The 110,000-nt window shown below is 40.7% G+C and overlaps 3 protein-coding genes across 7 annotated transcripts; 2 read left to right on the top strand and 1 right to left on the bottom strand.

Annotated features, from left to right (window-relative positions):
• Positions 1–14,449: 14,449 nt before the first annotated feature.
• On the top strand, positions 14,450–24,861 carry LOC135199330 (uncharacterized). 5 transcript variants are annotated; one of them, XR_010311052.1, is made up of 2 exons: positions 14,450–15,178; positions 15,447–15,625. XR_010311052.1 is itself a non-coding variant. In XM_064227268.1 (2 exons), exon 2 carries the CDS (start codon positions 22,623–22,625, stop codon positions 23,574–23,576), a length of 954 nt encoding a protein of 317 aa, XP_064083338.1. In that variant the 5' UTR covers positions 15,033–15,178; positions 22,619–22,622; the 3' UTR covers positions 23,577–24,861. The 5 variants fall into 5 exon arrangements, 4 of the variants coding, with proteins under 4 accessions (XP_064083338.1, XP_064083337.1, XP_064083336.1 ...); XM_064227268.1 differs by lacking the exon at positions 15,447–15,625 and adding an exon at positions 22,619–24,861 and having other exon boundaries at positions 15,033–15,178; XM_064227267.1 differs by lacking the exons at positions 14,450–15,178; positions 15,447–15,625 and adding exons at positions 18,526–19,518; positions 22,619–24,861.
• A 7,510-nt stretch (positions 24,862–32,371) lies between these two features.
• Positions 32,372–72,846, top strand: LOC135199333 (vacuolar protein sorting-associated protein 41 homolog). Its single transcript, XM_064227271.1, has 19 exons — positions 32,372–32,607; positions 32,962–33,114; positions 33,822–33,945; positions 34,205–34,403; positions 34,848–35,014; positions 53,861–54,094; positions 55,430–55,557; positions 62,917–63,040; positions 63,172–63,329; positions 63,643–63,818; positions 64,286–64,475; positions 64,844–64,925; positions 64,957–65,067; positions 65,859–65,999; positions 66,236–66,372; positions 67,913–68,012; positions 69,889–69,933; positions 70,331–70,404; positions 71,205–72,846. Exons 1-19 carry the CDS (start codon positions 32,425–32,427, stop codon positions 71,256–71,258), a joined length of 2,580 nt encoding a protein of 859 aa, XP_064083341.1. The 5' UTR covers positions 32,372–32,424; the 3' UTR covers positions 71,259–72,846.
• LOC135199331 (serine protease inhibitor 2.1-like) lies at positions 72,672–80,700 on the bottom strand. The gene is made up of 6 exons (XM_064227269.1): positions 80,561–80,700; positions 78,420–78,767; positions 76,082–76,467; positions 75,488–75,711; positions 73,973–74,126; positions 72,672–73,678 (listed from the first exon to the last, which is right to left on the bottom strand). The coding sequence occupies exons 2-6, from the start codon at positions 78,758–78,760 to the stop codon at positions 73,536–73,538; spliced, it is 1,248 nt and encodes a 415-aa protein (XP_064083339.1). The 5' UTR covers positions 78,761–78,767; positions 80,561–80,700; the 3' UTR covers positions 72,672–73,535.
• Between the last annotated feature and the right edge of the window lie 29,300 nt (positions 80,701–110,000).

The raw sequence follows: 110,000 nt of genomic DNA, 5'->3' as shown, positions 1-110,000 counted from the left end.
GGTATTCTTGTGACCCACTGAAGCGCCTTAGCATAATCCATTACCTGTACTGTACCAGACTGCAAGCATTAAAATCAACCATTTTATAACCGTCTTCCCCGTGTCCCGTGCCTCAATGTAACCCATTATCCTTGCACCAGATACATACTGCCAATCTAACAAGAACTTCGGTGAACTCAAACCTTCGCCAAGGCTCCGGGAATCCTCCCGAAGAGGATGACTGAATATCAGACTTCAGAAAAGGGTAAGGAATGTGAGGAAGTAGATCTGTATTTAATTACATTATTTGAAGATAAGGTCACCTAGGGTTACTGGAGAGAGAGAGAGAGAGAGAGAGTTTAATTTGTGAACGTGAGACAAAAAGTCACAGAAACGCCGATAGAGAGAGAGAGAGAGAAAATATTATTTTATCTTTAAAGCAAGAACATAAATTATCACACACTCGATGGTCAATAAGAGAGAGAGAGAGAGACCTCACCCACTCACTCACTCACTGCCTTTCATCATCTGCCAGTGCAGACGAACATTTCACGTCATTTTCTCCGATCCGCAAAAAAAAAAAAAAAAAAAAAAAAAAAGAGAGAGAAAAAAAAAGTGGGCCCTTTTTTTTTTTTTTTTTTTTCCTGTCTTTCGGGAAGCCAATTATTCCCGACGAAATTCCAGGAATAAGGCCATAATATGTTTCATAAGAGTGAAATCTGTCATATATTTCAAAACTGTAATAAAATGTCACGTGTAGTCAAATTTCAGAGCATCTCTTACAAAGCATTTTCAAAACCTTCGTTCACTCATCGCTGAAGCATTTGACCAAAGTAAAATCGTTATCAAGCATCAGTTCAAATGTTAAATAAAATAAAAAAATAATTTCATGACATTAATAACGCTTCCAAAGCAAGCATGGAATTTGAAATAGTCCTATTTGATTGTTTTTACACCTCAACGCTGAAAAAATGTTTAAATATGTATATACAAAAGTAGAATGCGCCCACCGATATCTACGTGTGAGGGGAACATGTGTTACGTATCTAATATTAGTGTCGGTACAATAACCATCACCTGGTATAATATAGGTAGGTCTACAATGAGTAGCGGCCATGAAGTTATCTTGAAAAAATTTACTTCTATATGTGTTAGAGGAGTATTTGGATTTCCATACATAATTATTTGTTATATTTCTTACATATTTACAAAATGATGGCATACTAGCAAATATTCGCCAATGCAATTATTCTTTTGTCAAAGCCAAGATATTATTCCTAGGCCTAGGTGTTTCATTTCTTTTATTTACACTTTAACGTTCACATCTCTATTAAAAATTTCTGGCAAGAAAGCAAATGAGGTTATCTACACATTCTTGCACTTCAAGTTACCTTATGAAAGAATTGATTATACAACAAAAGCGAGCAGGACTTTTAAGAAAATAATATTTTAAACCAGTTGAAAAGCAAGTGTTCCATACTCCTTGATATTAATACTTGTGATATTTCGATTAATAGCCGTCTTCTACGTATAACCAAAATCATCATCATCTTTTATTCCTCAAAGAACAGGTAATCTTTACAAATAAAAACATTAGTAAAGATTACATCTCAGAAGGCTTAGATTATTTTTTAGGCCTATAAATCATTTTGCAGCATGCAGGCAGCTTAACACAGCCTGCAACTTCAACATTCAAAGAAAACTGGTTGTAATTCATATTCCTATTGTATTTCTCAAAGAACAAGTAATCTCTACAAATAAGAACATCAGTAACAGATTACATCTCAGAAGGCTTAGATTATTTATTTAGGCCTATAAAACATTTTTCAACATACAGGCAGCTTAAACGCAGCCGAAAACTTCAACATTCAAAGAAAACTTGTTTTAATTCATACTCCTACTTTGAAATTGTTGTTATGACTGTTGGGCTTATTAAGTCTTCTGTCATAATGCTACAGACGTGGTTATGTTGGCCAGTCCGAGGAGCATGTCAAGTGTGCTTTCATTGATGGAACGCTAACCTTATAACACAGCACTTTGAACTGAGCAACGTAAAAAAAAAGAATCAATTCAAATCACACAGATTACGAATTATACCAGTGCATAAAAGGGATCATGTACTGTCGGCCAAAAAACTCGTGGCAGTTTCATAATTTTTCGTTCACCTGCCTGACGCACGATTCATGCCTTATTTATCTATTTTTCTTTTCAAAGATGGAAGAAATCATGTGTAATGACGTTAAAAACAGTCACTGATATCTTTAAAACATTATGTTATGTTATTGTGTAAAACTATTTTCCATATAGCAAAATTGACGTGAACGAAACAAAGTGATAAAAAACGTCATATCACAACCATAGATATACATTACCAAATAGATAGGAGACACCTATCACTAGTAGTATCACATAAACATAGTCCTTAAATTATCATTTCAATATTAAGTTTGTTAAATTTTACAGAAAACATTGGAATCTCACAAAACGCTATCATATTTAAAAACAAAAAGAAAAAAACGATATCGTAACAGTGTGAACCAGGCGACCTCACTCTATTGCTTTTGATGTTATGTGCACGGGAATCTAATGTCAATGTGCCGTTTATCGGTCTAAGAAACATCCCTCGATGAGCGAGAGACAATTATTGCACTGCATTCGGTGCAAGTTCCTGTTGGAAAGATATCAAGAAAGCTTAATAAACCGGAGAGAATCATACATAGTTGAATAAAATTATTTAAAGAACGGCAAAATTTAGATTATGGGCCTAAAGGTGGAACACCTCGGAGCACCACAAGAGAGCAAGACAATACAGTTGTGTAAATGTTGCTGAGCAACATTCATTTGTGAACTTTGAATTCTAATGCCTCTACGCTTATGACTGGTGTCTGATGAATACTTTAGATGGAGAGGAAGAGATTTTTAAATCTACACTTGAAATCTTTGATAGTTGTCTAAAGAATAAGTCTAATAAATAAGCAAACTTATCTTTGATGGATGAGAGATTCAGTTAGGTTTACTCTTTTTGTTTTGTTTTTTATCGGTGGCCAGTGAATACCACGGATAGGGAAGGAAACAGTTTCAACGATGCATGCATTAAAGAATGCATTTTATTGGGAGATACTTTATTAACATCAGCCTAATCCTTCCATCACTCCTATACGCCACCTCCGCTCTCTTCTACATCTCAGGGAGGGTTGGATCAAATACTGACTTTTTACAATTGAAATACAAATAAAAATACTTTCGTTTGGGATTCCAAAAATGCAAAATACAAATACAAATACTTTTATTCCTAAATCTAGAAATACAAATACAAATACAAATACTTTTCTTCCTAAATCTAAAAATACAAATAAAAATAAATCACTGGTTCAGAAAATACAAATGAAAATACAAGTACTCTTATTTCAGATTTCAAAGCTACTAATAAAAAATCCTCCTGAAAATTTGCAAACTATATAACATTTTTTCACACAAGTTTATATCTGCATTCTATATATAATAATTGCATTTAATCATCATTAATGTTCGGAAGGTTTCCGGGCCAAGTTTTGCTCGCTCAGGAGTGTAAAAATTACCGGCCTTACTAAAGACTCTTTCAGACGGTGCCGACGTGGCACAGCACCCTAGAATATTTCTTGCAAAAGGCTTCAAAATGCTGAAGCTCTTGTTTTCACGCCAGTACCTCAGTGGGTTCACGTCAAAAGCCAGAACACCTTCTTCTGGGTACGACTCAAGTTCTGCCTTTACCACTGTAGTGTCGCTTGTTGATGCATTTACATTTATTTTCCCAGCTGGTGGCATGTAGGCAAAAAGACGAGGGCGTTTTGCACTCATGACCCGTCATAGTTTCGTAAACCATGGTTGTTGACTTCTCTCTCTCTCTCTCTCTCTCTCTCTCTCTCTCTCTCTCTCTCTCTCTCTCTCTCTCTCTCCTTAAATGATTTTGACTCGAAATATCTAATATAAATACAAATACAAAATACTTTTTTTTCTGGGTGCCATGATACAAATACAAATAACAAAATACTTTTTCTCTGGATGCTAAAATACAAATACAAATATAAATACATTAAAATTGTATTTAAATAGAATTCAAATACAAATACAATTGTATTTGATCAATCTCAGGCGACTTGATCCGACTTCTCGCTACGAACTCCATCGTGCGAAAGCATCACTAATGATAATTATTTTAAAATTCTCCGCGCTGACAACGGACGTCTTAAAATGCATGTTTTTAAAATATTTTCTGTTCAAAGAAACTTTATCTTTCATTCCACAAAATATGTGCATACTCTCGTGTTACACTCTGTAACCGTCAAAGAGCAACCTTTGATTAAAACAGTAGGTTTTTCTTGAAAAAAAAATGAAATAGACTTAAACGAGAACGTCACCTTTCATATTTCTTATTCTTTCAGCTACTTATAATATGCTTATGGTAGTAGGTCTAGGTATACATGTGAAACTAATTTGAATTAATTTCTATTTAGAAGAAATGAATAGCTACAGATAGATCAACCTAAGAAAGGTTTAATGAAAGTAAGCGCTCGTCAGTTTTGACTCCCACAGCTTTCCAACGTGTCCAAATGAAACAGGATGATATGCAAGGAATTCGATAAAAAAATAAGACGGAATTATATACGTTTGATTTTTTATGATTGCTTTTTGACTTTGAATAGCTAGGTCTGAGTTAATTATTTTAAGCAATTATGAAAAGGATAAGAAGAAAGGCGAACATGGCTAATAAAACAAGAAAAACGGGAATAATCAAATAAAGCAGATTAATATATACTATATATATATATATATATGTATATATATATATATATATATATATATATATATATATATATATATATGTATATAGTCGATTTAAATATTCATTAATATTACGTATCCGAGAGAGTATAATGCTGAAAATAAGACCTAGGCTAATCATGTGGGAAAATCAGAAGTCCAATTAAGGCCCACTAAATGTGTCATGCAAAATATTTTGTTGATCAAAGGACAAAATTAGTTTAACTAAACATCGTTTTCAAGGAATGTTAACGCCTTAATGTATTATTTATCGGGTGTAGGAGACGAAATGACAACACCCCAGTGCAGTACGATACGTTGAGTCAAGACTCGAGCGGCAGCAAAGCCAACTTCAAAATCTTCGGTATGCTGTCACGAAGCTAGAGTTGAGAATAAAATTAGAAATCGTGGACCCATCGGTATATATTTTCCTTACTTTGCAAAATAATTATCTTTAATACATTGAATAAGTCTACTCAGTTCTAATGTAATTTATTTCAAGTATAGCACCTTTGAAAGGAAATGTTATCTATTGTTAAGTAAATATTCTGGCACCTGCATATGGCAATATTTCCATAACGAACAATGAATTAAGAAACTACACCAATTCTTCGTTGGCCGTCTGTACATTCAACCATAAGGAAAACAGGGCTAGCTGTGAATTCGCAATCTTTTCGACATGCATGACATTAGAAATAATAATAATTAAAAAAAAGTTTAATACTACTTGGCAACGTCACGTTGATTCTGAGAATCTAAACAATACTAAAAGAATCGTGTGACATGAGATTTGAGCACCACTGTACACACGCTCAAACAACTGGTGGCAGTTTCATAATTTTTCGTTCACCTGCCTGGTGCACGATTCGTGCCTTATTTATTTATTTTTCTTTTCAAAGATGGAAGAAATCTTATGTAATGATGTTAAAAACAGACACTGGTATCATTAAAACATCATGTTATGTTATTGTGTAAAACTATTTTCCATATAGCAAAATTCGCGTGAACGAAACGAAGTGATAAAAAACATCATTTCACAACCACTGAAATACATTGCCACATAGATAGGAGACACCTATCACTAGTAGTATCGCATAAACATAGTCCTTGCATTATCATATCAATATTAAGTTGAAGGTAGTTGAACGATTCCATTTGTTGAATTTTATAGAAAACATTGGAAATTCACAAAATGCTATCAAATTAAGAAAAAAAATGATAACTTAACAGTGTGAACCAATGCGACCTCACTGTTGCTTTTGAGGTCGTTATGTGCGTGGGAATCTAATGTCAATGTGTCATTTATCGGTCTAAGAAACATCCCTCGCTGAGCGAGAGACAATTATTGCACTGCATTCGGTGCAAGTTCTTATCAGAGAGATATCAAGAAACCTTAGTATACCGGAGAGAATCATACATAGATGAATCAAATTCTTTAGAGAACGGCAATGTTTAGAACATGGTCCTCGAGGTGGAATTCCTCGAAGCACCACAAGAGAGCAAGACAATACAGTAGTGTAAATGTTGCTGAGCAACATTCATTTGCGAATTTTGAATTCTAGCGTCTCGTCATGATATTGCTGAACCAGGAATCATGACTAGCTCTACGCCTATGACTGGTGTCTGATGAATAGTTTAGATGGAGAGGACGAGATTTTTAAAGATGCACCAAAAATCTTTGATAGGTGTCTAATGAATAAGCAAACTTATCTTTGATGGATGAGAGATTCAGTTAAGCTTACTCTTTTTGTTTTGTTTTTTATCGGTGGCCATTGAATACCACGGACAGGGAGGGAAACAGTTTCAATGATGCATGCATTTTTTTTCTTCTTCAAAACCTAAAGAATACATTTTATTTTGGGAGATACTTTATTAACATTGGCCTAATCCCTCCATCACTCCTATACGCCACCTCCGCTCTCTTCTACATCTCAGGCGACTCGATCCGACTTCTCGCTACGAACTCCATCACGTGAGAGCATCACTAATGATAACGGTTATTTTAAAATTCCCCGCACCGACAACAACGCCTTTAAATGCATGTTTATAAAATATTTTCTGTTCAAAGAAACTTTATCTTTCATTCCCCAAAATATGTGCATACACTCGTGTTACACCCTGTATGATTGTTGTAGCCATCAAGGAGCAACCCTTGATTAAAGCAGTAGGTTTTTCTTGAAAAAAAAAAAAAAAAAAAAAAAACAAAAAAAAAAATGAAATAGACTTAAACAAGAATGTCCCCTTTCATATTTCTTTTCCTTTCAGCTACTTATAATATGCTTACGGTAGTAGGTCTAGCCATACATGTGAAACTAATTTTAATTCATTTCAATTTAGAAGAAATGAATAGCTACAGAAAGATCAACCTTAGAAAGCTTTAATGAAAGCAAGCCTCTCTTAACGAATTCGTTAGTTTTGACTCCCACAGCTTTCCAACGTGTTCAAATGAAACAGGATGATATGCAAGGAATTCAATAAAAATAAAAGACTGAATTATAATCGTTTGATTTTTTTATGATTGCTTTGAGTAAATTATGTTAAGCAATTATGAAAAGGATAAGAAGAAAGGCGAACATGGCTAATGAAACAAGAATAACGGGAATAATCAAATAAAGCATATTTATATATATATATATATATATATATATTATATATATATATATATATATATAATATATATTATATATATACATATATATAATTGTCGTATTTAAATATTCATTCATATTACGTATCCAAGAAAGTATATTGCTGAAATAGACCTAGGCTAATCATGTGTGAGAATCAGAAGTCTAATTAAGGCCCACTAAATGTGTCATGCAAATTATTTTTATTGATAGGACAAAATTAGTTTAATTAAACATCGTTTTCAAAGAATGTTAACGCCTTGATGTATTATTTATCGGCTGTAGGAGACGATATGACAACACCCCAGCGCAGTACGATACGTTGAGTCAAGACTCGAGCAGCAGCAAAGCCAACTTCAAAATGCTTAGGCATGCTGTCACGAAGCTAGAATTGAGAATAAATTTAGAAATCGTGGACCCATCGGTATATATTTTCCTTACTTTACTAAATAATTATCTTTAATACTTTGAGTAAGTCTACTCAATTCTAATGCAATTTATTTCAAGTATAGCACCTTTGAAAGGACCCTACATATGGCAATATTTCCATAACGAACAATGAATTAAGAAACTATGCCAATTCTTCGTTGGCCGACAGTACACCTGAGGGAATTCCAAACCTATTCATCGTTTCCATCTATAGGTTTCAAGGACAATACGTTGTGGCCCCTGAAAAAAAGACCAGAGAGTCTACAGCCTTGGTATTAGAGGAATTTTGCCGGACCTGAGACATTACAAGAATCCAAGACAGTTGCAGTTTACTACAAGAATTTGCTGGCAACCTTCCCGTACTGCAAGCACATTGCAATATTTCAAGAGCTCGAATGGAATGCATATTCGCCACAGAGCCCCAGTGGACAAATAAAACTGCCTTTTGTTCAGCTCGAAGCTTCAAAAGTGAGTTTTGAACTCCCACAATCCAATAGGCGACATTTTTATGCAATTTCAAGTAAATTATACTTTTAAAAAATAAGCATAAGGCTGTAGACATGTTTCTTTCAAGAATTTCTCTTTCTTTAAAAAAAAGCATAAGGCTACAGACCTGTTATTCTCAAGGATTTATGTTTGCTTGCAACATTGCACACCTATTTTCAATAAAAAGCGAATTATGCATGCATGTAAGCAGGCCATTCAAAGTCCCGTAGACTGCATTCCCGTTCCAAAGCAAAGCTGGTCTGTTCTCTGGACAAATCCTGGAACTATCCCAGACATATTTGCAAATTTCTCCTCGCTTTCAACATCGCCGTATTGCAAGCAAATGTCAAAATAAAGTCATTTTGGCCGCATTCATTATAAGAAGTCCGATTACACTATTTTAACGTGTCAGAAGAAAGACTATTTTAATATCCCTGAGGCTGTATAGAGAACGTTCCTACTTTGACGAATTTTGCGCTGCTTGCAACATTGCTGTATTGCCCCTGTTGTCAGCACATTGCACACTGCACCTCCGTCTGGGATATGGCAGTATGTGGACATTTGTTGTTCTTCATATGAGCCTTATTGTTATTAATTAAAGTTATTCTGGAATAAAATGCTTGCATGACCTGTTCATGATTTTTTTTTTTTTTTTTTTTTGTCATTTAATGATTCGGGTCTAAATATAGTCACAGTTTATAATCTTGATTCAGTTTTAAATAATATAGGAAACTAAACTGCGATGGTTGAGTGTTTACAGGAAATCATCAGCTGTTCAAAGGCTTTATTACATTTCAATTTTAGCCTCTTGTCAAAGGAAACGATAAGTGGGACTTTTTCCATTCATTTTCAAATGAAATTGTATCAGAATTATCAGTGAAATCGTAATTTTGTTGTCTTCAACTCTCCACATACTCTATGGCCACCACGTGACCTCGAGGTCCTTTCTGTCTCCACAGAATAATTAACAGGATTTTTGAGACTATGAATAAGCAAGTCGTGGATGCCATTTATTGGCCACCTGAGAACATCAGCGCCAGTGGACGTCCAACTGCCTTTTCACAGATGGGGGAGGAAACTCGTTACATTGTTCTTATTCCCGTCTTTTTCTCATAATCTATATTGATGAGTCTTTTGGGGTATCTAGATTCAACTTCAATTCCAAATGAGTATCTCGTGTAAAGGAAAAATGACTCAAAATTCGTCGTAAGGAAAGACGATGATAATCATCTTGCCTAGTCCTACAGTTCTTCCTCAGAGCGAAAATGCCACCGCCTGTCATAGATGACCTGAAGATCCAGGCATACCAACGAAATGAAATGCAACGTCATATTTTGGACAAGAATATTGCAAGTGTGAGAAAAATGATATAATCGAAATTGATTGACTTAACTATGGTTTTGAACAGACTACAGACTACGTGAAATGACAAAAACTACCACCAATTCATCTGCTCTGAAAGGTAAATATAGATTGGCAGTTCCGACAATCCAGGCAGACCAACAAAAGGAAATTCAACATATCGTATTTTGGAAGAGAATGCTACAGTTCTGAGTATACAATAATGTTATTAAGGTATATTGACCTCGTATTTAGGTTTCTGACCTAACTGGAGTTTACTTGAAAGAATGAACTATCTTTATTGATCAACTTTAAAAGTATGATATAGATTGGCAGTTCCGACAACCCTGCAGTTCCTGTGCGTGGAGGTCCAAGTGACCGACCATATAATGACTGGTGATTGATATAGGTTTCAAACAAACGACTCCATTGAAGTCTGGAAGTGAGGAGGACGATAACCACTTTGGGTCACAGTCGTCAGAAACTATGTTACAGGAGGTGGAGTGAAAGCACAGGGTGGTCAGGAACTGGAGGGTGGTGTTTGGGTGGGGGTGGGGGGTGCGTTTGTTTGCCATGGAATGAAAGGGAGAAATCACGACCAAGATACTATAGACCAACTCATGGTTCAGTATATAAATTAAATGGAAAATCTCCTTTTTCCCTTCAAAATCAAAGTGATGGTTGACGACTCCGTCTAAACCTGTCGACTTCACGGAAGTTTTAACGCCAGATTCGACGAACTGACAGAAGAAGAAGAAGAACTGAAAGATAAACATGATTGTGAACACTAGGCCTAAGTCTCCCGCTGTCGCTTTTATCGTCTGCATAAACCGGAAATTTTAATGGGGATTTTTTTGTACAAAAATTTGGCATGACTATGGGTAATCTCTTATCTCCTGTCCTTAGCAATATTTACATGGAATATTTTGAGACAAAACTCTTACCAAGAGTTTTGTCACAAAAAGCTTTATGGTTTAGGTATGTGGATGATATTTTCTGTATTTGGCCATTTCACAAAAATCTCCAGGAATTCATTATTAATTTCAATAATTTAGTCCCTTCTAAAAATTTACTGTAGACGAAGAAAGAAATATTTATTTTAATTTTCTTGATGTAACTGTCCATAGAAATTTCACCTTTTCAATCTTTCTGAAATCAACTATCATTGCCTCTTTTGTTCATTACTACTCCAATCACCATCAAAATGTTAAATTAATTTTAGTTTTTTTTAACGTAAATGTTGTTTTCAGTAATGTTAATGTCAAGAGTTTAGTAATAAAAAATTCTCCTGAAGATGTTCCCGGCTGCATATAAGAAATTCCTTGTAAAAAGTGTGATACAGCATATTACGGACAAACCAGAAAATCTATTTCACAACTCATCAAACGGCCCCAATATTCTGTGAGAACTGGACAAATATCGAATGCATTATTCGTACATATGAGAGATGTAGATCATCCTATTTATTGGAGTCAAGCAAGAGCCTTAATCCCATGTAATGACACAGTTAAAAGGAATATCATTGAATCTTGTTTCATCAAGTCAAACAATGGAAATGTTCTAAATTTAAGTCTTGGTTTATTTAAATTCAATGTCTTCATTATGAAAAAGGTTGCAGATAAATATAAGCAATAAAATTAATATATTCAGTTTTTACATGTTTTGGACTATATGGATATGTTGTAGTTTCTGTTAGGGTTAAATCTATGTTTAGGTTTGGGACCGTGTGATATCCGATAATCCTGAATTATCTCTTTGACCTTAACCCTTTTGACAATTAACCATCCTTTTGTTTACCTGATAACTTTCCTTCTAACTGTATTTCATTCGTTCCTTGACACTGTCTTAGTAAAGATGAAAGCGCTTGTTTTTCTGCCTATCATTTTCCTGTGGTATTCGCTTATATATATATGTATATATGTGTGTGTGTATATTATATATATATACACATATATAATATATATATATATATACATATATATATATATATATATATATATATATATATATATATATATATATATATATATATATATATATATATATATATATATATATATATATATATATATATATATATATATATATATATATATATATATATATATATATATCTCTATATATATATATATATATATATATATATATATATATATATATATATATATATATATATATATATATATATATATATATATATACAGACTTCTTTCTCTCTCTCTCTTCCTCTCTCCATTCCCACATCCTCATCCAGTCGCCAGATTCCTCCTCCTGTCTTCAGTGGCTCTCCTCCTCCAGCAATGAATGGCCTGGCATCATTAAGGTCTCGCCTCCCTCCCTACCCTCCCTCCCTTACCCCACCCTTCCTCTGAGGGACTGAGTTCCCGCCCTCTCTCTGCTCCTCTGTCCTTGAGTCCTCCCTCTCGATGATGAAGCTGTCACTCAAGGTGGCGGAGGAAAGGAGGTCTCTCTCTCTCTCTCTCTCTCTCTCTCTCGGGAATTATTATTATATTATTATTAATGACGTTTTTCCATCATCGTCATCATTATCACCATTCTTAAAAGGAGAGAGAGTCAGGGAGTTAACTATGTAACGGGAGGGCCATTACGAGGTGCTAATCCTTGCCAGCTATGGCCTCGTCGAGGTAATCTTCGTTCGAGAGGATCTCGGCGAGGCAGTTCCTGTCTGCTGTTGCCGACTTCAACTCTATTCAAGTAGAGTCAGTCACCTGACCGTATCACCTGACAGGTTCAGAAGGACCTCCCTCCTCCTCCTCCACCTCGTCCGTTTGCAAATGAGGTGGAAGAAGGACAACTTAGTTTTATATGATGAGGTTCAGGATGCAAGGGGAGTCCTTCAGGAAATAGGATTCTCTTAAAGATTATTGAATTCAATGGGGAACGAGTTGCCTGTTATAGGATTTGATAAAAACGTTTTAATCATTCTCATTTTTGTGATTTTCACTCAAAGTAAGTTCCCCAGCACCAAGCCAATCAATAAGAGGATATCTAAATCGCAAACCTCCGCCAAGGCTTACTGAAAAGGAGATGAAAGCCAAGAGGACAGAGTCAAGCAAAAATGGAGGAATGAATTGCCATTTGTAGACATTAAAAATAACGCCTTTTTAATCATCATTATTTCTTTTTTCTCAAAGCAAGGCCCCCAATGCAAAGTCAGTCAATAAACAAAAAACAACTACACAAACCTCCGCCAAGGCTAACTGACAACGGAGATGGAAGCCAAGAGGACAAAGCGAGGCACAAAATCCCCACACTGGGACGAAATCCATCACTGTCGGTCCAGAGACAGAATTACTCAGAGAGAAATGATTCCAGGGCGAGAACAGATTTCTCTTGAAAGGGTAAAAGAGAGAAGTCGGCTCTTTTCCCTTTAAGAGAAAGGGGTTACAGACGACACAGATATTATTATTATTCATCTTCTGAATAATAATAATAATAATAACGAATATTGCGCAAAAATACTTTGGGAATAACCTCAAATATTCATTAAAGGGAAAGCTACAGCTAAAATACCTGACATGAATAACGTTATTTCCGTAAGAATTAAAATATAGTGATTTCTCCTCAAAAATAAAATAAAATAAAATAGAATAAAACAAACTCAAAGCACCAGAGGCATGGACGACCTTGTGGGACCTTCCTGGAAAGAACAAAAAAATTTAAAAATGAAATTAGAGAGGTTTAAAATATTAAGGTAGAAAGATATTTCAATTTAATGCAAATGTAATACTTTCTCTCTCTCTCTCTCTGGAAACTATAAGGAAATTCATCATTTTGGAAATATAAAAAGTTAACAAATTTCCAAGTTAACATTGTACAAGGAGGAACGCTCAGAAATGGAGAGAGAGAGAGAGAGAGAGAAAATCTCTCACTGGAAAGCGGTACTGGAACGGGGGCGGGCGAAACAGACGTTCCTATTTCGGTAAATTTTGTCCTATTCGGAACGGAGAGGAAGGAACAAGAGAGAATCATTACCCGATTCCTTTCGTGAAGGAGAGAGAGAGAGACAGATGTGAATGAGAAAAATATTCCCTGAATCGGAGATCCTGGAAAACTCATTTGGACGCTGATGTTAACGTTATATGCTTTTCTAATAGCAACGAGAGAGAGAGAGAGAGAGAGCTGACCTCAGAAAGCCCCCAGGGCGTCAGCAATTCTAGAAGAGGGGCCGAACCTTATAGCCGACAGCAACGACACAGGAACCTTTCTGGAGTCACCTGCACCAGGTGACTACCAGAAGACATCACACCCCCTTCAGGAGGAGAATGAGGTGCTCAAAATGTTCAGCACTGAGCTACGAGTAGCAACTGACCAGAATTGAAGCAAAAGATTATCGTCCCACATCCTTTCACTTCCATTTTATAAAGTGTCAACACACACTCAGAACCTGAATCTGAGGAAGAGGAATCATCCTGGAGGAGGATTCTCAGATATAAACCTGAGGCAGTCAACAGCTGATCACAGTTTCGTAGAATTCAAAAGAGAACATGGAGGGAAAACGAGAGTTTTGAGGGATAGAATACAACAGGTCGAGATGGAAGGAAGGGGGCCAGTTCATAGGGCCTTGGGAAGACAACACAAAGATGGTTCCTGCAGGATCCTACATACATTGGACATTCAACTGCAGCAGAATCTACATGCCCTGGGCAGTCAGGTACCCACAAGAAGACTGGACTGATACAGCGCTAGACAGAGTGACCAAGAATGGTCTGGTGCTAGAGTTAATGGGTCACCATAAGACAAAAACTCAAATGAACGAAGTGATACTGCCCTTGATAAATTTGACCAAGACAACAAGAATACCGCTAGATCGATATAAGGACATTCATGGCTTCTTTCCAACAGAAAAAAAAATTGCCTAAGAGTAAAAAACTTTGACAACAAAGAAACAGTATATGAAGGAGACCATTTCCTCCAGAGTGTCTGTCTGTGTGTCTGTGCAGGGCGTGAAGTTGTCTTTGCCAGAGGAAGAAGCTTACCTACGTTCATAGACAGAAAAGGTCGAATTTACAATCTCTCTCTCTCTTCCCTCTCTGTTATTATGCAATGATTTGAGAACATTTTAACACATATTTCCAATCCCAAATACCGTACCCTCCCACCCTCTCTCTCTCTGACACGTGCTTGGTTTTAAAAGAGAAAAGAACAACAATCTCTCTCTTTCTCTCTTTGTGTGTGTGTGTGTGTGTGGTGGTGGGGGGGGGGGGAGCGCGGATAATAAAACCTGGAGACTAGTGATATATTAACTAATTATAATCGTGATAGTACAATCTAAGAGAGAGAGAGAGAGATTCGACCAATCAGAGACTGGCTTATGTCGTCGCATATAAACAGTAACAGGGTGGCTGGGCTTCTCATTGGGCGTTCAACTGCATTCTGAAGTGTTTGGTGGAGGTTCCTGGTGCACAAGCAATATCTTCTTCTTCTTGAGTTGCCGAGCGGAACTACGAGGCATACTGCAAACACTGAATATATATTATCAAACAGAAAAAAGAGTGAGTGATATTGATTTTCTTTGAACTATAATGTAAATGTTATATATCTATTCGTAAGAGTATATTCACGTTAAGCTTTCAAGTTCATCATTATTTGTGGCGCATTTGCATGTACGTGGGAATTATGAATTTGATTTTTGGTTCGTCTATCAGTTGCTCTGTCTTTGAGCAAGGGTTCGTGAAGATTAACGGATGGATTTCAATAGAGCTTGATGAAAACAGTAACACTTTGGGTCAATAACAACAGCCAGGTATCTCTTCCTTCCAGGACAATGACCACCAACTTCTCCTTATACCGTGACGCCGTTTTAGACGACGGCTGCTCCGTGCTGAAGCAGGTTGTCACCGTGTTGTATCAAGGAGGCAACATGCGGCCAGATATCTATTTCGAACACATTAAAAAGCAAAAAATTTACAATAAAGTTATCCCTAAAGAACAGCGTCAGCGTATCAAAATAGAGTGGAAATGACTCGCCGTTTGAGTGTTTTGTCCATTTCCTCAGCTATCTTGTGGAACATACTTGCGGCTTACAATCTTCTGACATTCTAGTGGAGAAGGTGTTAAAGGTTAGGAGCTCGAGGAATGACGTATGTCATAGCCAAGGAGAGGTGTCTCTCACCAAATCAGAGCTATGTGAGAAACTAGACCAACTATTGGAGTGGTATATGATGATTCTTAAAAACCTTGAATCCAAGACTAACAGCGACTTGCTTTTTGAAAAGACACAAATAAGAAAAAAAATTGAACAAAAGAAGTTAATGGCACAAGAATCTCCAAGCACTTCAAGTGATGCAGTAACAACCCTTGTCGAACCAAATCCTGTCGAAGAATCTTATACACCTCTTCCAAGCACTTCAGTCAAACATACAGCAACATCCCCTGTCCAGTCAAATTATGTCAAAGAATCTTCTATAGCACCTACTCCATCTTGGACATCGTACAGTAGCAAACGACCTGACTTTGAGACAGCGTACAATAGCAGACGACCTGACTTTGAGACAGCGTACAATAGCAGACGACCTGACTTTGAAACAGCGTACAATACCAGACGACCTGACTTTGAGACAGCGTACAATACCAGACGACCTGACTTTGAGACAGCATACAATACCAGACGACCTGACTTTGAGACAGCGTACAATACCAGACGACCTGACTTTGAGACAGCGTACAATACCAGACGACCTGACTTTGACGACAATCCTTACTTGGCCTACTCTGCGTCCCCACGTGCTACAGAGTCTGACTCAGGGATCCCAACTTGGGGAAAAGTAGCTTTGGGAGTCACTGCTGGAATTGCAACTCTCGGGATAGTTCGCGCTGCAGCCACGAGGGACGAAGAACAATCCAAACAAAAGAAACACGATCAGAAAGGCGAGGAGTGTGTCGTGATGTAGCTCAGACTAGAGAGAGAGAGAGAGAGAGAGAGAGAGAGAGAGAGAGAGAGGAGGAGAGAGGGAGAAGAGAGGAAGAGAGGAGGGATAGAGAGAGAGAGAGAGACTTTAAAAACGCTTTCATTAAATTGCACTAAAAAAGTGAAACTTATTCTTTTGAGGCACCAGGATTTTCTTGCAATTATACTCTGTTTTTTCCCATCTGTCCACCCGCCTGTGGTGCTCGCGCCTGGTAACACTGCGTCCCAGGCTTTAAATAGCTATGCTATGGGTAAGCTTTAGGTAAATAAAAGGATATCTGGGTGTACATTTACAACTGAAAAGTGTTTTAATAATTTACTGTATGAGAATTACACCGTTAATATTCGAAATAGGATATTGTTATTATTGTTGAATGTAAGCTGCCTTTTTGGGGTGGCGAATGGAACAGCCAGACGCAGTGGCGGGAAAATTGCTTTTCTCGCTGTTCACTACGGCAAGATGTCGACTTATTGGACCACACCTACTCTGTTACTAAGCTACTTATTACTTCATTACACGTAAGTATATCAGTATATACTTTTTATTTTTATAAAGTGCATTTTAGCCAGATACAATATGGCGTAAGTTGGTTTAGCATCTGTTTAAATTTGCGTCTGGCTGTTCCATTCGCCACCCCAAAAAGGCAGCTTACATTCAACAATAATAACAATTTCCTATTTCGAATATTAACAGTATAATTCGCATACAGTAAATTATAAAAACACTTTTCACTTGCAAATGTACACCCAGATATCCTTTTATTTACCTAAAACTTACACATAGCGTAACTATTTAAAGCCCGGGACACAGTGTTACCAGGCGCGAGCACCACAGGCGGGTGGAGAGATGGATAGTCATGCCTATGTAAAATGAAAGCATTGGTGCCAAATATGTAACGAAATGCTGCGTAAAAATAAATTTAAAAATATATACATATTTCTTTTCTTATAGCACAATTCCTTCCATGTTTTGCGCTAATGCTTTTATTTTTGCAGACATAATTGTTTATAAGAATATTTTTTTCTTTTACTTTTTTTAGTGCATTTTAACAAAAGCATGTTCAAACAGTTCTTTTTTTTTAATTCTATACTTTTTAGTCTGGACAGAAATTGTAACTGATTTATTATTGTAAGTAAATAAAATTGAACTTGATATAATGTCGAGCCAAAGAAGTTGTGAAAAAATAATGTCACAACTCCTGAGACACTGGGAGAGGTCACTGTATAGGGTCATTAGAGGTCGCTGCTGACCTACGGGTCATATGTAAAGTTGTATTGTCACAGGGACTGAGCCACCATGCTGCAGAATTCAAAGTCCATCGGATGAAGGGGACAAGTCCAAAAGAAGAAGAAGAAACAAAAGAGTCTATGTTATGTTTGGCGCCCTGTAAGCTCTGAGCTTCGCTGCCGAAACCAGGTATAACCACCAGGTTTGGCAGCCTAACATACACACACACACACACACGTGTTACACGGTCCTGGGGGGTCGCGCACCAGGGGCTTACTTGGCTCCCAAAAATGTCAGAGCCTTTGGACAGAGAGATGAAAATGCAGCGAACAGTAACTCATCCCACACGAAACTGGCAATTGTGTGATATGTTCCTATGTTTTTTTTTTTTTTTTATCTTATATATATTTACTCTGCTGTTTTCCTATTAATCGGTTATCAGTACTGTTATATTTTATCAAGACAATACATTACATTATATTCACAGGTGTTTTCGCAGTTTTTGTCGTTAATGTTAGACTGGTGATGCTGTTATCTATCTTAATAAACAAAATGTTAGACTTAGACTTGGCAATATCATTCAGTTTCCACAGATATTGGCGGTGGTGGGCGTCGCATTTTACTAAAAAGTACACCTGCAAAGCAGAAGTTTCTACAGTTATTGGCGGTGGGACCAGCATTTTACTAAAAAGTAAGACTGCAAGACAGCAGTTTCCACAGTTATTGGTGGTGGGCCTAGCCTTTTACTAAAGAGTAAGACTGCAAAGCAGCAGTTTCCACAGTTATTGGTGGTGGACCCAGTTTTTTACTAAAAAGTAAGACTGCAATGCAGCAGTTTCCACAGTTATTGGCAGTGGTCGTAGCCTTTTACTAAAAAGAGTAAGACTGCAAGGCAGCAGCTGTCCTTTTTGTCCGCCATTTAAGACACGCAGGACCCATGGTGGTAGTATTCTTACACCCCTACCACAGGGTAGATTTATTTCTTCATTTATTAGTGTTGTTATTTTAACTCAAATGTATAATTTGTTGAACTTTCTTTAATATTCACACCAAAATTCTAATGACCAGTGTGGTCGTGCGATTATGAGGTAAAGAATTAAATGTATATATTGTTTTCTGGTGCTCTCAAAATTACCTGATATCTAACCACCCCCTCCCCCCAAAAAAAGAAATGTCTGTCCTCTTTTGTAATGAGACTAAACATTTCCACATTTTCTTTCACTTCGGGTCTGACCTTCAAAGAAAAGACACCATCATCTCTTATCTCTAGTGATATATTATAAACTAATAATAATCGTGACAGTGCAATGTAAGAGAGAGAGAGAGAGAGAGAGAGAGAGAGAGAGAGAGAGAGAGAGGAGAGAGAGAGAGAGAGAGAGAGATTGCTCCCCTTATCTACAGCTTAACGAGTTCCGGGAAAAGATAATAAACTTCTGTTTGGGGAATTTTCGTCGTATTGGGCCATGACTCCAAACTAGTTCCTCCCTGCCATTGATTCGACCAATCGGAGACTGGCTTCTGTCGTCGCATATAAACAGTGACAGGGTGGCTGGGCTTCTCATTGGGCGTTCAACTGCATTTTGAATTGTTTGGTGGTGGTTCCTGGTGCACAAGCAATATCTTCTTCTTGAGTTGCCGAGCGGAACTATTAGGCATACTGCAAACAGTGAATATATATTATCAGACAGAAAAAAAGAGTGAGTGATATTGATTTTCTTTGAACTATAATGTAAATGTTATATATCTATTCGTAAAAGTATATTTACGTTAAGCTTTCTTTCAAGTTCGTCATTATTTGTGGCGCATTTGCATGTACGTGGGAATTATGAATTTGATTTTTGGTTTGTCTATCAGTTGCTCTGTCTTTGAGCAATGGTTCGTGAAGATTAACGGATGGATTTCAACAGAGCTTGATAAAAAACAGTAACATTTAGGAGCAGTAACAACAGCCAGGTATCTCTTCCTTCCAGGACAATGACCACCAACTTCTCCTTATACCGTGGCGCCGTTTTAGACGACGGCTGCTCCGTGTTGAAGCAGGTTGTCACCGTGTTGTATCAAGGAGGCAACATGCGGCCAGATTTCTATTTCCAGGACATAGGACAGCAACAAAAGTACAATCATATTTTCCCTAAAGACCAGCGTCGTGTCATAGAGTCCAGTGGGGCCTCTTATTGCTATGATATCAAAATAGGAGTGGAATATTTTGATGTGTCCATCCTCAGCTATCTTGTGGAACATACTTGCGGCTTACCATCGTCTGACATCCTAGTGAAGACGGTGTCAAAAGTAAGGAAATTGAGGAATAACGTAGCTCATAGCCAAGGAGAGGTCTCTCTCACCAAATCAGAGCTATGTGAGAAACTAGACCAACTATTGGAGTGGTATATTACGATTCTTGAAAGGACAGAATCCCACGGTGGCTGCTATTTGTTTTCTGAAAAGAGACAAATCAGAAGAAAAATCCAACAAAAGAAGTCAAGGGCACAAGACTCTTGGACAGCCCACAGTAGCAGACGATCTGATTTTGACTGTAATCCTTACTTGGCCTACTCTGCGTCCACGAGTAAGATCTCCACCAGTACTACAAAGTCTGACTCAGGAATCCCAACCTGGGGAAAAGTAGCTTTGGGAGTCACCGCTGGAATTGCAGCTCTGGGGATAGTTGGCGCTGCAGCCACGATGGATGACGAGGAGCAATCCAAATGCAAACAAAAGAAGCGCGATCAGAAAGACGAGGAGTGTGCCGTGATGTAGCTCAGACGAGAGAGAGAGAGAGAGACGCTTTCATTAAATTACACTAGAAAAGTAAAACTTATTCTTCTGAGGCGCCAGGATTTTCTTGCAATTAGTCATGTCTATATAAAGCTGAAAGCATTGGCGCCAAACATGTAACGAAATGCTACATAAGATGAAATTAAATAATATATACATATTTCTTTTCTTATGGCACAATTCCTTCCATGTTTGGCGCCAATGCTTTTATTTTTGCAGACATGATTGTTTATAAGAACATTTTTTTTTTTCATTTACCTTTTTTTAGTGCATTTTAATAAGAGCATATGTTCAAACAGTTATTTTTTTTAATTCTATACTTTTAAGTCTGGACAGAAATTGTAACTGATTTATGATTGAAGTAAATAGAATTGAACTTAATATCCTGTCGAGCCAAAGAAGTTGTGAAATAATAATGACACAACTCCTGAGACACTAGGAGAGGTCAATGTAGGTTCCCTAGAGGTGACTGCTGACCTACGGGTCATATGTAAAGTTGTATTGTCACAGGGACTGAGCCACCATGCTGCAGAATTCAAAGTCCATCGGATGAAGGGGACAAGTCCAAAAGAAGAAGAAGAAAAAAGTATGTTATGGTTAGCACCCTGTAAGCTCTGAGCTTTGCTGCCGAAACCAGGTATAACCACCAGGTTCGAAAGCCTAACATACACACACGCACACACACACGTGTTACACGGTCCTGGGGGGTCGCCCACCAGGGGCTTACTTGGCTCCCAAAAATGTCAGAGCCTTTGGACATAGAGATGAAAATGCAGCGAACAGTAACTCATCCCACATGAAACTGGCAATTGTGTGATATGTTCCTATGCTGTTTTTTTTTTATCTTATTTATATTTATACTGCTGTTTTCCTATTAATCGGTTATCAATACTGTTATATTTTATCAAGACAATTCATTACATTGTATTCACAGGTGTTTTAGCAGTTTTTGTCGTTAATATTAGCCTGATGAAGTTGTTACCTATCTTAAGAAATAAATGTTAGACCTAGACTTGGCCATATTATTCATCTCCAAGATATCTATATATTCATCAATCTATATAGTTTATATATATAGAAGGGATGGCAAATGAATTAGAAAGTTCTTATTTTTGTTTATATGAATATATAACTGATCCCGAGAGGATTTTATTTTACTAAATTGTCAGTAATCACAAAATACTTCTAGCTTAGACTTTATCTCCGTAACTGAAGCCGAACATTCAAACAGAAATTCTTCAGAGCAAGAGTTAGATATAAACTCTTAACAGTTAGCAAATAAATTAAACTAGATTAAACTGGTCATTTGAGAAAGCGGGTCCATCGGCAAAGCGAAAAAAAAAAAACACACACACACCGAACTGCGCCATGGTCACGAAAATAGAATGAAGGACGATGCTTCCAAAAATCGCGTTGCAAATTTAATGTGATGTTGCACTGCTAGTGGGAGGTTTGGTGTTCTGCCGATGAGTTAAAACGTTTATTGGAAAGTTTCTGCATGAGAGGTTCATCCACCACTGTGCAGTTAAAAACATTCTAGAAAAGATAAACTTCTTTTACCGGTAGACTTTCGTGTATGTGACGGTTACAAAAGTGGCAGTGGCACCACTTGTCTATAGACCAATCGGCGCCTCTGACTGTCTAATTGGCCAATCACAGACTTGGCTTTATCAGCGTCTTTCGCAGTATATAGCCACTGACAATCCAGCCTGCTTATCATTTAGTGTCGCAGCTGCATTTTGAAGTGTTTCATCTCACGAAAACGGAAAAAAAAAGTTTCTCTTCTTCTTCTTCTTCTTCTTGAGTTGCCTCGCAGAAATACGAAGCGCAGGCAATACTGCATGCATTGAGTGCATTCATTGCACATCCTGTTTATGCTATACAGGTACCAAAAAAAAGTAAGTTGCATCGACATATCAATGTGTAATGAAGTTTTTTTTTTTTTAATAACTCTCAGTGAAAACTTATATTCAGTGACTTAACCCAAGAGTATCGATAAAGTGAAACGTCTCTCCTTTCCAGAACGATGAACTACAACATCGCCTTGTTCCGCGAAGCTCTCGCCAACGACAGCTGCTTCGTGATGAGGCAGGCCTTCGTCACCCTGTACCGAGGAGGCAGCCTTCGGCCGGACGTTTACTTCCGGCAGAACGCGACCCTCCAACAGAAGTATGTCTTGACGTTCACGAACGAGCAGCGTCAGACGATCGAGTCGAGCGCGAGCAACCCTTACGCTTACGACGTCGAAACGGGAGCGGACTTTTACGATCTGCCCATCCTCTGGCGTCTCGTGGAACACGCCTGCGGCCTGCCGCCCTCCGACGTCATACTGACGAAGGTTCTGGAGATCAAGAGCCTGGGGAACAGCGTCCTGAGCCGCCATCGTGACGGCGACGATCCCATCACGCGCGGAGAGCTCTGCCAGAAACTCGACGAGCTCTTGGAGCTGTACGTCACGATTCTGGAGAGGGTCGAGTTCCACGCCACCCGCTACCTGTCCTTCGAGAAGACCGAAATCGAGAGGAGAATTCTGGAGAAGAAGGCGAGGTCACAGAGCGCGCCTTCGGTCGACACGCTCCACGCTTCGTCCCTTTTCGATTCGAGACCGGCCCAGGAATCTTGGGGGCCACCGCCGAAAACTCCTCCCTCTTCTTCGTCCAGTGGGGCATACGCCGTGCCCCTAAATAGCAGAACCGCTAGCGCTAAAAAATCCGTCCCACTAATCCCAAACATAGGAAAAGCAGCTTTGGGCGTCACTACTTCTGTAGGAAAAGCAGCTTTCGATGTCACTTCTTCAGTAGGAAAAGCAGCTTTCGACGTCACTACCACAGTAGGGAAAGTAGCTTTCGGTGTCACGAACACCAGTGCCAGAATAGCGGTTCGTGGGGCTGGAGCTGTGGCAGATGTCGTTACGCAGGAAGTGACGCCATCCGGACCAAATAAAAATGAGAAAACGGACGAAGACTGTGTTTTGATGTAGTTTAAACGAGATTAAAGTGGATAGATATGGCCAATACTTGCGTACTGTGCAGAGGATAGGTCGTTGCTAAGGTTAATCTCGTAGATACGACAATGTAGATTTATACCTTGTTTACATCCTCATTGGCACTGTTCTTTGAGGTATTCAACTGATATGTTATATGTCAGTAATGGCCTTTTTTTTTATCTTTTGAACAATTGGTAAAACTTACAGCATATCCAATCAGCTTCATTTTCATTTCCTGAAACAGTGACCATATAACATACAGCTTTAATCCCATAGCTAATAAACGTTTTTATGCAAGATCTATATTGACAACCTTGGTCTTTTGAAACAATGCATTGCGTGTTTTCTCAGCAGATATATTCTTAGTTTGTCTTGTGTGAAGTAAAAGGATTGTGAATGAACATCTAAATATACTCTATAGGAACCGCCATGTTCAGATGACATCTATACATACTCTATAGGAACTGTTGTGTTCAGATAACATCTTTATATACTCTATAAGAACTGCTATGTTCAGATGACGACTACATATACTCTATAGGAATTGCTGTGTTCAGATGATGTCTATATATACTCTATAGGAACTGCTATGTTTAGATGACATCTATACATACTCTATAGGAACTGCTGTGTTCAAATAACATCTTTATATACTCTATAAGAACTGCTATGTTCAGATGACATCTATACATACTCTATAGGAACTGCTATGATCAGATGATGTCTATATATATTCTATAGGAACTTCTGTGTTCAGATGACACCTAAATATACTCTTCAGGAATGGAAGGCTGAAAAGAACTTAAAAGGACCGTGAGGTAGTTTGTTGATATGATAAGACTGAGGTGGGTGGAGGAGGGAAGAAGAGGGCTTAGGTTGGACCTGATTGGGGTAGGGGTAGAAGGTCAAGTGGGAGAAGAAGAGTTTTATGGGATAATGACGATAACCAGACGAGAAGTAGAAGTAACAATTAATATGCTAAGGAATAAAGCGTCAAGGTCCGAATCTTTCAACCCTACAGAATGATATTAGAACCTTGACTTTAGGCCTATGTGGATCTTTTGCAGAATGAAGATGCTATTGCTGTGTTGAATATTATTTTATATTTCTTGGATTTTAGAATAACATTGGCACTGGTTTGCTCTCAAGAATTCCAGCGAACATTTAATATAGCAAACACCACTGGCAGCGTCAACGAAGGGATATCGAGCGAGTTGCAAGCAAAGTGTTTTGCAGCATACAACGTTACGCGCGCATTAAAATCAACTGGATTATCAAATTTGGTTTCATTCACCTCTGTATTATTATTATTATTATTATTATTATTATTATTATTATTATTATTATTATTCAGAAGATGAACCCTATTCATTCGGAACAAGACCACCATATAAGCCATTTCAAAGAAAGCTTATTGAGATGCATCTCAATAAGCTTTCTTTTACAGAAAACTAAAGATATGAGGATTAGTTTTAGGGTAAGAAATTATGCCCAAAAACTAAATATTTTTCAGTGGTGTTACTTGAGAAAGATTCTTGGGACACTTTGGCAACAAGTTACATCTATCAGTGGTCTTGAATTGAGAGAATCACTTTGATGATTTACTCACATTTTAATCTATTTATGCATTAATTTGTCAATGTATTTTTTTTTCTTTTCTAATAGGTGATCTCGTCTTTCTGTATTTCCTGCTAATTTCTGTTAATTTTATCAAATGAACACCATATTCTTTAGAAGCTTGAATATCAAGTCTAAGGTCCATTTTGAGGCCAACAGGTGCCTATAGTACTATACTTTGACTTGTTATATACGCGTGACCTACTTCAAGGTAGCTAGTACTAAACATAGTGGAAAATCCTTGTTTAGTACTACTAGCCCCTTAGGTATTCAAGTAATATTTCTATATTGCGTGGTAGATAGATTATTAAAAAAAAAAAGAACGATATCTAGTACTAAACATGGCGTCCCGATTACACAGGATTTCAACCACGAGTGTTTCGGCTGTTGCTGTGTCAACGCTGTAAGCTTGACTCTGCTTTGTATATGCAGATCATCTGCTGCATTTGATTGGAAAAAATCATATTATGATAGAGAACATTCCTATACCGTCATTAGTTGACTCTAAGTATAGTGGTTTTTATTATTGAATATACATTTTCTTTAATGCGTAGAATCTGTCGTCCTAATTTGCACGTACATAATCATGACGGCCGTCACAGGTGATAAACGCATAAAAAAATTTAAGCCTGTTATCTGCCACAAACAGTTTTTTTATGCGTTATCTCCCCGAAAATATCAAGTTCTTGGAAAGAGATAACTCTGGAGAACTCTTGAAAACTCCGATAAATTTCCGCTGATAACCAAACATTCTAATAGTATTGACGAAGCAGCTGGCAAGTGGGTCTTTGGTTGACAACGCAGGCGCTCGATCGTCTTGAACGAGAACTGTCATTTCAAAACATTTTTCTTAGAAAGAGATAAATAACGCTCCTATTTGTAGGTAAAGAATTTCATTCACAATACCATCAGATTATTAGTTTATTTAGAAGTGTTTCGTTTCGTTTAAAATATCATTGAAAGTACTTCGTGTAACTTTTCACTGCACAGGCATATTCTTTATAGCGTCCTTTGGCCTCCAGCTGTTTTCCTTTCTCTCATGTTGTATTTTTCGTCTATTTTAGAATTATTGACCAATCTTACGGCCCTCAGGTTGAAAAATCCCCATATAAAGAGAAGGGAAGGGACCAGCTTTGACCCGTGGGACAACCCAACGGACCGTGGACGAAACAAAGGGCTAAATGTCACCGGACTGATAATCATTTAACAATTAAAGGGTTTTCTGGAGGTGACAGCAGGAGCTATCGAAAGCTAAGAATACATCAGAATTTTTCACTTAATGGCTCCTCCTCCTCTTCTTCTTCTTCTTCTTCTTCTTCTTCTTCTTCTTCTTCTTCTTCTTCTTCTTCTTCTTCTTCTTCTTCTTCTTCTTCTTCTTCTTCTTCTTCTTCATTACATTCCTTTTGTTCAGTTGGACAGCCATTGCAAACAAACCATATCTGACTGTCTTTGCAAAAGGCACATGACCCACGCTAAGATATAAATTATCCACATATGTTGCAAAAGGCAGAACAATTGAGAGAACATCTCATATTATAGATATAATGTAGAAATAGCTCTCAAGTAGGTATAAACATGTAGTGACTGTAAAACTACCCAAAAATCCCATAGACTCAAACCCTTCCCGAAAACGACATTCCCTACGTAGAAAGGAGATAAATCAATTTTTAAAAAATGAATAAATAAATAAGTATTTATGTAAACAAAAATAATTAAATAAGACTAAATAAAAAATTGACAAACGGATTAGCGTGGACATGACATACTAATGTAACCGAATGATGGATGGGGAGATATATTCTGTAACGGTTGCTCTGCAACTTATGAGTATAAGCATCCGCTGTACTATACATCATAACAACACAAAATTATATACAGTATATACGAACATATAAAAGCTAAATTACAGAGCAACGGGGAGTCATTACAGAGCACTTTTCAATTAGCCGGTGTCTTGAGTTCATTGGTTGAAAAGGAAGAAGAAGAAGAGGACGAAGACGAAGAAGGTAAACAAAACCACCTACTGACAGCTACTACAGAATAGGTACTACCTGAACCGTCGCTTTTCCGCCTTTGCTGATTAGAATACGACGACTGTTGACATTTTAAATCATTATTTAGGCAAGTTTATTTAAGCCCTGTTCTTATTTTGGTAGGAATGAGGTATAGAGTAAGAAAGAATTGTATTCCTATACTAGGCTATTAGTAAAGTTTTTGTCTTCAAGCTCGGGCAACTCTTATACCTACCTACGTTTGGGCTAAGATTAATGCCTAATAAGTTTAAAGATTGTGGTTTATTTTCTAAACAGAATTCGGTAATTTGGAGAGCCACGGGACAACCTCTGAACGGAAGTAAAGTCCGTTGCTTTTGATGTTTTACGTTACTTTTCCTTTTGGGGGTTCTAGGTCAGGGCACGGCACCCTGAGAGAGGTCAGGTCAGGACCTGGCATCCAAGGAAATTCTAGGTTTGGGAGCGGCTACAGTTTCGTGGGCCAACCTTACCGCCGACCAATTTTCATGTCCAAACCTACCACTAGGTGGCGGTAAGTCCGGACAAGAAAATCAGCAGAAGAACACAACCAAAATGGTGATGAACACCAAAGCAACAACAAACAGTGTAGCATCGAAAGATTAATAGAAACAATAAAGGGGCACCCTCTTGGGAAACCAGGTTTTTGGGTGGGGGGGAAACAGATACGAGTAGTGGCGTTTGCCGAAAGCTTAATAGAAATGGTAAAGGGGGACCCTGTTGGGAAACCAGGGTTTTTGGGTGGGGGGAAACGGATACGGGTGAGGGCGGGAGCAAAATAACAAACAACGTAGCAGCAGATGGACTCCCTACTCTTCATTTAACATGTTGACCTCCTACTCTACAAACGGGAGGCGGACTCAGCTAGCCTGGGTACTGCTCACCTACATTTAACATGTTGGCCCCCTACTCTACAAACGGGAGGTGGGCTCAGGTAACCTAGGGTACTGCTTACCTACATAAGAAACATTACCCGTTATTGACTGACTGACCTGCCGCTCTACTTACTGGTAGTGACCTAGCCCAACAAACCCACCAAACCCGACGTAGGGCGTGTGCCCACCTGGACGGGGACCTTCACCCCCCTAAACCCCCCATATGGTAACAAACGTTGTGACCTAACCAAACGGACCAACCTAACCTAACTTAGGGCGTGTGGCCTAACCTGGCCGGGCGCTGGACCCCCCAGTACGGTAACAAAAGTTGTGACCTAACCAAACGAACCAACCTTACCTGACTTAGGGTGCGTGGCCTAACTTGGCCGCCACCCTGGACCCCCAGTACGGTAACAAAGGTTGTGACTTAACCAAACTAACCAACCTAACCTGACTTAGGGCATGTGCCCTAACCTGTTCAGGGGGCGGACCCCCCAGTATGGTAACAAAGGTTGTGACCTAACCAAACAAACCAACCTAACCTGACTTAGGGTGTAGTTATATTTAATATATAAGAAATAGCATGTACCTTATTCAAAATCAGAACTGTCAGACCATTCTGGAAGGGCGATTCTGGTCCTTTTGGCTGGGACGGCGTGCGTCGGCTGTTCGGTTTGAACACCGACGTCACGTGTTTGTTGCGGTTGTTGGGTACCACAGGACGAAGGACGGATTTTCCTTGGCATTGACTCAGCTTTATTTAATGGACAGCTGCATTTGATGAGTTCGAGGAATGTTTTGAATGGGCAACCGCTGTTATTGAAGTAACGTTTTTTGAAACAGTACATTGAAAAATAGGAAGGATACAGGTTTTTTTACTGTACCGCTCCTTGGCAAAACGTTACGTTTTAAGACCCGCCAAGTTGGTTCAATAGTGTTGGTGTGTATTTTTTTGTTGGTTGGATCAACGAAATGTAAAGAATGATTAATATTTAAGTGTTCTTTAAAATGCTTACTTAATGTTGTGTATGATTTCCAACAGTCTGAAATGATAATGGAATCGGGGTGAATGTTTTTGATGAGGATGGGAAGCAGAGTTTCGGGCGATTGGTCCTGAATGATTTGGAAAAACGTGTCCTTTGTTTCACGTTTAATTCCACCTAAAACCCAACAACCATCAACACATCTGCCTCTGTGGTATTTACGTTTGCTGAACTTGGATTCGTCGATTTTGACAGTGCGGTGTGGTCCTCAGATCTTACGGTTATTCCGAACTAAAATATCGACACAGACGTTGCGGCAAAAATTGTACCAGTCCACCATTGTATTAGGTGAACCGATTTTCAATGTCATTTGCACAAACATCTGAAGCAGTTTGTGAATCCAACCATAAATCAGTTGCAGAATAGTGCCGTAATCTAGATGGGATCATGAGAAGAACGAGCCGTTCCTAATAGCAATCCTTTAGCGACTTGAGGCTCGTTCCCTCTGCATTGTTCGCACTGACCACTAAAATCGCCTAAAAGGCCACTTTTGAACAGGAAGGAATGCAATACGTCTATATCATCGCACAACTTTATCAAGTCCGAAATCATAACCGGATTTGCAGCAGCAAAACCAACGTGGGACGGGTGAGGTGTAACCGGAGACGCCATGTTGACTGTTTTGAATGGTCGCGGGTTGTGGTAGGTGAAAGGCCACCCGAGGTCGAAGGAACTACTTACCTGTGTGGATGGATTTGGTTGTTGTGCGGCCCTGGAAATTGGCCTGTGGAACTGGCCCGCAAAACTGTAAACAACCCTTGTTTACGTCTGCAGAACTTGCCCCCACCTCATTTTTTTTTTTTTTTTTTTTTTTTTTTTTTTTTTGCCAAACAAATTCATATATATAGGATAAAATACTGAACTGCCACCTGGTCTCTACCATTCCCAAATAACACATCCTGTAACTCAGGACAGACGTTAGTCAAGAGCCAGCCACAGCATCCATCGAAGCAACACCTTGAGACCTCTACTTTCGTCTCGAAGTCAGTTTTTTTCTCAAGTAAGAAATTAGGGCCATAATTTCTGATTTTCGGGAAGGTGGTTGCGCTAGGGTAGAGGCCAGGTGGCCATTTGATATTTTAACCTAGTGTTAATTCCGGGGGTTCCAGGTTAGGTCAGGACCTAGCATTCTAGGAAAGGTAAGGATTGTTTACGTCTGCAGAACTAGCCCCCACACATAATCTTTTTGGCCAAAGAAATTTATATACTATAGACCTAGCTTATAAAAGGTTGAATTGAATGCAGTACTAGTGAGATAATTCTGAGAAATCTACCGAAATACCAAGAGATTCACCGTATTTTTGTTTGTTTTTTTGTTCGTTCCCATGGGGCTTCCGTAGGAGGGTCAGTATTAAAAGTGCACCTTGTGGTGCACTGTAAGCATTACTTGAAGTTCATTACAGCGTTCCTTTGTCCCTGCTTCCTCTTTCATTCCTATACCACTGGTCATATTCTCTTTCTTCTGTCTTGCTATTGATTCATAATGCAACTGTGAGGTTTTCCTACTGTTAAATCTGTCAAACCTTTTTTTCTGTCAGTTTCCATTCCAATACTGAATGACTTCTTGGGTCTCAGTACTTGGCCTTTGGCCTAAATTCCATACTCAGTTCTATTCCATCCCCAAGGAGCTGGTTTCTAAACGTGGCAGAAGCTCTGCCCCACACAGCACCCTGTTTAGTAACAGCTTCCTCTCGGGGATTAATGTGAGAGCATAAACAACGGACAGTAAATTCCTCATTATCTTGGACAGTTTCTGAAATTATCTCACCTGTTCTGGGCATATATTCATACATCCTTTGTAAATCCTTCTGTCAAAAAATTATATTATTATATGATATCTTCTTGTGGCCGTCTCCTTAACATTTACCAGAATGATTTCATTAGGGATTATTTTACTTTAATGCCAGTTCTCAGTATTGTTCTTAACTTTCCTGAATATGCTTAAAAAGAATGCATAAAAAAATTGGAGTGAATGCAGAGTAGGGGGTTTGGGCAACTGTAGGCCTAGTGGGCATTTTTGTAGTAGGCATTTCAGAGGGAATATAACCTAATCAGACTTACCTTTACCTAACCTAATAGGGTGCTTCCACCCTGCCCCCGGCAAAGCACAAAATGTACCCATGAGACTGGTACTAAACGTAGCGTTTGTTAGGGTTGCCCTAGTATTAGCCTAAAGTAAAGGGAAATATTTATTGTATTAAACAATGCTACATAGGCAATTGGTAAAACTAATTGACAGTCCAGCTACCTTTCCAAGATCCAGTTTATAGGAAAGAGGATAGTGTCCCAAAGGATTTTCTTATCAAATGCAAGTGGCTTAACATAAGCTAAAGAAGTCATTTACAAAATTATGTTATCAGAGCTACTGTAAACTCATTATATGCTATCCTTTGCATGGCACACTTTCAGACAGTGGTGTTGTTATGGGAGGCCCAGGGGGCCTGGCCCCCCCCCAAGTCAGATGCTTGTCCCTCTCAGTTGAAATGTCTATTGTAGCTAAACTTTAACCCTTTGTTGATCAAAAGCAGATATTCCTTCCCCTAGCAACTGTTAACCACAGCGTTTAAAAAACAGTATATTTTACTAATTACAGAATTACTACATTTGTTCTGTGTAGTTTCTTTTGCCTCTCAAAAAATATCTTTGCCCTACCAATGCCACCCCCCCCCACTGATGGAATGTCTGGTGTCAGAGTAAACTCATTTAGACTGGATTCCCAAATGTACAGAAGGTAAGCTACTGTATTTGCAGAGAAGACTTTGCTCGTGTTCATCTGAAAAACAGTTAAGTTTGCTCTTATAGTCGTAATTAAGATAAGATGGATTTCATGAACTTTTGAAGTCCACGTTAATAGTCTAGAGCAAAGTGGAGACAGTTATATAGATCATATCAATCTTTGATTAAAGTTTACCTACAATGTTGTGTCAAAAGATTTTCCATATCTGTTGTTATTTTGGTAATAAAACTCTAAGTTCTAATTATACTTGGCGTGTTGTTGTTTTAGAGAAGTTCAGAGATATTTATAATGTTCAATTTTAATGATTATATACCAGGTGATCCATTTTCATTTATGTTGCTATATAAGTCTCTCTATGATTTGTATCTGTTCTTACAGGTCTTTGCCCTGACATTTCCATTTTCAGTACTATTTGTCTAGTTGCCTCTCTCCCGCATTCATTGTATACCAGAACCTTCTTAGTATGTGAGATATTGGTTTATTTTAGTTTCAGGATACCAAAAAACGGCATAGTATACCAATTTTTGGAGCAGACCAAATATGGCAACTGCAGCTCCAGAATCTGACAACAAAGAGAAAAGCCCTCATGCTGAAGAGGAAGAGGAATCGGAAGAGGACTCCGAGGAAGAGGAGGAACCCAAGCTCAAATATGAAAGGATATCTGGTGACCTGCGAGAAATTCTGAAGAGAGATGGAGCATCTTGCATTGCTGCCAACTCCAAGGTATTTTGACAGTAATTTACAGTTCATATCAAACTCTGAAAAAGGTGACTGTAATGTTACATGATTTTTATTTCTATTGGTAATTAATATTTAAATTATTTTTATGTAGTATTGATGATGACATATGTATTGCATTACAGCCTGACCTAAGAGATTTTAAGGAGTTAACTTGCGGTCTTTTTAGAATACTGGAAGATTCAAAATAGTGGGTGGAAAACACATGGTAGTATTTTAAGGGGTTGATACTACATCACTGTGAATTAGATGCTGCGTAAAAATCTCCTATTAAATTTTTGAGAAGTGTAAATGCATGCTGTTGCAGATGTATGCAGTTTTTCTTTATCTGTTTTGCAGCTGATGATCATCGGTACCAACTGGGGGCGAATTCATGTCCTCGATCATCAAGGAAATAAGGTCAAAGGATTCCATCCCCACTCGGGTCCAGTGACCATGATCGACATGGATGACAATGGAGACTACGTAGCATCCTGTTCCCATGATCGAAAGGTACAGATTTCAGAAGAAAGTTTTCAGTATTGCACCCTTTTCAATTTCTGTACATAATCAGATACAGCCTGTACAGGCAGTCCCCATTTATTGGCGGGGTTCTGTTCTCAGTGGGGTGCTCATAAGCGAAAACTGTTATTAACTGAAAATCGGCAATTTATGGCGCCAACTCGGCAATTTATGACGCTTATGGCGGCAAGTTTCTGTTAATGGTGCCTCTGTTGGGTATGTTATGGCGCCATAACTCTATCATCCTAATCTTATGCCACCGATAATCAAAACTCGCCCCTTATGGCACTGTAAATCACAGATTTTATGGCGCAACACAAGCACCATAAAACCGTATTGCCATTAACTGGTACCACCGATAACCGGGGACTGCCTGTATTATGTTCTTGGGATTAAAAAGACAAAGCAGAGATCCTTCATATAATCTGCATTGAATTACACAAGTCATATTAGCATTTGGTACTTGATTTTTTATTAGGTGCACCAATATTGGGTCGTCAAACTAATATATTAAGAGATTCTTCAGGTGATTTTTTTTTTATAATTTTTCCCCAGAGTTCCAGCTCCCTTATTCTTGTGTTATGCTCCAATTCCTACCTTTCGTTGAAGAACGAGTCCATTGTGCAAATAGTAATAATAATTCTACTTGTCTGTTTCAGTAAGAATGATAATAGCATAATTTTGATTGTCGGTTACAGGTTGTAGTGCAGGGTCTGTACACTCTTGAAAATTCTCACAACCTGACTATGGAATCACCTGTCCGTAGTGTTGCTCTGGATCCCAACTACCACAAACCACGTTCGGGACGTCGTTTTGTCGTTGGTATGAGCAGCAAATTGAATCAATTAATTATCAAGCTTGAGCTCACAGTCACATGAAACAATATATGCCTTGAATAGGCCCAGCATGCTTTCATAGAGTAGAATGTTCATGTGTGATAAACAAAAAGTCTAACAGAGGGAAGTTGAAAAGAATATACTATATAGTGCCTCTTTATGGGGAAAATATTACATAGAAATATTGAAAAGACTGGCTGATTTTGAGTAGTATACTTTATACAAATGCATTTATTTGATCCCAGGTACCAATAAGGTGACACTGTATGAGAAGGTAATGTTTGGCCAGCTGAAACCAACTGTGCTCAGTGAGGGAAGTGGCCCTGCTCGTGCTATGAAGTGGTGTGGGCAGTTTTTAGCCTGGGCAACTGACTCTGGGGTGCGTGTAATGGAAATGAACACGAGAACGGTCATCACTCTGATCAAGCGAGATCATAGTTTAGCGTGAGTGACTTACTTTGTATTTATTTTATTTGAAAATAATCATTTAATGCATCACTGGAACTTCTCAGTTCTAGAGGTCGTTTATTCCTCACACCTTTGGACTGGGGAACAGTTCTCCCTTAAGAGGATGTCGTGCAATTGAAACTAGAGAAGTTCAAGTGAAGATGTAATGCATTACGTTCCACCTTAATAGTAACCTCCTTGCATTTTAATACATTTTTATCTATTTATTAATTTATATTTTCTTGTTAATAAGTGAGATCTCTTCCTTCTCTTTCCCTTGAATTTCAAGTCAATAGGCCCTGTGGACTTGTTCCATATGAATAGGGTTCGTCTTCAAATTTATATAATTATAATAATAGTGAATTAATTCATTGTTTGGTTTGGTAATGTGGGGTTGTGATCCAAGAAAATGGTGAATTAATGACTTTTTCCTTTGTTTAGTCTGCCATGCGATCAGTACCCACCACATCTTTGCTGGCCTGATTCCCGAACGCTGATTGTGGGATGGGGAGACTCTGTGAAGGTGTGTCGTGTGAGAGAGCGAGCGAGTCCTTTGTCGAAAGTCTCCCCTGGGTTGGTGGATCTCCCACCGTATTACCTAGAGATTGGTATGTACTGCTCTTGCAAAATTCCTACTTGTTTAACGTTGCCTTGGGTGCATATGGAACGAGCTAAAGCGGCCAAGTAAGATTCCATAGTAATCAAATGCCCATTTTTGAGAAGAGAAAAATATGAAAAATATGATTAGAGTACGTAATGAGATAATAAATTAAAAAGGGAAAGATAAAGAAATTAACAGTAGATTATAAAGGCATATAGGCTTTAGTCAGTGCTAGAGAAATTTAATTGTGACGTAGTAATAGTAGCGTTAAAACTTAATCTGGTCGTGAAAGTGTTCTTAAGTTTGAAGTAAGCTTATTGAATGTAGTTTTTTTTTTTAAAGTACCTTTGTATGTGTTTTATTCATTTGACATTTCCTTCTTTCCATTGTATTGTTTTTCCAGATTTGGGTTTTCTGTTCTGCAGAAGGTTGGTCTGCACATTACAGTCCTTTTATGCAAATGTTTATTGAGGTTTGCACATTGGGAATAAGACAACAGAATTATTACAATAGCATGTACATGTGTGTTGTACTGACTCTTGCCTCCTTTAAGCATGTCAGTGAACTTCATACCTAGGCTGGAGAAGTCTTTTATTCTGGCCATTGGTATCTTGTATACAGACACCACCCTACTTGTGAGAATTTCAACTTACAAACATTTAGAGATACAAAGAAATGGGCTCACGAATTAAAACTGTATTCAGAGCACTCCTCTTTGCCACCTGTAAGTTCAAATTTTGTACATGCAACTTCCCCGGCAGATATATACTTAGCTTATGTCTCTGACGTCCGACAGAAATTCGAATTTCGCGGCACACGCTGCAGGTAGGTCAGGTGATCTACCCCCCTGCCGCTGGGTGGCAGGAATAGGAACCATTCCCGTTCTAGAACCAGATTTTCTCTGTCGCGGTAGTGTCAACATATGTTGTTGCTACCTCCTGACTTGATTTTCGTTTTTCATCGCCATCGATCTTCTGGGCTGTCTTTTGCAGGGAAGTACTGGGTCTTTGGTTCGGCATACGCTTTTATTAACTTTTTAATGAAATTGGCTTTGAAAATTTCGAAGAATATATGACGTGTAACTACCGAAATTTTCGGTAGACACTCACATAGTTTGCAAGAAAGGGAAATATTAATATTTATTCATTAATACGTGTAATAAGTGTTAGAATTGATTGAGGAAATATACTGACTTCCTACTTTAGGGAGTCAGTAAAGCATGTAACTAGATACGTTTCTTTTAAAAGTTTTTTGGAAACTCGTACTAACGAGCAATTAGAGTATTAACAGTACTAGTAGTGTTGCATCCTCATCACCTTCTTACTTCGCAGAAACTTCAAATTCATAATTGCAATTTGAAGACAAGGATTGTGGCTCAAAATGCGAGCTATTGAAAGGTAAGAAGTGATTAGTAGTGTTCCCCATTGCAGTGGAGGGTGCGTCTGATCGGCTCTGTCTCGCTCCCAGGCCTAGACCTCTTTCAAGCTCCCAAGCCCAGGGGAGAAGGAATGTCGAAAGCCGTAAGGAGGTTTCAGAGAATCCCCACTGGTCAGGCGTCCCCTCGGCAGGTTCTGTAGAGCGTCCCAGACTGCCAAGGATAGCCATTGAAAAGGCATCCTTAAAAAAGTGCGTCTCTTCATCTTACATCCGAAAAGACGAAGAATGTATATTTGTTCCGACACGGCATACAAACCTTCGGTCCTTTTACAATAGGAAGGTACTAGCGGCAGCTGGATAGGTCGTAAGCTTTTCGAACAAGGGGTTCGTAGTTAACTGCTTGTCCGACAGGCGCGCGCAGCGCGACTGGTAGGTAAACAAACCACTTTTGCTTTCGGCCTGCTGGCGTGTGGACGTGTATCATCGCTCTCTGCCCGCTTTATCGTCGTTGCTTTTCGCATGATTGTGTTTTTCTTTGCTTTTTATCTAGTGAAACTGAATTGTAAGTACAATCATTTCATTGAATTCAATTGTGAATTAAAGGATCTTGGTTTCACCACGCCCTCCGATTACCCGAGTGCCGGGACTGAAGGGCGTAAGTGCGGGAATTCATTTTCCCAGAAATGATCCTCGTATTGTGTATGCTCGGTGCCGAGGGCGGGAGCGCTCGCTCCGAGCGTATATTGGGTTGGAAATGTGTAGATGAAAATCGTAAGTAAGTGCTCTTTTCATTTATATTTTTTTGACCTGTATGCCCGTTGCCGAACGAATGCGCTCGGCACGGAAACTTATTCAGTATGGAAGTGGAATCGCAAGTACAGTATTCTTTTTCATTTTCATATATTATTTTGATTGTAGCAATACTCATTTTGGATCAGTTTCCGAGCTTACCCGGCCCGGAAATTGATCCTTCCCCTTTTTATTTTGAATGAAGTGAAATCGCAAGTGCAGTTCTTTTCATTTTCATTTTTATTGAGATTGCATTGTTTTACTGGGATCAATGTTTCCCCGCTATTCCCGGGAATTGATCCTTCCCCTTTTTATTTGTATGAAGTGAAATCGCAAGCGCAAGTAGTCTTTTCATTTTCATATATTTTTTTTTTTATTGCATCAATTCATTATGGATCAAGGTTCCAGAAACCTTGATCCATAAAGGTAAGGAATGCATCCTTTCACCCTTGCGCTCGGTACCGAGGGTCGCAAATGGCGCTCGATCCGAGCCCTTATTCATTGTGAAGTGAATCGTAATGCAAGATGGCATTTTCATTTTATTCCTTATTATTGATTGCATCAATATTTATTTGGTTCAAGTTCCGCTCAGTCAGGGAATTGATCCTTATGCCCTTGCATTCGGGCCGCTGGCACGATTGCTCTCGGGCTCTTATATTGTTGTTGGGTACATGGGTACTGTGCGGGGGTGGGGAACGGAGAACCGCCCCCCCCGCTCAGCTCCCACAGATGGCCCTTCCCCTTGGGGGGGGGGGTGGGGGGGGGGGAGGTTATCGGCGTTCTTCTCCTCGCCCGATCCGTCGAGCGCGGGGGAGGGCGCTCGGTGCCCGATGTACAATTGTATTAGGGTTCTTCCACTCGTTCGGAGAGGGCTCACCCCCCCGCGCGAGGGGACTTCCCCCCCACTAATCGCTACTACTGTTATTTCCGCAGGTGCTACTGCCACGAGGTGGACCTTGGTGAGGTATGGGTCGTCTTCCATTTGCAGGCGTGCTAGTGTCCAGGGGCTGCGGTTCTATGTCTGGGCCTACTGCGGTCACCCATGGAGTGGTGACCACGCAACCAGGTGACGACGTCCCTCCTCACCTGGTGTACTCGCCTCACGTGGTAACAGTCTTGCCTACAGCCGCTGTGAAGTGCCGTTCGCCGTACTGAGAGGGGGGCGTGCCGCCGCCGCTCGTGGTTTGCCGCCTGCTCTGCAGCGACCACACTTCCGCTGCCCTAGAGCTCGCCCCTGGACCTGCCGCCGGTACCAGGATGTTGCTGGCTGCTGCTCCACTTCCTGTGTTTCCGGTGCTGCCTGCCGTACCTGCCGATTCTGGGCTGACTGTCCATGCAGTTGCTGCGCTGGCTGTCCCTGCCGTTGCTGCGCTGGCTGTCCCTGCCGTTGCTGCGCTGGCTGTCCCTGCCGATGCTGTGCTGGCTGTGCCTGCTGTTCCTGAGATGCCCATACCTGCTGATGTCGTCCCTGTTTCGTGGTGGTACTACCCCAGACTTTGGTCTGTCTGTACAGGTGCGTCCGGGCCTGTGGCTTCGGCTACAGCAGCCCCGGCTCCGCCCTGGATAGCAGATCTTACGTCTGTCCTGAGGAAGCTGACGAAGAAGAGGAGGAAGGTGTCGTCGTCGTCGTCTTCATCTTCTTCATCGTCGTCGGCTGCCGCCTCTTCCCCTTCGACTTCTAAGGCTTCACAGCCGAGGAAGAAGAAGGTTGCCGCCTCCCTCGGGAGCTTCTCGGGACCCGTCTCACCTCGGTGGGACGGGAGGGTTCCTTCCGCTGGTCCTCCTGCTCCTTCGGGAGCGGGGCCCGTCTCTTCTTCCGCAAGGAAGAAGACTACGGGACCAGAGGGGTACCGGCTAACACCGGTACTTCCCTCGCCTGGTGTCAGTGGTTCTGCCACTGCATCAGGGTCCGTCTCGGCCTCTCGTTCGCGGGAGGGACCGAGTGTACGGTCGCCTACCACGACCGTGTCAGCCAGGAACCAGACCTCTGAGTCCGCTCAGCGTCAGGTTAGGCACGGGGCGGAAGACTGGTACAGCCGCTCATGCGACTCTCACCAGACAGCTCTCACTCTCGCGGCGAACAGCTGGCTACCCGGGGACGGTGACGGTCCACGACCGACCACGGGCTGAGGCTGGGAAGAGGTCCTCCTCGTTCGCCGGTGCCAGCCACGCTGGAACCAGCGACGTGACGTGCCGTGAGGGACAAGCACCGGTCTCACTGTGACAGTGGAGCCTGCAGGTCGCCTGACCGTCGCTCTCACAGAAAGCGACCGGGTACGGCAACCAGCACCAGCTCTTCTGACACTCGAGATCGGGGCCGCTGTGCTCAGTCCAGCCGTTCTCCACAGCGAGACGGTTCGACCAGGCCTGCAGCTCGATCGCCACCGCGGGTTGACGATCGCCTGCAGCCCTCCAAGCCTGCTGGTTCTGCCAGCGAGCACGAGGGAGCGTCAGGTCTGCCTCTCCCGTACCTTCAACCTCCTCGGTTACACCGGAGGAGCGAGGTATTGAGGAGTGAGGGTGCGCCCCTCATTGATCCCACCACAACGCCCTACGTGCCCAGGCACGGTTTTCTTGACCGGCCAGGACGTATGCGCAAGTGGATGGGGAAGACCGAGAGGGCTGTCTGCTGTTCCCCCTTCTTAGGAGGAAGGTTTTCGGAATATGCTCTTGTTCGAAGGGAGGCTTAACGGTCCCACTCTGCAAGAGATGCTGTTACTTCCGAGATCCAGAGAACTTTGCCGAGGTTACGGCGCTGATTCGTCAGCACAATGACCTCGGGGAAGGATCGCCGCTCCCACCAGCAGAGCCACGTCTCGGCTCGAGTCGTTTTGGGGCCCGAGAGGGAACCCAAATCGACGGTGGGTCTGCCGCGATCGGAGCTTGCCGACTGTGTTGAACCAGGTAGTCTCCTCGTCTCCGGACAAGAAGGCTCTCTCAGTTCTGGACGGTCGAAAACAAGCTACTTCACCTCCTCTACTGCGACAGAGGCGTTTTACTACGTGTCTTCGGACACCAAACGTATTTAAATACCCCTTCGGTCCTCCTGAGGTTTCGACCTCGACGAGGACTGGAATGAGTCGGAGCGGTATCGGCTCTCTCCTGTCAGGTGTCGATCAGCCCCACCCAGACGACGTTCACAGTGGCGGCAGACACTAACCTACAGTATGAGTTCGTAACCCTCCTCGGGAAAACGTTTTCTCCTGACGATACGTTTTCCCAGGTCTGAGAGGCCATCGCCGTAAGGCGATGGCTGCTCCTTTTTCTTCTCCAACTGCTAGATCCCGCTGGAAGGCGAGCCAGTATCCAATTCCTCCCCCATTCCCTCTCTCCTTACGGCTACGAGGGAAAGGGGAGGGATCCTACAGAGATTTCTCTGTAAGATCCCACGTTAGGGGCTGCGCTACCGGGGGACCTTCGGGTCCTACCTGACGTAAGCCCCGGTCATTGAGAGGGATCCTGCCTTTTCTCTGCCTGGGGGGGGGGCTACGGGAATCGAGAGGACCACCAGCCGATATCGTCTGACGAATTCGGTGGGGGGTTTCGCAGAGTGCTTAGAATTCTACGGAATTTCTAGCGCACTCAGAGTGTTCGAGTTTTACGATCTCCAAACACTTAGGCGAGACCACGGTCCAAAGTGAGCGAGAATCCCCGATAATTGTTACACGATAATCGGGAACCCTCGCTTATGCTCGAATTCCTGTAATTTCTAGCATTTGGAAGAAGACTGCTGCTGAAAGAAGAGTATCTCACAGTAGGCGCTTAACCTGGAATAGAGAAGAACGGACGGGAACTTCCAGTTTGGCTTGAACTATCGTCTTCGGTATTCTGTTCACCATTGAAGCTTTCCTTTGGGAAAGACTTCTCCTTCACTCTCTTGACTAGAGAACGAAGGCGGTCGATCTCCAATCCTTATTCTCATTCCTCGAGGGAAAAGAGATTTTAGGATGGAGGTCGTGGTACAGAACCTACAAATATACTACGTATATTACCCTCGCGACATGATTCTTTAACAGTTGAATTGTCCGTGGGGTAGGCGCATACCGTAGTTAACTCTACGGTTTGTGACCGAGACGAATTGTATCTTAATTGAACTGCAACTCGGGGTTGCCTGCAACCTCCCAGCAGTTATCAGTTTCGATTTTAGATACTTGTATTGTCATGACAACACCATCAGCTTTGTATTTACCGAAATCCGTTTCGGTTAAATATAATTGCTCGAGCGTATTCTTTATGCTCGATGGTTCTAGCCGAACGCATTCCTTCGTGGAATAATGGATTTACCTGGCAACTCAGGATGACAGTCACCGAGAGCTACTGCGTATTGAACTGCCTGATAGCGGCTCAGTATCAGCTAGGTCTCGGAGATGCACGGTCGGATACGTCTCTCTCTCTCCCCTGGTTGGATTGACTACCGAACCGTATCTCTGCCCAACAATCATGGACTTAGGTCTCTGATTAACGGGAATTCTCGCAATAATGAAGGACCATCTACTGCTGTGACGCTCGATTTCATCGCCTTCGACATTGCGAGAATTTTCAACAGAGATATCTCTTGGACTCTTTCATCTTTCTGTTTACCGCACGGTAAAACAGAATCTGTACTAGTCAACCGCTGCATCGCACTGCGATAATGCGAATGATTTTTTGCAGACATCTGAGTTTGTCTTCAAAATATCTCGTATTCGTAGGTGTGCAATTTCATTGCTCGCCCCGAATTAACAGATATGTCAGAAGACATCGCCTACTCTCCGACCTGACAGCTCTACTTCCAAATGTTCAGCCCATGAGAAGCAGTTCTTCAGGCAGTAGTTTCCCTGTCTTCATTACTGGAAGCGCTCCGCTTTTATTGCAACTACGATCCTCACCGGACAGCAATCAATAGCGGTTTAGCGTTCTCAGTCTTTGTAGCACAGGTTCAGAATCTTGAGAATCCTTCTTCTCGGTTCAGCTGTGAAGACGTAGGTTGCATTTTCTGTACACCTTCGTCTTCAACGTCACATAGTGTTGTTTTCTCCTTACCCGAGAATCAACTATACTATGAGATATCTTGCCATCAAGGACCTCGGTCTCTAGAAGGCAATTGACTTTCGCCTGTTGGGCACATGCCTTAAGAGAGTCATCACCTTGCCTTCTGGCATCGGTGACGAACAAATTATTTGTTTAGTCTCTTGGCATAACCCTGTTAAGGCGAAGGTCACGTGACTTGCTCGGGTGCTTGGACAACTTGCCTCCTACCGAACGCAGTCAGTAGGCAGCTGTCAGAGCGCCCAAGTCTGTTGCGAACTTCGCTGTGGACTTAGTTCGGTTGTTCCATAACAATCTTTTCTTCGTCCTAACGGCTTTGTCAGTACCCATACCATCGACACCCACCATTGAGTGTCGGTGTCCTATCCACTACCGAGAACAACAACTTCGCTGCAGACGGATAGACCAGTATGGGTACAGGACATCACCGAAGTCGAGAAGAGGGATAGGTCATACGACAATTCCCTTCTTTTCCTCTGAGGTAATTGCATGACTTTTCCTGCGAAGTCAAGCATCCAGGGGATGGGGATTCGTGACGCTCGATTTCGTACCGAATTCGTAGCGAAGACTCTGAACCCTTCGGTTCCTGACGATCGGTTAGAGTCCTTCACAATCCCCTCCCTAATGGACTTCACCGCCTTCGATGCGAAGGAGATGCTGCTTTGTCCTGTGAAGCGCGACCTGCGCGCTTTCTGAAGAAACTCGACATCCAGGCTGAGTGTTGAAGACTCTTCGTCAGCACCAAGATGACCTAGAAGTACACTCCCTCGAGTTACACAAGAACTTCTCCGTGGCGCAGGTACTGAAGGCAGGGGTCTGTACAACCAGACACTGGCACCTCCTTCTACCTTTTGGATATTGCCCACGGTCCTTGGATCGTTTTCCTTAGGACCCGTGGTGGCTGCTCAACACGTCTAGCTAACCCAGACCCTAGCAGGCTGAACAGCATCGAGTCCTGGTGTGACTGTAAGAATAGATAAGTGAATGAGAGAGTGACTGGCTTCTCTTCCTATCTTTTTCTAACCCTCTACCTGTGGGGTAGAGGGATACGGTCATCACCCTTGCTGGATAAGGACGAGATGCCGGTGAGCTACTCGACAGAGCCCCATCCTATCCCTTTCACTAGGGATGGGAGCGAATATCCACCACTTCTCCTACAAGGGGGGGGTGGGGGGGGAAGTGGATGCCAACAAGAGACAAACCATAACGTTGTTGCCTCTTGCAAATAGGAACTTGTTCTTGTTTGCTGGTACGAAGAGATACGCTTGCCTCTCTCTTAGTACTTGGTCCAGAGGTCTGACCATTGATCTGCGGGTGCACACCCCGATCAATCGGACAGAGGCTTGGATCCCTCCCTCGCTCTTACGACCAGGGAGGCTTCCAAGGTTGGGCGAACACCAGTCCTGTTCACAAAAGACTCAGATTCCACCCACCAAAGAAGTGAGTCTTCCTATTGTAAAAGGACCGAAGGTTTGTATGCCGTGTCGGAACAAATGACAATTTGTCCAAAATTGCATTTTTCCTAACTATACAAACCTGAGGTCCTTTTACACATAGCCCCACCTCATGCCACCCCTCACTCTGCAGTTTTTGCTTGGGCCAAAAGCAAAAGTGATTTGTTTACCTCCCAGTCGCGCGCGCGTCCTGTCGACAAGCAGTTAACTACCGAACCCCTTGTTCGAAAGCTTACGGACCTATCCAGCTGCCGCTAGTACCTTCCTATTGTAAAAGGACCTCAGGTTTGTATAGTTAGGAAAAATGCAATTTTGGACAAATTGTCATGTTTTGATGATCTAGCGCGTTCTCTGAAAACTAAGAGAACACTGAGCAAGAGCCAGCCAGGAACTTAGGAAGCCGCGTTCCAGCAAGCTAGCGTGAGCCACGTTCCAACAGCCAGCAGCGAGCCGCGTTCCAGAAAACAGACTAGCGCGAGCCGCGTTCCTACAACCAAACGCGAGCCGCGTTCTAGCAACTGAGCGCGAGCCGCGTTCTTTTCTAGAAAATTTTTTCTTGGCGCAAGGCGCCTTCAAAGAGACGAAGCGCCAGCCTGGCGCAAAATTGCGCCAGAAAAACAGACGGCTAGAGCAAGGAGCCTTATAGTACAGTGGCAATCAGAACGATCCTTCCATTGAACGTTTCCGGGCTAAAAGGGGTCTAGTAGGCGCTCGGAACTATCAGGGCGCACGGGACCTTCCACGCAAGCGAACGTTCCAGGAGCGAGTCTCCTTTCTAGCGTGCGGAACATTCCAGGCCAGAATATTCCAAATCTTCTTATGAGAGAGAGGTCAGTCGCGAGGCTCCTCTTTGAGTTTTTAACTTGAGCAACTTTCCCCTGGCAAAGGTGCAAGATGTCGCACAGGCGGCCGTCGCGTTTGTCAGAAGGATTCTGATACTAAGAGAAGCCATTTTTTTCATTATTCAGAAGACTCCTGTGTTTGGCAGTTCCTCTCAATGCGGACTCTCTCCTTCATTCATGCTCTTCCCTCGTTATGAAGAGGCAAGAGCTTTGGGAGTTTTTCTTATAAGAATCTCATCGACGTTTGGGTATGATGGCGGATAGGAAATATCTACTTCCTTCCGTAAACCCTACAGATGAACAGGAATTCTGTCTCTTCCGCGATTTATGAGGAAATCACGAAGATTTAAAGAGTTCCTGGATTAACTTCCTTCCTTAAGGAGATATATATACTCTTTCTATCATTCTATTAACGAAAAGAACGAAGACAGTAAAAATTTTTCCTTTCTCTATCTGCCTCGGCAGGGAAAGAAGGTAGTAGAGTATCTGCTGTATGAGAATACGATACGGCAAATCACACATACCGTAGTTACTTCTTTGCAGAGCAACTCAATTACCAGTATCCTTCCAGGAATTTCCTAGGAAGGACTACGCTTAAAGGGATTGTTAAGACAACACCTACTTAGCTTCTAGATTTATCGAAGTCTTGTTTCGCTTAAATATGCATGAATAAGAACTTCCTGAAGTTCGATTATAATTTTATAAGATTCCTTTATTTAATGGAGTAGCTGGCAACTCTGGAAGAGTAAGGCCAGACGGCTAACGGAGACTGCTATCGCGCCTTAGAGACCAACGCAGTAACATGTAGGTGTCGGTCATGAGTGAGGGTTGGTTACATGTCTCTCTCCTGCTGATGGAATAACTAACCGTGTCTCTCCCCTACAATCGCGGTTTTAGCCTTGGATTGAGGGATAGTTAAGCAAACATAAATAAAATATTGTCTGCCTTTTGCTAAGAAGCTTTCAATAAGAAAGATATTACAACATTTCAATGCTGGTTTACCGTAGGTAACATTATTAAAGGATTCTAACGCAGCCGGAACTATATTATATGATGCTCTCATGCTTACGAAAGCATGGCTTATTAAGTACATGCTTAGTGAGAAGATGAATGTAGTAGAAGAGAATTCACTTTAAGACTACGATATGGTCAAGTCTTATGCACTACCGAGGTTAACTACAGAATTCCTAGTATCCTTACAAAGGTTTCCTAGATTAATGCTGTTTACCACAATGTGACAGTATTATAAAGGATTCTAATACGGCAGAGCACGATATAATATAATTCTCTCATCCTTTCGAGAAACGCACAACAACCTTTTTAGAATTCGGATATTGCTCAAGGAGAATGGGAGGGTGAGTCGGATGGGAAACATTCTCTTAGTGGCAGAAGTTGTTTCCCTGAATGGACTATACTACGTATATAAAAGTTTTATCCTACTAAGAACGAATTAAACACGTGAAGGATGTCGGGTACATAAGGGCACAGATGTTCTGGCACATAACCTTAAAAGAACTAGAAGGAAGCGCCAGCCTGGCGCAAAGCCGTCAGAAGCGCCAGCCTGGCGCAAATTGCGCCAGAAGCGCCAGCCTGGCGCAATGCGCCAGAAGCACCATCCAAGATATTTTCTCGTTTTAGCGAGTTATTAACCTAAGCTCCAGTAGTGTTGGTTTGGTGTTTGCTTCTCACCTCGGTGGTCGCGGGTTCGATTCTCGGCCATTCCATTGAGGAGTGAGAGATGTGGATTTCTGGTGATAGAAGTTCACTCTCGACGTGGTTCGGAAGTCACGTAAAAACACCATACAAACAAACAAACAAACCATAGCCTCTCGGAGGCTCGGTAACGGCAAGATTTCGTTCCTGATTTCGTTACCCATTTTAATCGGAAAGGGGTCGCTTACAAGGAATGATGAAATGATTTTTTTTTAATCACTTAGGCCAATTCCACAACTCTCTCATATCGCAAAGAGCATCGAGAATCTCTTTTTCGCCCCTGTTCGCGTTAACAAAAGAGAACCTATTTGGGAACAGACACGGAACGTAACGATCCTTAAAGGTTCGATGCAAGATTTTGCATGTCCGTGAGAACCTTCCTCGATCGAAGATAATAACTGTTAACGTATGTCTAACATTTATTGAAAAGAGTTTTGAGAACCTGCGTAAAGTCTTCTTCATAGATCTCTTCGCAAGGTAGAAGACGAACAGGCTTCCTATAGACTGCTTCCTTTCCTCGAACCAAGAGAGGTAGCAATATACGACATCTTTAATTTAAAGAAGGGGAATAAACTTTAGTCTTTTTTCCCCTAGTTATACAATTCTTAACAGATATTAAGATAAATGGGCGCGTCAAAGGAAGAGAGGATGCAATGCCTCATTTTGGCCTTAGAGAGGTTGGATTCACAGAAGTCACGTTCTTCTCACAGCATGTTTCGTAAGGCTTTTCCAAGAGTATCTGGATATTCTATCAGAATCTATTATAAATAGACCTGAAAAACCTCTCCACTCTGAGTCTTTCCACGTGCAGACTGACCAGAAGTGGACATGAATGAGAGGATTTTTCAAGGTAAATGACAATAGTCATGGCTAAGACATAGAATTGCTGCCAGATCGTGCTAGATGGAATGAGGAAACTGTCCTCTTCCGATACCTCTGTGAACCACATAGCGAGGTTCTTTCTTCACTTTCAGAGGGAAGAATCACCTAGGTATATATCTGCTATCAAAGAACGCAGTAAAAGGTTATACTCTGTCTCTACAAGGGGAATTAGAGATAACAGAAGATTAAGATCTTCGGGATCTTATACGATACCGCAAAATACGACAAAAAAAGAGTAGGATATCATGTACTTCGAATGGTGATCTTTTTTTTGTGGTCCAACGAAGGATTCCGTGTTCCGACAAAATGGAACTGCTCCTCATCAAACTTCTTTGAGAAAGTTTATGAAGGAATTCTTTGTTTCTCTTAGCCCTAAACGACCAAGAAGACAAGTGAATTTTTTGTGCATTGGAATCTCGCATCAGATTCAATGGAGACTCGGCAATGGTTCTTGCTAGCATAGTATGTCTGGCAAAAGAACTAAAACCCTCTATTCCTGACGCAACGCCGCTTTCAGATAGAAGTTTCGTTGCCAGCAGGGGAGGGTACTTACTTTTTCATCTACAGAAGAAGAGATGGTTTAAACGTTTGCCTACAGAGTCTTCGGGGTGCGATGAGGGCTCGAAATGCTTCCCAGAAGGTATTCAGAAGGATACAATAAGAGCTAGAAATCAGGGTTCCGCCCAATTTCAGATCGGAGTCTCCTTCGACTTCCAGACTCCTTCCCTTCCTTCGGGCAAGGATAGGGAAGATTCTGCAAACGAGGAACCTCATCAACATGTAAGAAGGGATCTCGTTAGCAAAGGAAGTATTCACGAAGGATCCTCCTCGGAGGAAGACTCTTCTCTCTCGTATTGTTAGATATCCTGTCGTCTACTGGATGTAAGCTGACTACAATCACCTCCCCTTGCCAGGGGCCAAAAGATCAAAGGGGAAGAATTTCTTCCTCCCTTCTCCAGTCTCCTGATAGACTATGTGGTTGTTCAGGACTCTCGGACAATGTAGCGCCAGCCAGGCGCCAAATGCCAATACAGGCGAAAAACGCCAGAGGCGGACAGTTCCAAGGAATTCTGTCATGGTCGGATACTGAGAAGGAGCGGGCCTCCAACCTGGCGCAAATGCGCCAGAGGCGAACAAATCGGACAGATATAAGAGTGTCCGATGTGGACATCGCCAGACAGCCTAGAGACTCTTCCAAGCTCGAAGCTCCAGCAAGTGTGGAGGAGCCAAGCCAGGCGCGAGGCGCCAGCCAGGCTCTAGGAGCCAGCCAGGCTCTAGAAGCCAGCCAGGCGCCATCCAGGTGCCAGGATCCTTCAAGGCTAGGCTCCAGTCAGGATTAAGGATCCATCCAGGCGCAAGGCTCCTTCCAGTAAAGAGAAACCTAAAGCTCTGTCATGTAAGAGGGCTAGTCCCCATTGATATGATACAGGTAAGGCTCTGCCATGTAAGTGGGTCAGCCCCCATTGGCACGATCCGAGAAGGCTCTGTCGTGTAAGCAGGCTAGCCCCCATTGACATGATCCAGAAGGGTTTGTCAGTCATAGGTCCCTATCTCGCTGAAACTCTTGAGGCATGCAGACTCATAGACAGTAATCATGAAGTCTTCTGCCAAGCTCCAGGCGCAAGGCGCCAGCCAGACGCAAGGCTCCAGCCAGGCGCGAGGCGCTAGCCAGGAGGGAGGAGCCAATCAGGCGCCATCCAGGCGCGAGGCTCCAGCCAGGCTCTAGGCGCCATTCAGGCGCAAGGCTCCAGCCAGGCGCGAGGCGCTAGACAGGCGCTAGGCGCCTGACAGGCACTAGGCGCCTGACAGGCGCTAGGCGCCTGCCAGGCACGAAGCGCTAGCCAGGCTCCAGGCTTCACAGAAGAGATCTATATCAAAGAATGCCCTGGCCTTTCTTTGAGACAATGTGATCTCCTAAGCACTTGACAAGTGCATTGATGATTCCTTCAAACAGCTGAGAATTAAAAGCGCATGAAGTGCGAGCTTTTCTGAATTCTTGTTCTTTCCTTAACAGTATGTCATAAGGACATATTAGCTGTCACATACGGGAGATGCAAACTCTGTGTTGACTTCCCATATCTGAAGGATGTCAAGATAACCTACGAGAGATCCTTCTCTCTTGGTTGATACGTGTCTGCGGATACATTGCTGGGATAGGGAGCGATACTGATCCTTAAACTAGTGAGTTAAATTTTATTTAACGTCGTGTTTTTTCTTTGGGTTGTTTGAAAGGAGTTTGGGGATAACTCTTTTCAACTCTAAGCACTAACCCTCGTGTTAGGATCAGGTGATCGGGATCGGTGTTGTGCTCCTTAATTATGCCACTAGGCATAGGCATATTGTCATGTAAGAGGCTCTGTCGAGTAAATGGATAAGACCCCATCGACAAACCCACAAGAACTCTTAGCCATAGGTCACATCCTCGCTGAGGCTCTTGAGGCGAAGCAGATTCCTAGGCATTAGCCATGGAATCTTCCGCCTGAACAAGTAGGAACCAAGGTTTTATTTTTTTTATTACCTACAACGTATGTTGTTTACCTGTCTATTCAGTAAATAGTTGTCTCTTACCCACCACCAAGGGTGTCAATCAGCTAAGTATATATCTGCCGGGGAAGTTGCATGTACAAAAATGATATTGTTAGAATACAATAAAGTTTTGTACATACTTACCCGGCAGATATATACGATGAATGGCCCACCCAGCCTCCCCTCAGGAGACAGGTGGAAGAGAAAATCTGGTTCTAGAACGGGAATGGTTCCTATTCCTGCCACCCAGCGGCAGGGGGGTAGATCACCTGACCTACCTGCAGCGTGTGCCGCGAAATTCGAATTTCTGTCGGACGTCAGAGACATAAGCTAAGTATATATCTGCCGGGTAAGTATGTACAAAACTTTATTGTATTCTAACAATATCATTTTTGTTCTGCATGCCTGTTCCATAAAATACAGTACCGTATGTAGTATACGGTGAATTGTGATTTAGGATGAAAAAACGTACTCTAGTATTGACTATATAATACTGTGCTTAAATAGGCATGAAGAGTACAGTACAGTGGGCCCCCCGTATTCGCGTTCTCCGGATTCGCGGACTCACACATTCGCGGATTTCTCTCGGGAACATTTCCCTGCATTATTCACGGAAAATTCGTGCATTTGCGGTATTTTTCTATGATAAATATCCACAGATTCCTAGTTTTGTTCATGAAACTTACCTGTCAGATATATATATAGCTGTATTTTCTGAAGTCCGACAGAATTTCAAAAACTTCCGGCACACGCAGTGGTCGGCCAGGTGGTTAGTACCCATTCCCGCCGCTGGGAGGCGGGTATCAGGAACCATTCCCATTTTCTATTCTTAATTTTTCTGTCGCCGGTGCTGGAAACACCTGTTTTCAGTACCTCCGTCTTAGGATTTTGGAACAAAGAGGGTTAGTGAGGTTTTAAGCCATCGTCAGAAGTTTTGGCTTTAGGGAACACAATGCGGTGTGTTCGCTAAACCTTCTGTTGTGGCCTAAGAATGGAAACCCGTCTAGTCCTTGGGCCAGGAGCTTGGAATCAAGGGATGACAAAAGTTATTGGGCAAGAGCCAGAGAGAGTCCTGTGCCCTGTCGGGTCTCTCAAGTTTTATCTACATAAAACTAAAGAAAGTCGAAGTCCTTCGGACAATCTGCAGTGTTCCGAAAAAGACCAGACTTGCCCATATCAAAGAACACCCTGGCTTTAGTGTTAAGGAGTTCTTTCAAAAAGGCTCCTTCATGTGTTTTGCACAAGATTTGAAATCTTTTGATCTGAATGCTCACAGAGGGTGAGGCACGGCCTCGGAAGCATTTCAACAGAGCATGGCAACTCAGTAACATACTGAGTACCAACGTTTAAGCGAAGCCAACTCTTGGTGTTCGCTTCTTCATCACAACTTCCTGCGGGATGTGAAGACGGCATATGAGATCTGCTGCTCGCTAGGGCCATACGTGTCTGCAGACACAATCTTGGGGGCAAGAAGTACCACTCATCCTATCCTGTAGAAAATGGTTAGGAAGAGCTCATAATTTAGTTATTGAAGTCGCCACCAATGGCGACTTCTTAACTCTTAAGCCTTAGTTAAAAACACTTAACTTTGGCTAGGTTGGTCAGGTGGTGATATATATCTATATTATAATATATTCTATATATATATATATATATATAATATATACTATATATTATTTATTTTGTACTTCTTAGCCCTCATGGTATGGTCAACTATGGTCTAGTCACATTGTGGTCACGCCCCCGTTGACAGATCATCTGGAGTGCACCAGCTTTATAGGTCTCTACCTCGCTGGCAACTCTAGTAAAGCAGAAGCAGACTTGGGTGACAGTAATCACGAAGTCAGCTATGCTAACAGGTGGAACCAAGATGTAAATCATCTGCATGCATTTGTTTCCCAAAATCCTTCTATTCTGTCCCTTCCCACCTCCAACGGTGGGATTCAGCTATATATATATCTGACAGGTAAGTTTCATGAACAAAATGATATTGTTATGATACAATAAAGTTTGTTCACACTTACCTGGCAGATATATATAATCAAGTACCCACCCACCTCCCCTCAGGGGACAGTGGAAATAAAAATTATGAATAGAAAATGGGAATGGTTCCTGATACCCGCCTCCCAGCGGCAGGAATGGGTACTAACCACCTGGCCGACCACTGCGTGTGCCGGAAGTTTTTGAAATTCTGTCGGACTTCAGAAAATACAGCTATATATATATATCTGCCAGGTAAGTATGAACAAACTTTATTGTATCATAACAATATCATTTTTTTTATAAATTTCATCATAAAATGCACTTTTTGTGATAAAACTATTAAAAAAACCAAGTATGAAAATTTGCAGTGGTTTTTCTTGAGTTTTAACTAACAAAATAGGCTGTTTTTAGCATTTTTATTATAGGGGTTCCAAACATTCGCGGGTTCTAACTATTCACCGGGGTGTCTGGTACGCATCCCCCACGAATACGGGGGGACCACTGTAACCAACTTACAAAGAATTCATCATACAAACAGCTCTCCAGAACATAACTTGTATGTAAGTAGGGTGCTTTCTGTGCTCCAGACTTCATAGTTAAGACTCAATACATGGAAGTGTGGTTCAGTTGGTGATTCCTTTGCTATTCCTTCTTTATTTCCTGACGAGTACAGTCTCCTTTGTTTAGTAAGAGCCATCAAGACCTATCTTTCTTGTACATAACTTCATATCTGTTGCAGAAATACAGGCAGTCCCCATTTATTGGCAGACTCGTTTGTCGGCAATCCGGTTTTATGGCGCTTGTCTAGTGCCATAAAATCAGCGATTTATGGCACCATAATGGGCTGAGCTCTGGTTATTGGTGCCATAAGGCACCAATAATGAGTTATGGTGCCATACCATACCAAATAGAGACGCCATAACGGAGCTTATCGGCGCCATAAATGCCATTATGGCGGCATAAATCACCGAGTTTCGGTTAATGGCGGTTTTTGCTTATCAGCACCCCTCTGGGAACGGACCCCCCACTGATAACTGGGAACTGCTTGTATTGTGATCTTGAACACTAATTCTCACTGACTGCATCTGGTGATCTCTGTTGCTCACCTGGACATTTTACAAAAAGACCTCACCCAGTTCAAGATCAAGGATTACAATTTCCATGCCCTCTAAGTCAGTTTGGAGCCCTCTACCACTCTTAGGGCAGGTACTTGTCATAGTCCAAAAGCTTCTTTTAAGGTTTTATGTACGTGACATTACATGTAAATCTTCTTATGCGAACTCAGTGGGAGTGATTGCTTGGTGAGACAGTTGTTTGTATCATTTTGGAAATGATATGGGATTCATCCTCATTCCTTGCAGCTGGTATTGATTGAAGGAATTTTTTTTAGAGTATTTTTATGCTGTCTGATTGGTGAGCAGTTTGTATTTGGAGTTTTGGACTGTTATTTACGTCCCTTTGCTCTGAATCTGCCATTGATGATTAAAGATTTTCTCAATGGCTCCTGATTCCAACCGGATCCTCTGCCAGCCTTACACCTTTTACTCTTTGCACTTGTCTCTTATTCGGCCTATTAAGAGTATTTACAATTGATTTATGTAATGAACAAGTAGTATATTGTTTGTACAAAATAAATTGTACGTTTTATACTAGCCCAGTAATCACAACACTTAGTAGCTTCCTCCCTGCCCCAAACTCATTGTGGTTAAGGTTTGTGCAGAAAAATAAGGCCTCGGAGGATGTTGAAAGATGGTGTGGTCATGAGCAGTAGGGACTTTGCCTTTAAGGATATACCAAGTTGGGACTGCTTGAAGAACCATTACTCAGCATAAAGCACTTTACAATTAATGAATGTACAAAGAAAATTTTATTTTGTGTAAAAACATTGTTTTCCTAGATTGTGTGATTTATTATAAAGTACTTCAACAGACCCTTGAATCGCTCTTAGTCTATAGACTCATAGGTTCAAAGATTTTTCTAAAGTAATAAGTTAAAAACTGCAGTATATTTTAATGTTAATTAAGTTGGAGAGTTTGGTGATCAGAGATCCGTGGAAGTAGTTGAAAGTAAAAGGCAGAAAGCAATAAAGCTTGGAACCCAGTGGATGCTGCAAAAAAAAAAGTGTTAGTGGCTTTCTATAAGTGCGTCACACAAGACATGATAGGTACTGCAGTTACCCCTCTCACCTACTGGGCTTTTTTAAGTAGATCCTCATAACCTTTTGACTTAAAGAATAATTGTAGATTCTTCTCTTTACAGTGTACATGTTTACAACTGATTTTTATGTCTGCGGGATCGGGCCTCTGGATGAACATGTGGTAGTTTTGGCCTACAACAAGCAAACAGATCTCTCGTTAGCAAGCTTGGGAGTGGACTCTCGAAGGCCTCAGATGAGAGTCTTGGAGCCGCTTCAGGGAACTTTCGAAGAGATTTCAAAGGATGTTCTTGGAATCAGGTGCTATCAGGAATATAAACCTGCCAACTATCATTTAGGTATGCAACACTTCAGTGTGATTGTAATTGTAACAATGGTTACTTCATGTCATTGTTGTGAGTAATTTTACATTAGATTTTCTCTTTTCTAAGTTCATTGTGTACTGTGTATGATTTCTCTAACATGTGAGTTCCCATTTGGTCCAAGTCTTCATCTGCCCCCTTTCTCCATGAGTCTCTGGGTATTCCCAATAGTTGTTGATGTTTCTTCCTTGCCTGAGGCTTTTCTAACTGATTGCTGCTTTCATCTTTTCTGTAAATGCCCGAATGATCTCAGTTGTTGGTTAGGTCAATGATTCTGGAAACATCTCAGAACCTTTATGATATGTAATTTGATCACAACACTTTCCACCTACAGTCCCCAGTTATCAGCGGACTCGGTTACTGGTGAACCGGTTTTATGGCGCTTGTTTAGTGCCTTAAAATCGGCCAGTTATGGCGCCATAACGCACCAAGTTCCAGTTATTGGTGCCATAAGGTCCCAATAATAGAGTTATGGTGCCATAACATACCAAAAGGAGGTGCCATTAATCGGTTATCAATGCCATTAACCAGATATCGGTGACATAAGAGCCATGAATCACCAAGTTTCAGTTAATGGCGATTTTCGCTTATCAACACCCTGCCGAGAATGGAACCTCTGCCCATAACCGGGAATTGCTTGTCTTACTTTTGATTCATTATTTAAAGGAAACAACTGACATGTTCTTTACAGAGGATTTCTATTTCTTTACAAATAAAAACTATGAATATGCTAAAAAGTCTCTTTAGAAAAGAGAGCTGACTTGCGTAAGGTACAAAAGGCCTTTACGATTCCATGCCATAGAAAGTTACTGACAAGGGAAATTGAGGATGCTTTGAATGAGTGTGACTATAGAATGCTGGGATTCATAGCTGGAGTGCAGTGGGAAAATTGTACATATTGCAAATGAGAATTGGTATCCAGAGCCTAAAAAAAAGTTGTGATGGATGACTCATGATGAGAAGCCCCAAGAAATCACAGAAAAGGGATAGATAAAGACCTAGACTTAGAACTTATTTTATACATCTAACCCTGTAAAGCAAAAAGCTAATGTAAAAATGTTTATGGTGATGATGAAGGATAAAACAAGGATCAAATCACGTCAGTTGCATGAATTCTTAATTCTTAAAAACCTTGTGACTAAAATATACAATGAAAAACTATTATTTATGTGTGAAAAGTGTTCAGCCTACAACTGTTGTATAGTACTTTCGTAAATTGATTCTTCTCAGACTATTGTTAAGGGCATTCATAAAGTTTTGAATGCATTTTATTATATATGTTCCTGATATTTGGAATTTTCTCACTTGCAGTAAGTCTAGTGGAAGACAGGCAATTCTACATTGTTTGCCCACAAGATGTTGTTGTTGCAAAGCCACGGAGCTCAGACGACCGTATCGAGTGGCTCTTGGAGCATGAGAAATTTGCTGATGCCCTGGAAGTGAGATTTATTTTGTGTGGTCTCTTGTGATTCTGAAAAATTCCTTAACCCTATGTCCTTTAAGTTTTTACACCACATGCAACTTACCCGGCCGGGCAGATTAATATACTTAGCTTATGTCTCTGACGTCCGACAGAATTCAAAACTCGCGGCACACGCTACAGGTAGGTCAGGTGATCACCCCCTACCGCCGCTGGGTGGCGGTAATAGGAATCATTCCGTTTTCTGACAGAATTTTTCTGTCGCCGGTGCTGACAACAACTTTGTTGGTAGCTCCTGCTTAGAATTTCTTGCTTGCTTCGCCGAGGATTATTTGGGAAGTATTTGATCTTTGGTTGTTGGCATACGCTTTGTGTTGGATTTAGTTAGTAATTATGTCCGATTTAACACCTGGAACTCTGTTTAGAGTATGTGTAAATGAGGGATGCAAGGTGAGGTTGCCTAAGGCTACTTTGGACCCTCACACTGTTTGTGTAAAATGTAGGGGGAGGGATTGTTCGGTTAAGGATACGTGTGATGTATGTGAGAACTTAACTGAATTACAATGGAAAGAACTAACTTCGTATGTTAGAAAGTTAGAAAAGGATAAGATTAGAAAAGCTTCAGCTAGAAGTTCAAGTAGATCCTGTTCTGCGGAACAGGATAGTATTTCTAACCCTGGCAGTAGCTTCGCCATCTTCCTTTTTGGTTTCAGCTCCTTCCCCCCCGCAGCGAACCCGCAGATGTGTCTGCCGAGAGAGCCGCTGTGAAGCTTCAATCCGCAATTTGCAACAGCAATTGCGAGATATAAACCAAGGTAAGGTGAAGTGTCTAGTGATAAGTGCAGTGTCCCCAGTGCAGTGAGGGGGGCGTCTGACCGACTCCGCATCGCTCCTAGGCCTAGACCTCTTTCAGACTCCCATGCCCAGGGGAGGAGGAATGTCGAAAGCCGCAAGGGGATATAGAGTATCCCCAACGGTCAGGCGTCCCTTCAGCAGGTCCTGTAGACTCGTCCCAGGCTGCTATAGAGAGCTATAGGAAAAAGCCTCTTAAGGAGTGTTTTTCCGACTTTGATTCGTCCTCTCCTAAACGAGGATGGAGCTCTTCTTCCAAATCGCGCCCTCTCAAGAGAGCCTGGAAACCTCCAGGAGAAGGCGCTCTTGACTCCAGCCCGGAGCCTTTTCCGGAGTATTCTCGTGCGCCTAAGAGGCTATGAAGGATCCGGAATCCTCTCCAGAAGGGATTCGGTCATCTACTGATAGATTCCTGTTGGACCTCCAAGAGAATCTCTCTTCTTTAGTAGGCTCGCTTTCGACTAGTAGGCGCAAGGAGCCTTCTCGCAGGAGGACGCCTCTCCAGTCAGAGGGTCGGGTTAGGAAGGAGGAGTATAATAGGCGATCTTCTCCAGTAAGAACCTATTCTCCTCCTAGAGTAGACGGCTCCTTTGAAACTTCGTCGAGACAGGGGAAGATGGTATTCTCCTCGTAGAAGCTCGGAAGCTAGGAGTCATAGCGCAAAGCGGCAAGAAGTAGGCGCTAGATCCTCTCCTTGTAGGAGTAAGGAAAAAGTCTCCTTGCGAGAAGACGATCGGTTCGTATTTGTCGAACGATCTCCGAGGAGTAGGATCTCCTCTGCAAGTGGTAGGAAAGAACGAGAGCGCTCTGCTAAGAGAGATAGAAGCGAGAAAGGCTCTCCTTCTAAGGATGATTTTTCTAGAAGGCGCCAACGTTCGATAGGACGCCTGGATGATCGAGTCTCGTTAAGTTACTCGAGACCTATGATAGGCTTTTCTTCAAGGGAGTCAAGCGCCTCTCCTAGCAGGTTCCAAGATTCTACGAAGAACCTAAACAGGGGTTCGCGCCCTACTCCTGGAAGAGTATCTAGAGCGGACGCTACCGTTCTCCTAGCAGGCGTCGAGAGCCTGAAAGGAGCCTAATCGAGGATCTGCGCCCCTACTCCTGTAAGACGATCAAGAGTAGGCGCAAGCGCTTCGCCTCAAAGCAGCAAGAGCCTAAAAAGAGCCTTTCCAGGGATTTGCGCCCTAATCCTGGTAGATCCAGGAGTAGGCTCTGACGCCTCTCCTCGTAAGATTCAGGAGCCTGAAAGGAGCCTTTTGTCAGGCGCGCTCCCTACTCCTAAGAGTCACAGAAGAGTAGCGCAAGCGCCTCCTCACAGGCGCCAAGAGCCTGAAAGGATCCTGACTTTGGATTCGCGCCCTACTCATAGGAGGCGCTCGAGAATAGAAACGAGTGTTTCTCCGGATCCAGGCGCCAAGAGCCTAATAACTCAGGCTCTAGATCCTCCCCTAGTAGGTATCAAGAACCTAGGGAGAGAAAGTAAAGCGGGAGTTTTGTTCTTTACCGAGGAAACATAGCTCGGGTATTGAACTGGCGGCTACTTCGACGAGCTCTTGAAGGATAAGAGTCGCATACCTGCCAGGACTTCTTCACCGAAGAAGTCTCCCACCTCTCCGAATGTAACTTTGGAGGAAGTCTCGGAGGAGGAAGAGACGAAAGAAGTAGGAGTCTCTGATTATAAGAGACTTTCTGCATTACTTCTTCAGGAGTTTGGGGACTCGCTGTGTTCAGCTGAGCCTCCTTCTCCGGGATCTCTGCTATCAAGTACTAAGTTGGCAAAATCCCCCTCTTTTGTCAAGATGCGGCCAACTCTATCTATGAGGAAGGCCATCAAGAACTCTGGAGAACTGGCTCCTGGTTAAGAAGGAGGCAGGTAAGACTGTGTGTCCTCCGTCTAGATTGACAGGTAAGCCGGGTGTCTGGTACGACACGAAGGAACCCATGGGGTTAGGCCTTCCGGCTTCCGCAAACAAACGCGGATTTTTCTGCTCTAGTAGAATCTTCTAGAAGACGCTCTCTACTGTCGGCTAAAGCGTCTTGGGGAATGTGCGAGATGGACCATTTACTCAAGGGTCTATTTCGCACACTTGAAGTCTTCAACTTCATGGATTGGGCCTTAGGAGCTCTAGCAAAAAGAGCGCAAGATTCGGAGTTCGTGACTATGGAGGTGTTATCAAGTGTCCTTTCATGCTTGGACAAGGCAGTCATGGATGGATCCACAGAAGTAGCATCTCTCTTTGGAGCAGGAGTGCTCAAAAAGAGATCAGTTTATAGCTCGTTTCTCTCCAAGTCTGTTTCGCCATTACAGAGATCCTCTTTGCTTTTTTTCTCCACTCTCGGAATACCTTTTTTCCTCAGGAGACAGTGAGGACATTTCCAGATCACTGTCGAGAAAGCTACGCAGGATCTTCTTGCTCAGTCCGCCAAGAGGCTTAAACCGGCTGTGCCGATGGCTAAGAGAGAGGGAACAGCGAATAAGGTGTCTTTCCAACAGCCCTTTCGAGGAAGAACAACCTCAAGACCCGCAACTAAGAGTAGAAGGCCGTTCAAGAGAGGACGATCTTCTCGAAGGCCATTCTCGAAGCCGAGTGAGACAGGAGTCCTCCAGACTCCAGTAGGAGCCAGACTTTTGAGGTTCGCGCAAAGTCTGGGCTCAGAGAGGGGCGGACAACTGGTCCCTCTCGATCCTCGAGAGAGGATACCTGATCCCCTTCTTAGGAAAAACCGCCCGCCCTTAACATCCACTCCAAGGAGTTAGCGGCAAGATACAGAGATCCTTTAAAAAACCAAGCACTATTACATCTGGTGCAACAGATGCTAGAAAAGAAGGCTATAGAAAAGGTATTAGATATTCATTCACCAGGATTTTACAATCGCCTCTTTCTGGTACCAAAAGCCTCTGCGGAGTGGAGACCAGTGCTGGACGTTAAGCGCTCTGAATCACTTTGTGATCAAAACAACGTTCACGATGGAGACGACGTCGTCAGTTCTTTCAGCGCTAAGAAAAGGGATTGGATGGTGTCATTGGATCTGCAAGATGCCTACTTTCATGTACCCATCCATCCCTCGTCCAGAAGGTATCTAAGATTTATGATACAGGGCCAAGTATTTCAGTTTCGCGCCCTTTGTTTCGGTCTTTCCACAGCTCCCCAAGTTTTTCACGGGATTGATGAAAAATGTAGCACATTGGCTGCATTTAAAAGGAATAAGGATATCGCTGTATCTCGACGATTGGTTGATTCGCTCGCAATCCAGGGGGATCAGTGTCTGGAGGACTAAGATCAACGTTGGACTTGACTCAGTCTCTGGGGACTGTTAGTGAACCCTCGGGAAATCCCAGATGGATCCCCAGCAAAGCATTGTCTATCTGGGGATTCTGATGGATTTCTCGGGGTTTTCAAGTGTTTCCGTCCATAGAAAAGACAGGAAAGACGGTGCATTCTAAAAGTGAAGACCTTCCTAGATAAAGAACAATGTTTCCGCGAGGGAATGGATGAGTCTTCTGGGGACCCTCCTCCTCATTGGAACAGTTCGTTTCTCTAGGAGGCTTCACATAAGACCTCTTCAATCTTCTTGAAGGAGAATTGGGACCAGAAGAATCAGGACTCTGTGGGAATCTTTTCCTCTGTCCAGAGAGATAAAGAAAAACCTCAGCTGGTGGTTAGAACCAGGCAGACTGAACGAGGGACTATCGCTGCAGTTTACCGAAACCCCTCCCTAGTGTTGTTTACAGACGCATCGGAGACGGGATGGGGGGCGACGTTGGGCCGAGAGAAGTGTCAGGCACCTGGATGTGGGGAACAGGTGTCCTGGCACATCAACGAGAAAGAGTTAGTGGCAGTGCATCTGGCTCTCAGGCAGTGGGAAGCCAAGTCGCAAACTCAGTGTTTGCAGGTAAATTCCGACAACACGACAGCTCTAGCCTACATAAGAAAACAGGGGGGGACTCACTCCCTCTCACTGTACAAGAAGGCGAAAGAGCTTCTTCTATGGTCAAAGGAGCGGAACATCACTCTTGACGAGGTTTATACAAGGCGAGAAAAACGTCAGAGCAGACTTGTTGAGCAGGAGAGATCAAGTCATTTCCACGGAGTGGACTCTACACTCAGAGGTCTGCAATCAAATTTGGAACCTATGGGGAAGGTCAAACATAGACCTGTTTGCCAACTCATTGGAATGCCAGGCTGGAGAACTACTGCTCTCTCCGATTTCAGATCCAAGAGCAGTAGCGATAGACGGCCTCCTCCTAAATTGGGAAGGAATAGACGGCTACGCTTTTCCTCCTTTCAAGATCATAGGAAACGTAATAAGAAGTTTGTCCTGACGAAAGGAGTAAAATTGACCCTAATCGCCCCATTTTGGCCAGCTCAAGAGTGGTTCACAGAGGTACTGAATGGATGATAGATTTTCCAAGGTACCTTCCTTTACGGAACGATCTTCTCAGACAGACCCCACTTCGACAGATACCACAAAAACCTCCCCGCGCTGGTCTGACTGCCTTCAGACTGTCGAAGGACTCGTCAGAGCGAAGGGGTTTTCACGCGCTGCTGCAAAGGCAATTGCAAGGGACCAGGAGACCGTCAACTATACGCGTGTACCAGTCGAAGTGGGAAGTGTTCCGAAGGTGGGCCAGGAATCAGAATGTATCCTCTTCCAGTACCTCTGTGACGGAAATAGCAGATTTCCTCTTATATTTGAGACTAAAATGTAACCTTGCAGTCTCGACTATAAAAGGTTATAAAAGTATGCTTTCCTTGGTGTTTAGACATACAGGGCTAACATCACGGATGACAAAAGATTTACACGATTTGATTAAATCATTTGAGACTTCGAAGTCCAAGACAGCCAGACCACCCAGCTGGAACCTGGATGTGGTACTGAGGTTTCTCATGTCAGAGAAATTTGAACCTCCCAATAACTCATCGTTCAGAGACTTCACTAGAAAATCGATTTTTCTCTTTGTATTAGCATCAGCTAAAAGGATTAAGTGGAACTCCAGGCTTTAGAAGGCACAGTGGGCTTCAGGAATAGGATTCTGCAGTGTGTTCATTTAACCCCATTTTTAGCAAAAAATGAGAATCCTTCTAAGCCTTGGGCCAAGGACGTTTGAAGTTAAAAGGATTGACTTCCCTGGTATGGGAGAGAAATAGAGAGAACCTTGTGTCCGGTAAGGATCCTCAAGTTCTATCTAGAGAGGAAAAAACAAATGGGAGGAAACTCAGAGAGCCTTTGGTGCTCGGTAAGAGATCCGAGAAGAACGATGTCAAAGAATGCACAGGCATTCTTTTATCAGAGAAATTATTAAAGAAGCACATATTGCCTGTGAAGAGGAATACCTCGGGCAGCTGAGAGTTGAAAGCGCAATGAGGTCAGAGCCGTAGCAACCTCATTAGCTTTCCACAAGAATATGTCGTTAAACGACTTAATTGGATCCACATATTGGAGATGCAATTCTGTGTTGCGTCTAACTATTTGAGAGATGTACGTGTGACTTATGATAAGTGCTTCTCTCTCGGACCTTACGTGTCTGCGGATTCGGTGCTGGGACAGGGGCTGAAACCAATCTAGCTTAGTTTAGATAGACTAGGAATTTTAATCTTGTGGTGTTGTTTTTATGGTCGATTGAAAGTGGTCAGGAAAAGTACCATTTTCAATTCGTAGTGTATAACAAAGTAGTGTGGTCAGGTGGTCGAGATTTGTTGTTTTCATGCTCCTTGTAATGTTTTGGACCTAGGCTCTGTCTTGTAAGAGGGTTAGTCCCCGTTGATACGACAAAGGTGAAGGCTCTACCATGTAAGTGGGGAATAGCCCCATTGGTATGATCCAAATAAGGCTCTGTCGAGTAAGCGGGCTCGCCCCCATTGACATGATCCAGAAGGGGTTCTCAGTGACAGGTCTCATCCTCACTGGAACTCTTGAGCAAGCAGACTCATAGCAGTACTCATGAAGTCTTCTGCCCAATAAGGTAGGAATCAAGGTATTTAAGTTTATTTATAGTACCTACAACAAAAGTTGTTTTCCCTGTTTTTTGAATTGCTATTCATATTGAGTAACTATCTCTTACCCTCCTCCAAGGGTGCCAATCAGCTAAGTATATATCTGCCGGGTAAGTTGCATGTGTAAAAATAATGAAATTGTTAAGATACAATAAAGTTTTACACATACTTACCTGGCAGATATATACGTTTAATGGCCCACCCATCCTCCCCTCAGAATAGGGGGAAGAAAAAATTCTGTCAGAAAACGGGAATGATTCCTATTACCCGTCCGCACCCAGCGGCGGTGAGGGGTGATCACCTGACCTACCTGTAGCGTGTGCCGCGAGTTTTGAATTCTGTCGGACGTCAGAGACATAGCTAAGTATATATCTGCCAGGTAAGTATGTGTAAAACTTTATTGTATCTTAACAATTTCATATTAAGGACATTAGCCAGGATGTACATAGCCTACTTTAACATATGTCATATTTATTAAACCTAATTGTGAAAGTAATACAGAAGTTTAAGCTGATTGTTTTCAACAGTTGGTGGAGACGTCTCGAGAAGTGCATCGCTACAACGTCCTGACCATAGGCCGCACGTATTTGGATCACCTGATGGCCCAAGGAAGTTACCATGAAGCTGCCAAATTATGCACCAGAATATTAGGCAAGTGTGATTGTGTTCAGGAAGGGATTTTGATAACACAAGTGGACAATTTTGAAAGGTTATCTTTTTATTGGTTTATATACTATGTACTAGCATGATTTACTAGCTAAAACTAAAATTCTTTTCATCAGGTTCTGACAAGGCATTATGGGAAGAGGTGGTAGTTCGGTTTAATCGTGTACGACAGCTGCGCGTGCTTAGCCCTCACCTGCCTCTTGGCCAGGGCGTGAACCTAGACCCTGTGGTGTATCAGACTGTACTCTTAGACTTGCTTCAAACAGACCATGGGGTAATATTTCTGTTTTTGGTTTACATTTTGGTCCCAAATTGCTATGATTATAATCCAATATATTTCAGTTATTAAGGTTTTTCATTCTAATAATCGTCATAATTTACGAAGAATTTGGTCCATGGAGCCTCATGAAATTGTTTTATATGAAAATGCTGATGTGTGAGGGAGAAAATTGCCTTGGTAACTGGACTTCCCACTAATTTCATTGTATATAATATGCCATTGCTATTAGATATAATATGCCAGTTGTTTGTGAATAATGTATCATGGTTTCAGATTGTATTTGAATTTTAATGGGCTTTTCCTTCAGGGCTTTCTTCAAGTGGTGCAAGACTGGCCTGGCCATCTCTACAACGTGTCGTTTGTGATCAATGCAGTTCTGGAAACGCTCGCTCGAAACACAAATAACCTTGTTCTGCTTCAGGCGTTGGCGCATTTGTACTCCAACATCGACAAGCATGACAAAGCATTAGCCATTTACCTCAAGTAAGAGAGGAATCAGCATCTCAGCATTTAGGGTCAATATAAGGTTCATTAAAAGACTGAACTTATCAAGGATATTGGCTTTGCTTACTTTTAATATAGTACTCCAAAATTGGTCAGGAGTAACTTTGCTTGCACTTATTCCATCTTCATATTGTAGGGTTAACCAGGTATATAATTTGTCCTTGTGTTTCATAATTTCATTGCTGTGGTTTTTGGGTTATCAAGTATTGTAATTCTACTCTTGTGCTATGTAGTACTTTATGAAAACATAGAAGATTACGTACAGTGAAATTATGCAGGCAGTGTTATATCAGTGTTTTAAAGTGCAGACTGGTAGTTATCTCCTTTTAGGACAAAAGTACGTATTGTTTGTTAGATACAGTTGTTGTGAACATAACTGGACTCATGAAAGGAAGTAGTTGGTATCATGTGTCTTCTAACAGACTTTCCTCTCATTTTTCCTTCAGATTGAAGCACAAGGATGTGTTCCACTTGATAGGCCGTCACAACTTGTATGGCTGTGTGTCAAAACATGTGATGGAGCTCATGTCCTTAGATATTAATTCAACGCTGGACATCTGCATTCAGCATGTTGATATCATTGAGCCCAAGAATGTTGTTCGGGCTCTGGGTAGCAACCAGTTCTTCTTGTATAAGGTTTGTATGAAAGGTTCCATTTATTTCTGGTAAAGGGCTCTAGATTTGTTTTCAATTTAGTTCTTTTGGTGATGAAAATTATGAGAGAAGGCATTTGAAAAGTCATAGATCATTTAAGCACTGTAACTACTGGTATCTGGTATTTTTTGGTGTTCTATTTTGTTCATAACTAGCATTATGATTTTGAAGTTTTGCTAAGATATAACACTTCTTCAGTTAAAGGACAAATTGAGTTACCTGAAGACAGTGGAGGGAAGTTCTTTTGTACTATCATTTAGCCCAATCACATTGAAGCCTCACTAGCTTTATTGAGAATAGCTTTTTGTGTATATGAAGAAGCATCTAATAAAATTTTTACCCCCAAACAGTATTTAGATGCCTTGTATGAACAGAAGCGGGAGGAAAGTCAGCCTTTCCATGGTCAGTTGCTCGCCTTATATGCCTGGGGGGGGGGGGGGGGGGGGGGGGGGGGGAATCAAGAATCGTAGCAAACTGTTGCCAATGTTGCTGACTTCAGGAGCGTATGACCTCAGTCACGCACTGGAAGTTTGCCAGTCTCGTTGCCTCACAGCTGAAACTATTCATCTCTTGAGTGAGTTACAACTTCTGTGTGTCCCATGTTCTGCTCCAGTCCATTGTTTTGTCATCATTTTTGTCTAGACAATACAGTGGACCTGAATATTTTAGGATTATTTAAGGTACTGGTGTGTAAACAAAAATCAGTTTTAAAACTTTTACACAAGTACTTAGGAAATGTTACTTATGCACCCCGTATGTTGTATGAAAATATACCTCTCTGTGATTGGTATCTTTGTAATTCAGTGGTAGAATATTTCCTATGTAAGACCAAGGCTTTTTTTTCATGTCTCTTTTGGATCTGATAAGAATTATGTTGGAATATACATTATTAATAGGAAAAAGATCATCATGTAGATATATATATATATATATATATATATATATATATATTATATATATATATATATATATATATATATATATATATATATATATTATATATATATATATATATATATATACGTATATATATATATATATATTATATATATATATATATATATATATATATATATATATATATATATATATATATATATATATATATATATATATATAATATATATATATATATATATATATATATATATATATATATATATATATATATATATGATATATATATATATCTATATATGTATGTATATGTATGTGATGTATATGTTTATACATTACATATACATATACATATATATATCAAAAGCATTCTCCAGCTGGAGAATTCTTAGTGGAGGTTAGAAATATGTAGCATAGTGAATTAGGACTTGCAGTAAATGCCTTGAAATATTGCAATTGTGTTGACAGGTCGGATGGGTAACAGTGTGGAATCGCTGAGGCTCATATTGGAAGAGGAACAAGATATTAATTGGGCCATAAGACTTTGCAAAGAACACGACGATGCTGATTTGTGGAATCGCCTCATTGAGCATTCCTTAGACAAGCCTGGTAAGTAGGTAAAGTTTTGGCCCACAGTTTTCACCAATAATATTTTCAGAACTGTAGCTATGTATGTTTGTTCAGGTTTGTGAAAAAAATAAATGAATGCTGTACTATTAACATAAAGCTGGTTTGCTGCTGACCTAGAAAATAGTAAGTCTCAACAACTACTTTCTTGCGTAGTTTACTATGTTAAGATATTAACAAACACCCAAGATTAAAGACCATTGAAATTCTCATGGCAGAATACATTCGAGAGCTTTTGAACAACATTGGAACGCACATTGATCCCATCATGATCATCAGACGGATACCCAACGGTTTGGAAATTCCGGGACTCAGAGACGCCCTGGTTAGGATTCTACACGATTATGATCTCCAGGTGAGTGGCTTGGCTACCTTTACTTGATCTGTGCAGGCAGTCCCCAGTTATTGGCAGGGGTTCCGTTCTCAGTGGGGTGCTGATAAGCAAAAACTGCCATTAACTGAAACTTGGTGATTTATGGCACTTATGATGCCTAGTTCCGGTTATTGGCGCCGATAACCAGGTAATGGCACCTCTGTTAGGTATGTCATGGCGCCATAACTCTATTGTCGGCACCTTATGGCGCCGATAACTGAAACTCGGCCTGTTATGCGCCATAAATTGCCGATTTTCAAACACCATAAAACCAGATTGCCATTAATCGAGTCCGCAGATAACCGGGGACTGCCTACATTAGTAATAATAATAAAGATTGAGTTTCAAGCTTCTTGACTCTTGGTCTTGCCCAAGGGAGTTGTTTTTCAGGGAGGGATAAAAATTGGAGGAAGGTGAAGTGGAAGAAGTTGGACAGCTGGGTAAGAAGCAGCAAAAGGGAATGAAAGACACGGGCCACACAAAGCATACTCTGGGCAATTGTTGTGGGATTATTCCATATACTTTATCTTTAATTACTTGGTTGGAATTTACAAAGAATTTAAAAATAACCCAAAGACTTTTTTCACTATAGTGCCACCAGTTATTTGATTTTTTAATTCAAGTGCAAAGTTGTATGTCATCTTGACCATGGACATGTTTTGTCCCTTTTCCATATCTTGAAGAATAGAATATTCACTCAATCTGTTGGTTTTTGGCACATATGAATATGTTGTCACTTGCATGTGGTTTATAAGGATTGTTGCAAGTGTCTCTTAATCTCAGTTTTAGTTTTCTCTCCATCCTCAGATCTTAAAAACTGCTGAAGTTAGAGGGCTACAAATTGATATGTTGATCACCCACCCTCCAATCATCAAACATACCAAATTGTAGCCCTCTAGCCTCAATAGTTTGTATCTTATTTAAGGTTAAATTTAGCTATAATGATGCATCTGGCAATGATATAGGACAGGCCACAACTGGGCTGTAGTTAAAGTTTCATGGGCTGCGGCTCATACACCATTATACTGAGACCACCGAAAGATATATCTATTTTTGGTGGCCTTGATAATACGCTGTACAGGAAACTCAATTGCCCCGAAGAAACTTTTGTGCATTTTTTACTTGATGTTTTTGGAGGCAGTGTTGTCAGCTCTGCAAACAACCCTTGTCTTTGTATCAACCAACAGTATGCTTCGTGTGGCTTACTACAGACAGTAGAAAGGTTCATTACTTCTTCCCTTGAGTCTGAGCTGCATTGCTTTCTTTCTTTTACTTTTCATTTGTCATTTTAGTTTCTTCATATTTGCAGCAGTTGCTTAGAATTTACTCTTCTCCAATTTTCACTTTTCATTGAAGACAAAGTCCTTTGGGAAGGTCCCTTGAAAGTCTACCAAGTCCACAAATGGGACTTAGTGTTCTTATTGAATGACTTTATAAAATTAGACAGGAAAGGGAGCAAGTACATTATGATTCTTCTATTCCTGTGATGTGCTAAATTACTCATCACTTCTCTATTTTACAGATACAACTAAGAACTGGATGTCAGACTATTTTAGCAGAGGACGGCAGTAACCTCCTCGCTAAGCAGGTCTCGATACAGAACGCTGCTCTACCTGTATACGGTAAGAATTTGTAGGTGGAGTTGAAAGCTTTTTCGTGTGAACTGACTGAGCAAGTATCTCTATTGTTAAAATAATGTATATGTTTTAATCACAATCATTATGTACTAATGCCATCAATGCACCCCGTGTGGTACACTGTAGGCTTTCTTCCAGCTAACTTTATACCCCCTTTAACAATTGTTTGATAGTTACATCTTTCAGACCTTACTGTCAATTTCCCTTGCAGCACTGAATGACCTCATAGGTCCCAATGCTTGGTTTTTGGCCTAAATTCTTATATTCTAATTCCAAGTCCAATTATCTTTCACTTTGTGATATGCATGTGATGTGTTAGTGTGGGTGCGCACTCTTTGACCAGTTTTCACCCGATATATGCACGCGTTGCCAGATCTCACAGATTCCTTTCTTTTCAATCTCCGATTGTTTAACCGGATCCAGCTAGGCACTAGAAAATTATCCTATTATTAAGACCTCAGGTTTGTAGCTATGAAAAATACAAATTGTCTTCGAAAATGTGTCATTTTTCGTTCAGTGTAGATGCTCTTTAAGAGGTGCTAAATAAGTTGTAGCATCAGAAGACTTTGCCTCATGTAATAAATGTCCAAAGAATATACTAGTCTGATGTTTTTAATTGTCTGAAGTTTATAGTGTTACATGAAGAGGAGGAAAATTACCAAATCGGAGGCTGTTGACAGCTAATATTATTATTATTATTATTATTATTTTTTTTTTTTTTTTTTTTTTTTTTTTTTGTTTTTTTTTTTTTTTTTTTTGCTCTATCACAGTCCAATTCGACTGGGTGGTATTTATAGTGTGGGGTTCCGGGTTGCATCCTGCCTCCTTAGGAGTTCCATCACTTTTCTTACTATTATTATTCAGTAGGTGAAAGCTATTCATATGGAACAAGCCACGCGGGGCCAATTGACTTAAGATTCAAGCCTTCCAAAGGATTAAATGGTGTTTCATATAGGAAGAAGTAAGAGGAAGTAAAGGGAAACACAGAAAGAAGAGATCCCGCTTATTAAAAGTGAAATAAGTAAATAAATACATAGATAAACAGATAAGAATGTATCAAAATGCAAGAAAAATAGTATTAAGGTAGTAATACACAGCATTTTTGTGTGAACTTCTGAAGTTACAATCGCACAGCATCCTCTGGGAGGCTGTTTCACGGTTCAATGGTGTAAGGAATAAAGGACTTCTGGAACTGAGAATTTTGACAGCGAGGCACATGTACTGCATGTTGATGCTTCTGCTGTTCAGCAAATGTGGTTGCTCTCAGCAGATAAAGGGGTTCAGGGGATCAGAGATCAATTGTGAATATGAAAGATCTCTGTTGAAAATACAAGTTATGAAAAAGAGACAAACAAGAGCTAGGTTGGAAAGTGAAAAAGGATCTCTGAAAAGTTTAATGGGTTAAAGTGTGGCTTACATTATTTAAGTAGACGTTTTAGATGCAGTATTAAAGTTTGCTGGATTTAGACCATGTCATATACAGGCAGTCCCCGGGTTACAATGGGGGTTCCATTCTTGAGATGCGCCGTAAGCCAGAACATTGTAAAAAATCCTAAGAAAACCTTACTTTTAATGCTTTGGGTGCATTAAAAACTATGTAAATTGCAATTTTATGGCATTTTTCATTAAAAAAAATTCAATTATTGATTATTTTGCATTTTTGGAGTCATATTTCTTCTGCCAGATTGGCGTTGTAAGCGGCGTAACCCTGGAACATGTATCGTAAACCTGGAAATAATTTCTGATAAATATAATTGAAAAGGGTTGTAACCTCGGAACATCGTAAGCCAAACCCGTCGTAAGTTGGGGACTGCCTGTACTTACCGTATCAAAAATTCACGATCTCCATATTTTGTTTCAGGCGACACTGTGTGCGCTGCCTGTAACAAGAAGGTTTTGTCGAGTGGTAAGTTGGCCAACAAGAGCTACTGTTTGTGAATGTGACCTAGTGTTCTTTGCATCTGGAACTTTGCTGAGATTTTATTTGTCCTCCATTAGTATCTCCCCCAGTTCAGTGTTTGAAAGAATCATATAATTTCCTCCCCATTAATATTTGTTTCCTGTATTCCACCAGTTAAGTTTCTAATGTTAGAGTTATTAGGTTCAGCTAAGAAGTTTGCTGTTAAGACGTAACCTATAAAAATGATTGATGTTTTCATAACTTCATCTTATGTCACTCTATGACATTTTGCCAAAGTATTTGATCTCTAAAAAAATGAATGGTTTTAATGTATTTTTATTAGCTCAAAACAGTTCTATATTTTTTGTCAATTTGATATAATTTATATTTTATCTCTCTGCAGGTAACAGCACTTTAGCCCTGTTCGGATGCCGCCATGTATACCATGAAGCTTGCTTATCAGAAGGTGATTTGCAGGTAAGTCAGTAGATCTTCATTTTGTACAGTAAAGTGCAGCTTATTGACCTTTTTTATGCAAAGGATACACAAATTCAAGTTCTGATTCAGTCCGAGATTTCCTTAGTATGAGCATAGGCTCTTTCCAGAACCCTTTGGCCCAGCTGTACGTATTGCTTTCCGCTGCTGATTTTTTATCTGAGGCCTCTATGATTCTTTGAAAAGTGACCGAGTAATGTATTAAAGCTCTTTGCCAAGAATGATGATGACAATATAATAAATTATGTCTTTGAATCTTGTTAAGAATACTCTTGAAATCTTCAAGTTTTATGTCAGATTTCTGCTCAGTCTGACTACTTGACCATTCTGGTTAGTTATGGTAACGCTGCTGACCTGCTGCTAATTGGGGGTTTGTTATCCAGAGTGTGGGTCACAGAAGTCAAGTATTTGGCTTTCCATCAATCGAGAGAATAAGTCTAGGCCATTAGTTTCCTTGATAAATCTGGAGAACCTAGTTTGTCAAGGAGCGTGGTTGTTATTAATCGTACCTAAAGAATTAAATTATTTGCTTCCAACCACCATGGTATTGAATTAATGAGGACCACCCAGTAATGTTACCTAAAGTGTCATTATTTTTACTGTTATGTGGTGGTATCCCCTGAAAGCAGGATATGTTCAAAAGTATTGTGCATGGAAATTGTGTGGACAAGGATACGATTGGGGCCAGTTGGAAATTGTCATAAAGCATTTCACTGATAAATGCAGTTACCACATTTTTAAGTATTATTTTAAAAAGAATGTTTCTTCTTCTATTCTTGCAGGATGTGTGCCTAGTGTGCAGAAAAGACAAGAAGAAACTTTTCCTCAATGCTTGAGTGTATGGTTAATCCTATGCGTGATTGACTGAATTTTGTATTTCAGTAGTTTAAAGAATAAGCTCTGGAAAATGTTATGTACATAGAAGCAGTTGTTGATTACAGTTTGCTATGTGAACATAAACTGTGTAAGAATAAACATTTGCAGTGGTGATTTTGATAATCATAAAGGAGTTTAACCAGTCTACTGGAGTCACCAATCTCGTCTTCATGGAATGAACTCTGAAAATCGTTCAAGAGTATCATAAATAGAGTGAAGTGGAAATTGGAGAAAGACGAAGTTGGACAGTAATGTTGGAAGGCTAAGAAGAGGAGATTAATGACAGAAGCCAGAGGTGGAAAGTAATGTAGCCAAGACCTTGAAGGACACTACAGAGCACCTCTAGTTCCTCCAATATTGTACTGACTGAAGCATAGTAGCGTGCAGTAACCTTATGGGAATCACATTGTTGAGAAGAGCCTTTAGTTTCCGTTTGATTTGTTGGCAATGTATAGTCTTATACTTTACAGTAAATTGAACTTTCAGGAAGATGACCAAGATTATATGCAGTTGATACAGTTGAAGATTTTTGACAAGTCTAGCCAAAAGTTCCCCATCGATTGTTTAAGAGTATAACATAGGCTGTTGGTCTTGAAGACTACGTACTTTTGATAGAGAAGATTCATTCCATTATTCCTCACTTTATCAGTCTTTGTAAAACCGCCAGTTTTATTTATTATTTATATTAGTAATTAAGTCTTTATAACTGCATTTCAAGGCTTGTCTCACCTGAAGGGTTTGTTTAAAAAAAGGACTGAGTTAGTTTTCAGGTGGACAGCTAAGCAGGAAGGTATCATTGAGGACTGTTGAAAGAGAAAATTGTTTACCTGTGGAGTTGGTAGTTTAATCACACAAAAAACTAACAGCATGATTATATAGAAAATACCTACTGGTTTTTTCTTTCATAGATAACTGTAGAAATCAAGATTTAATGAGTTACTCCTATGTGCCATGCTGAGAACTCTTGTAAGATTATGTTTTTAAAGTCAAGGCAGGAATGACCAGACTGTCACTCACAACCCACAGGTAAGGTCCTTTCATTAGTAGATGTACAGTAGCTTTTTTTTCTTTGTAAATATTCCTGTCATCTGTAGATTTTCTCTTTATAGTTAGCTGTAAATACTAGTTATTTTTCCTTAATTTGGATTATATACTTGCCAAAATAGCAGTCAAACAAATATGCTGTACTTAATTCCTTAATTTTCATCTTAAAACTAGGTAATTGTAAAAAGGGAACCTGTATTAATTTTTAAGAAAACATTTAAATCATTTGAAAGCTGTTTTGTCCTTTTTGGATGTAAAGAAGCATCTTGCTAAGAAAAAAAAAGAGAGAGACACACCCCCCTTGATATTAGATTTTAAATGAAAACACATTATGGAACTCATCATTACACTGTTTATTGGAATGCATTTTGCCTTATATAAGAGCTTTATTTTAACAGTTTAAAGTAAAATGTATAAAATTAATTTAAAAGAATGTGTGTAAGTAAAGATATACTTGTGAAACATGATAAATAATATACATTTTATATTACTGATATTTCTTCACCATTGTTTTTAATGTCCTTCCTAAATAGTCAATTTTAAGTTACATTACATTTATCTAATTTCCTGATAGATACCTTGCTTCCTCTGTATGTAGTTAGTTAATGCTAGACCACTTGCTTTCACATGAGAGGTGGCTCCAAGAATCTCAAGAGTAACGGACAAATGAATAAAAGAAGTTGGAAAGTCAGGAGGCAACAGAACCTCGAGTACACCGTACAGGAACGACATCTTGACACAAATGGACCATACGTTAATTAAGGAAGCCACACTGACATTTTTAGTGGCTAATCCAAGACATGTCAGAGAAGGAAGCAATTTAAAAAAACTGATAAAACCTGTCTTAAAACTACATTTAAAAATCCTAAGAGAAATACTTCAATACTGCTGTGCACAACATAATTCAGTATAAGACTGCAGTCAAATTTACAAATAAAACTGCTTCTATTACGTTAGTCTACAGCCATGATAAACAATACCAAATCATCTTCAGTCTGTAAGAAAATTACGCACAGGAATGCTACAATATGAATTTCAATAGACTACAAAATCTCCAGCCTCGTGGTTTCCATAATCCTAAGCTGTGCAAAACATTTTCTACATATTTTTTAACATTCGTGTACTGGTTGACAATCCAGTGCATGTGATCCACTCAGTTTCCCTCTTTTTCAATCTACAAAGCTCTGCACTCTTCATAAAGTCTCAATATCGGCTGGATGGACAAGTTTACCAGCAAACAACGTGATTCCAGTGTTCTTGTCTGTGATGAGGAAGACGAAAGGCCGGTTACAGACGAAGTTCACCAAGTTGCCTCCAAAACGTGTGACGAGGATTCCTGTGGTGCAGAAAAATTTTATTAATACTCAAAAGTTATTAGTTTAAATAAACCTCAGAATTATTCTCAAGATTCTTAAAGGTGACTCAAAGTATTTATTCTTCAAAGGGCTGAAGAATGGAGACCAAAAATCTTCAGGACTTTGGGGAATTCAATGGAGAAAGACTGAAGGGATTGCATAATTAGTTATAAACAAAGTATGCTGTGCAATATACTACATGTAGCACAACATCACAGGGTCCAGATGCCACTGACATGCTGGTTTTAATATGTAAACTTCAAAACTTGACCCACCTGATGCTGCTGCTGCTACTGTGCCCTCTTCTGTTACTTCAACAGTAGCCTCATGAATTGCCTTGTCTGCATACAAGGTTTCTGTCGCGCTGAAGGCTGTCAGGTTGGCAGTTCTAGCATCAAAAAGATCAGTAATGCCCAACAGAGATAGAGCCTGCAACAGAAAACATTCTTCAGCGTCTTCACAAGTACAAAATTATTTGGTATTATTATACTATTTAGTGGCTTCACAAGATCATAGCACCAATATTCTTAATCTCAAAGGGCTGGTCAATGAATACCTTATTTATGCATAATACCATGAAAAAAAAGCTGTAAATGTCAAATATATTCATCATTACATGATAACTTGCACATTAGCTGAAGGAGAGCTTACAATTCATCTCTTATGATCTTTTACACTCGTGCCAGTCCACAGCTTGAACAAAAAAAGGTCTGAACACTTAATGCTGTGTCTTATGCCATACAGAAATGAACATTGACGCAAACCTCAGTGGTCTGAGATAAATGGAAAATAGAGTCAGTAAGTAAATTAAGTATATCTTAGTTTAACCAGACCACTGAGCTGATTAACAGCTCTCCTAGGGCTGGCCCGAAGGAATAGATATTTTTACATGGCTAGGAACCAATTGGTCACCTAGCAATGAGACCTACAGCTTATTGTGGGATCCGAACCACATTATGAAATATGAATTTCTATCACCAGAAATAAATTCCTCCGATTCTACATAGGCCGAGCCGAGAATCAAACTTCGGACCACTGGATTGGCAGCCGAGGGCGAAAACCACTCGTCCAACGAGGAACTTAAATTGAGTCTGAGACCCATACAAGTCATATTGATAAAAAAAAATTTACTAGGCATATTCTAATTAGAAGAATAGTATTTACTATACTAAGTTTGATGATTCATGAAGGACTTTGATCTCAAATTATGTACCAATATGAGTTGGACATTAGACAGTAGAGGGTGATGAGCAGTGCAAAGCAAATATACAGGGAAGTGGCAGGATGCTAATCTATAATGTAGAACAAAGTATAGAAGATGACTTCGATGAGGAAACTGAAGAAGAAAATGCACAAGATAAAGAATAGAAAAATAGAAACATTTGACATCTAACTCATGGTGATACAACTGACGAATATTTAAGCAAGGTTTGTGACAAAATGTTTTATAGGTGCAAAAAGCTTCAAACTAACCTGGAGTACGTTAAGTAAATACTAGTATTAATGCTATTTTCTCACTAAGTGTCATGTAAAAAAAATAAGACGACTTCCACTGTAGCTACAACAGCAATTGTTTCATTCCAAGTGTTCAAGATTTCTAAGAGTCATATGGTTGGCCAGAAGGATAAAGAGTGAAAACTCATGCAAGTTTGACAGCTGTGTGGATAGAAACCAAGGGAATTGTAGTACAAATAGTATCAGGGAGCAGGAAACGAGGGACCGCTGTAAAGAGCCAGTAGCATCGTCTACAATGCCATCACACAAGGTACTCTGAGGGCATGAATAATTACCGTTTTCAGTTCACTTTCAACTCTTGTGGTCAACTTAAATCTGGGCAGCACAACTTCAACCTTCTTCCTAGTCATCTGTGATACTGCTTCCTGGAAAGTAGTCCTGTCCAAAAGTTGCAGAACTCTGTCTGTGTCCAGAGTATCAGGGAGGATGACAAACATGGAGGTGTTGGTGTCTTGATAGGGTAACTCAACTATGGAAGCATTCAGTGAGGGGGCATAACCTGAAAGCAGTAAAGTTATCATGAGTGAGATATACTTTTACTCATTCTAAAGGATGGTTAAGGTAATTAAGAGAACTGCAATCAAACACCAAAGGAAGCTCCCCTGGAATAAAATGCCTCTTTGGAAAAAAGTGAAGAGCAACTAATGTACATGATATATTTTGGATATACCTTCCAAGAATTAAGATGTAGAAAAAAAAAACAACAAAAAGGTACTGTATCCATGATTGGTAGAATTTAAAGGTGTATTTCTAAACGAAAGTGAATATGAATACAACATTGAAATAATAATTATAACTTTTACACATTGTGACACTGCCACCATATTTACAAATTTCGTGCCATATTTACAGAACACAAGCTTACTTACCATGTTTAAAGAAGCCAGTCTGAACCATCATATCAACAACTCCTCCTGATTTCCCCGGGGGGATCAAGAATTCCTGACGCCTAGTGTCTTTGGGGTTGAAGGGAGTGGCCCATAGGCCCTTGAAATAGACGGCATTGATGAGCACAAGCTGAGTTTGTGGCGGAATAAAATCTAGGAAGTTCGAAATCTTTCCTTCTGTTGTGACGTGGACGTCATCGTTGATGATGTTTTTGGCTGTGTCGCCCCTGGTGAAATCGACCCTCCTGAGGTCGAAGAGGATGTTGGTCAGGCATCGCTGAAGGATGAGATTGGTGGCAAAGTATGCTCTATTCAAGCTGTTGAATTTGGCCCCTGCTACGGTCTGGGTCTGAGAATTGCCTTGTAACCTGAAACAGATGAAATATTCTATTAAGACTACATTGATATGCTGTGCTTTGCTGACAGTGGGGACAATCATGTTTCTGGGAATAGTGGTTGCAATAAATTAATATATTAAGGAATTTTATATATATTACTAAAAATGATCAAAATCGATATATATCTGATAATAAATAAGCAGTAAATGACTACACATACATAAGTAAAAGCCTGAAAATAAACAGGTGAAGGCGAGAGTTCTTGAGTACTCACACTGGTAAGGGAACTTGAACCCAAAACTACAGAAGGCCACAGTTCAAAAGTCATGACTAGGCCGTAGGTTCGAGAAAAGCCATGAGCACTAACCTACCGCAATGATAGTGATTTCATAAAGCATCTTTAGTATTAGTACTGCAATACTATACTCTTTGTGAGAGCATCATTTTTACAACTACTCCAACCATGTTACAGGAGCCTTTAGTGATATCTGCAATACCAACTTGTGATATGTGTATCCAGTTCTGAACTTTTACAACCAATGTATATTAAATTTGTACTAAATTAGCTGTACAAGGGACGGCTATTGTAACATCCACATGAATCCGAAGTTTTACTTTAGTGGACAATGAGCACCCTTAAACCATAGACATTGAAGGACCACCAAGAGTCATATACACTATAGGAACAATAACTGCTTCTCTCACTAGACAAATTTCTATGACAATTGCATCTTACTTAGCACAATGGCTTGGAATAAACCATGTCCCAAAAGAATGAAGGGTAAAAAAATGTACTAAAGGAAAGAACAAGCAAGCCTATCCCTAATTGCATTGCCAATGATCTTCAGATACAGTAAAAATAAAGTACGTACTTGACATGGCACAAGTGTTAGACTGTTGGTACAGAGTAGCATAAAATGCAAACTGATGAATATACTGGAAGATAAAGAATGGCTCAAGGTATATCTGTTAATTGTTTGGTTAAAAAAGAAACCTGGTAAGTTTATTAGTTTGTATGGTGCTTTTACGTTGCATGGAACCAGTGGTTATTCAGCAACGGGACCAACGGCTTTGCGTGACTTCCGAACCATGTCGAGAGTGAACTTCTATCACCAGAAATACACATCTCTCACTCCTCAATGGAATGGCTGAGAATCGAACCCGCGACCACCGAGGTGGAATGCAAACACCATATCAACCACGCCACTGAGGCGCTGAAACCTGGTAAGTACTGTAAATGGGTAGTTTAAACTGCAGAAGACGCTGAATGGAGGTACAGTAAAGGAATAAAAGGGGTTGCAGTGTACTACTTCAGTGAATAAGAAGCATAGCATGGACCTCTGGACTTGGACTAACCTATCAGACAAATAAAAAAACAAACAAAATAAGTGAGTAGGATATGAGATGAGCATACCAGGATAACTCAAGTGGTTAAATGAAAGAAAGTTAACTTCTCTAAAGTAGAAAAAGAGAATTCATGAGAGAATGACGGTATTTCCAATTCAGTGGGAGAAAGATATCTTATGAAATACTTGGGGAGAATGTGAGCAAGACTTGTAAAAAAAGTTGTAGAACAAAAAATTACAGGAGAGTTTGAACCAAGACCTATTTACTAATATTGTCAGTGTCACAACTCGTAAAATGGTAGTTTACTATACAACATGAACTATTTAAAAGGAATTTTTTCACAGATTACTTCTTTTTCTTCATTTTTGTATCAAATTTACAACCAACAATCTGTCCTATTATACTGTTAATCATTTTAACCTGATCAGTTCAATGCAATTTCACTCACAGACTTGGCTAGAGGATTTTTAATGAGGTGAAAACTGTCTCAAACAGCAAAACACAAAGTTAGATGAAGCGCTGAAAAATCTCCGAAAAAAGATAGCCAGAGGGAAGAGAGCCGGGAGGGAACAAGCAAAAGGCCGAGAATAACTCGACAAGAGACCTACTCTCAAAATCAAACCTATAATACTCACAGAAACTTGAGCGCATTCCAGTTGGTGAAGGTCCCGGTCTTACTCCTGAGATTGAGGGCTTCTTCGAGCTGGTGACGGGTCCTCCCTTCGGAGCCGAAGTATGCGAGCGTGAGCACGCTCCACAGACTGTAGGGAGAGACGAAGAGGCTCCCCTCTTTCAGACTCGCCATACTCTTGAACATGGCCATTCCAAAGTCCTCGACTCCTTGCGGGAACCTCGGATTTGGCGGCTCCGGGGTTTCGTCAGGGAAACATCGGTTGGTCTGGCTCACGCAGGCTGCAGCCAGCAGGAGGACTGCGGCTCCGAGCCAAACACTCGTCCGCTGCACTTGTAACAACATTTTGCAACTGGAAGGAAAAAAATTGACGATTGTTGTATCAGTACATCAGTCACTTTTAAGGTAAGTTTAGCAGTGATTGCTAGTAGGTAGAGTGAATACATACACTGTGCGGAATGAGTGAGTGATTCAAATTTCAGTTGTTTAATGTAATATTTAGTCACTTACTCGTGTACTACTATTCTTAACATCCAGTCATAAAGAATTAATTTTTAATGTACTACAGGTGCAGTCATTGAGACATGTCTGCAACATGTCACAAATATCACCAACAGGTCACAAACAAGTCTGTGACCATAACTGATGAATGAAATTTTTGGCAAATGCTGGTTAATCGTATTAAGCACTGGTATGGAGTATTGGAGTACGTATTTTATGTAGCGATCCAAAGTCTATCACAAATTTACAGTTGCTGAATGCCTAATGTCTTTTTACTTACGTTTTACTACCCAGTTCATCTCATGTGGTGCACTGTAGGCATTACTTAAGGTTCTTTGCAGCATCCCTTCAGCCCCTAGCTGCAACCCCTTTCAATCCTTTTACTGTACCTCTGTTCATATTCTTTCTTCCATAAGACTTTCCAACACTAACAATTGTTTCAGGGTCCAACTGATTTGAGGTTTTCCTCCTGCTACAACTTTCCAACCTTACTGTCAATTTCAGTTTCAATGCTGAATGACATCATAGGTCCCAGTACTTGGTCTTTCGCCTAAACTCTATAATCTATTCTACGTGTTACTACCAAGTTTTATGTTGTGATCGCCTGTCTCTTTAACGTGATCGGTACGAAACTTATGCTCAAATATATCACAAATTCACTGGCCCCGAGATAACCTATATTACCTCTTGTCTTTTGTGTATGTTTCACCCAAAGGCTAAAGAATATTCTTTAGACCTTGATTTTACCATTCATTCCAACAGGTCTTGGTAGGCAGTCCTCGGTTTACGACTGCGGTTCCATTCTTGAGACGCGTCAAAAGCCACAACATCGTCAAAAATTGTCAAAAATCCCCCGCCCAAAAAAACCTCACTTTTAATGCTTTGGGTGCATTGAAAACTATGTAAACTGCATTTTCATTGCATTTTTTCATAGATTTCAAATATTTATTATTTTGCCTTTTTGGAGTCATATATTTCTTCTGTCAGATTGGTATCGTAAGTGTCATAACCCTGGAACATGAATCATAAACCTGGAAATAGTTTCTGGTGAAAATAATTGAAAAGCGTCGTAAGCCGAAACCATAGTAAATTGGGAAATGCCTGTACTGTTAAAGCCAAATTGTATAGCGAAAGAAACTAAAGTCTAAAAATTTCAGAGCTCACATTAAAAGAAACTATTGAATTTGATATAGAATTTAGTCCAAAGGCCAAACACTGGGACCGATGAGGTCATTCAGCTCTGAAACGGAAATCGAGAGTAAAAGGTTTGAAAAGTTAAATGGGATGAAAACATCTAAGCCGCTGCACTACGAATCAGTCATGAAGAGAGGGTCGAGGAAAGTAAGATGGAAGAAATAGAATATGAAAGGAGGTACAGTAAAAGGAACGAATGGAGTTGCGGCTATGGAGCGAAGGATCTCCTGCAAAGAACTTCAATGCCTACAGTGCACAGCATGTGATGCACTGATGGCAGTATACTGCCTTAAGCTAAAAACCTTCAAAGGTTGGCCATAGATTACATTTATCACCATAAAGATATATTTTTTCTAACAAACAAGCTACAAATCTCAACATACAACTCGAGATGTCCTTGTACAAGTCACGAAATAACCTTGGTTATAAATACCCACTAAAAATACCCACCCACCACCAAAATATGACGTCTTGTGGGCACTTGGGCATCTATCTACACTACAACCTAAAGATCCTGGCTGGCAAACTGGGAGCAACTGGATACAACCGGTTACTGGAAAGTAGGGTAGGTACACAGAGACGCCTCTGGAACTTGCTTATATAGTTTAACACGAAAGAGGTAGGAATGTCGTTTCAAGGGGGCGTATACCCCAACCCAGCCTTCCTCTCCCCCCCCACACACACAATTGATCTAGCTATATATCTAGAATCTTAGACCCATCTTAAATCTAATTAACACCAATGGTCGCGAGTAGACCTTAATTCCTTGGACGTAACGAATAAAGATGATAAATAATTGAGAGAGAGAGAGAGAGAGAGAGAGAGAGAGAGAGAGAGAGAGAGAGAGTAAAATTATGTAAGATCATTTTTAAGAAACAGAAACGGCTTTGTTTACAAGGCTATTGACTTAATATGCTCGTCTGCTCATCCAAGGACAACTGGCTTATAAACACTCACCAAGAGTATGAAATACTGTTTTTAACAAAAATTCTTCTCTCTCTCTCTCTCTCTCTCTCTCTCTCTCTCTCTCTCTCTCTCTCTCTCTCTAGACCGCAGTAAACCAAAGCGTAGTTCTTCCTCATTCTTCTGCAAATTTCGCATAGGAGTACAAGGCTGTCGTCATCCGGGGATTACCGCATAAAAGAATTTTTTTTTTAAATGAAGACAATGGCTGTTCAATGTTATGGCACGTGCATAAGAATAAAAAATGGATAAAAAAAAAAAAGAGCCTCCTACGTTGTCATGCATGTCAAGCCTCGAATTGATTCAATTACGTAGGTAATTTAATTAAGCACGCGTTCCACATTGTCAAGGCTGAGCACTAAGTCGAAGAGAATGTCCAGTTTTCTCTAATTTTAGTACCATGCTAACAGTATATATTTACATAGAAGCTGACATCTTTACGCGTAAATTGAAGACGCACACACACACACACAGTATCGACTTAGACGAGCGGAAATCCGGTGGTGGTTTGTCCTAAAAGATTCGGTCCGAGGCCGATTACGTCACGCGGAGATGACTAGACTCAAAGGGGTTACCTACGGGTCCCTCTGAACAGTAGGTTACAGATCAGTGAGTTACAGGATGCGCGCCTTCTTCGTCGTCGTCCAATGCCATATCATCATCACCATCATCAGGGCGACTTTTATTATTAGTTTTTTTTCTGTCTTTCTTTTTAAGGGGTTTAAGCCATCCAACGGTGAAGTTTAAGAACAATGAAAACTTGTAGGCCTGATATACTAATAATTTTATATAATATATATATATTATACTATATATATATATATATATATATAATAACCTTTAAATTTATATATTTGTTAAACCTCTCCAAGTTTAAAGGCGATGTTTTGATTTTGCAAATACGTAAATAAGTTCGTGAATAACTATACCGCCTTATGATTTCAAACGCAATTTTATATTAATAATATAAACGTAGAAATAAGTTCGTGAGTAACTACCGCCTTATGATTTCAAACGCTACTTTTAGAATAATAATATACACGTAGCGTTATTTTTTTCCCTCACCGTAAATGGGAAAAATAGAAAACTTTTTTTTTTTTTTTATTGCTCCCAATTGTCGTAAAAACTAAGAAGAGAAAACGAATGAAGACAGTCAGATAGGAAAGTCGTGCTTTGGAAAACCCAGCGCAGCCTACAATTCCTAAAATGAAATCAAAAGAAGGTGGGTACAACCAGAGCCGGTTTCTGTAGCCCATGGCTAGATACGAGGATGTCAGAGCCCATGAATATAAAAAAATATAAAAAATAGCAATGTTAGGCCGTTAGCTATGAATTACGTGCGCACGCACACATTTTTCTAATCTGTACCTAATTATTAGTCATTCAGAATAAATTTAACTAAACGGTATTTTTTTTCTCTCTAAAATTAATGTCAATGAATGACTACACTTTCAATGTATGACCAGTAATGCATTTGTATTCAATCTGGAAAACCCACACACACACACACACACACACACACACACACACACACACACACAGAGAGAGAGAGAGAGAGAGAGCGAGAGAGAGAGAGAGAGAGAGAGAGAGAGAGAGAGAGAGAGAGAGAGAGAGAGAGAGATTACTTTGAAGAATGTTGAAAGGTGTGTGTAGGTACCACTTTACATGCATGCACCCTAAACATATATTATAATTATATAAGTATAACCTTGATTGATTTACTGCGAAACTTATAGTCTATCAGCAAGCATATGGGGCACTTTTTGGGCATTATACTAGGCCCACATCCACGCAATACTTCAACTATAAGATGGGGACATGGTGCAAGCAATCTTATATAGCAGATTTGTGCGTAAATTCATAAAACAAAAGACTAACATAATGGCGGTCCTGGGAGATTTGAACAAACTGATGGCTGGATGACCCAGTTGTAGTATCTCGGGCTGCACAATAATTAAACAGGTGCTGCATATTACTCCTCACAGAAATATTATACAGAAGCATTTAAAATGAAGAAAGCAGAGTAGACAAAACGGGTTTTCCCGACAAGAGAAACTTGCCGGTATCTCCTAGTCATCGGTATAGAAAGCGCGCTGAACTCCAAGATCTTTCCCGATAGGCCTATATATACAGCTACGTGGTGGGTATAACTCGAAGATTAGAAGTTTCCATTAGATACGAGTTGAAAGAACCCTTGAATTCACACACAGGAGCTTCAGAGAGAGAGAGAGAGAGAGAGAGAGAGGGAGAGAGAGGAGAGGGAGAGGGAGCTTGAGAGAGACGAGAGAGAGATTGATAGAAGAGAGAGAGAGAGGAGGAGAGAGAGGAGAGAGAGAAGAGAGCCCACATTCCGAGGAATTGTTCCCTTTGCCGAGATATGAAATCATAATATATATTACAATGCATTAAACTATTCATCTATTGCCGAGCTAAAAATATACCTTCCTAAATAAAATACAGGATTCAGTAGAATACTATAGGCTTAATAACTGCCAGGTAGTAGGTACCCTTTGTTCAGCCGCAAGTATATTGCGTAGATACATTCTATACATAATATAGACTAAGAATCTTTGATGCATTAAGGGAATACATAAAAGCAGGGATTGTAGTGGATGCCACACCAACGTTACGTATCACATAAAAGCAGAATGTATATTTGAAAGGACAAGAGCTGTGCGCAGATGTTAGAAGCATATTGTGGGAATAAATTTTATCATATCACGAAATACACAGCACGTAATAAACGCTATGGGGGACACCTCTGTGCGTGAGAGAGAGAGAGAGAGAGAGAGAGAGAGAGAGAGAGAGAGAGAGAGAGAGAGAGAGAGAGAGAGAGAGAGAGGGGTACACACCTCACCAACCAACTGGGGAAATTCCAAATTGACTATATACCACCATCTTAACTTCCAAACCTTTTTTTTTTTTCCCTCTCCTGATTTTCCTTTTGTTGTCAACTGCCAATTGTTTTAGCGACCGGAAGTGGGCGTTTCCCTAAAAGCTCTCTGCCATGTAACAAAACTGTAACGCGGTCATTAACATCTCGCACAGTAATTATGAAAAAAAAAAAAATACAATAAGGTTATCTGGAAAAACCAAGTCTACACTTACCTGCAAGTACTGATGTCACCTGCATTTATTACTTATTTTTAAGTAATGATGTCACCTGCATTTATTACTTATTTTTAAGTAATGATGTCACCTGCATTTATTACTTATTTTTAAGTAATGATGTCACCTGCATTTATTACTTATTTTTAAGTAATGATGTCACCTGCATTTATTACTTATTTTTAAGTAATGATGTCAGCCGCATTTATTAAGTGTTAATATTGTATGCTAGATTTATCAAGAGCTAATATTATATATGCTTTATTTATAGACTAAAAATATTTAACATCAACATATTTAATTTACCGCACCTTTATTACTATTACTGATGAAAATTAATAAAGTAATACCATTTATTTTCAACATATCCGGAAAACTTATTAAATACACATTATATATATATATATATATATATATATATATATATATATATATCTATATATATATAATATATAATAGATATATTATATATATATATATATATATCTATGCTGAAAATATGATCATAGTAATGTTATTACTTTTAAACAATGGTAAAAGTAAAGATATATTAAATCAAATATGTTTGATATTTGCAGTCTCTAAATATAGCTGTTATTATTAATATATATATATATATATATATATATATATATATATATATATATATATATATATATATATATATTGTATATATATACACATAGATAGTTATAATATTAACTGAAAAATTCGCCCTTCGGTCTACAGATATGAAAATATATCAATTCCGAGGTAGCGAATTAGATATCAAAGGACATTTGTAGCTTGAATAATTTATTTGAAACACGGTGATGTGATAATTATTATATATATAATGTATGTTATTTATATGAATGTCTTTTGACTGTAAAAAACAGTATAATAGTGTTTATGGGCCTTTTATCTTTACATTTTTATATATTATATATATATATATATATATATATATATATATATATATATATATATATATATATAAGGTAACAATTGCGAATCTATTAAAGTTTTTACGTAAAAAACGTAAGTGTTCAATAGCTTTTTATCCCATATCCTATTTACAGGCTTTGAAAAAAGTTCAAATAAGCCATATTTACCGAGATGCAACACATTTTTATATTACAAGTTAATTCAATCACTTTTAAACTAAATATCACAATAAAAAAAAAAGTGTAAAAAACTTCAGCTCACCTGATTCAATTTGATCCAGTTCAAATTAACTAACACCAATTTGGAAAAGAGAGTGCAAAAGGACGCGAAGTTAACCCTGCGAGACCACTCTCGAGACTGACTGAATCACGCTGGTTGCTGCTACTGATATACTGACATCATCAACGACAGAACCTGTGTTCGGCTGAGCGAAGCTTTCTGGTAGGGTTCGTTCACGTCGAACTTTTAAATATAATCCCGTCATTTTCGTCACCGTCTCTCCTCGAAGGATTTTCAAAATCAATTTGCAGACACATTTAAATTATGATTAATTACGCCTCGTTGGGTAAAAACACAAATTTGTAAGGATTTTATTCAAAGCTAGAGGTAGGGAGGTACGTAACCGATACAATTTGAAAAGGGGTTTAAACACAGCGACACCGGAAAAATGCTAAGGTTCTAAACCAGAACGCCGATGGAAATCTACACAAAACAGCCATATTCCATCACAGTATCATAAATCTAAAGATAATTGTGGACTGAAGGATGATCGCCATTTCTGTCATCTTCAAATCGTAGCAGCATTTTGAAACATACAACAAAACAGAATGAAGAGAGAGCGGATAATATGACACAACGCAGTAAAGGAAACCATCGTTGTACTAGGCCTATAATTAGAGTCGTTGTTAACTGCTTGGAATTCATGAAGACTTCAGACGTATATAGCATTTACGGCTATTTAATGAGGTCATAATACACAAATCGTGTATTTACGGAAGATCCTGGATCACAAACAAAGCAACAAACACACAAAGACTGGTTTGGCCAGGTGCCAAAGGCACCACCTAGGTAGGGGAAGCCCCCCTATCCGTGTTCCGGGAAGATTGCAAACTGGTTCCTGCAATAACCATCCCAAAAGTGCATTGCACATCCGAGAAGAGTCATATATGCAACGCAGATATGCACCTATTGATTGATTGAGAGGGTGCTGAAAATGGCACACCAAAATCTTACGTACCATATATATAAATATCAATCACACGAGTGCGTCTAGTCTATATATGTAGGTACGGTTGGCGGCCATTATCTTCATAACCATTGTTCCCTCAACTGTCCTACCATGGTTTAAATAAATTATTACCATTATATATACGTGATACTTGATATTTAACGGTTCCTTTGCAAACATATATTATTTCCGGAGCTTTGTTGAGCTTCGGGGAATTTCACCTCATTATTTTAAGAATATAAATTACTGTAGTCGAGGGAGCAAGAAATCATCACGGTTGGTCCGTCTCCATGGTTGCACTGTTATGTTGATTCACAAACATACAGTTTTTCCTATCTTTTTATTGCTTTGTTTATTTTATTAACCGTAGATATTATTATTATTATTATTATTATTATTATTATTATTATTATTATTATTATTAATTATTTAATTATTATTGATTCGAGACAATGACTTAATTAGCACAAGGGATGAATGATAAATTCTCTCTCTCTCTCTCTCTCTCTCTCTCTCTCTCTCTCTCTCTCCTCTCTCTCTCTCTCTCTCTCTCTCTCTCTCTCTCTCTGATTAGGCTAAGAATGAATGGCATGCAGTTGGGAGAGAGAGAGAGAGAGGACGAGTAGAGGATAGTGATGAAAGCGAGAGAGAGAGAGAGAGAGAGAGATTACAAAATCAAGTTTTTTTATTACTATTGAGAATTTTTAACAACAGGGGCTTCATGGATGTTCTGAATGATGACGTCATCCTGTCAACAACAGAGGAAATGCAGTAGTTGGCCCGTTTTTGTGAGTATAGAATTTATAATTACCTTCGTCATCTTTATTATTATTCATGTGTTATATATATATATATATATATATATATTATATATATATATATATATATATATATATAAATTCTTCTAAACAGTAGCCTGTATATAGGCCTAACTCGATGTAATGGTTAAATAAAGTTGACGGCCGTACGAATATTTTGATTATTCATACATATATTTTACTAAGCATAGAATATATAATGCAGTACAGCTGAGATAATTTGATAAATGTACTACAGAAAATTTGAGACAATTACTATTTTTTTATATATTTTATTTCATACATTATTTCATACCGAAAGGCTGGTACTAAAATCTGTGGTACTATAAACATGGAGGAAGCAAAAAGATATAAACAAAAGAAGGTTAATTTTTCATTATCTCTCGATATTTCTCAAATTATTTCACACGTACTACTGCATTTAGGTGTACACCATTTTCTATATTTAAAAAAATAAATTTTATTATTAAAGGATATATTTGTGCGGTTGTCTCTTGACATTTAAAGTTTAAACAAAAAAGACTAACTTTTTTATCTATTCTGCAACTTTGCAACCACGATACATATAATTGTCACTCTAGGCTAAGGACGGATCCTAGGGGGTGAAATCCCAATAGCTTATTGTAGGGTTAGGTTAAGATCATCTTAGTCTCATCTGAATCCTTATTCAGACAGAATCAGGTGTCACTATTTATTATAAAGAGCATTTTTCGGCTGTTTATTTGCACATTAGGGGAAGTTCAGGGGGTGGTGGCGCAGGCCCACCACCCCTTCCAGGTACTACCGGACGTGGCACACCTCAAGTTAGGTTAAGATATGCCCCTCTAATTAGTAAGATTAAGGGTCAGGTTAGGGAATCTTAGATACTTTATTATTATTATTATTATTATTATTATTATTATTATTATTATTATTATTATTATTATTATTATTAGCTGCTTCCCTGTGTTTTGTAAATAATTTACCACAGTTGATGTATAATTCACGTGTTTTTCTAAATTTATATAGGCCTGTAGTGGCAGGTTTATAGGTTTGGTTTGTTGGGTGCATTGAACTGCTGCGTATGCGATTCCTGCAGTTTCGGATTGAAAATGTGACCAGGAATTCTCCATTTGCCATTTGCACCATCTTTAGGAATTTCTCGACCTTTTTGGTCTTGTTTTTCTACAAATATATACTTCTGACTCGTCAGTCTTGTCATTGGTCTAAGTCAGCCATTCTGATAAAACCACAAGAAGCTCTTTTTATTTTACTTAATTTTCTCTCCATTTCAGCCGTCTATCGTTTAGAGATACATTTTAAATCATTAGATTGACCGTTTGCATCCGTAGTCTCCAGAATCACTCGTAACATCTACCCGTAGATTCCTAGATGAATCTACCATTTCCATTGGTCTAGACCTATACAATATACCTAAATGAATCCACCATTTCCAATGTTCTAGACCTATACAATATACCTATATAAATCAACCCTTCCCATCGTTCTAGATCTATACAATATATGCCTATATGAATCAACCGTTTCCAATGTTCTAGACCTACTATATAAAATATACCTGTATGAATCAACCATTTCCAATGTTTATAGACTATATTATATACCTATACGAATCAACCATTTCCAATGTTCTAGACAGGGGCGTTCCTAGACATTTTGGGGCCCGAGGGCCACTGTCCCATTTGGGGCCCCTCTTATGGGGGGGGGGGGGGGAGCGAGCGAAGCGCCAAAGCAGCTGTGGGGTAAATTTTTAGAATATGAGCAATTGTAGGATCATTTTAGACACTTGTAAATGCAAATTTACACTGGATATAGCTTGTCCTGTCATAGCAGTAATTGTTAAATTTCGCATTTTGGCACCCCCCACCCCACGCCTCACTTTGTGACCCGGGGACGATTTCAAACATGTTCCCCTCCCCCCCTCAGGAACGCCACTGGTTCTAGACTTAACCTGCATACCTATATGAATCAGACATTTCCAATGTTCTAGACCTATATTATACACCTAAATGCATGAACTATTTCCATTGTTCTAGACCCGTACAATATATAATTCCCGGCGCATTGTTCCATATGCATATAACCTAACCCCAGGACGTTAGTAACCATTGCTAACTCGAGTTTTATGTCATTTATTTAATTTATGAGCACAACTAATTACGAGCATCCTGTATAGTATGGTACTACAGGATTTCCCCATCGGATCCACTTTCCACACGAGCTGTCCTGCATGTCTGTCGTGGGAATTCCTCCTGTTTCCTCATGAATCACATGCAACGACATATTTCCAGATTGGGAATTGACGGACCGTAAACCTGGAGTTACCAGGAATTGCGGACAAGTTTTCTCACTTTTACATATTTGGTAAAATAGCTCCATTTCGTAAAGAAACGGTGTACCATTAAAATCGTGCAAAGTCATATCCATCTTGCAGAGAAAACTTAATTTGTCTTTGCTTATGCAAAATTATGTGAATCCGTGCAGGAATTCGCAAGGAATATTATTCCAGGTAACTCCTGTGATCGTCGGTGATTAATTGTATCGATAATGTATGTGATGATATTATTATAAAGATAATTATACACGTAACTGGAAAGACCCATAAATAACATAGCAAGAGAATATGACCACGGCAACCATAGACTATAGATCCGTCGGGAAAACCTGTAAACTATTGAATCGTAAAAACCTGTAGATTATATATATATATATATATATATATATATATATATATATATATATTATATATATATATATATATATATATATTTATTTATATATATATTATTTATTTATTTATTTAAAAATTCACAGTTGATGCACGTGACTTCATTAAATAAGGGAATACCACAGGAAAATGATAGTCATTTTCCTGTGGTATTCGCTTATATATATATATATATATATATCTATATATATATATATATATAATATATAATATATATATATATATATATATTATGCAAGCTGCAAGCATGAAAACAGGACGAATCAGTACAAAAGATAATAGATTACTTCCGGAGGGCACTGTGACATCGGACAGAGAGAGAGAGAGAGAGAGAGAGAGAGAGAGAGAGAGAGAGACTGGCAATTAAAAGCAGCAGCGACCTTCCCAACAAACCGGTTAACGAATATGAACAAAGCATATATATGTATAGGCGTGCGCACGGTCTATTATAGACCGTTCATGGGCGTCGTTGATAGCTAGCTCATATATATGCACGCGCGCGCGTATTATATCCGCACGTGAGGTCAACAAACTTCGGGTCATCAGTATATATTCCCGTCGAAGGGGAAAAATAAAGAGGACGAGGTTCCTGCGTATGCCAGGTCACATTTAATTACGTGAAAGGTCTGCTTTCGAATTCTCCCCTCCCCCCTGGCGATCCACAATGCCGAATTTCGCCGAAAAAGGTGCCGTACTACGTCCTATCCCACGGGAACGCCTTTTATAGTGCGTTCCCATAGGAAGCATTTTATGGGACATCCTCTGTATGGAAATCATTTGTGACGAAATGAGAGAGGAGAGTTAGTCTCAAACCAAAATGGCTTCTACGAACATGTAGTAGTACTACCTATACTACGATTTAGACGTTGCTGCCACTTCTCCAAGATTCGATTCATAAAGTCTAGGCTTAAATTGGGATATCGTGTAGATGTGGCAGCAAGACGGTGCCGTATCTTCCTCATACCAGGTTAAATAGGGTAAAACAAAACAACTTGAGTCTTTGAGACTATAACTTAAGACTCAAAAGATAAACAACTTGAGTCTTGAGACTATAACTTGAGACTCAAAAGGAGCGAAAGAGCTGGACTTTGATGGCGAGTTGAGGATGATTAATTTTGTGGTTAAAAATGTACAGGATGTTAAGTAATTTAAAATCATACATTAAACTGTTGTGATAACATGGTAGGATACGGATGATTTGGTTCCTAATCCTCTAAATGAATCATACAAATGCCTATAGTGCCTAGCCTAGCTCACTGATGGAAATAAGTCATACAGTGACAAAAAATGTACTCTTATATCGGCCCCTGAATTTATGGAAGATTGTAAATTAAATGGACACGACCCTCTCTAAATAGCAGAAGAGGACGTCGAAGGACATTATCTAGAGAGAGAGAGAGAGAGAGAGAGAGAGAGAGAGAGAGAGAGAGAGAGAGAGAGCCCTATCTATACCCAGGAGGACGCTCTGGCTGCTCTGCTATCTCGACCGGAAGGCGTTGTGTTGTTGTGTGTATGTGTGTGTGTGTGTGTTTGTGTGTGACGTCAGCTATAGAGCGTCCCGTAGTAAACAAGTCCGCTTGGTTTTTCTCCATCGTCTTCAGGTGACCTGGATGTGGCCCGAGTTAAAAATAAAGGTTATATTTCCGTTATTCTTTTCGTTATATTCATTCTACGTAGCTGGGTTTGATATCGGTTCTCCAGCAGCACATTGAACACCCACACAGAAGAATCTGTTCTGTTCACTGGCGTCCTTGATACAAAGGAACCATCTTTTCTACCGGTTTGTATCTCCACTTCCGCACCCAGTACACCTCACTTCTCTAAACGAGTATTGGCTCAACAGTTGCTTCATTGTTCTTCCACGTCAACTGCTCCTCTCTTTGAATCGTTTGCATGGACTTTTCAGATATTTACAGTTATGTTTTGTGGTGGACATTTTGTCAAACCTTGCAGGCCACACGTTCTCATGGATATACGCTGGAAGTCTGTACTACACCTCAGCTGACAATATTCAGTGAAATTTCCATTTCATTTGGGATTCTCTCCCTGCCCATGTGTTTTTTGTTGTAACATTTTTTAAGCGTTCTTCCTTCAAGAGGCAGTTTTCCAGTGGCTGCTTTCATGGTTAAGCCTAGACCCTATTTCTTATCCAGCAACCTTTGTTCTGCATCTCCCATCTGTCGTGCTGTTCCTTCTGTGAATCCTGTCACCTCAGGAATATTTGCACGCCAAACCAGTTGCTCCCCTGTCTAAGAAGCATTTATTTAGCACTTTTCTTCCACCGACAGACCTTGTTATAGCTCTTGAAAGTCCATCGCCTGTAGTACCATGTGAGGTCACAATGAGACAGAACTAAGAACTAACTGATTTACTGTTGTTGTTTGAGATTAAGCTGGCATTATGCCAGCACGGACTCTTGCTCACAGAGTACCCCGTAGTCCTGAATGATTTATTACCTGGGTACGGAGTATACTACTTAGCAGTGTGCGGACAGAAATGGAGTGCCTGAACCCTGGGTCTCGTGACCCGCACACAGACAGTGGAAAATTTGTGTTTCATAGCAGTTAATGAAATGACAATAACAAAAGACATAATGGACATACATTGGTGAATTATATATTGGCAGAAAGGCCAGGAAATCCTGTATACAAACATATACGTGTGATTCCTGCTAGATGAGAAACAACATCGTGATTAGTGAGTAAATAAGGTCTTTACAAGTACTACTCCCCCCAAGACAATTATTAATGATTAATAATGAATAATTGGAAGATTTGTATAGTTAATCACGATATCTTGTCGGTATTAGGAGCCGTCTTCGAGTTCTTGATATTTGGGGTTGTTGGGCTGTCTCGACCATTGAGTCATCCGGCGGGCCTGCAGGGATGTCATCCTTCGTCCGGCCCCTGGGATGACCTCTACCACGTCTCGGGATGTTGGTTTCTTCGTTTGAGGTCTTGTTTTGTGGAGGATTTCTCAGACATCAGCCGATCTCCTCCCAGGTTTCGTTATCCATCAGGAAGGCTGGCTTTAATCTGTCGAAGCATACCCAGTTTTCCCACCCGTGGATATCAATGAGGTAGGCCTTGGAGTTTCTTGTAACGACACAGTATGGGCCTCTGCATGGTGTGGAGAGGGGTGGGCAGCAAGTGTCATCCCTCAGGAAGGCGTGTGTGCAGTTTCCCAGGCCTTCTGGTCTGTAGTTATGTGTCCTGTCTGTGAAAGTCTTCGGCTGGGTGCGAACTCTTTTGCTATTTACATTAGTGTTTTAAGGGGCATATCTTGGTCGTCTGGTTCCGTAGAGAAGAATTTGCCCAGTACTGCCAATGCTTCTCCGTAGACTTTTTCTGCAGGAGATTCTTTGCCGTTAGCTTTAGGTGCTGTTCGAAGTCCTAACAAGACCCAGGGCAGCTGCGCCTACCAGTTTTCGTCGGTACACCGTGCTATCAGTGCCTCTTTTAATGAACGGTGGGCCCTTTCTACCATTCTGTTGGCTGCGGAGTTGTATGCCATCGTGCTGTGGAGTGTTGTCCCCATCAGGTGTACTAGGGAGACCCAGAGTTCTGACAGGAATGCTGAGCACCTATCCACAGTTATGTTGTCCAGCACACCAAAACAGGTTATCCAACTTGATAGTAGGGCTTCTGTAAAGGCGCTTGTCGATGCCTCTGCCATTGGGGTTGCTTCAGGCCATCTTGTAGATCAGTCTATGACTGTTAGAAGGTATCTAGCAGCCCCCGATTGTGGTAGAGGTCCTACGACGTCCATGTGAATGTGTCCGGTATGCAGTTCTTTGCCCATCTCCGCACGCCCTTTTTTTATCCCATGCCACACGAACTTTTCTGTTACCAGGCGTGTTGTTGTACATCCTGATGGATGGGAGAAGTTGTGGATGATGTCGAATACCTGCTTCCTTCGTGAAACGGGTATCAGGGGGTGGGGGGCGGCCCCTGCTGGTGTCGCAGAGAAGTGCCGATCCCTAAGCTGGCTTTTCGGGGTATGACTTGTTCCTTTGCCAGGTCCTCGTACTTGATGCCCAGGTGGACTGAATTTATTTCAATCCTTGACAGGGTATCAGTTACCAGGTTCTTCTTCCCAGGGACATAGCTAATGGTGCACCCGAATTCGGATATGACGGCCAAGTGCCACTACTGTCTTGCCAACCACGTGTCTCCCACCTTCATGAAAGCATGCATACCAAAGGTTTGTGGTTCACCAGGATGGTGAAGGGGCTGCCATCTAGGAGGTATTTGAAGTGTCGGATCTGTTAGATTGCAAACAGTTCCCTGTCGAATGCACTGTAGCAAGTCTTGGGCAGCTTCAACTTGCAGCTGAAAAAGGAGAGTGGGCGGGAGAACCCGTCCACTGTCTGCTCCAGTACGGCTCCGCAGGTGACATTACTGGCACTGTGGCAGAATCACAAGCTTAAAAAACAAGCGTGCAAATTCCCTCCACATAAACCTAATCAATCCAGCTACCAAACTCACCTTCAGTCACACTTTCCTCTTTACACTACTGAATATACGCAGGACAATTGACCTACCCACACAAAGAACAAAAAATCACAAACACATGTACTCACCCAACTCCAGATACTACGGACTGTGCTGTGCTGTCCGAGGTCATTGAGACACTAACAACAACAAAGACAACAACCAAGAACCACAAACCCCACAACTCAACAACAACCAAGGACCACAAACCCACAACCCAACAACAAACAAGGAATACAACCACAACTCAACAACACAGCAAACAACGAAAGACCACTGCACAACCAACCACCAACACAAAAACAACAACACAAAAATGCAACACACACACTCACTAACAACTCCAAGAAATCATAACAGCTCACCAACAACAACAACAATAACTCTCAACTACAACAAGTTGCATATAACTCACAAGCTCAACAACCTCCCAAGACACAAGCACAACAACCTTCAAACACACACCACAAATAACTCAAACAACTCCCTGAAAACACAACACAACTGACCAACAACAGTACTGTTAAGACTGCTGCCCAAAACATCTGTCTTTCACAGACTCTGATCACAGACTAAAGACTGATCCTAACAGCTAACTCCAGCTGCACCAGGAGACAACCCAGAACTCTCCAACAGCCAATTCAATTGCTAACCATCCATCCACCAATCCACCCTCTCTCTCTCTGTCTCTGTCTCTCTCTCTCTCTCTCTCTCAAGGATATTGTCAAATGGAAATCCCATAACTCCTCCATAGCATCAGTGGTAAGTCTCAGGGGGCCGGTGGGGTCCTGGTAGACTAGGGTGGTGGCTCTGTCGAGGGCTGCCTTCATCTGGTCGAATCCCCTCTGCTGTGACACTTCCCACATCAGCGTCTTCAGTTTCCCATTCAGCACCTTGGTAAGGGGAATACATGATGCAGGCTGTGTCTGGCATGAATTGGCGGTAGTAACTCCTGCAGGGACTTGATTGTCTTCGGTGTAGGAAAGTTGTTAACCGCCTCCACCTTGGAGGCCATGGGGCAGATGCCTATTGGGGAAACCTTGTGTCCCAGGAAGTCCACATACTCTACACCAAAGAAACACTTGTCGAATCTGACGATCAACCTGTTTTCCTGAAGGTGTTTCAGCATGGTCCGGATGTGTTCCAGGTGTTCTTCCAGGGACCTTGAGAAGATCAGGATGTCATCTACATAGCAGACTCAGAAAGGTAGATCCCCAGGATGCTGTTCATTAGACGTTGGAATGTGGCCCCAGCGTTCCTGAGGCCAAAGGTGGAGTAGTAGAAGATGTATGTCCCGAACGGCGTGATGATGGCCTTCTTCAGAATGTCGTCGGGATGTACTTGAAAATAAGATTGAAGAGGATCCATTTTAGTAAACATTTTGTCAGGTTCTGCATGTTTGCCAGGGGATAATGATCAGGTGTTGTCAGTCACTAGGTTATATCAACGATAGTCCCCAAAGGGCCTCCGGGAACCGTCTGGCTTCTTCACTATGTGGAGGGGGACACCCATGGGCTTGATGCCTTTTTGCAAATACCCATCTTTTCCATTTGTGTAACTGCTTGTTTAGCATCCTGGAGCTTCTTGGGCTGCAGGCGGCGAAATTTGGCATGTGTTGGCTGGCCCGTGGTGGAGATGTGGTGGTAGATGCTGTGCTTGGCCTGTGTTCCCGGCACCTGGCATAGTTCCGGCTTGAAGACATCTGGGAATTCATGCAGGAGGGCGATGTATTTGGATGACATGGCAGCAATACAGCAGGCATTCCCGGGCCGGCGGTGAGCGGGCAGGAGTGACAGGTTCCAGTGTCTAGAAGGCGTTTGCGGCTGACGTCCACCAGCTGACCATGTTGTGCGAGAAAATCGGTGTCCAGTAGGAGGAACCTGACATCCGTGATGATGAAGGGCAACTCGTACTTATGATCCAGAATGAATATTCTGTGAGTCTAGTTTCTATAGCAGTGGATGGGGCTTCCGTTTGCAGCTACTAGTGCAGCAGTGATGTGCTGGGGCGGTTGCAGTCCTCCCTTGATGGCAGGAAGACCAACTGCATGACTCCTTTGTCTGCTAGCATTTGGCACCCCAAGACTGCGTCGTGGATAAAGAATCCTAGTGGCCGGGATTCCCTGTTTCTCGTGGCCACTGCTGTTATGGGTGGCCGCCCTCTGCGATTTTTGGGAAAAAAGGGAGCTCTGCAGTTTCTGGCATTTTTCCCAAATCATTGATGGAAATAACAACTTGCTGGATTCATCCACGTCCTCTGCTGCTGTGGTGGCACCTTTTTTCTATATATTGCATATTTATCCTCGACCCTCTCTTCTATCAGGCTGTGGCATGCTTGGAGTCCTTGGTGACCTCGGGGAGTTTATTACACGATGCTCACCAATTTCTCCATTGGAACTGTGTCTGCTTCCATGATTTGTGCCCTCACCTCAAGAGGAAGGCGCCGCAGGAATATTTCTCGTGATAAGCTGATCATCAGGAGACCTCGTAGTTCGTCTCAGGCGTCCTTGGGTTATACGTCCCCCAAGGGGCTGGTTCATCAGGTTCAGGGCACGCTGGGCTCTTTCTGGGACGGGCATGTAGTAGATCTCGGTGAGGTTCCCACAGAGGTCTTTGTATTTTATCTTTTCTGGCTGCTCGTCTATAGCCATTGGGTAATTTTATTAAACACTTCCTCGGGCAGCGTCATCATGGTGATATCTGCTTTGGTTTCTTCGTCCGTGACCTTGGCTACACGCAGTGTTTTGCTGCAAGAATGGAGGCAGCTTGCCCGAGTGATCTCGGTTTTCGAAGGCGAGAGGGTGACGCGGAGGATCTGTGAGTCCTTGGCTTGACTTTCGAGTTCCGTGTCTGACATTTTGAATCTCACACCAAAACGAGAATTAAGCACCGTATTTAGTCTGTTAATGGTGTTCCGGGTCCGTCAGAAGTCAAAACTGTATGCCGTGTGGTTCCATTAATGACTTTCTGAATGCGGTTAATGTGGATCGTAAATGGCAGGGCCAAATCAATCGAACACGCCAGAACGTACCTGGGGAGGTACGCTGTACTTTGTTGGTGATGTGGGTGGTTTTCCAAGGAAGGAGCTCTCATAAGCCTTAACTTATGTCGCAGTTGTGAGGTCTCAATGAGAACAGAACTAGGACTGATAAATTTATTGTTGTTGTTGTTTGAGATTAAGCTGGCCTTATACCAGCATGGGCTCTTACTCATAGAGCAGCCCATAGAGATTTATTTCCTGGGCAAGCGAATACATAGTAGTATGCGGGCAGAAAAGGAGTGCTCGACTCCCTGGGGTCCATCGCTCGCACACCGACGTAGAAGAATTTGTATTTCTTAATATCCAACAAAATGGTGATAATAAAGAATATTATTGACAAACACTGATGAATTATATATTGGCGGAAAAGCCAGAAATTCTATATATACTACAGACATACAGATATGATTTTCACTGCTTTGCGAGATATATCCTTTCTGCCCATCAAAAATGGGTGTCTAAATTGTAACTATAGAAAGGTTTTACAATTGTTCAAAATCGTGTTTAGAATTATTCCAAAGAGTAAGTATAGGCATAGGTTAATAATGGTAATTTAGGTAGGAACCATTAGTCTCATGAAGATCGACCAAAATATAAGTATACACTCACACACTTTAATTGGAGTGTAGATGGCCACTGAACCTGATTTGAAATGACTATAAATTAACTAAGCTTTTTTCCCCACATGGGTTTAGGTTTAGGATAAAATACCGAATAGCCACCTTGCTCCCTACCTAGCACAACCACCTTCCCTAAAAAGTATTTGAACACGTCCTGTAACCCAGGACAGACGTAAGTCAAGGAATGGCGTCTATCAGAGCATTACATCGAGACTTCTACTTTCCGCTCGAAGTTAGTTTTTTTCTCCAAAGTAAGAAATTAGGGCCATAAATTCAGATTTTCGGGAAGGTGGTCGCGCTATGGTAGAGGTGGCCGCTCGGTGTTTTATCCTATTACCGGGAGTATATTATATAGTCTGAGTCGAGTCGTTCTGTGTAGTCGTCTTATGATATTTTAATTGTGTCTTTTATTATTTATTATAAATATTCGTCGCTATTTATTTCATTATTATGGCATTCATCGTTATTTATTTATTGAGAGAATATTATATTAGTATATATATTGACCATGAAGCCAGTGTTACCAGATAATTCTTTTGTTTGAATTGAAAATTTTCTTAAAACCAATATTGAGACATATTTATCTATATATTTTTTAAAAACACTGAATTACGCCAAGTATTGAGTATATTACTACTACCTAGATTAAACCAGCCTTGTGCTGGCACGAGCTCTTGCTTTACAGCAGCCCTCAAAAGGGAGTTACTACGATCCACCGAAATGTCTCTTTTCCAATTATATCACCGGATTCTTTTTTCTTTTCAATTTTGCCTTTTAGAAAAAATTGCAGTGTGATTAGGTTATTTATTTTTATTACACGCTGCTTTTTATTCCCTAAAATTGTTGAGAATTTCGTAATTATAAGGATTGGTTACATAAAAACGTTTAAAAGAGTGCTATGAATAATTCCAAAGAGTGAGTTAGTCCTAACTTGCTAAAATTTTAATACTACCAAGCAATTACATTAGATCTTTTTGACCAGGAAGCCGTTGAGTTTCCTTAGTGATTAACCAACATCATAATACTATATGTGTCAGACTCAGTTGAGTCTCCTCAGTATATGTCCTCCAACTTCATAATACTTCTAGTCATTTTGTTTGAGACAACCTTTGTTACTCTTCTTCTCCAGAAAGACTATCTTCATTTTCTCAAGGATTTTGGAAGGACATATCCGTTCTAAATTAGCATGCAGCACAACAGTCATCATCTCTTCCTGTAATTTGAGACTATTACATACAAACTTAACACCTACAGCGATTATAAAGATGATCAGCGCAGAATTGAAAACAAAATAGCGTATGAATGAGATATGAGGATATTAGTATGGATACAATTAGGAACGAGTATCTCAGAGGGTCAACAAAAGCGGTTGAAATGTCAAAGAAAGGGCAGGGGGGGGGGGGGGGGGTGGAGACTGAGAAGGGAGCAAGACCTTAATATAAGGAAGGCACAAATTCTATGGAGATGGAAGTGCATTGCGGAAGATGAGGAAGGCTAAGAATTAAAAAGAGATGGACTGTGTGAGGGAAGACCAGAGATATAGCTAGGACACCTGTAAAAGGTCTGAGCCAACGGAGAAATGTCCGTTCGTTGTTTAAGATCCTGTGTTAGGGGCGTAAGAATGGTATTACCACTGTAGGTCCTGCGTGTCGTAAAATTTGACTAAAAGGACAGCTGCTGCCTTGCAGTCTTACTTTTTAGTCAAAGGCGAGGCCCACTGCCAATAACTGTGGTTGGTGACGGCAAGTGCATGCGGTCGTAAAAACCCCCTTTGCCAAACAACAAACCATGCCTGATGATGCCTTTGACAGTGGAGAAGGTGCATCAGGCAACCGGCCCCTTAATGTAGGGATGATGGTGGGAAAGAAGTGTTTCGTTTGTTGTTTGTGATTTAAGGCGTTTTCAGTCAACCCTCTTGAGTCTGGCTTGATTTTATGCCAGCAGAACTCATTCTTAATGCCTCACAAGTTCGTCATCCTTTTTACATTATTGTTTTCTTAAGTCTTCGCTTTATGATTCTTATACCAAATCCTGGCCTTGTATGCCCTGAGGGAAATGGTGACACATATCCCTCGAGTGGCACTGATGGGGATCAACTTCACTCTCTCTCTCTCTCTCTCTCTCTCTCTCTCTCTCTCTCTCTCTCTCTCTCTCTCTCTCTCTCTCTCTCTCTCTCTCTCTCTCTCTCTCTCTCTCTACCCCTCAGATGTTGTCTTGTTTGACAATTTTGGGACGAGGTTCATTTCCTTTCCCTCCATGGCCAAATCAAGACTTATTTCTCTTTTGCCGTTTCCTCATTTGCATTCTAGTGGAAGGTAAATGAGTGATCTGAATTATGCTGTCCACACTCAGGACACTTAGTGGAAAGTGGCTGGCCACTAAAAATTTTTTTTATCCACTAAAAGTGGATAAACTAATATTAGAGTAGATACAAGTAGTGGCTAAAGGCCTATTTTTGGCCAGGAGCGAGTGCATATCTGCAGATGGCCAATGTTCTTGTTAATGTATGTCAGTAAGAACGTGGCAGAACGGGACTTCTCGTTTGTTCTAGCAAGAGGTATTGTTTCGCTGCAAACTACTTATTGGCCTCACTGCAGTGATATTAGATCAGCTTGCCACTATGTGGGTCACCACTGACCAGTCAGTGGCCAGCCACTTTCCACTAAGTGTCCAGTGTTTGCCTAAACCTGTGTAATTTGAGATTTTGGAGACCTGATTAAGTCTCTGAATTACACCAAGTATTGGCCATATTACTACTAGCTAGATTAAACCAGCCTCGTGCCAGCACGGGCTCTTGCTTTTCAGCAGCCCTCAAATGGGAGTTACACGACGCTGAAATGTCTTTTCCAATAATATAACCAGATCCTTTACTTTTTTTTCACTTTTGCTGTTGAAAAAATAGCAGTGTAATTATATTATTTATTTTTAAAACACGTTGTATTTCATTCCCTTAAATTGTTGAGAATATCACAATTATAATTGCGTCTTTGATACTTGAGACTAGTTACATTATGAATAGGGTCTTTTAAGCCAGAAAACTGTTGAGTTTCCTTACTATAACTGGCTATTGACAACATAATTGTTATACCCATCTTGAGGTATGTGACGAAGGCCTTGTGTATTACTCTTCTTCTTCTCCTGAGAGAGATATCTTCATTTTCTCAAGGTTTTGGAAGGAATCTCCGTCCTCAACTCAGCATGGAGGACTAAGCCACCACCTCTTCCTGTAATTTAGGAACCATTACATCCATTTTCAACACCTACAGGGATTAAGGATCATCAGCGGAGACTGAGACCAAATAAAACGCATCTATGACAGGGCAGTGGCGTTTGTTTTTCTCAATAACAGAAGCAAAAGAAATGTATAAAGTTCATTCACAAATCTTTCTCCGGTCTCACCTAATTAGTGGAATGTTACACTATGGAAATTGGAATCAATTCTTCAACATTAATTCCATTATTTGATACACACGGCCGTATTAATAATGTTAATATTGTATAACTCTCTCTTCTGTATGTCATTAGACTGTAATATTGAATTGTTTGAAGGAAACTCCAAAGTTTCCCGTCCAAAGAGAAAGTATATGTAATTACTGGGTAGTATTGAGAATAGATTGAGTCAGGAAGGACTGACTCTTTGTGATTATTCAGAACACTATTTAAAAAACTTTTATGCAAACAATGTGTATAATTATAGCATTCCCTACAATTTTAGAGAACGAAATACAACGTGTTTCAAAAATAAATAGTTGAATCAAACTGCAATTTGTTTTTCAACAGCAAAAGTAAAATTTTATGGATATTCGCAGATCCGCGGACAGATCCGACAATTCCAGAACCATTACCCCAAATAACAAAATGCATAGAATAAAAGTTGTCCAGAATTCCAAAATATACCCGAAAAGTCACTTATCCGACCCATTTACACCAAAATACCATCCGCCGATATTTCCCGTGAAACGTCAATTTTTCTAAGTATCCACCTGATGTGAAGGCTGACACGGCGGTCGTAGCTCCCGTAGTTCTTGAGTTGGCCGCGGACAGGCGCTGTACGTCGGCCCGCCGGCCCCCAACGAGGGAATTTTAAATCAAACCAATTCTGTATCAGGTTGACCCAGGTCATCATCCCCAAGGGGCATGGATTAACTTCCTTCCAACCAATAAAAACGTGTCCCATGAATATGAATCAGACAATCATACCTGCAGTCACAAAATTCGGCCTTTCCGTTCTCCACCGCCGACATGGATAGAACGCAAGCAGTATTATTTCCTAAAAGTGTTACAGCAGACGAGTTCGATAAATATACGCATTTGTATATTAGTATTCTGATCGAGTTCCTACGCTACACCGACGAATTTATGAAGTGGTTGTACAAACAGCAAGTGCGGTAAGAAGAAGGTATCAGTTCGGCACGGTTTCTTTTTTGAAAAGTCGCGTTTGTCCCTGTCCGAAACAAGAAGACACCAGGACCTTCTACCAGTGAGCCACGTGATCCCCCACCCGTTTCAAAGAGCCCGAGACTGATGCCTTCATGTACCCCTTCATGGTCGTCGGACAGCAGCGACTTTGAAATGTGAATAAGGTAGGTTGTATATTAATTTTTGTTAGCCTTAAAACTAGTGTTTCGGTTAGTTCGAAGCCAGTACCGAAGCACGTGTTCGAACAGTAAGGCTGTGGCGAACGAGGAAGGTGTTTAATGTTACAGTTATGGGGGGATTTATAGCCTAGGCGAGTCATGTTTTTTTTATGTACTGTGGCTAATTCTCTGTAACCCCTGTGGCTAGTGCAGCGCAATATTACCTCTTGCCAGAACATGTCATGCTTGCCAAGAATCTTTAAATATGCGGATAAGGCGCGAAGCGCCGTTCCGCCATGGCCTTACTGCCAGCACACTTAAACATATTCAGTTAACAAATAATTTATCAGTAATTCTGGTTAGTCGTAGCCTAGGCTAGTCTGTCGTTTACATGTAAAGTAGTGGTTCAAAGTTATATATGCAAAGAAAGGGTTCCTAGCATCTAATTTAATGTCGGTTAGTGGTAGCCTAGGCTAGACGTTTTACATGTAGACTAGTGGTTCAAAAGTTCTGCAAAGTAAGGGGTCCTAGGCTAGCCTAGCCTACATCAACCTTGAATGCAGAGTAAGGGGTAAAACTTTTGTATTCAGGGTAAAGGGTCTGGGTCTCAAAACTTGGAATTAAGAGTTTTGGGCGCCGTGAAAGTCTGAGGCCGCTTCCCCCCACCCAAAAACCCCAGTTTCCCACTGGGTCCCCCTTTACCGTTTGATGTTTTTTAGGCTTTATTTTCATTGGGACAACTACAAAAACGTTATTCTTAGCTATTTTTTCCCACGAAAATCGATCGTCTGCAGATCTGTAGTTGCTCCGGATCCGGTTATATTCTAGGGAAAGATATTCCGGAACTGGCCCAAGTGGCGGGATACACAAAAGTAGTGAGCAGATTAACCCTTAAACGCCGAAGCGGTAAATAAAAAAATGACTCCCGTGTGCCGGAGGGGTTTGCGGAAAAAATATTTTTAAAAAAAATCACAGCGCGCTTAGTTTTCAAGATTAAGAGTTCATTTTTGGCTTCTTTTTTTGTCATTGCTTGAAGTTTAGTATGCAACCATCAGAAATGAAAAAAATTATCATTATCATATATAAATAATGCGATATATGATAGCGCAAAAACGAAATTTCATATATAATTGTATTCAAATCGCGCTGTGCGCCAAACGGTTAGAGGTAACAAGTTACTTTTTTTTTGTTGTAATGTGCACTAAATTGCGATCATTTTGATATATAACACATTGTAAAACGATAAAAGCAACACAGAGAAAATATTATCACAAAATGATGCATGAATTCGTAGCGCACGGATGTAAAATAATAATTTTTTTTAAAAATTCACCATAAATCGAAATATTGTTATAGAGACTTGCAATTTGTTTCAAAATGAAGGAAAATGGTTGAATATTACGATACTGTAAGAGTTTTAGCTTACAAATGCAGTTTCCGACCATTTCGAACGAGTTAAAGTTGACCAAATGTCGAATTTTTGTTTAAAAATTTTTTTTATATGCAAATATAAAAAAAATGAGAAATGCTACAACCTTCCAATAATTTTTTTTATATTGTGCATGTTTTTGCGCACATTTTCATATATAAAACTCTAAAAAAAGCGTAATATGAAAAGGCTCAAATATTAGGAGAATGTGACCTACGCGTTTCCGAGATTTTCGGCCGAGAATCGGCGTGCGGACGGAATAAAAATATTTTTTTCAAATATTCACCATAAATCGAGATATTGTTCTAGAGACTTGCAATATGTTTTAAATTGAAGATAAATGATTGAATATTACTAGACTGTAAGATTTTTATGTTACAAATGCGTTTTTTTACCATTTCGGTTGAGTCAAAGTTGACCAATCGTAGTTTTTTTCGTACTTATCGTACTTTATATGCAAATATTTCAAAAATGATAAATGCTACAACCTTCCAATATTTTTTGTTATATTTTGCACGTTTTTGCGCACATTTCCATATATAAACCTCTAAAACAAGCGTAATATGAAAAGGCACAAATATTAGGAGAATGTGACCTATGCGTTTCCGAGATTTTCGGCCGAGAATCGGCGCGCGGACGGAATAAAAATATTTTTTTCAAATATTCACCATAAATCGAGATATTGTTCTAGAGACTTGCAATATGTTTTAAATTGAAGATAAATGATTGAATATTACTAGACTGTTAAAGATGTTATAAATGCGTTTTTGACCTTTTCGGTTGAGTCAAAGTTGACCGATCGTAGTTTTTTCGTACTTATCGTACTTTATATGCAAATATTTCAAAAATGAGAAATGCTACAACCTTCCAATATTTTTTGTTATATTGTGCATGTTTTTGCGCACATTTCCATATATAAACCTTTAAAAAAAGCGTAATATGAAAAGGCTCAAATATTAGGAGAATGTGACCTACGCGTTTCCGAGATTTTCGGCCGAGAATCGTCGCGCGGAGGGGAAAAAATATTTTTTTCAAAAATTCACCATAAATCGAGATATTGTTCTAGAGACTTGCAATATGCTTTAAAATTAAGATAAATGATTGAATATTACTAGACTGTAAGATTTTTATGTTATAAAAGCGTTTTTTGACCTTTTCGGTTGAGTCAAAGTTGACCGATCGTAGTTTTTTCGTACTTATCGTACTTATATGCAAATATTTTCAAAAATGATAAATGCTACAACCTTCCAAAATTTTTTGTTATGTTGTGCATGGTTTTGCGCACATTCCATAATAAACCTTTAAAAAAAGCGTAATATGAAAAGCTCAAATATTAGGAGAATGTGACCTACACGATTCCGAGATTTTCGGCCGAGAATCGGCGCGCGGAGGGGAAAAAAATATTTTCTTCAAAAATTCACCATAAATCGAGATACTGTTCTAGAGACTTGCAATTTGTTTTAAAATTAAGATAAATGATTGAATATTACTAGACTGTAAGATATTTATGTTATAATGTGTTTTTATTTGACCTTTTCGGTTTGGAGTCAAAGTTGGACCGATTCGTTCAGTTTTTTCGTACTTATCATACTTTATATGCAAATATTTCAAAAAACTATAAATGCTACAACCTTCCAATATTTTTTGTTATATTGTGCATGTTTTTGCGCAATTTCCATATTATAAAACCTATAAAAATAAGCGTAATATGAAAAGGCACAAATATTAGGAGAATGTGACCTACGCGTTTCGGATATTTTCGGCCGAGAATCGGCGCGCGGAGGGAATGAAAATATATTTTTCAAATATTCACCATAAATCGAGATATTGTTCTAGAGACTTGCAATTTGTTTTAAAGTGAAGGTAAATGATTGAATATTACTAGACTGTAAGTAATTTGCTACCCAAAAAAAATATTTATAATATATATATATATATATATATATATATATATATATATATATATATATATATATATATAATATATATATATATATATATATATATATATATATATATATATATATATATATATATAATTTTTTTTATACTATATATATATATTACATTCTTCGATTCTGGTACCAATACATAAATAAAAGGAATGCAGGTGACACTTCTCTTTTCGCATACAATGAAATGTCTTATTATTATTTTATCATACACACATTCAGATATATAAAAAAATTGTAATAAATATAAAACTAAATATAAAATAAATGCAGAATACTCACTCGTAATCCTGACTCTTCGTTCTATTCTTGTTTTCTCCCTCCTCCATTGAAGAGTCTTGCATTTTTTTCCACTCGACATGACGAGGTACAGGTGGAGGAGGGAGACGCGCGCCCTTACTGCTGATGGACCCGGCGGCCCCGTGCGCCCTCCGCTGTAGTTTAGGGGGCGCGCTCCAATACATGACCTTAGTGTGGTACTTTCGGTCACACTCCCCTATCCTGCAAAGAGCAACTTTGCAGAGACGACAGAAGAAAACCGGGTTGTCTCTCCTTATTCTGCCATTCATATGGCACACCCGGCACCGTTTCTGCCTTCGCCCTTCTAAGGCCTCCAGTATGTTCCCCTGGCTGCAGCCGACACGCAGGGTCCACTACCTGACGAGAAGCGGTGATGGCGGGGCCGGCAGCAAAAGGGGCGTCGTCAGCAGGGGCGGCGGCAGGTCGAGGTCGAGCGAAGTTGGCCCTCCTATCTGCCCTTTCCTCTAGGGGCAGATCTGCAGCTCGGGGCAGGGGGTCAGTTATGGAAGGCCACTCATCGGGATCGAAGTTGATGAGGGCATTCCCGGCTACCTCTAGGAACTGTATGTGGGTCAACCTCGGAAGATTGCCACCGCGGTACCCACAGTACAGTATGTAGGCATTTTGGAGGGCCAACTGAAGGATGTATTTGAGGAGCTTCTGTGTCCACCTTCTGGTTCTCCTGGCGAAGGGATAGTACTGGATGAGCTGATCAAAGAGATCAACTCCTCCCATGTGCCTGTTGTAGTGCCCAATGACAGTAGGCCGCTCGGTACGAAACTCCTCAAACACAACTCGGCCCTGTCGACGTGTCTTCTTCCGCTGTACGATCTCTTCTTGGATGGGTTCATGACTCGTCGTAATCATGGGGACGAGTCGGACACCCTTCCAACAGATGACGAAGACAGCGCCTTCCGCCGCCACTCTGTCTCTCCTCTTGCCAGGTGTTGCGGATGACTAGCGAACCTCTTGAGGACATTCGGGGCCCCACGCACCAACCGAAGGGTACCACTGACGTGAACACCTGCTTCATACAGTTCCTGGGCCAGGGATACCGAGTTATAATAATTATCCATAAACAGGTGATATCCCTGGTTACAGAAACGTCCCACAAGGTTGAATACAGTGTCATGTCACGCAGCGTGGAGAAGACCCCGGTATACACTGAAAAGTCCACAACGTATCCAGTGTTGGCCTCGGTAATGAGAAAGAATTTCACACCATATTTCTTCGGCTTCTTGGGGTTATACACTTTTATACTAAGACGTCCTTTGTAAGGCATCATCCCCTCATCCAAAGACAAGTTCTTTCCAGGAATCACAAGATTACTACACCGCTCACGGATATAATCCAACACTGTACGCACTAAAATGAGGCGATCGCTGTTATTCCGGGGTATGGCCCTTCGGTTGAAGGCGTTGAAGTACCTGTCCATCGCCAGGAAATTATCACGGGACATAACGCCAGGTACAGTCGGCATACATAAAAAATAATTTCTCCTCCAATATTGCCTGACGTCGACAGCAGGTGTCATACCAAAATAAATGTGGAGCCCCAAAAAATGTGCCATGTCAATGAGGTTGCAACCCCGCCAGTAATACGACAAGGTCGTCTTCAGCTCATACCGGCAGTACCGAGCGTAGTCCACCGTCTCGTGTACCAGGTATTCCAGCAATTCCCGCGTCAGGAAAAGCTGGATGAACCCCAAAACAGTCAGGGGTACTGGTACGGTCATCCCAGGGGTTGCCGTGAAGGGGTGCATGTTAGGAGGGGTGGGGTCCTCCGTCTACCCCTCGTCACTCTCCGACGACCGACCTTCACCTTGGCTGGCGCGACGAGCCGACCTTCTACGTGCCCGCGCACGGGTGCGGGCACAATGCACACTACCCCCCCCCTCCCCCCTCGTTGGCCCATCACCCTCACTTAGGCCCTCACTTTCTGTATCGTCCTCTGCGATAAAACTTGAGCCCGTATCCCCACCCTCCCCCTCCTCCTCAGATTCCCCCTCGTATGCACTGAACCCACTGAATTCGAGCTCACTTTCGGGATGTGAGCCTCGAACGGACATTGGGGGCAAATATTCATCCTCACTTTCATCGGGACTGATGTCCTCGTCACTCGATGACCATCCGCCATCAAAATGAGGACTTGCGACATGTTCCCGATCAAGCTCCGAAAGATATTCTTCTATGTCCCTTGGTTGGAGGCCTCCCAAATGCCTACGAATGCCCCTAAGGATGCCCACATGCTTCCTAGGGGTAACCAAAGGCATACGATGTGTTCCCGAAACACTTTCAGCCACACGTGGCCGCACAGAACGGCCTTGAGGCGCGGGGTCATGCTGGGTGCTTGGCCCTCGCCAGCATCCAGGTCCAAAACTCGCCTTACACGATCCCTTCCGACGGGTAAAACGCGCCTTTCACGGTTCACACGTCGTTGAGACATATCTAGGAATGTCCTGTAGCAATACAAATGCTCAAAGTCTCGCACAAGTCCAGAAAAACACGCTTTTCACGAAAGATCGCTCTCGGATGGTGCGCTACTGATGCTGGCTGGAGCGAGAAGAAGGGATATCGCGCATGCGCACCTGGGTCACGCTTCAAAACAAAACAAGGCCTTGATCCGTGAACTCCCAGCATTCCCCAAGGCGTGTGATTCAAAAGTTTTAGGCTGGTAGGCCTATAAGTATTTTTCCGCGAATTTTAAAAAAAACTTTCGTATGTCGACGTAAAATACGTCCAGTCGGCACCCGACAGACAATTTATCTCGACGTAAAATACGTCCAGTCGGCGTTTAAGGGTTAATGTATTTCTGGTGATAGACATTCATTTCTCGATATAATGTGGTTTGGATCCCACAATAAGCTGTAGGTCCTGTTGCTAGGTGACCAATTGGTTCCTAGCCATATAGAAATATATAATCCTTCAGGTCAGCCCTATGAGAGCTGTTAATTAGCTCAGCGGTCTGGTAAAACTAAGATATACGTACTCAACTTTACAACCTCACGTCATACTCACGATATCCCCACGTACTGCGATGGGTAAATGAAAGCTATAAAAGAGCGGTGCTGCACACGCGTGGATGCAGTCGCTATCATCTAACTGTATAGGAAGAAGTAGCTTCTGCCTCCCTGCAGAATCAATGTAGAAAACATTGATGCGATTCGTGCACTTATAACACCAGCAAGTGGGCACAGAAAAGAATTGATGAAGGTCATTGTTTATTATGGGCACGTCATGGTACTGCTGGAATTTGTGAAGGTTGTTGCAAGTCAAAAACAGAGGAGGCCAAGGAGGGTTTGGGCTTGGCCAAACCTGCTCAAAAGAATGGAGCAAGGCCAGCCACTTTGACAGTCTGATGGAGGAGTTGTAAGCTAACAGTCCAGAACTGTACAAGAATTTTACCTGGATTGACAAAGACTTCTTCAGTGAAACAGTTGACGTGTCACACCCTCTATTCAGAAGAAACGCACATTCTGGAGACAACACATTGAGCCAGGAATCGCCTCAGTGGCGTGGTCAGTTTGGTCTTGTCCTGCCACCTCAGTGGCTGCGAGTTCAATTCTCGGGCATTCCATGGAGGGGTCAGACGTGTATTTTTGGTGATGGAAGTTCACTCGTGACGTGGTTCGGAGGTCACATATAGCTGTCCGTCCCGTTGCTGAATAACCACTGGTTCCGTGCGACTTAAAAACACCATACAAACAAA

This window comes from Macrobrachium nipponense, chromosome 25 (genome assembly GCF_015104395.2).
Source record: "Macrobrachium nipponense isolate FS-2020 chromosome 25, ASM1510439v2, whole genome shotgun sequence".
NCBI lineage: Eukaryota > Metazoa > Arthropoda > Malacostraca > Decapoda > Palaemonidae > Macrobrachium > Macrobrachium nipponense.
This window is presented reverse-complemented; position numbering and strand designations above follow the sequence as displayed.

Excerpts from the sequence above, each read along its gene's own strand:
- LOC135199333 (XM_064227271.1), top strand. The coding sequence starts at position 32,425 with ATGGCAACTGCAGCTCCAGAATCTGACAACAAAGAGAAAAGCCCTCAT. Across the intron at positions 35,015-53,860 it reads ACCGTATTACCTAGAGATTG|TGTACATGTTTACAACTGAT; the intron begins GTATGTACTGCT and ends TTCTCTTTACAG. Across the intron at positions 63,041-63,171 it reads ATTATGCACCAGAATATTAG|GTTCTGACAAGGCATTATGG; the intron begins GCAAGTGTGATT and ends TCTTTTCATCAG.
- LOC135199330 (XM_064227268.1), top strand. The coding sequence starts at position 22,623 with ATGAACTACAACATCGCCTTGTTCCGCGAAGCTCTCGCCAACGACAGC.
- LOC135199331 (XM_064227269.1), bottom strand. The coding sequence starts at position 78,760 with ATGTTGTTACAAGTGCAGCGGACGAGTGTTTGGCTCGGAGCCGCAGTC. Across the intron at positions 76,468-78,419 it reads TGGAATGCGCTCAAGTTTCT|GTTACAAGGCAATTCTCAGA; the intron begins GTGAGTATTATA and ends CATCTGTTTCAG. Across the intron at positions 75,712-76,081 it reads GACTGGCTTCTTTAAACATG|GTTATGCCCCCTCACTGAAT; the intron begins GTAAGTAAGCTT and ends TACTGCTTTCAG.